The 143,122-nt window shown below is 41.0% G+C and overlaps 3 protein-coding genes across 3 annotated transcripts; all 3 read right to left on the bottom strand.

The window, feature by feature from the left end:
- Positions 1-1,540: 1,540 nt before the first annotated feature.
- LOC132771833 (interferon-induced GTP-binding protein Mx1-like) lies at positions 1,541-34,645 on the bottom strand (the record flags this gene model as incomplete). The annotated part of the gene is made up of 13 exons (XM_067466232.1): positions 1,541-2,270; positions 4,966-5,196; positions 7,931-8,007; positions 9,644-9,799; positions 11,562-11,706; positions 19,246-19,324; positions 23,561-23,759; positions 27,226-27,364; positions 28,641-28,795; positions 30,467-30,604; positions 31,737-31,932; positions 32,617-32,686; positions 34,428-34,645. Coding segments are annotated over 13 exons (2,034 nt in total), but the record flags the coding sequence as incomplete, so codon positions are not given.
- Positions 34,646-37,239: 2,594 nt separating this feature from the next.
- Positions 37,240-54,784, bottom strand: FAM3B (FAM3 metabolism regulating signaling molecule B). The gene is made up of 8 exons (XM_060770308.2): positions 54,694-54,784; positions 50,001-50,144; positions 46,643-46,766; positions 44,245-44,303; positions 42,576-42,626; positions 40,699-40,786; positions 38,093-38,225; positions 37,240-37,821 (listed from the first exon to the last, which is right to left on the bottom strand). Exons 1-8 carry the CDS (start codon positions 54,710-54,712, stop codon positions 37,729-37,731), a joined length of 711 nt encoding a protein of 236 aa, XP_060626291.2. The 5' UTR covers positions 54,713-54,784; the 3' UTR covers positions 37,240-37,728.
- Positions 54,785-65,993: 11,209 nt separating this feature from the next.
- On the bottom strand, positions 65,994-125,112 carry BACE2 (beta-secretase 2). Its single transcript, XM_060770297.2, has 9 exons — positions 124,527-125,112; positions 89,467-89,555; positions 86,201-86,417; positions 85,134-85,262; positions 83,345-83,479; positions 80,402-80,503; positions 72,087-72,236; positions 69,065-69,233; positions 65,994-67,649 (listed from the first exon to the last, which is right to left on the bottom strand). The coding sequence occupies exons 1-9, from the start codon at positions 124,824-124,826 to the stop codon at positions 67,399-67,401; spliced, it is 1,542 nt and encodes a 513-aa protein (XP_060626280.2). The 5' UTR covers positions 124,827-125,112; the 3' UTR covers positions 65,994-67,398.
- Positions 125,113-143,122: the final 18,010 nt, after the last annotated feature.

The raw sequence follows: 143,122 nt of genomic DNA, 5'->3' as shown, positions 1-143,122 counted from the left end.
TGGGTCGCTGTTGTTCAGATGAGGTGAAGCAGGGGTCATCCACAGCCTTAGTAGGCTGGGGAACGGCCAGATTAAGTGATTTAGAAAGTCTGATTAATAATGCAGAAAAGTTTTTGAACTCTTCTGCTTGTAGAGGGTCTGGATCTGGTTCAGCCTGAAGGGCAGAAATGGGAGATGAATCACTTGAAGATTCAACATCTACAGTTTCTGGGTCGGGTTGGAGATCCTGCTGAGGAGTAGTAGGATCCGGGGGTGGCGCCCCCTGGTGTTGAAGGATAGGAGGCTCAGGAGGGGGCCTAGAGACAGTGGCGGAAGGAGGAGGGTAGGAATGAGGATAGGGATGAGGAGGAGGGGTATGGTCCCTCGAGTATTCCCCTTGGTAGTAAGGGTAGTAGAAGGGGGGGGGGAGGATAGAGAGGGAAAGGATAGTCATAAGGGTAGGCAAAACGCGGATCGCGGTCGCGCGGATCGCGGCCGCGCGGGCGTTTGGAGGGAGGAGTGTGGGATCGGGACCGAGAGTGCGAGGATGATGATGATCGGGACCGGCGCCTGGAGGAACGGCTCGGCCGAGAACAGCCACGATCTCCTTGGGCGGTGGGAGGGGCCGGTACCGGGGAGGGAGGTTGTTCCCTGAGAGGCTGGGCAGGTTGGAGGAGGGAGGGGGAAGGGGGAAGGTTAGGATCAGGCTGGGAGTTGAGGAGCTCGATCGGGAGGAGTTCCGGAGGCTCCTGAAGCTCTAGGAATTGCGGTGCGGTTTGCTCCGTGGGCGAGAGCTCCAAAAGCTGGGCCGGCGGTACCAGCGGGGGAGGACTCAGGGGCTGCACGCCAGAGAGTTGCCGTCCCTTTTTCTTATTTTGTTTCTCCTTTGACTTGCTCTTATGAGCAGTTTGTTTGGAGACCCTGGGTCTTTTCGGCGGCGGCTCGTCCCCAGGGGGAGGAGTCGCGGCCGCAGGGTTTTCTTCCAGCTGCATGGAGGAGCCCGGCCGCTCTCCAGAGAGAGGGGAGGGTGAGGGCTGCTGAGAGAGACTGAGCGCGGCTTGGCGAGTCTCCTCAGGGGCCAGTGCCTGCTCATATAAGAGAGCTTTGAGACGGGAGTCTCTGCTCTTTTGGGCCCGAGATGTAAACCCTCTGCAGATCTCGCAGGCAGAGCGGTTATGGGCCTCTCCAAGGCACAAAAGACACTTGGTGTGTCTATCGGCTTCTGGGAGATTAACTCCACAAGCCGAACATTTTTTAAAAGATAAAGCCGACATGCTAGCCTGTCCGTGAACGGTCCGTTGTCGAGGGAAGGAGAATGGAGGGTCGTCGAATGCAGTCCGAGTCAAATACAAGGTAAGTAACAGAGAGGAGAATCCGAAATGCTTCTGCTGTCGCGCGGAAAGAAGAACTGAAGCGGAACTCCGCCTACTGCCTTTTATACTATTGGGAGGGTGGGCGGGACTCCCGCCTAAATTCTTTTCATCTAGAATATTCCGAAATCACTGCGCATGCGCACAGAAACCCCATTAGTGCGCATTTCACAGACTACACGAGGAAGAAATGGCCATTGCAGTGGAGAATAGGAAATGGGGAGCTCTTGGGCTGAGGGGAGAAGGGTTAAGGGCTATTAGGCTGGGGGATAAAGGGCTATTGGAGTGAAGGAGAGATGATGAAGAGCTCTTGAGCTGGAAAATAGTGGGTAGGAAGTTATTGGACTGGAAGATAGGGAGAAAAGAGCTGTTATGCTGAGGGATAGGGAGCTATTGGTTTGGATATGAAGGGTAGAGGACTATAGGGCTGGGAGTAAGGCGTAGGGAGCGATTGTACTGGTGGAAAGGAAATAAAGGGATATTTGACTGAGGGGTAAGGAGAAGAAGACCATTGGGTAGGGGGGTAGGTCTCTCCTTTGATGTACTGAAGGTATTTTTAGGCCTGATATTAATGACATTGTGGCCTAATTTTTGATTTTCGTAACAAGTTATCAATTGAGCTGCAAATACTCCAACACTAAGTTGGATTCCCCAATCTGACAGAGGAGAAGGAGGGGACTAACATCTTGTTTAAAGAGGGAATCTTGCTAGCCGCTGTCGAGCTTTGGTGAGACGCTTGATCCGCTCCTGTAGAGTAGCCCTTTCACCGGCAGAATCCTTTCGCTCATGGAGAAGAACATCATACTGTTCCTTGTTCTGCAAGAGTTGCATCATTGCATGCTGTAACTCCTCAACAAAATCATGGAGAACGATTCCCTGAATAATCATAGGAATTTGGGTGCCAAGACGGATTCCTGCACTCTGAAAACAGAAAGAGAGACCTGTTTGTATTTGCTTGAAGATTTACTTTGAAGACCAACCAACCAACCAAAAAAACTTCAAAAAACCTTGGGAGATGTTGCAAATAAATTACCTATGATTACAAGATCTCTGAAAGAGGAAAAAAACAGAGCTTCCATGAACATATACTAATATAATATAATATAATATAAACCCCAACAATTGAAAACAGTGGGCAGCTCTCAGGTCCCTTTCACACAGCTAAATAAAATCCATCATTTTTTGCTTTGAATTGGAATATATGGCAGTGTGGACTCAGATAACCCAGCGCAAAGCATATATAGTGGGATTTCCTGCCTTGACATTCTGGGTTATATGGCTGGCTGTGTGGAAGGGCCTGCAGTGCTATCCTAGGCACAAAGCACTAAAAACAATGAGCAATTGGTTTGTGGAGCAGATTCATCCTTTTGCCCCATATCCATCTGCCTTCTTGTTATACAAGTAACACAAAATGTATTTTACTCATTATGATACAATTAGTTTCATTTTGTTTACCATAAAATTTTATTGGGCATATTAAAAGTATATTTTAGTGAGGCAGTAGTTGAAAACTGATTTAAAAAATATATTTTGTTAGAAATAGAATTACAAGTTCCTGAATTGTAAGGAACCATTTTGGTTTGACCACTTTATTTATGAGCAGACAATTGAATGACGAAGAAAGTATATAAGCCAGGAATTGCAGTAGACAGATGTTATAGTTCATCTTTTGTAATACTCTTCCACTTAGTTTATGGAAAAAAATGGGAAGCAACTCTAATGTTATGTTTGAGTAATTTATTCACAATTCTAAAAAGAATCAAAACATGCTTTTTATTCTTTCTATCCCCAGTTTCAATTACAATGGATTTAGATGCTGCTGACCCATTGCTGTTTTATACTGGCAAGATTGTCAAGCTCTTTCCATGTTTTTCAGTATGCGCTATGTTCCTCAAGGATTTTCAGTATGTGCTATATGCCTCTGCATCACAATGAAATACAGTCAAGCAGCCCATGGCACATTAGGTGGTATGTGTGATGTTACACTGGCTGTGTTTAACCAAGATGGGTTTTATTTATTTTTGGGGGGTGGGGGGAGGTGTTTTTTAAATCTATATGAAAATTCTCTGATCTGAAAATCTGCTGCTTTAGAGGGAGCTCTGCCGAAGAACCTCACCTCAAAATTAGTCTTTTAGGGATCCGTTTAAAATAAATCTCTAGCCAGATTGGCAGATTTGGCACCATTATACTTTCACCTTATATGGATTAATTGCTTATGCCAAACCCATCTTGGGGCTAACATGTGGAACACTGAAGTAAAAGACCTGTGATCCACAGGGTGAGGAATCACTGCACCCCAAATAGTCTTTCCTTGTGACAGAGCCCAAATTAGGTTTTCTGGACCCAACAAGTTAACTGGGTAGTGAGGTGGGCAGAACATCAGTTGCAAAGCTGGACTTTCTCTTTGGCTCAAATTATCAGAACTTGTAATACACTTGGTGGACCATTATGCACGTGTGGACCATAATGACGGATCTATAATATGGCAGATGAAACTCCAACTTAGGTTGATGCTGCACTGAGTATTTGGGTTAATAAAGTTGGAACAGGCCTTCAATTTCTATCTCACCAATGCAAGTCATCACCACTTATAGCACAGAGAAGGTATCTCCTTCATCCATAACTAAGTCATGGATTACTTAGCATTCAGTAGTACCACCAAGGTTTTACCAGATAACTGAAAAGGGCAACTGGATTTTGTGGGGTGGATTTATCATTTTATCTTACCTGACACACCCACAATCACCACCATAATGCTTTCTGCTTCAGATTACATTAATAGGAACTCCATGCCCCCTTCCCTAGGTGTATCACTGAAGCACATGTAAATGTAAAATATACAATAAACAATCAATGCAAATACCCAGATCTATCACTACCTTAAACTTTTGTGCCGGCAGGACAGATGACTGGCCAGTGGTTTGAATCTGGAAAGAGCTGGTTGAGTTCCCTCAGTTCCTTCAGCTCCAGCTCCCATGCAGGAACATGAGAGAAGCCTCCCATAAGGATGGTAAACATCAATCATCTCGGTGTCCCCTGGGCAACATCCTTGCAGACAGCCAATTCTCTCACACCAAAAGCGACTTGCGGTTACTCAAGTCACTCCTGACATTAAAAAAACTACCTTATATGTTTGTTTTTAAAATCATGGCTGGAATCCAACAGGGCAGTTACAAATGCATAACTGCTGTAGTTAAAGAACAGTAGCAGTCGGTCTGACCCTCCTCTCCCTAAATTTAGCTTACTGGGCAGCAGTCACTGTGATCAATGGGGGTCTGTTACCTTATTTATTGGGAAGCAGCTCAATGACAGTGACTAGCCTGCCAGTGTGTGTGTTTGTGTGTTATGAGTTTAGAACATCAGCGAACCAACAAGGGAACAATCCCCTAATGATCACAGCAACTAGAGCCCGATAAATGAGAGATTTTCACAATCCCCATGTAAACCCTACAATAGGGAATGTGCTGGGATTGTAAAAACAAAATAACCACAAATGTGTAATTTCAGATTTTGTATCTCTAACTGCCCCAAAGAATTTTGTCCCTTATTTGTTGTAAGCACAAGAGTTGCTAAAATGCAATAGTATGAAAGTGTAAGAAAAACCATTTCTACTCACTTTGAAGTAGGCAGTCAGGTGGTAATTCATTTCATTCAATGAGCATGTTGCTGCAGAAGTTGGAAGAGATTTTTTTGGTGGAAGCAGAAGTGGATTATTTTCTCGAACCGCCTCTATATCAATACTATAAATATTGTCTTGGCAGTACACAAGACTTTCCAGTTTAAAGTGATTGATGATCATAGATTCTGCTTTCTTTTCTTGCTTCTCTTTTATATCGTCAATGTTGTTCTGCGCGAGAATGCAGCACATTAATTTTTTTTGTGCAAAAGACTGGCTGACAGCAAAAATTCAATGCTAACACTAAAATATCATACATCAACATTAAAATTAACCAATACATATAGGATAAATTATATAACAGCCGTTCGCCAAGATAAAATCATGTCAACTCAGTCCATATATTCAGTCCAAATATTGTGATCAGTAACTTTGGTCAATTGCCGGTCTCAGACATCATTCCGCAAAAGCTTCGTTCCACAGCCAAGTTTTCACTAGCTTCCTAAAGGTCAGGAGGGAGGGGGCAGATCTAATTTCATTTGGGAGGGAATTACATAGCCGAGGAACCACCACAGAAAAGGCCCTGTCTCTCGTTCCCACCAGACGCACCTGCGAAGGTGGTGGGACCGAGAGCAGGGCCTCTCCAGATGATCTTAATACTTTTGATGGTTCATAGGGAAGAATACATTCGGACAGGAAAACTGGGCCTGAACCATATAGGGTTTTGTAGGTTTGAACCAGCACTTTGAATTGTGCTCGGAAGCTAATTGGCAGCCAGTGGAGCTGGCACAACAGAGGAATTGTACGCTCCTTGTACCCCGCTCTCGTTAGTAGCCTGGCTGCTGAGCATTGGACTAATTGTAGTTTCCGGGCAGTCTTCAAAGGCAACCCCACGTAAAGAGTGTTGCAGTAATCTATACAGGATGTAACCAGAGCATGGACCACCATGGCCAAGTCAGACTTCCCAAGGTACGGGCGCAGCTGGTGCACAAGTTTTAACTGTGCAAAAGCTCTCCTGGCCACTACCGAGACCTGGGGTTCCAGGCTCAGCGATGAGTCCAGGATCACTCCCAAGCTGCGAATCTGCACCTTCAGAGGGAGTGTAACCCCATCAAGCACAGGCTGTAACCTTATGACTGACCAGGAATACCTGTCTTGTCTGGATTTAGTTTCAATTTGTTCACCCTCATCCAGTCCGTTACAGCAGCCAAGCACCGGTTCAGGGCTTGAACAGCCTCCTTAGTAGCAGGTGGAAAGGAGTGACAGAGTTGGACATCATCCGCGTACAGATGATACCATACCCCGAAACTCCGTATGATCTCCCCCAACAACTTCATGTAAATGTTGAATAGCATAGGGGACAATACTGAGCCCTATGGGACCCCACAGTACAATAGCCGTGGGGCCAAGCAGGAGTCCTCTAACAACACCTTCTGGGAGCAACCCTCGATGAAGGACTGGAGCCACTGCAAGGCAGTACCTCCAAGGCCCATTCCTTCCTCAGAAAGATACCATGGTTGACGCTATTGAAGGCCGATGAGGTCCAGCAGAACCAACAGGGACACACACTCCCTATCTAGCTCCCGGCAAAGATTATCAACTAAGGCGACCAAGGCTGTCTCAGTAACATGTCCCGGCCTAAGGCCAGACTGCGCTGGATCTAAATAATCAGTGTCTACCAAGAATTCCTGGAGTTGCGAGGCCACCACATGTTCCAGGACTTTGCTCAAATAGGGGAGATTGGAAACTGGCCGATAGTTGATGAATTTAGTGGGGTCCAGTGATGGTTTTTCAACAGCAGTTTTATCACAGCTTGTTTTAAGCTGGCTGGAATGTTGCCTTCCTGAAGGGAGGCATTAACCACCACCTTCATCCACCCTGCCAAACCCCCTCTGACTTCCTTTACAAGCCAGGATGGGCAGGGGTCTAGGATGCATGTGATCACTCTTGCCTCTCCAAGAATCTTGCCACATCCTCGAGCTGAACAGATTGAAACGAATCCATCAAAACTGGACAAGCAGGTACTCGTGTTACATCCTCAGAGACTGCTGTTAACATGGTGTCAAAGCCTGAACAGATCAAAGTGACTTTGTCTGCAAAGAACTGAGCAAATGCTTTACAGCGGGCTGCCCAGTCATCAGAAGACCCGACTACTCGAAACAGCTCCACTGGACGGTTCCTTGCAGACGCACTATTGACCAAAAAGAAGGCATTCTTTGCGGTTTCTATTGCTGCGTCATACGCCCTTAGATAAAGGCGCCTAGTCAAACCGCTCTCTAGCCTCCTCTTTGTTCGCTTCATCACAGTAGTCAATTTGAGATGTGACAAGAGCATGGACTACCATGGCCAATATCCTGAAAATCTGAATGAAACTGCAAGGAATGTCAGTCTCTCATCAATCAAGAGGAGGTCTCGCAGAGGTACACATTACGAACTATGAGTAAAGGACCATATAGCCTCTTATTGTTTCTATTCATTTAAAATATGGAGTCCCACGGAGCACATCAAATGACACACTGCTCCTGGTGGATTTTGTCTTTAAAGTATACAGAAATGGAGACATGTGAAGCCTGGGATGAATCAACTTGATATTGTGGATTATCTGCCTTGATATTCTGGGTTAAAAGGCTATGTGGAAGCGCCCTTAGAAAACTGTTTCCACCGCATTAACCCCCTTGTTAGAAAAGGTCCTTAGGGTTTTGTTGTTGTTGGGATGTATTTTTTAAATGCCATTCTCTGAATAAAATATTGATGTTGGCACTGGGAATTACAACTTATTGATCTGAAATGCCAGAAGTCTCAACCCCTTCGGTGTGATGTGTGGCTTTCGGGCTTCAACAACACGGATCCACTTTGTTTTTTTAAAACAGGACTGCAGAAATGAACACAGCTGCCAACAGCAACATTTGGTCCAGGTTTATCTCCTTTCCTGATTGACTGATTCATCGTCTGGAAGAATTCTTACCTTAGCAGCTCTAAGAAGGTTGTAAAAATTACTGAAGTGTAGCGCAGCAGTTTCAACAAACACTTCTTGCACATGTTCTAGAAAACATAAAAAACCCCAGGGGAAACATTAGCAGAATAAGAGTTGTAATTCCTAAGCACATACTGGTCAATGAATGAAAGGTTCAAGCACTGATTGCTCTTAATATTGGGTCTTTAAACCCAACCCCATCACATACAGAGTTTTATTCAAAGCAGGAGATTTGTGCAACACAGAAAAAGGCAAGAAAGCAATACCTTTTTGTATAAGCCTACAACATGATAGCTTAGGGATTCTGGAATTTTTCCTATCTCTTTTATTCAGAGCAAATTGAGATATAAGCTTTTCTTTCAACTCGTATGAAGAAATGATAAAAGAATCAAAGAAAGAAACAGTTTCTTTTTCTTTTGATAATTTTTATTCTGAAACCATCTCAAATTAACCTCCCTCCTATGGGCTCATCCAGACCCTTTATTGTGTTGTGGCCAACCAGCAGTTAATTTGCCACAAACCAGGAAAACTCTGGCTTATGGTGAATGAATTAGATAGTGGATTTATTCCACGCCTTCTTGGAAGGCATGGGATAAACCCACAACTTCTGGTGATAAGACTGTAGTCCAGACATAATTCCTACAGTTTTCCAGACTAAATTAGTCTGGAAAACTGTGGGAATCCCACCCCCTCCCCCAAAGCCCCCAACCTCCTTTAAAAGTAAAATAAACTTACCTGGCCTCCATTACAGTGTTGCCAGAGCTCTCCCGGCACATAGAAATGACGTGCCAAGAAGGGGGGGGGGGTGGTGGAGTGATTTTATTTTACTTTTAAAAGGGGTTTGGGGGCTTTGGTGGAGGGGGGTAGGGTCTTCCAATGTTCTCCTGGGCCAGTCCCAGAAGAACATCTGGACACCCACCCCTGAAAGCACACACTTTCTTGGGTGGGTGTGGACAGACGTTCAGGAACATCTGTGTTTTTTAAATGTGGATGGTCCTGGGATAAAGGGCTCTCTGGAAGCTCCCCATGAAGTACTGTTAGGGATTGTAACTCAAGTTGCCTGTTGATAGATGCATCATAATTGACATCTGTATCATAATCATCCACGTTTTTTTTTAAAAAAAATAGCAAATCATGAAGAGTAGTTCCATAACACAAAATAATTTAAATAGTATGGCTCATTCTATATTTTATATGGACTTAATTAAATCAATTTAATTTTTGCTTCTCATAACTTAGCATGGAGATTTGGTTAACCAGTTAAAATTCATGAGTAAACCAGTTTTTTTCTTAATCTGAAAATTTGGGAGGGGGGGGGGGGTTGAACCCCTACCCCTTCTCTACCCCCCCCCCCCCCCCCCCAGCTACAGCCCTGCACCAATTCAACCATTCACAGCTTGAAAATATTTTTTAAAACATCCAAAAAGTAAACTTTAATTTAGCAATTTTACGTAACGGACACCATTTTACTATGCCATTGTATATAATGGGATTTGAGCACTCAGAGATTTTAATATCCATTCAGTGGATACCAAGCTCCTGTTATCTATTTAATGACAGCATTGTGTTTTAAAACTATTCTCTTTTGAATGTATTCTTACTTCATTAAACATTTCAAGATAAATGACATTCCTGGTCATTTTTACAAACACTTCATATAACAAAAAAAGAGGAACAGGACCTGAGTAATTATGTAAACTCTACCTGCTACTTCCTTCAACATTTCAACAGCAGGCAATTTTAGTTTTTCAATTTGCTGTTTTACAATGACTTCAAATGTCTTGTAACTGACAAATCCTGGGAGTTCTTTGCCTCGGTATTTGTATTCAAAATTCCAAATTTCTTCCAAATTATTTCTCACTAGAACAGTAAAACATTTTGAATTAATTATCCAATATCAAGTACCAATGTTGCAATCCATCAAAAGCTGCCTTTGTGAAAACTGTAAGACACTGAAGGGACAAAAATCTATGACTTCCATATTTGATCACAATGGCTGCTTTTATTCTACACATTTCATTATCATGGTCTAGATAGTCAGAAAGGATTGAAAATCAGCCTAGAAATAATCTAGGTTGGCCAGAAGCTCATATAGTGACTGATATGTGCAGGTCTGGGTGCATAACAAGCTGTTATAAAACCGCTGTTGAAAAAACCATCACTTGGACCCCACTCAATTTGTCAACTATCGGCCAGTTTCCAATCTCCCCTACTTGGGCAAAGTCCTGGAACATGTGGTGGCCTCGCAACACCAGGATTTCCTGGTAGACACTGATTATCTGGATCCGGCGTAGTCTGGATTTAGGCCGGGACATGGTACCGAGACAGCCTTGGTCGCCTTAGTGAATGTTCTTCGCCGGGAACTGGACAGGGGGAGTGTGTCCCTGTTGGTTCTGCTGGACCTCTCATCGGCCTTCGATACCGTCGACCATGGTATCCTGCTGGGACACCTTGCGGGAATGGGCCTCGGGGTACTGCTTTGCAGTGGCTCCAGTCCTTCCTCGAGAGTCGCTCCCAGAAGGTGTTACTAGGGGACTCCTGCTCAACCCCGTGGCCATTGTACTGTGGAGTCCCACAGGGCTCAGTACTGTCTCCTATATTGTTCAACATATACATGAAGCCATTGGGAGAGATCATCCGAAGTTTCGGGGTGCAGTGTCATCTGTACGCAGATGATGCCCCACTCTGTTACTCCTTCCCACCTGCTACTAAGGAGGCTGTTCAAGTCCTGAACCGGTGCTTGGTCGCTGTAACGGACTGGATGAGGGCTAACAGATTGAAATTAAATCCAGATAAGACAGAGGTACTCCTGGTCAGTCGAAAGGCTGAACAGGGCATAGGGTTACAGCCTGTAATTGACGGGGTTACACTCCCCCTGAAGGCACAGGTTCGCAGCTTGGGAGTGATCCTGGACTCATCACTGAGCCTGGAACTCAGGTCTCGGCGGTGGTCAGGGGAGCTTTTGCACAATTGAAACTTGTAGGAAAAGCCTTTTAAAGGTCAAATTACATTATGATTTTACAAATAAAGCACCAAAACATCATATTTTACAATAAACCGAAAGAAAAAGCAGTTCAACACACAGTAACATTATGTAGTAATTACTGTATTTACAAATTTAGCATCAAAACAGAGATGTGTTCTTTCTTTCTCTCACCCTGGAAATTATTCTGGGCAGGAGGCAGACTGTGTTGGATAATACAGAATGTTGTATGAGCGAAGGTTGGATAAGCGAGACTCTACTGTAACTGCATCAAATTCTAGCACTCATAATAATTTCCTGGGATCAATAATTCTTAGCATATATATGTCTTATAGTAGACTCAGCTTAGTGGAGTGTTGGATTCTAGTTAAATAGGCTGCCAGACAGATGCACAGATGAAAACACACACAGTAGATCTTACAAGACTGAATGGATAAGAAGGCCTGTATACTGAACTGATAAGAAGGCCTAAATGCTATTTTCTGTTTGTCACTATTATACAGTTATCAATCTGGATCACCATTGGAAAACATTGTTTGCATGCACATTTAACTTGGAATTCAACATATGTACAAGTGCTCAGTTAAAATAGATGCTCATCTGTACAAAAAAAATTGTGATATTCAAAACTGAATTTACCATCTGATATATTTGACTTTATCTGATCTTGCCAAGTGTTAAAGAAGCGCCGCAATGTTGTGAACAACCTCGGTTTTTTGAAATCTGCTGAAACATCTTCTCCTTCCTTTATTTTTGAGAGGGCCTGAGTAAAATATGTGATTTTCTGGAAAAAGACACAAAGGGGGGGGGGGGGATCTTTGTTTAAAAAGCCTCTCCAGCTGAAATGTGCATTTCTCAAACAAACAAACCAACGATAAGAATCATTATGATAAAAGGATCCAGAGTCTGTCTCAAGACTTAGATTTACACTACGCATACTTTTAAACACTGGGAAAGATGAAGATAAGTATGGAGGTAGTATGGAGTTGAGCAACGTATCTAATAGGGTTGTGCGATCGATGAAAAAAATGTTTCAAAACTCATTACAAAAATGGGGGGCTTCGGCGTTTTGTTTCTATAGTATCATTAGTTAAAATTTTGTTACTATAATGAGAGTAATGAAATTTCATTACTTTTTTGCTATAGTAATTGCACAAGTGGGGAAACCTCAAGAACTCCTTTCTCCCTCATTTTTACAGCTATTGGGGTAAAGCTTGCTACAATGGTAGAACACATTTAGAACACTATTAGCTCATCAAGTTTCAGAACGTTTCACTTATCCATGGATTTTGGAGAATTTTTATAAACATTTTGTAAAAAGATAACTATGAGAACGATCTCCTTGAACCAGGATCGCAGAAGTGATCCTAGGAGTTAATCCCCACAGGACCCACACCATGCATTAAGGTCTGGATCTTTCCAAATGTTTAATTAATCTGGAGTTTATTCTGAATTAATTCAGGTTTACTTGAGGCATTACTTTGACGCATCAAGTAAACCCAAGACAGGTCGCGGGATATCGGCCTATCTGGAAGGGCCCTCAGTCTGTGTCGTTGTTCATTCGTTCAGTCACTTCTGACTCTTTGTGACCTCATGGACTAACCCACACCAGAACTCCCTGTCGGCCGTGGCCACCCCCAGCTCCTTATAGGTCAAGTCAGTCACTTCAAGGATAACATCCATCCATCTTGTCCTTGGTCGGCCCCTCTTCCTTTTTCCTTCCATTTTCCCCAGTATCATTATCCTCTCTAAGATTTCCTGTCTTCTCATTATGCGGCCAAAGTACATATTTGCTTCTAATATCCTTCCCTCCAGTGAGCAGTTGGGCTTTATTTCCTGGAATATGGACTGGTTTGATCTTCTTGAAGTCCAAGGCGTTCTCAGAATTTTTCTCCAACACCACAGTTCAAAAGCGTCTATCTTCCTTTGCTCAGCCTTCCTTATGGTCCAGCTCTTACATCCATAGGTTACTATGGGGAATAGCATTGTTTTAACTATGCAGACCTTTGTTGCCAGTGTTATGTGTCTACTCTTAATTATTTTATCGAGATTGGTCATTGCTCTCCTCCCAAGAAGTACATGTCTTCTAATTTCCTGGCTGCAGTCTGTGTCTGCAGTAATCTTTGTGCCTAGATATACAAAGTCTGTCACTGCCTCCACATTTTTGTCCTCTATTTTCCAGTTATCAATTAGTCTGGTTGGCATAATCTTAGCTTTTTTATGTTTAACTGCAACCCAGCTTTTGCACTTTCTTCTTTCACCTTAGTTATATGGCTCCTAAGCTCCTCCTCACTTTCAGCCATCAAAGTGGTATCATCTGTATATCTAAGGTTGTTAATGTTTTTCCAGCAATTTTAACTCCAGCCTTTGGTTCATCAAGCCCAGCACATCATATGATGTGTTCTGCATGCAGGTTGAATAGGCCCTCAGTCTAACTGCAGCCAAATGAGCAACATCAACTGTTTCCAAATGTTTCCAGATTGTTTAAAAACATTGCTACATGAGCATGGAGGCATAGGTAGCTCACTAACAAGGGATGGTAATGCTCCTGATCACATAATATTGTATCAAACTCACCTTAAACCAGTTTGCAAGTGATTGTTAAGCTGTCCTTTTCAATAGACTGCCCTTTTTAAGCTGCAGAGAACATTTTCTAGCAGAGTAGAGGTGGTGCAATAAATAAAGTACTGCTGCTGCAAGTTCTGGAGAATAATTGAGTTACTGGTGTGTTGTGGGCATCACTTACCACCCCTTCATTTCCCTATCCCCAAGCAGCTCTCCATTCCACTTCCCACTTTCACATCCTTTGTTTCCTTATATATATATATATTAATCATGTAACTGTGCAAATTTACAGGCAATTCCTGGCACCTATATTGAGTTCTCTTGTTGACTCAGAATTTCCACATTGTTTGCAAGACATCCAATGTCTATTTTGCAAAAATTAGGTATGCTCCTGCAGCCCAAAACAAGGTTTGCCAATCATAAGTGCACCTCTCTCTTGCAGAACACATGAAACAGGAAAAAGGGTGGACATTGCTAAATGGATCTGTATTTTTATAAATATTTTATTTGTTTATAGAGAGTGCTTGTGAGCTGGGAAAATGCAGAAGTGTCTATCTGTGCAGTTGTGGACTCGCTCAAAAGAAATGGCAAAGGTTTTGCAAAATCAAGTCAATTTCAAGAGATGAGCAATTTTTCCAGGAAAAAAGGTCATGGACAAAGAGGAGTATTGCATAGGAAGAAGTAGTTATGGTCAGTTACTTTGGTAAGTCGAAAGTGCTTTCAGCAAACATTTGTGCAAGAGGAGGGACTATCTTGGCGTGTTCCAGCTTTCACAAAGGACGGGTTTGCAACGCAAAACATGCTTTTATGATCTCATGGAATAAAGCCCATAGGACTATGACTTCCATGGTCACAATAGGTGTGTTCATTCAGCAACATTATCCATCAATGCTCACATTTTTATTCATATACAGAAATAGAATTCTTACTATTATAGAAAGGAATTAAAAAAGTTAGTCTTAAAAACCACTTCACCAAACGAGTGATTAAATAAATACAATCCTTTCCCACCCAACATTTTTTAATATAATAAGCCAGAGGTACTCAGCCCTCTTTGGACACGAAACCCTTCAAAACACCTTTATTCCTGCAAAATCCTAACACTGTCCCCTGATTTTTCTGCAGAGCTCTAACTTCGTTCCTAAACACTGTGAATGAAATAAAGTTCTTTCTCCTTTCATCTACTCATAAGGCCTGGGTGTTTTCTATTATCAAGGTTTGAAAATAAAAAGATTCAAAGTTTGTTTTTTAAAATAGAGGTACGTACATTGAACTTCCAAAGAAAAAGAAAACCAAGAAGGCAAAATGGTTGTCTGCTGAGACACTGGAAGTAGCCCAAGAAAGGAGGAAAGCAAAAGGAAACAGTGATAAGGGGAGATATGCCCAATTAAATGCGCAATTCCAGAGGTTAGCCAGAAGAGATAAGGAACTATTTTTAAATAAGCAATGCATGGAAGTGGAAGAAGACAACAGAATAGGAAGGACAAGAGACCTCTTCCAGAAAATTAGAAACATTGGAGGTAAATTTCAGGCAAAAATTGGTATGATAAGAAACAAAGATGGCAGGGACCTAACAGAAGCTGAAGAGATCAAGAGAAGGTGGCGAGACTATACAGAAGATCTATATAGGAAGGATAATAATATCGAGGATAGTTTTGACGGTGTGGTGAATGAATTAGAACCAGACATCCTGAGGAGTGAGGTGGAATGAGCCTTAAGAAGCATTGCTAACAACAAGGCAGCAGGAGACAACGGGATCCCAGCTGAACTGTTTAAAATCTTAAAAGATGATGCTGTCAAGGTGATGCATGCCATATGCCAGCAAATATGGAAAACACAAGAATGGCCATCAGACTGGAAAAAATCAACTTATATCCCCATACCAAAAAAAGGGAAATGTGAAAGACTGCTCAAACTTCCGTACAGTGACCCTTATTTCTCATGCCAGTAAGGTAATGCTCAAGATCCTGCAAGGAAGACTCAAGCAATACATGGAGCGAGAGTTGCCAGATGTTCAAGCTGGGTTCAGAAAAGGCAGAGGAACCAGAGACCAGATTGCCAATATCCACTGGATAATGGAGAAAGGCAGGGAGTTTCAGAAAAACATCTACTTCTGCTTCATTATACATTATTGTTCCTCAGGAGAGAGACAAGGTGATTTGGTATGCCCATACCACTAAGAACTTGCCACAATTCATTATGATCCACACAGTCAAAGGCTTTAGAATAGTCAAGATGATCTAGGATAGGGGAAGGAATATCTGGCCTCCAGATGTTACTCCTGGTGACCCTAATCAGTATAAGAACCTTTTCACATGTACCTTATTTTAGGCTGCTTGGTTGTATTTTTGGACTGCTCCATGACTAAAGTGTTGCTGCGCCAAAAAATGGCAATAGCACACAATGGCAGGCTCCCAGCCTTTCTATAAGGAAAGATGGGTTGAGATCCTGAAAAAGGGCTCCCCCCCCCCATGTGATGAGGAAGGGGGGAATCTGCAATGGAACAGGGCGTGGGTTGATAGGCTCCCACGTCCTTTGTGCAACTGCTGGCAGGACGCAGCAATCTGGGACATCTTCAGCAGCATGTGTGACAAGGTTATAAGTTATGGTGGGCCTAGAAATTGTAGCCAAACAACAATTAAAGGGCTGCATGATTCCTGTCTCTGACTTAGGGCGCATCCAGACAACCCCTCTAATGTGGGAGTTCCTACATTTAAAAGAGGGCCGTCCAGATGATACCCCAGAAAAACATGAATTAATTTATCACAAACCAGGAAAACCCTGGTGTGTGGTGAATTAATTTCTTAGCGGGTTTATTCCACGCCTTCTTGGAAGGCACAGGTAAACCCACTACTTCTGCTTTCTGGACTGCTCCCTCAAACGTTCTAAACTTGAGGGGGTAAACAGACAGTAATTCTGCATTTTCCAGGCTGATTCAGCCTGGAAAACTGCTAGGGGTTTCCCCTCCTCCCCCCAAACCCCTAAAAAATAAAAAATAAACTTACCGGGAGCCATTTGGCTTCTCCTCCAATACACATGAAATCATAGAAAACACACAGTAAAAGCATTGCAAAGGTTATTTAAAAACTAATCGTTTTGTACATTCATCAAAAACATTAATTAAATGTCTACAAAGAAACCTTAAACTATATTTCCTGAAAGATGTTAGCCTCAATAGGATTTTGTTTCCTGATCGAACTGCTTTCCGTTATTGTTTTTTGTAAAGGCTATTTGTTGTTCATTCATTCAGTCGCTTTGGACTCTTCGTGACCTCATGGACCAGCCCACACCAGAGCTCCCTGTTGGCCGTCACCACCCCCAGCTCCTTCAAGGTCAAGCCAGTCACTGGTTGGATCTTCTCACAGTGCAAGGCACTCTCAGAACTTTCCTCCAACACCACAGTTCAAAAGCATCTATCTTCCTTTACTCAGCCTTCCCTATGGTCCAGCTCTCATACCCATAGGTTACCATTGCTTTTACTAGGGGAATACCATTGCTTTTACTATGCAGATCTTCGTTGCCAGTGTGATGTCTCTACTCTTCACTATTTTATCGAAATTTGTCATAGCAATTGCATATTTCAATATACTTTGGCTCTTGGGCACAAATCACAAATGACGTATAGTGACATGTATTTTTCCCTTTCAGTTTTTTTAAATGTTAGAATTCTGGATGAAGAAACTGGGAAAGGGATACCAAATCCTTTCCCTATCTAAATTTATCCTCTTCCCAATAAAATATTTTGCTTCTTCTAAAAATAGATGAGATAAGAAGGAAAGAGGTAGAACTATCATGTGGAAACAGTCATATGGGAAAAGGTAAACCAGACTTGTCTGCTGCTACCTTTTCTCTCTACTGTGTACAGGAGCCTCATAAAACTAAATTAAAAAGCAAGGGAAAAATCATCTGGCAAAAGGTATATTGCCAAATGTACTTTCAGCCATGGTTTAACAGATCTGTATCTAGATTTCCCTTTGTCTTTTCCTAAAAACACGTCTGGAATACAGCCTGAGTAGAAAGGGTCTGGGAAGTGGTGGAAACTGTTTCTCTTCACAACAGTTTCCCAGGTATATTGTCCTAAATCTGCTACTAGCTGTAGAGAAGGGAACAGTAGCTAACAGGTATAGAATCATGGAATCACTGATTTGGAAGAGACCTCATGGGCCATCCAGTCCAAAACCCCATGAAGTAGGAAAATTGAATTCAAAGTAGCCCTGACTGATGGCCATCCAGCCTCTGTTTAAAAGCCTCCAAAGGAGGAGCCTCTTCCACACTCCGGGGAAGAGAGTTCAACAGCTGAACATCTCTCACAGTCAGGAAGTTCTTCCTCATGTTCAGATGGAATCTCCTTTCCTGTAGTTTGAAGTCATTGTTCCACGCCCTAGTCTCCAGGACAGCAGAAAACAAGCTTGTTCCCTCCTCCCTATGACTTCCTCTCACATATTTATACATGGCCCTCATCATGTCTCCTCTCTGCCTTCTCATAGGGCTTGTTCTCCAGACCCTTGATCATTTTTGTCACTCTCCTCTGGACACAGTCCAGCTTGTCAACATCTCCCTTCAATTGCGGTGCCCAGAATTGAACACACTGTGATTCCAGGTGTAGTCTGACCAAGGCAGAATAAAGGGGAGCATGACTTCCCTGGATCTAGACACGATACTCCTATTTATGCAGGCCAAACGCCCACTGGCCTTTTTTTTGCCACCGTATGACATTGTTGGCTCATGTTTAACTTGTTGTCCACGAGGACTCCAAGATCTTTTTCACACGTATTGCTCTCGAGTCAGGCATCCCCCATTCTGTATCTCTGCATTTCATTTTTTCTGCCTAAGTGAAATATCTTGCACTTGTCTCTGTTGAACTTCATTATGTTAGTTTTGGCCCATCTCTCTGATCTGTTAAGATCATTTTGAACTCTTCTCCTGACTTCTGGGGGTATTGGCTATCCCTCCCAATTTGGTGTCGTCTGCAAATTTGATGATCATGGCTTCCAACCCTTCATCTAACTCATTAATAAAGATGTTGAACAGGACTGGACCCAGGACAGAAACCTGTGGCACTCCACTCAAAACTTCTTTCCAGGATGAAGCGGAAGCATTGGTGAGCACCTTTGGGTTTGTTCGCTTAACCAATTACAGATTCACTTAATCGTAGTTTTGCCTAGTCCACATTTGACTAATTTGTTTGCCAGAAGGTCATGGGGGACCTTGTAAAAGGGAATCAACTTGGTACTGGAGAATGGAAGAGGGGAAATTTGAGTCTTATCCCTCCCTACATCCCACTTTATAAAAGAAAATGAAATCTAAAACCTAAATCCCATATTACATATGTTTTTCATACAAAATTGTATGTTATGCTGGTCTTAACTAACAGAAGGAAAGTGAGAAAAGTAGTAAACGAAACATATATTACATTAGCAAAGATTTGACATTCAAAGCATGAAATTTTCATATTTCTATGTTGCCCAATTCAATCTGAAAAGTATCTTGTAAAATCCTAATAGCTCCCTCTAAAGACTGGTGTTCACAGAAGTCCTCTTCTCATGGGAACAATGGGGCATGCTTTGGCCCTGTTACAGATGCCAAAGTTTACACATACAAATATCAGTGCTCAAATGTAGGTTTTTCTTACACAGATAGTCTACATGACTGCACAGCTAACAGCACGACCCAGCTTCTAGTAAATCATGGGTTCAGTTCATAATAAATGTACATCTACTTCCCTACTTTAAGTTCTGAAATATATTTTCTCTCTTACATTAATGTGTTCTATCAGTTCCTGCGTAAGCCGTTCTGCCAGAAGAGGGATGGTGGCTTTACCTTCCTCCAAGAGGGACCTGAAAAAAAAAAACCCAACCACAATAAATGATCACATTTTAATATATTTCATTTGTACCTAGACAGATAGAGAATTTCAAATATTATCTCAAGTCTGGCTGTTAAAACTGAAATGTTCAGGATGAGCAGAATAAGGCAAGGTAGTTTTTTTCTTATGCCTAACAAAACCCAATGGTTCCAGTCTTCTAGTCACAAAGGATGCCATATCCAATACCTGCTTACAAGTGTAATATAAAACATACATAGGACAGTCCTCAACTAGGTGGTTAATCCAGATATCCAAGCCCTTAGTGTTCCAACCAGTTTTGGATGTGCTGTCCATATAAGGCCAGTGGGAACAAGAACAACTGGGAACAACACTCTAGGCATGGGCAAACTTCGGCTCTCCGTGTGTGTTGGACCTCAATTCCCACAATTCCTAACAGCTGTTAGGCTGTTAGGAAGCATGGGAGTTGGTCCAAAACACCTAGAGGGCCGAAGTTTGCCTATGCTTGGTCTAATGCAATGGTTCTCAACCTGGGGTCCCCAGATGTTTTTGGCCTTCAACTCCCAGAAATCCTAACAGCTGGTAAACTGGCTGGGATTTCTGGGAGTTGTAGGCCAAAACACCTGGGACCCACAGGTTGAGAACCACTGGTCTAATGGGATAAAGTGAACCAGCCCAACAGTACATTCTTCCACTAAATTTTATGCAGGGATTGTACACAAGGCATTGCTATCAATTATGTTAAACTATCACCTAAGCCTGAAAATATTGGTATTTTTCCAACAAAACTATGTAGAATGTTGAAGGCATTCTTATGCGAACAATATGGAGGATAATGTTTCTGTTTGTGATAGTGTTTCTTTCTTCCTTGTATTACAGAAATGTCCTATTTCATGACAAGCAGTAGAAGCAGTAATCACAAGAAGAAGGAAGGAAGGAAGGAAGGAAGGAAGGAAGGAAGGAAGGAAGGAAGGAAAATGAGGAAGAAGCAGGAAGAGGAAGCATGCTTTGTGCTGCAGAGCTTGATATCAAGAGACAAAGTGGAGGTTTATTATTATTTTATATCTCATCATCCCCTCCTTCTACTTTGGAGGCTTTTCTGCCTCTTTTCAGAGGCAGTCCAGGTGGCTAAAATTTGAATTTATCATTGTTCTCTTCTTCCTACCCACACATCAGTTTTCTTGATGCTACTTGAGTATGGCTTTTAAGTTTTGTAATTCATTATGTCATATTTATTTATCTATTTCCCCAATTTTCGGACTATGAAAATATGGGGAGGTGAGTGGGTTATATCACGGGTTGGCCATGGTAGTCCATGCTCTAGTCACATCCCGTTTAGACTACTGCAACGCTCTCTACGTGGGGTTGCCTCTGAAGACTGCTCGGAAGCTTCAAATGGTCCAACGATCGGCAGCCAGGATGCTAACAGGAGCGGCACTCAGGGAGCATACCACTCCTCTGCTGCGCCAGCTCCACAATATGCTACCGGGCACAATTCAAAGTGCTGGCTTTAGCCTTTAAAGCCCTAAACGGTTCTGGCCTGACATACCTGTCCGAACGCATCTCCTCCTACGAACCAGTTAGGACATTAAGATCATCTGGGGAGGCCCTGCTCTCGATCCCGCCAGCTTCACAAGAACGCCTGGCGGGGACGAGAGACAGGGCCTTCTCAGTAGTGGCCCCTCGGCTGTGGAACGCCCTTCCTGCAGATATTAGATCGGCCCCCTCCTTGCTGGCATTCCGGAGGAAAGTAAAGACCTGGATGTTTGAAAAGGCATTTGACTAAGCAGTGTGATTGATTGACTGATTATTGGAACACGGAATAATGGATAACGAGTTTTGGATCCTGATTTCACCGACTAGACTGGATGGATTTGTTATATTGATGTATTGAGGTTTTGATGCTGATGTTAATGATGTTAATGACTTTTGTTTTTTAAATGCATAATGATTTTGTATCCTGTACATCTAAACTGTTGTAAACCGCTCTGAGTTGCCTAAGGGCTGAGAAGAGCGGTATATAAATAAAGTAAATAAATAAATATCATTGTGCTTGGTGCTGGTAGTTTATCAAATATTGAGAGGCTTCTAGGTTTGTTGGGTTTTCTATTTGTTCTTTGGTTAATACTGGATGGAGCGCTGCAATGGATTTGAACTTGTTCATTGTTCCTCTCACTTTTATTACTCATTTTAATTGATTTTATTTCTTTCACCTTTCTTCTGTGGTTGTATTTTTAAACTTATTTTTCCTTTCATAATGTGGACAAGAAATTGGTTTTCAAAATCCCCCCCCCCCCAAGCTTAAAACAAAGGCAACTTCTGTTATGAATATTTTACAATCAAATCCACACATAACAATGATTTGTGACACATTTTAAATTCAGTTAGTTATTTGTTCAGTGTTCATTGTTTATCTACCCTAAGGCTCATTTCATCCTCCATCTAAATCCTCAAGAGTCTGCTGTCTTGTTCTGCATATATTCAACTCACAGAGCAGTACAGAATGTCTGAAAGTACCACAGCTATTTTGCAGCATGCACTTATTTAACCCATAACATAGGCCAAGAAAAAACACAATCTGAGGTATCCACCTATGTTTTGGGTTGTTGTGTGTATGGCTGTATGACCATATTTCAAAAGCACTCTCCTGACGTTTCGCCTGCATCTATGACAGTCATCCTCAGAGGTTGTGAGGTCTGTTGGAAACTAGGAAAACAGGGTTTATATATCTGTGGAATGTCCAGGATGGGAGAAAGAAGGTAGGTGTGAATGTTTCTATTGGCCACCTTGATTAGCATTTAATGGCCATGAAGTTTCAGGTGTGGCGTCTTACTTTGTCAATGGGTGATTAGCTGTCCCCGATTGTTTATTGTCTGGAGTTTCCCTGTTTTTGAGCGTTCTTTATTTGCTGTTATGATTTTAGAGTTTTTTTAATATAGGTAGCCAGATTTTGTTCATTTTCATGGTTCCTTCCTTTATGTGGAAATTGTCCACATGCTTGTGGATTTCAGTGGCTTCTCTGTGTAGTCTGACATGGTAGTTATTAGAGTGGTCTAGCATTTCTGTGTTCTCAAATAATATGCTGTGTCCAGGTTGGTTCATCAGATGCTCTTCAATGGCTGATTTCTCCGGATGAATTAGTCTGCTTTGCCTTTCATGCACCTTGATTCGTGTTTGGGAAATGCTGCGTTTGGTGGACCCTGTCTAGACTTGTCCACAGCTGCATGGTATATGGTAGACTCCTGCAGAGGTGAGAGGATCTCTCTTGTCCTTCATTGAATGGAGCATTTGTTGGATTTCCTTAGTGGGTCTGTAGATAGTTTGTAGGTTGTGTTTCCTCAACAGCTTCCCTAGGCGGCCAGTGGTTCCCTTGATGTATGGTAAGAACACTGGTGGAGTATCCATTGGCTTGTAAACCCCAGTTTAGGTGGTTTAATTCATCTTGGAGGAAGTAGGCTTCGCAGATTCTTCTTGGCACGGTCTGCCAAGGCTTTAATGGTGCTTCTTTTTTTACTTGGGTGATGGTTGGAGTTTTTATGTAGGTATCTACCTGTGTGTGTAGGTTTTCTGTAAACTGTGTGACCCAGTTGTTGATCTGGTTTGCAGATGATTATGACATCTAGAAAAGGCAGTTTTCCTTCATTGTCTTTTTCCATGGTGAATTGGATGTTTGGGTGGATGCTGTTAAGGTGGTGCAGGAACCTATTTAGTTCTTCTTTTCCATGGCTCCAAATGGTGAAGGTGTCATCCACATATCTGAATGGCCTTCTTTTGTTGTTTTTCCAGGGCTTGCTTTTCAAATTGTTCTATGTAGAAATTTGCTATGACTGGACTGAGAGGGCTCTCCATGGCTGCTCCAGCTTTCTGTTCATAGAATTCATTTTCCCACTGAAAGTAACTTGTGGTGAGGCAATGGTGAAACAGCTGTGATGTCTCCTGGGAACGTCTGGTTGATTAGTGCAATGGTGTCTGCTAGCAGGACCTTGGTAAATAGAGACACCACATTGAAGCTGATCAGTTTGTCATTAGTATTGAGCTTCAGGTTGCTGATTTTTTCTATGAAGTGGGTTGAATCCTTCATGTTGTGCATATCTCACAACTTCTGAAGATGCCTGCCATAGTTGCAGGTGAAAAATCAGGAGATAATACTTCTGCAACATGGCCATACAGCCCGGAAAACCCACAACAACCCAGTGATTCCGGCCATGAAAGCCTCTGTTTTATTTTATTATTATTTTTTAAAAGCTACCTGAAAATGGTGTGCTCTTCAAAAAATCTTCTCTCGTTCTGGATTGCATCTTTCAAACTCACTTTCTTGTTGATGTCAGTCTGTCCACGACATTTAACTATCATATATCCTTTTCTCAGGGGAACTCTCTGATTCTGAACTATGTCAACTATTTCTTCCTCAACTCCTTTATCAACCAAGTCAGGCTTAGTCACAATGCCTGTGAAATAAGGAAAACACAAGAAAGAAAACACACTTTTAATAATTAGAATGGAAGACATGTGGAACAAAAAAACATTCCATCTATGAACAGCCTCTTCCCTCAATTTTCTTGCCCTTGAATCTGCCCTTATGACTTAGGAAGCTTTCCAAGTGAGGAAATACATGGACTACTTAGGTAGGATCAACCAGCTACTCATCAAAAGTGATTCTAGTCTTCCTTGGCAACCAATTTTATTCTGTGCATTTTAACTGGGGTTTGTTTGGGTGGTTTTTTTTTTGGTAGAGAATGACAATTGATCCTTGGAAAACAACTTTAAAAAACTTCCTAAAGAAACAGGTTTGTTAATCACTTAAATGAAAATATCATAGGGCCCTTCTGCACAGCCATATAACCCAGAATATCAAGGCATATAATCCACAATATCTGCTTTGAACTGGATTATCTGAGTCCACACTGCTATATAATCCAGTTCAATGTGGATTTTATGCAACTGTGTGGAAGAGGCCTTTGAGAGTATAATGAGAAAGGGATATCTGAAATGGAAAAAATTAAAGAGTTTCATCCAAATGAGGTAATCTAGAAGAGCTGGGATCATTATCACTTTCTTTGTTATTGTCATCATCTTAAATACCACAATGTGTTCCCTGTTGTTCCCAACGTGAGTCCCGAGTCCCGGGGAAGGGGGGGGGGGGGAAGAGGGCAGGGTATAAATAAATGTTTTGTTGTTGTTCTAGCTGCTGAGCAGGCTGATGCATGTTTACTAGCAAGCAATGCATTGCATTACCATTGCATTAATACGAGAAAGGTGTCAAGGAGATGCATGTCATATGCCAGCAAATACGGAAAACACAAGAATGGCCATCAGACTGGAAAAACCAACTTATATCCCCATACCAAAAAAGAGAAATGCTAAAGAATGCTTAAACTTTCCTACAGTGCCCTTATTTCTCATGCTAGTGAGGTAATGCTCAAGATCCTGCAAGGAAGACTCCAGCAATACATGGAGCGAGAGTTGCCAGATGTACAAGCTGGGTTTAGAAAAGGCAGAGGAATACGAGACCAAATTGCCAATATCCGCTGGACAATGGAGAAAGGCAGGGAGTTTCAGAAAAACATATATTTCTGTTTTATTGACTATTCTAAAGCCTTTGACTGTGTGGATCATAATAAATTGTGGCAAGTTCTTGGTGGTATGGGCATACCAAATCACCTTGTCTCTCTCCTGAGGAACAATAATGTATAATGACCAAGCAGCAACAGTAAGAACTGACCATGGAACAACAGACTGGTTCAAGATTGGGAAAGGCGTACATACTCTCACTCAATCTTTTTAACATGTATGCAGAACACATCATGTGATGTGCGGGGCTGGATGAATGCAAAGCTGGGGTGAAAATTGCTGGAAGAAACATTAACAACCTCAGATATGCAGATGACACCACTTTGATGGCTGAAAGCGAGGAGCTGAGGAATCTTCTAATCAATGTGATAAAGGAAGTGCAAAAGCTGGGTTGCAGCTAAACATAAAAAAACCAAGATTATGGCAACAAGAATGATTGATAACTGGAAAACAGAGGGTTGTGACTCAGCTGGAATCACAAAGTGATAGTGTCAATGAGTCTGATGTGGATGATGGGATTCAGATTCACAGTCAGGTGCAAAGTGATGTGATAGACGAGGAAGAGCAGGGTACAGAAGTTCAGTTGTTTCCCACAGCAAAGGATGATGCTGTTGATAATGAAACTACTGAAATCCAGGTGCATTTTGATTGAGGAAGGGAGGACAGTTGTTCTCAGCCAGATAATGAGCAAGAAAGCACTAACGAACAGATTGACCTTGATGAGGCCGGAGCTTTAGATCGAGCTGATCGCTTGGAATTTAAGGTTCAAAGAAGTGTGAGAATCGCTAGCAAAAGAGAGAGGGAGGCCAAGGGCCAGAGGAACGCCTTCATGTTTCTCAAAGGGTATTAAAACGGCTGTTTGAAAATACCCCAGTGTCAGAGCAACTTCTCGCTTCAGCCAAGAGACTTAGGATTTATCTTGCAGTTTTCATGTTCATGGTTTCAGGACTTAGTCATGTTCTCATGGGACTTTGCCTTGCTTATATCTTTGTGGATCCTGTTTTCCAGTGTTACCTTATATTGATCTTTGGAACTATACTTTTGCCTTTTTGAACTTTTTATCTTTTATTTTAACAAACCATAAAAAACTATTGCTTGTGTGCCGTTTGGTGTCTGAAGCAAGGTGACTCTACTCTGAGGTGCAAGACAGAGGGAGAAAACATGGAGGCAGTGAAAGACTGTATTTCTAGGTGCAAAGATTACTGCAGACGCAGACTGCAGCCAGGAAATTAGAAGCCGTTTACTTCTTGGGAGGAGAGCAATGACCATTTCTGAAAAAACAGTGAAGAGTAGAGACATCACACTGGCAACAAAGATTTGCATAGTTAAAGCAATGGTATTCCCCGTAGTAACCTACGGATGTTAGAGCTGGACCATAAGGAAGACTGAGCGAAGGAAGATAGATGCTTTTGAACTGTGGTGTTGGAGGAAAGTTCTGAGAGTGCCTTGGACTGTGAGAAGATCCAACCAGTCCATACTTCAGGAAATAAAGCCCGACTGCTCATTGGAGGGAAGGATATTAGAGGCAAAGATGAAGTACTTTGGCCACATTATGAGAAGACAGGAAAGCTTAGAGAAGACAATTCTGCTGGGGAAAATAGAGGGAAAGAGGAAGAGGGGCTGACCAAGGGTGAGATGGATGGGTGACTGGCTTGACCATGAAGGAGCTGGGGGAGGTGACAGCTGACAGGGAGCTCTGATGTGGGTTGGTCCATGAGGTCACAAAGACTCGGAAGCGACTGAATAAATAAACAACAATATGAGCATTGACCTCTCCTTATTTAGCAAGTTCATCACCCTGGGGAAATGATGGTGAGTTGCTGCACCTCCCCACAACTGACTGTTTTTCCTTATTTATTTTTAATCCTTGTTCAATGTATCTTCTTTAAAAGTTTAGAGTTTTTTCAAGTTGGCTACTCTGGTATAGATTGGTAGAATTGTCATGCAGGGTATATGTTAATTGAATTTATATTCCACCTTTCAAGGCAGTTTACATCACATAAAGACCTCTTCCTATTCAAGAGAGCCAGTTTCCAGGAATATCTGTTGAAGCATCACATACGAAAAGCATAGGCATTAGGTATGTAAATTTTGCCATTATAAGTTTACTTTCCTATTAGCAAACTCAGATATTGAGCACCAACTAACTAGTGGTTACATACAGGATTTGGTGCAATACAATTCTGGCACCATGAATTTATGCAGCATGAACATGTAGAAGCTAACTTAGGAATACAAGGTTTTAGCCTATGAGTTCTAGGATGCTACTAGAGTGAGCAGAAAATACTATCCTGATTGTAAAGAATTTTCTTTGCTATAATGACAAGTGTTTTATTTACTTACCAAGAGTTCTCTCTCCTTGTGGGTCTACTTCCTGTGCCATTTTCAGTGCCTCTGTTGTTGCAATATCTACATTACCTGGCACCACCACCAAATTGATTGTTTCTTGTTTGTTAATGTATTTCTGAATTAATGTAGTTATCTGCAAAAAGACAATCCAAACAAGACTTGCACCGCACACCACCAATACATGCTGTCATCCTGAGACCTGATAATACTGTATTAATTGTACCAATTGTATGTTTTTAACTATTGTGTTATTGTTATTGCATTTTATTGTAATTGTTGGCATCGATTTGTGCCGGATGTAAGCTGCCCTGAGTCCCCCCTAGGGGGGGAGAAGGGTGGGGTAGAAATGTTCGAAATAAATAAATAAATAAAATACCCCAGATAATATCTATAAGCAGAGCCTTTTTAAAATGAACTTGGACCAAATAGGACAGCTTTTAAGAAGCAATTTCAGTATTAGGACCACATGGACGTCTCTTCACATTCACCTCAACACATTGTGAATGTTTGACTAGGATTTGGAAGATTTCAAATTTTGTGAGTTTTGAAACTGTTGTAAGCACCTGAAAGCATTATAGTAGGGCATCTAGGGAACAGGGCATCTATACAACCATCATGGTTATTGTTACATTTGGGCTTCTGATACCATCAACTATGGGATCATGTTAGTTTGATTCTGTGTTTGGGGATTCAGTGAGACAGTGGTTTCAATCACATTTACAGGATTAATTTCAGAAAGAAGCATTGCGAGACTGTTGCTTAACTCCATGTTGTTTGAGACATGCATGATTCCATTTTATTCCCCAAACTCTTTTAATACATATGCTTAGATTCTGAGAAAGCTCATCTAGGAACCTGGAGCCCAACAATTGAAAACACTACCCACAGCACACATTAGTTACACTGCAAGCAGGAGATAAAATATAAAGGTAAAGGTAAAGGTTTCCCTTTGACATTAAGTCTAGTTGAGTCTGACTCTAGGGGGTGGCCCATTTCTAAGCCAAAGAGCTGGCATTGTCCATAGATGCCTCCAAGGTCATGCGGCTGGAGCACTGTTACCTTCCCGCCAGAACGGTACCTATTGATCTACTCACATTTGCATGTTTTCAAACTGCTAGGTTGGCAGAAGCTGGGCCGAAAAGTGTTAAAATATCTTACTGTATGAACACAGTTTTATTTGATCAGCACAGAAAACATAACAACTTTGATACAGCCAAATCTCCAAGGGCAGAGATTTCAGTAAACTAATGATGTTCCTTACAACCAGAGGTGGCATTTGAGAAGGAATGCAAGCTGATCATTTTAGAGCATGGGCAAGTCTGATATTATAGGAAGTTCTCTTATACTTTCATGAACCTATTCGAATAATGTTAAGACTCCTGTCACTCAAGAACATATGTCTATTTTACCTGCATTCCAATGTCTTCCGGCTGGTTACCAACAGCAACTCTTGCAATCCCTGGAAGATCTATTAGAGTAAGGTCTGGAATATCATGGGAGCAAATTTCCAGGCTAATTAAGTCATGGCTAATGCCCACTCCTTTACCAGCCATTTTATTTTGAGCTGTATTAATAAGAGAAAACAGTATGAGAGACAAGGTTAAAAGAAGCTATTGGTACAAAACAATTTGATCTACCACACAGATGTGTGGCCGTGCCCAGAAGGTGATGCTGGGGGACTCCTGTTCAAACACATGGCCATTGATCTGTGGTCTCTCAGGGATCCATTCTGTCCACCATGTTGTTTAGCATATGCATGAAACCACTGGGGGAGTCATCCAGAGTTTTGGAGTTCGGTTATCGAAAGAATCGCCTTCTTCTGTACAATCCACCCTGCACACTGAGGGACACTGGGGGGTGGTTACTCCAGCCTGGCAGAACCCAACTGGCAACCATCACCCAGAGGACCTTTCATCAACCGCTCTAAGACTGTGGAATGACCTGCCAGTAGGGCTCCAACAGCTAGATTAGCTGTCAGAATTTAAAAACCATGTAAAGACCTGTCTCTTCTGGCAGGCCTACCCAGCCAGTCTGTAAGCATGAATTTTAAACTCATGTTTACTGTGTCTTCAGCTTGGGGGTCCTCCTGGACTCGGCATTGAACCTGGAGGCCCAGGTATCGGCAGTGGCCAGGAGGGCCTTTGCACAATTAAAATTTGTGTGCCAATGGCACCTATTCCTTGAGAAGCCAGATCTGGCCACAGTGGTATATGCCTTAGTTACATCTCATCTGGATCACTGTAATGCACTCTATGTGGGGCTGCCTCTGAAGAGTGCTTGGACACTTCAGCTGGTCTTAAGAACTGTAGCCAGGTTGCACACTGGGGCTGGCTACAGGGAGTGGGCAACCCCCCTGTTGCAGCAACTCCACTGGCTGCTAGTCTGTTACCGGGTATAATTCAAAGTGCTGGTTATGACCTTTAAAGCCATAGATGGCTCTGATCCAGGCTATTTGGCTGACCGTGTCCCCTGCCCAGGCTCTGAGATCTTCAGGAGAGGCCCTTCTCTTGGTCCCACCTCCATCTCAAGCCCGGTTGGTGGGAATGAGAGAGTGGTCCTTCTTCTGCTGTACTTTCGGTGGCAGGCTAAAACCTTTTTATTCAGACAGGCTTTTAAAGAAGAAGGTTTTAAAGATCAAGTTAGGGGGTGCTGACATTTTTAGTTTTGAATATGTTTTCGTGGTTTTTAAATGAATTGTTCCTAATACTAATTGTATTTAATTATTTTTAATATTTTTACATTTTAAAACTATATTGAAATGCTTTTAATGTAAGCCACTTTGAGTCTCCATTGTGGAGAGAAAAAGCATAATAATAATAATAATAATAATAATAATAATAATAATAATGGTTACGAAACCATGGAACAGTGTTCATGAGGGAAAAAAGAATGCTTGTGACCAAAATATGCTGCGAAACAAGATTTGGATGCCCAAAATCCTGCACTTGAATTGGGCACTAAACCTCTTTACTTTCTGAGTTTTAGTAGCTGCTACTTAGATATTTTAACATTTTAATATTTTGAAAGATATGGCATTTTCCCCAAAAAAGAAAGGCTAAAGCACTTCAGCATTTAGCAAATTGCTAAATGGCTACGACCTATAGCATAGTTGCAAGTTTGCAAGCTTCTGCAATTGTAGCATATGTTCTGCAGGACATCATAAAACAAGAAACAAGAAGTTTGTATGTGTGAATCTGATAGGATTTCACTGTTATGCGTTAACACTGACAGTTACCTGTTATCACTGCCTCTTCTACTCCTGACGAATTATTCAGTTCTTGCACTGTATCCAAATATGCAATCTTCCCTTTCCATTCCTTTGTGTGGTGCGTTTTCTTCAGTTTTAGTTCTAAGGGGCATCTTGTAACAATACCTATAAAGTTAAAACACATACAATTTTATTTATTCTTTAAAAATGAATAAAGATACTAAGAGAAGAAAGATCCTGATTTCAGTGTCCTGGAAAATGTCCACAAACTCCTAGAATGGCTAAAGAAAAATAACTATTTCTACCAGCAGAATGCAATATAATATTGTTGGAAATGTTTGCATGCCATACTTATTTCAGCTATTTTTGGCATGCTTTAGCTAGAAGGGAGAAAAAATTGGGTCATTAATTTATTTTAAAGACGTTTTTATTTTATTCATAACAACAAAAGTTGTTTCAATAGGTTTTAAAACTCTGCTAAACAACCAGAAAGCCAACAATTATGAAACCATGGCGAATGAAAATAAATAGTAAAAAAAAAACTCGCAAAAAGGTGAATACAAGTACCATATATGCTCAGGTATAAGCCAAGGTGTCAACCCCTGAGTCCCCTCTTGGGGGTTGAGAAGGGCGGGGTAGAAATGCACAAAATAAATAATTTTACCACAAGAAAATGTGAAAACTTATTGTCTCGAGAATAAGCCGAGGGTGGGAAATGTAGCAACTACTGGTAAATTTCAAAATAAAAATAGATACTATACATTTTGGGGAAAATGCTGTGTGTATATGAATAAGGAAAAGTGGGGAAGACAGGTGCTGAGAGAGGAGAGGAGAGGAAGGTGCGTGCTTTGTGAGAGAGAAGGAGAGGAAAGCATAGGTTGCTTACCTGTAACCATATTTCTTTGAGTGTCCATCTGTGAAATCCGCACATATGGGTTTCCCAGTGCACATGTGCAGCAATTCGGAACATTCTAGAGGGGTTTTTTTTTACTATTTTTTATTCAAGCCTTTCCGCCCAAGTATAAGCCATGGGGGGCTTTTTCAGTCTGAAAAAAGTGGCTTATACTCGAGTATATACAGAAATTTAGAGATAAAGGAATGTGTGTGTATTTAACGAGGTTCATTTAGTACCCCAAAGGCATCAGAGGTCAATCTCCCTTGGGAAAGAAATGCCACCACACAGAAGGCATCACCCTTGTCTCTGCCTACTTCATCACAGAGAGGAAGGAGGGAAGCAAAATTTTATTTTTTAAAAAATGAATATTTAAAAGTGGAAAGACTGAATAAGTATTCTCACCACTGCCCCTTGGAAGAGCTACGCCGGACAGTGCTTCTAGAACAGAACTCTTCCCAGAGCTCTGATCTCCAATCACAGCAATCGCCGGCAGACCCAAGTCCTTTTCCACACCCAGGTCTCTGAGGGAGTCAATGAGGTCAATGCAAGGACGGACCTTTGCCTCATATTGGCTGCACAGAGAGGCCCCTTCTGTTATCTGAAGAAGAAAAAAACCAAAACAACAATTAGTGCTTAAACAGGTCAATTTCCAAGACGTAATGAAATATTTTGCTACATGCTCCTCCCAGGTTCTGCCAACCAGATTAGTGAAATTATACAATTGTGTATACATAACTGCACATAAATAAATAAATAAATAAATAAATAAATAAATAAATGTTTAAGTATGTATAATAATGGGTTTCCATATGTTCACTTGTAGGGATGTTCATTTGGAGCCACACTTTTTAAATGGTGGGGGTATTTTCCTTTATATTGTTGACCGACATTTTTTGAGAAAATGGTAATTGTTTTTTGCTCCCAGTGGAGGTGGCACACTTCCACTGGTTACAGCATTACCATTGGGTTGAAGAATGGAAAAGCCATTCCCCTCTCACAGTGTCAACATGTGAGTCATATTTTGATATAGCTTAATGCAGAAGAAACCAATGTCTTATTTTTCTTTTATTTACAAATACATGTGCCCTTTCTTGAGGAAGGTTGCCACTGAATATTGATGCTATCCTTATACCACTGTTAACACTGCAGACACTTACTGGTGTATCAGATCAGGACGTGTCTTGGATTTTAAGAAACGTTCTCAAATATACAAAATATGCATTAGGGAGAGATGGATTTTGACAACAACTGGATATAATTTTGGATGGCCAAAGATCAGTACCTCTTCTTGCTCATTCCCTGGTAAAACTGGACCATTTTTGTTCATATTCTCGACAGACATTTTTGCTTTCCTAGAATGAAAATAAGTTTGTTAAATCACAGAAAAGAAGTTCTTAATGAAAGCAGGACAGTAGTGTCAGATCTGTAAAGTTGGAAGCAATTTTGGGTGGAGTTGGATTCAGTCGATATATATTTTACCATAGACATTTAGGGAAGCTTTCTTGCTCAGCTGTTTTATTGAAGTAAATATATTTTACGTTCTGTCACTCTAAGAATGATTCATATGGTGATGAAATTCCTGTGCCACCATACTACCACAGTAAATTTATTCATTCTAATTAATTTATTGCACATTTGCTATTTATAAAATAGCTGGAATCAGACAATAGGAAAATAGAGGAATTGAAGGGTAGGCACGCTGACTCCACAATCCTGAAAGAAAAGGAAGACTCTTGTCATTTTTGTGTGTGTGTGTTCTGATTTGCATGTCAGTTCATAAGTCCAACATCTCTGTTGCAATGAAATTTCCAACTAACCAAGCAGACATGGAATCTATTACTTTTCTGAAATGAGTTAATAATTTTATTTTTTTCCAATACTCATGAACCTAGCTAAACAACTGCAAATCAAAATACATATAATTATTCTTTTAGTTCTTTTGTTGTTGTTTTTTAATTTTTAAAAGAGCTTTAAATACTGGCAGTGACAGTACTGAGTGTGCACTGTTTCCTAATCTTTATTTTCTATCTCTCTCTCTCTTATCTATCTATCTTTCATTCATTCGTGTGTGTGTGTGTGTGTGTGTGCGTGTGTGTGTATATATATATATATATATATGTATGTATGTTTGTGGGTGGCGGATGGGTGGTGCAATGATGTTTCTTGCAGCTTTCTGATTGGCTCCCAATTCCACAGGCCACTGTGACCCCCATGAATGATGGACGTCGACCAAATCTTTTGGGGGGGGGGGGGCTGACCCACAAAGGTGGGAATTATAGTTCACCCAACATCCAGAGAGCCCTCTGAAGCCCACCAATTCCACAGGCTACTGTGACCCCCATGAATGATGGACGTGGACCAAACCTTTTTTTTTGGGGGGGGGGGTGACCCACCAAGGTGGGAATTATAGTTCACCCAACATCCAAAGAGCCCTCTGAAGCCCACCCATTCCACAGGCTACTGTGACCCCCATGAATGATGGACGTGGACCAAACCTTTTTTTTGGGGGGGGGGTGACCCACCAAGGTAGGAATTATAGTTCACCCAACATCCAAAGAGCCCTCTGAAGCCCACCAATTCCACAGGCTACTGTGACCCCCATGAATGATGGACGTGGACCAAACCTTTTCTTTTGGGGGGGGGGGGGGTGACCCATCAAGGTGGGAGTTATAGTTCACCCAACATCCAGAGAGCCCTCTGAAGCTCACCAATTATGAATCCAGGTTAAACGTGGCACAGAGAACCTGCAGAATCAACAGAACATACTGGAGGGGTTTGGGGGACTGACCCACCCACACAGGAGTTGTAGTTCACCCTGCATCCAGAGCACTCTGAACCTCACCAATGACAGATCTGAATAAATAAATAAATAAAATAATAAAACAAACACTGGAAATCTGATGATCAGCAACTACTTCCTTTATACAAAGTTATACAAAACTGTTGAGTGAGAAACTCGGTTTGGATCACTGAGCATCCTCATATAACTGAACATCCTCAGCCATGATCCTTTCTTATTCTTAATGCTCCTTTCCTCCTGTATGGAGCGCCCTGTAGGTTTACTATCAGATCATATCGGAATGAGTTCCTTACCGGAATGAGTTTCTCAGCGACCAAACACCCTGTCTCTTGGCTGCAGCAGCTGTGTGTTGTGCTTCAAATCCGCAGCAGAGTATTAACTCCCTCTCGCCCTCCTCGCTGCTTTCCTGCTTCTGTTGGGAAATAACCGCGCCTGAAGCAGAAACGAAACTCAAGGATGAAACAGGCTCAAGCAATCTTGGCGAGTCTGAGGCTTCTTTTCTGGTACCCAACAGTCAAGTTTTGTGACGCTGGTAAAGAGCGAGAAACGAAAGTCAAATGCAGGGTTTTCTCTCTCGCCAGTAAATGGAAAGCTAGGTTCTTGTGGGTTTTTTCGGGCTATAGAGCCATGTTCTAGAGGCATTTCTCCTGACGTTTCGCCTGCATCTATGGCAAGCATCCTTTACCTTTATGACAATTAAAGTGGTGTCAAACTGCACTAATCCTACAGTGTAGATGCACCTTGAGTCTGTCCATCTGAAATGTGGTCTTCCACTTCTTCTGCCTTGCCTTAGTCACATCCCGTTTGGACTACTGCAACACGCTCTACATGGGGCTGCCTTTGCGGATAGTTTTGAAGCTGCAATTAGTACAGAGATCAGTGGTCAGATTGCTAACTCCAGTGAGAGGACGACTCCCATGTTGCGGCAGCTCCACTGGCTCTCAGCTGATTTCCGGGCTAAATACAAAGTGCTGATTGTTACCTATAAGGCCCTAAATGCTTCGAGTCCAGCATATTTGTCTAATCACATCTCCCTATATAGACCATCCTGTGCACTGCAGTCAATGGAGGAGGCATTTCTCTGTCACAAGCTACATTGGTGGGAACGAGAGAGACCTTCTCCGTGATTGCTCGCTGTCTCTGGAACTCCCTCCCTAAAGAAATAAAAATGGCCCCTCCCCTCCTTTAAGAAACTTTTAAAAACACACCTATGCACTTTAGTATATGGAGTAGAAGAGGACTAAGACAGCTTGGAATGCTGGCTAGTCCCACTTGTTCTAAATGGCTGCCACAATACATTTTAAATAAACACCGGCGCCAGCCATTTTTAATGATCTGCATTTTAAATTGCTTTTAGGGTATTTGTTGTAATGTTTATTTATGTTTTAGTTAAATATGTCTTATTTTATTCTTTTATTTTTCATCACAATGCTTAGTTCTTCACCGTTAGGTCACTGTTATTACTGTGCTTTATTGTGTATTATTTTGATACCTTTGTACTCACCTGAGGCACTGAATGCTTGCCTTTTTCTCTTAGTCCCTTCAGGGAAAGAGGGCAGTCTAGAAATAAAGTACTATATTATTATTAAGTATTGCTTTTTCTAATGCATCTTGTCATATGTCCAAAGTATGTCAGTTGTTAGTCAGTTTGGTTTCTAGAGAGGTTTCATGCTTGATTTGCTCTAGAGTCCATTATTTGGCTTTCTTGCGCAGTGCCGGTTTCTGAAGAACTCTCCTCCAGCACCACAATTCCAATGGGTTGATTCTCTTCCAATCAGTTTTTTTTCATTGTCCAGATTCCACAACCATATATAGAAACTGGGAAAAAAACTATATTGATATTGGTATTGCAAACAAGATCCCAGCTGATCTTAAGGTGTTAAGCAGGTTCAGACCTAGTTATGTGTTGGATGGGGATCACCAGTCCCAAAGTTATGAAAAAGATCTGCAGATTTGTTCTTAAGTTAAATTTGTATGTACGTCAGAACATGTACATTTTAAAGTCTCTCTTTCTCTCTAGGTAGCTTTGGATAGTATAGGGAAGGATAGTATAGGGAAGCCCTGTGGTGTTTGTTTTGCTGTCTGTGCCCCTGTTCAGAGAATTTCACCTCACTCTCTGTACCTGTGATAATTGGATTTTGGAAAAATTGGCTTGTTGTGGAAACAAGGATTGATGATAAGGCTTCAATTGAGACATCTTTTCCCCTTGATCACTCTTTCAGGAGTGAATTTTCCTTCTGAGGGGTAGATTTCTCTCACTTCCTGTTGTCTCTCCTTCATTCTTAACTATGAGTCATTTGCAATTCAGATGTTTGTAACTCATGGACTGCCTGTGTAACTCGAGAGATCAGGGTTCAAATCCCCTTTTGACCATAATGAATGACCTTGAGCAGTCACACTCAATCAGAAGAAGGCAAAGAAACCCATTCCGAACATGTCTTGACCAACAAATCCCTGATATTTTCACTTTAGAGTTGCCATAAGTCCAAAATAACTTGAGCACAGAATTACAACAAAGAAAAACACCTTACATACACATTGGTCTAAGATTGCAATTAAAAGGCACCCACTTTTTCAGAGGGAGTGATTTACTGGTATTTTTTTCATATTTATTGATGTTTAATTTATCAAGTAGGAGCCCCTGGTGGTGCAGTGGGTTAAACCAGTCCATACTCCAGGAAATAATGCCACAGGAAAGGATATTAGAGGCAAAGATGAAGTACCTTGGCCACATAATGAGAAGACAGGAAAATTTGGAGAAGACAATGATGCTGGGGAAAATGAAAGGAAAAAGGAAGAGGGCCTGACCAAGGGCAGGATGGATGGATGGTATCCTTGAAGTGACTGGCTTGACCTTGAAGGAACTGGGGGTAGCGACGGCTGACAGGGAGCTCTGCCGTGGGCTGGTTCATGAGGTCACAAAGAGTCGGAACCATATGAACGAATAAACAACACATAATAAACATAACCAACTATGTAGTACTTACTTTCATTTCACCCATGGTAAGTCACTCAACCCAGAACGTGTATGTTCTAATTCAATTTTTCAAAAGCAATGTTTTGTTCCCAATGCTTAATTTGGTTATAAAATACCACAGAGCTAAGTTTAAAATAGAATCTGTTTATTGTTTCAAGTGTATTTTTAAAATAATAAATAGGTAAAAGGTTCAAGTATAAACTGTGGACCATGAAAGCACTTGTTTCATGACTACCATAGGTTAGGCCTTCAAATGTTTCAAGTAAAAAGTAGTGAATGGAGACATAAATAAGGGATTATTTTGTACGCTTCACTGCCCATCTGATCTTTGGTTACTAAAAACAACATGCCAATATATAAACATGTCATTTTACTGACTGCAAAAAACCTGTGACTTAAAACAAACTGATTTTTCATAGGACACAGCAGAACACATTAGTAGAAGAAGAAAATATAATCAGTTGTATGCCAAAATAAATAGATTTGGCTGCAAGAACTCAGTGAACTCGGCTGTTCAAACAAATTTTGCCTAGTGTAAAATAGTGAACATTGGCAATTGATGGTGAATTGTTTACGAGAACTGTGGTAGGCACAGTTTGTGGATAGTATTTGAGAATTCAGTTCGTCATGTTCTTCGGAATACAGCCTTCTATCTGGATTTCCGCTGGCCAGCCATCGTATCGGTTCTTATTCATGTCAGAATGGTTGATCTGTTTAAAGGCATATACAACAAACATTAATTTGGTCTATTGTTTCAAAATAATCTAATTGTGAAAATGAATTTCTTGTTTACCATATTAACAAAAACAGTATGGATTTGAATTAAGAAGTAATAAAGAACACAAGCAACTGCATTAAATGGTCAGTGCATCGATGGGGCCAAGAATGTGGAGGTCAACCTATTTTGAGATCGTCTAGCCAGTGCCAGAAAGTGATCATGATATTATATACCAATTTGAGTTTCTTAATTAAAAGTTTTACCTTTTCCTTTTCTATATTTTCTGGTAGCTTAAACCCTTTTCCTCCTATGAAGACCCAACTTGATCTAAATTTCAAATTTCGTATTTCTTTACTTCCGAGTTCAGCAATTGCCTTTTTCCCATCCTCTTTTAACCTGTGTGAGAGATAAGAAAAAATTAGCCTTATACCTTCTACTGCCCAGATTTTTTAAAATCAAAATTTAGATAAATCAGGATTCATTTATTTTGATATTGTCACTTTCTTCTTCTTCCTTTTTTGCCAGGACCAGGCTAGCAAATGATAACCAGAGGACTCTCATTAGCTACTCCCAAATGGTGGAATAACCTGCTGGAAGAGCTCTGAAAAGTGCTCCCACCATCTGTCTTTAAATAGCATTAAGAATCAATCTCTTCTGGTAGACCTACTAGAAGGGTTTTTTTCCCCTTAAAAGTGAATTGATTGTTTTTAATATATGTGCTTTTAAACTGTTATGCCCTCTGAAATGATTATATATATTTAATTGGTGTTTGTGTTTTCTACTGTGTTATGTTACTGTATTTTAATAGTTCCCTACTTTTATACACACAAATAGGCATATAAAAATAACAACTAATTTGCTCTTAGCAAAGGGATATATGACATTTTTGGCCATAACGGCTACATGTAATGTACACTAAGGGCTATATGAACATTCACATACATGTGGACACTCACACACATTTTAGAGTATACAAATAAAGCCATTCAATGAAGAATTCTGCTGCCTTTATCATATCTATCCGTTGCATAAGGCTATAATCCAGGTAACTCAGTGAAGCACAATATGTGCTTATTATGGAGCATAAAGGTTTCCCCGACATTAAGTCGAGTCGTGTCCGACTGTGGGGGGTGGTGCTCATTTCCATTTCTAAGTTGAAGAGGCGGCGTTATCTATAGACACCTCCAAGTCATGGGGCTGGCATGACTGCATGGAGCGCTGTTACCTTTCCACTGAAGCAGTACCTATTGATCTATTACCATTTGCATATCTTCAAACTGCTAGGTTGACAGAAGCTGTGGCTAACAGCGGGAGCTGTCCATCTTTTGGTCAGCAAGTACAGCAGCTCAGTAGTTTATCCTACTGCGCCACCGGGGGCTCCATTATGAAGCATACTTTCTTTTAATCATGATGTTCGTATCTTAGAACATATAAATCTACAACTAAACCACCTGCAGTTCTCCACATCAGAGAACAAGGATGCAGAAGAGTTGTTGTAGGTTCTTTGGGCTTTATGGCCAGGTTCTAAAAGCATTCTCTCCAGATGTTTTGCCTGCATCTATGCTAGGCATCCTCAGAGGTTGTGAGGTCACAACCTAACAACCTCTGAGGATGCCTGCTATAGATGCAGGTGAAACGTCAGGAGAGAATTCTTCTAGAACATGGCCATATAGCCCAAAAAAGTACAACAACCCAGTGATTCCGGCCATGAAAGCCTTCGACAATACACGGATGCAAAACTTGTCATCATAAAAGAAGCTTCTATTTTAAGGGAACACATTCCAATAAAGATTAGATATTCTTGTCTAGCATCTTACTTTAAAATTGTACAAAGGGCAATATAACCAAAATATGTAAGCAAAAGAATAACTTTGAATATTATATCTATTCACATATTTGGTTAATACCCATGTTTACAATCCCAGTTTAAAGTGGTAGAAATAAAATTTATTATGACTAAATTATCCATAGCAGTGGTTCTCAACCTGTGGGTCCTCAGATGTTTTGGCCTTCAACTCCCAGAAATCTTAACAGCTGGTAAATTTGCTGGGATTTCTGGGAGTTGTAAGCCAAAACACCTGGGGACCCACAAGTTGAGAACCACTGATACAGAGATTTGAAGCCCAAAACACATGTTTGAAGGGCTGGCTTTGAAGAAGCAGATGGCTAGAATGTTTCTCCCAAGCCACCTTGAGTCATCTTTTGGTTCAAGAAATATCGTAAATAAATACATAAATACATAAATAAATAAAACATGCAAACAAGTTCATGCCTTCAAATGACTAATATCCACACAAAAAATATCTTCAAATTTGACAAAGCTTGCCACTAAAGTTAATCATATTCACAACTTTCTCAAAGTCTTCAAGGCTGAACTACTAGTTGTATTATGAATGGGAGTATGAATACATTTCACATTTACGGCAGTTTACAATTTAATTGTTATGGCTTCTTCATCCTACAGAATCTTAGGATTCATAGTTTGAGCATTGAATTCTCTGCTGCAGAACTCTGGTGAACTCTCCTGACTTACAGTATTAGAGTTCCCCAGCAGAGAATATTAAGTACTATACCAAATATAGTAATAGTCTGTATGTAAGTGGGATAGATAATGCATTCAAGATTATAGTTCAAAAGTCAAGGAACTGGATGTATTTTTACATATAGGGGTGAGGAGCTAACTTGGATTGTTCTTATACAATTCAGTCTAAAAATATATTAAGGGCAGTGGTGAACCCCCCACGATTCACCACTACACTTAGCTGAAACCTGGCAGCTATCTATGCCACACTTCAAATCCCAGGATTTTACAGGATGGAAGCAGGGTAAGGGTGTAGTGTTGATACAATATGGAAGCACAAATATTTACCTGCTACTTCCATCATCATGAGTTACCATCAGGAGCAGTGACCTCAAAGGGGCCTTTCTGATGAAATCAGCCATTGGTCCAGAGAATTCTATTGGCAAAAAAAGTTCTTTAAGATCTATGCAAATTGGCTATCTCAGGGGTTCTCAAACTTTTTCAGCCACTGAGCACTTTTTGAAGCAAAAATTTCTCATGGAGCCCCAATGTTTTAATATTATATTATATTATATATTATATTATACGTGGGTGGGTCAAAAAGTTTTGCCTCCTGTGTCATTAAAAACATGAATGAATATATAACAGGAAAAAAAATGCTACAAATCATAGCCTGAACTGTCCTCTACAAAGAACTACTGTTCAACATAGTTACCATCAATTGGTACACATTTGCGCCATCGTTTAACCAGGCATCAAAACTATTTTGGAAAAATTCAGGGTTTTGCTTCGTGACCCCTGATTTTAAAGCTGTAAAGATTGTAAAGTTGGCCCCTTCTGACTTTTACCTGTTTGGACCTCTGAAAGACAACCTATGTGGTTTCAGATTCAATGACTTGAATGAAATTAAAACAGTTTTAAAATCAAGGGTCATGAAGCAAGAACCTGATTTTTGTTCAAAATGGTTTTTTATGTCTGGGTTAAACGATGGTGCAAATGTGTACAAATTGATGGAGACTATGTTGAATTGTAGTTTTGTGTAGAGGAGAGTTCAGGCTATGATCTGTTGCATCATCTGCTGCTATATTTATTTATTTGCCACATTTATACCCCGCCTTTCTCTACCCTAACAGGGGGACTCAAAGCATTATATGTTCATTCATAATGTTTTTATGACACAGGAGGCAAATTTTTTTGACCCACCCTAATGTATACAGATCAGACATGGGCAAACATTTTGACACATTGTGTTTTAAAAATTTGAGACAGGCTGGGCCAGTGGCAGATGGATGGAGAACATTTGTGTGAACTAACTGGAAAAAATGAACATTTTCCTATTCAAATGGTACATATCTTGTTTGCAGTGCAAAAAAGAAAGAAAGAAAGAAAGAAAGAAAGAACAATACAATACTTTAAACAAAGAACTATTTTAACCAGTGGGTTGCTGTGAGTTTTCCGAGCTGTATGGCCATGTTCCAGAAGCATTCTCTCCTGACATTTCACCCACATCCTCAGGCATCCTCAGAGATTGTGAGGTATATTGGAAATTAGACAGGGGGGGTTATATATCTGTTGGAGGTCCAGGGTATGAGAAAGACTCTTGTCTATTGGAGGCCTGTGTGGATGTTGAAATTAATCACCTTGATTAGCATTGAATGGTGGGAGGAAAAAGAATTTTGGAAGCACAGGTGAAGTGACCTGGGTGGCAATGGGGGGAAGGCTTTTGGCAGCAAAGGCGGGGGGGGGGGGGGGAGGATTTTGGTGACAAGGGAGGAGGAGGAGGGGGAGGAGGGGGAGGAGCAGGAAAGAGGAGAGAGAACTTGGAGTGGAGGGAAGCACGGAGCCCCTAAGTATGTTTTGAGGAGCCCCAAGGGCTATCTGCTGGGCTATCTCCATGCCTCCAACATCTCAACTCTACTGTGTTGTTCTCCTCGTCTACATAAAACAGAGTTCCACTCATGGAAATTATTTCCCAATTAGGGCACATGGTTTAAATTATTTGTATACCTTGTTTTGGCATTACCTTTGGTGATGGGAAATTACAGAATTTTGTTTTTTATAAAATCTGTTCCATGATCACTAAGACATAGCTGCAGAAAGGTTCTGGTCAAGACAGATCCTGACCCATGATAATTTGCAACTACTACAGCTGTTGTAGCTGTTGTTTAAATAAAAATGTTTGATAGCAGATCCTATTCTTGTATGCTTATATCTAACACTCTTACCCCCTTGCCACATGTCAAAATATTTTGCAGCAACAACTTTTCCAGTGTCATCTAAAAGAAAGAAAATAGTTTTTTTTTAAAAAAATGAGTGTATACCCATTAGACATTTTTTCCCTATTATTTACCAATTAAAAAAAATAATTTGTTTCTCAAGTCCTCAGTCTACCTTCAGTCTTGCATTTGCAAGAATCTGAAAGACTGAGGATCTGAGAAGTTATCAGGCAGGTGTGCGGCTGCTGCCTCAAAAGTGTCTGATTAGATATCTCATTATATATATATATATATATATATGCAAATTCAGGTAGTCCAAAATCACCCCCCTCCCCAAGGTTGTGGTTTTGGGAGAATTTAAGATTTCCAAATAAGGGAAATTTAACCTGTAACATTACTGCATATTACATTTTTGTCCTGCTTTGACCCAAAAGATTCTAAATGTGGTTCATAAAAAACATAGACATTGCTAAATTTACTATTTAAAGCAATATAATGGAACTACGTTGGAAATCTGTCAAAACATCTCCTTGGTGCTTTGCAGAGACAAGATATGGATAGAGCTCCCAGATAATACAGTAGAGTCTTGCTTATCTGACATAAACGGGCCGTAAGAGCGTCAGATAAATGAAAATGTCAGATAATATGGAGTTTCCTACTGTTATCTGTCCGATGCGGTGCTAGACACCTAGAATACTAACAACAGGGACTCAAAGTAGGCTTGGGTAACCACAGAAAAATTTGCTTCTAAACTCGTTTCGTTTTTAGGGGGCCCTTGCGTTTCGTTTTTTTAAAGAATTCCGAAATTTTCCTTTAAAAAAGTTCGAAATATACAAAATTTCATAAAATTACGAATTGATTCGTTAATGGCGGACGTGATTGCGCAATATGCTAAAAAACCCTCCAAATGGGACAGAGGGAACTTCTGAAGCTTCCCTCTCCCTCTGTTGTTGACTGTTGGTGTGATAATTTAGTTTTTATCACTGATAAACCAAACAACAACTATAAAACTTGCACAAGACATACGGAAATAATTACGAAACAATTTCGAAACAATTTTGAACCAATTATGAAACAATTACAAAACAATACGAAATAAATTGGAAAAATTGTTTCGATTTTTAATTACTCCTCACAGTAGTCCTGCATGGCTCAATATTGGATCGTAAGCTAATTTAAATACGAATTAATAACGAATTACGAAATTAACGAACGAAACCGCCCAAGCCTAACTAAACGGGTTAAGGCAATGCCTTGGGGATAGAACAACCCAGCAGGAAGTGCCTGGATGTGGAAGACTAGCATGGAAATCACAGAGGGAAGAAGGGAGGACGCTTCCGCTTCCGGTCCTGCCTCTTTTCCCCCTTTCCTCCCTCCTGCTCCTTCTTGTCTGGCCTTTTTGACTTATTGGGAATGGAGAGTTGGGGAGCACTTCTTTAATCGAAAGGGAAATGCTGGAGGAAAAGGGAGTGTCAAATAAGAGTGTCGGATAAGACAAAACATCAGATAAGCAAAGGTCAGATAAGCAAGACTCTACTGTATAAAAGGGCGGGCATTTTTATAGCCTTTCTTGCATACCAAATGTGCTCCAAAGGAAGGGGAAAAAACTTGTTATGCAAGGAGATCTCTGGTTGTGTGATGCTAGCTATAACCCATCAGATTATGACCTTTTACTCACAGTCTACAACTGCAATATTTATTCCTCTTCCAACATTCCCTTTTTCTTCGCTTATGAGCCTGAAAATGAAATATCAAGCATTAATTTTGAAAGTATGTCACATAGGCTTTTCCCATGAAGTTATTTCCTATGATACTTAATTCTGAAATAAAGCAAAATTCTAGAAGAATGGAGTTGGGAAAAAGAAAAAGAATTGAAACAATAACTTCCAGAGGGAAATCTACTTAATGCAACAGTACAATCAAAACCGCAACACAAACACAAAAAGGGAAGTTATCTTGTCAGCTTGTGCAAAGATAACCCATCTGATTTCTTAACTATGTTTAAGAGGGTGGTCCATAGGAAACCAAGGGTACCCCAACCCCATCTTGTGTTTTCTTGAGATCACTGCATTCTATACCATTGCTAAAGTTGCATTAGTTGTGTGATACCTCTAAAAATTATATGGCTATGGAGCAACTTCATGCAAAGCCAGACAACAAATCTACCTGTGCAATACTGGGCTCCTCTAGACAGGGCAATGGTGTATGGAAATTTCAGTATTGTTGCTGTCATGCTCAGATTAAAAAATATTCCAAAGGACATTATTATTTTCTGGCAATTCCTGGGTCCAGATGCAGTATTTTATAGCCCAACTTTACCCAGGTAGGTTTTTTTTTTTTTTAAATGCTGGGATAGCAGAACAAAAAAAGAAATACTATTCATTCCATTCTAAATTTTTATTTATGTATTTCTCTTAGTACATCAAAAATGGCACTTTTAACTATGGCTCCATGACCCTAAAAGTAATATCATGTACACATACACAGAGGAAAAACTTACAGATCCAGAAACCTACTACAAACGGTTAAAAAAAAGAATGCAACAAATTGATATTAAGGCAACAACCCCTGGAAAGATCAAAAGAAATAAGGAAATATAAATTATTTAGAACAGGAGTTGCCAAACTAAGACTGGCAGGCTGGATGTGGTCCTCCAAGGTTATTTACCTGGCCTTCACCCTAAACTTTAGACTTTGAGTTGCCCTCAGTCTTAAAGCACATGACAACAATGATCTTAATTAACTTGACTATCTCATCAGCCAAAAGCAGGCCCATACTTCCCACTGAAATACTGATAAATTTATGTTGGTAAAAATTGTTCTTCATTTTAAATATTGTTTGTTCATTGTTTTATTTGCAGTACAAATAAGATATGTTCAGTGTGCATGGTGTTTTTTTTAACTATACTTTGGTCCCCAACAGTCTGAGGGACCATGAACTGGCCCTCTGCTTTAAAGGTTTGAGGATCCCGGATTTAGAGTAATCTGGAGAGCCCACTGTCTGTTTTAATTCTGAAAATATCCAGTTAGACATATTTCACCATTTTTTTTCCCAAAGCTGCTTTAACAATGGAGACCAGGAAATGAGAAAATTAAACATACCATGCAGCGATAATATAATATCCTGATTTTAGAGTTGCTTAATACTGGTAGCCATATTTTCAAAAATAGGGAGGAGAAGGCACTGTGGTCGCTCCCTGGGAGGGCCCCATGGCCTCTTCCAACGAGGAAGCCACACTCCTGTTATTCTCCCCAAGAGGAGGGCAGACAAAGAAAGAGATCCATCCATCAATCCAACTATCTATGTTTACACTCATAGACAATCTTTAGAAATCTATGGTTTACATCAGGACACGGATAGCTTATTACATAGGCAGTAATATGTTCCGTGTTCCAGAGTCACCAAACAACACAATCTCCATATCTGCAGAGAATGTAACCACCACAAATATTACCTACCTAAAAGCATTGTGAAATCACATATATCTGACACGTCCTCTTTCTCTATCCTTTCACTGGGCCACAGCAATGCGTGGTTGGGTACAGCTAATATAATATAATATAATATAATATAATATAATATAATATAATATAATATAATATAATATAAACACAGTTGCCTAAATCCTCTACCAGGACAGAAAATGGACTAGTTAGCTATTGTATTCTGGGATATGATTTCCAATATTTAACTATGTTCTGATAAAAAGCAACTCTTTTCTCCAGTACTAAGTTTGCAGCCGTTTACTTATCTAAATCTATTAAAACGCCCAGCTTCTCAAGGAGCAAGTAAGAACTATCAGGTTGTCTTGAAGAAGTATGTTATTTTCTTCATGTCAGTTAATGAGGAATAGTAGTGGGAGTATGCTATTGTATTCTGTTGCTGTCAATTTCCAAAGGCAATTAGTTGACAATGATATGATCAGAAAGCTGGACTAGATCAGCTTTTTGTCTCATACAACATGATCCTTGTTACTTTGTTACAATCTAACTAGACTCAATTGGAGATCTGATGTGATAAATTGAATTGAATTTTAATAGAAACTTACAAAGGGATTGGTAGATAGTTATACTTACAGTTCATCTTCAAAACAAATTTTTGCATACTTCTCCCTGCCTCCACCACTGAGTATGCGATAAGCATAGCTTCGAGGCGGACATGGAGCCCATTGGTCACATTTCTGTCTTTTAGGGGCTGGAACTACAGTGAAAGAGAGGAAGTATTTGAACATAGTGGTATGTCATTCGCAATAGATCATTAGTAGTAGTCGTTGTTTTTATTGTTATATTTATTTCTATTCTGCCTTTGGAACTCAATGCAGCTTACAATTTAAAGAAAATACAGCTAAAACATAAAAGGTTAACGTTAAAATGGGATTAAAACTATACTTTAAAAGGGGAGTTGCAGGTGGTACACTGGCAAATATTGTCACCTAGGTGGGCTGCATTAAAATATTTTCTGCTAAAAATAAAAAAAAATGGAATTTTCTTCCAGTTACAATTTTGCGAATCCTTGGCCAATTTTAAGGCACAGGGAGAGGAGATTGAAGGAAATTATTACAATAATTTGCCGGGATCTCGAGAAATTATGTCTCATACTTTTGTGGTGAAAATACCTGATTCGGGATTTTTAAAATGGGGTATAGGGCCATTTCATATGTTTGAGGAAAACAATGAGCCACATGATGTCCCTGTGGACTTTAAGCCATATCATCTCCGACATTAAAATTTTCACTCTTAATTTTATTATTTACCTATATTGATGTTAAAACTTGTTCATTACATATATTTACCGACCCAATGTTATATTTAAACTACAGAGAAACTATTGCCATAATACTCTTGTATTACTCATTTTATAATAATTGCAAAGGTCCCAATAGTTGTGCTTACATGAACACCTTTTGTTTAACAGATACCTCACTGACTCTAGGCAATATTGCCAATGTGCTGGAAACCCTGACTAAATCTTATGAAGAAATTCTAGAGCAATGGTTCTCAACCTTTGGTCGTCCAGTTATTTTGGACTTCAACTCCCAGAAATCCCAGCCACCTTACCAGCTGTTAAGAATTATGGGAGCTGAAGTCCAAAACACCTGGAGGAACAAGGTTGAGAACCACTGTTCTAAAGTATGTTTTATGCTGCATTGATGTACCCTGCTACTCCAGTAAATATTCTGACGAAGGAATAGAATGAGATGGTCCAAGAAACAAAGCCAGAAAATTATTAGCTCCCAGAATCCCAACCAATTGCATCTAATAAGATTAATTTTTGAGGCTCTTCCAAAGCCAGTTACCTTCCCATGTGCCTATTATTAGGAGAGGTCAATTTTGAGCAAGACAGTTATATCACTCAAGTCATGTGATTTTTTCCCCAGACATTATTCATGCCTGCTTGGAAATCCTAGTAAATCCCTAACGTCTCTCTGTTGTCATTTTCCTCACACAGCAACACATCTGAAGAGAAGTTTTTTTTGTGTGTGAAAGATTACTACACAAGTAGATTCTTGCTTAGGTGGAAAGCTCCCATGCACCTCTCTTCTTCAGTAATATGACTTTCCATGTGGGAAGCGATACTATCCATTCTAGTACAGATAATAGATTAATTCTTTAAAAATAATATAATAAAACTTTATTTGTATCCCACCACCATCTTCCCAAAGGGACTTTGGGCGGCTCACAAAAGCACTCATTAGTCAAATCAAGCTATGACCATTGAAAGATCAAAATATAACCTTAATAAGTCTTACATTATCACTAATTCAGTTTTTTATTTGCAAGTGATGGTATCAACAGATATCAAGACGTTAGGGACTACACAACCCACCATCTTCTTTACTTATTACACTGTCATATTTTCCCACTCCTTGGGATTATTAGGGGTAAAATTACACATGCAAGTCACAGTTCCCATCTTGATCATCATTCCAGATGCCCTTTGAGTTTTGAGCCACAAAGTGTGCATTTGAATAATCTTTTTGAAGATACCGGCACAACACATGGGCCAAAATTCTCTGTTTCAACCAACCTGTGCAGGAAAATCACTAGATGTATTGATATCTTTGAGAACTTTCTCAATAATTCAGTTTTGTTCATTTGGCACTACAAACTGTAATTGTGTAGATCAGTTGCCTTCAGTTCTTCTTCACCTATCCTCCAAACTTGTATACACACAGCTAGTCACAAGTCATGGTTTTATCAAAATGGATATCATGTCAAACAGTAAATAAGCTTTTGAAGCTATAACTTGGAATGAGGTCCAAACTGACTCACTTCGACCTTCAGCTCCCATCTATACAATAGACATAATTAGGACCACGATAAGTTTAAAGTTGTTCCTTTTTAAATTTTTAAACTGCTCTAAATTTCAAGTGTTGCAATGCTGAATATATTTTAGATGGGTGGGATACTTAAAAAATACTACTGAGACAATATGTGAAAAGATAAAGAAATCCCTACGTTCCCTTATAATCTTTAGACCATGATCCCTATAACGCACACATGGAACTATTTCTATGGCAACTGATATTTACACTGCTGTGTTAAAGACTTAATTGCCTAAGTAGAGCAGATGTTTCTTTATTAAAAGAACTTTGCATCAGAGTAATATTAGAGGGGGGTTTTCATGTCAGAAGCCACTTGAGAAACTGCAAGTTGCTTCTGGAGTGAGAGAATGGGTTGTCTGAAAGGATGTCGCCCAGGGGATGCCTGAATGATTGATGTTTTACCAGCCTGTGGGAGGCTTCCCTCATGTCCCTGCATGAGAAGCTAAAGCTCGACATACGGGAGCTTACCCTACTTCTCGGATTTGAACCGGCAACCTGTTAGTCGACCAGTCCTGCCAGCACAAAGTTTTTATCAAAGGTAAAAATGCAGTATATACTGACTTAAGGCCCTTTCACACAGCCATAAAACCCGGAATATCAAAGCAGATAATCCACAATATCTCATTTCAATTGGAATATCTGAGTCCACACTGCCAGATAATCCAGCTCAATGTGGATTTTAAACAGCTGTGTGGAAGGGGTCTTAAACTGCTACCAAACAGCATCTCTTTCTTGTAACCGGAGTACCATTTTGTGTCATTCATTTGATTCAATGATGTCATCACAATTATTATTATTATTATTATTATTATTATTATTATTCCCTGCTACAAGAAGAGCAGGGGTGGAATAAAACTCCATATGTGTCACATTATATGGCTGCTTTAGTTAAACATTAACAGGAGATGCAGGAAGAAAAGGCAAGTTACTGGTGACCATATCTTTCAAATAGCAGAAGTAGGATGCTGCCCTTACAGTGAAAAAAATCTCTTTCACAAAACAACTAGGCTATTAGTTAAAGTAGGACATCATAAAGCAGTCAACTAACAAAAACAAAAATGAAATGGGAGTGTCACTGTAAAAATCTACAGTAGAATACACTTACATACCCACAATTTTTGGTTTTTTGGCAAGGTTCTGAAGATTGTCATAAGTTGATATTATTGAGTCTTCAGGTATTATATATGCCAAAAGGGACCCCAAGTACCAGGCACATAAAGATGCAATGATAAATCCTCCCAACTTCATAAAATCTGAAAAAGAAACATGAGAAAATCTACAAAGGAATACAAGGATAAATGGAAAACCTTTAGGTCAACATCCACATTCCCCGGAAAATATGTCACCCAATAGATGACACTAAGGGAGGTAATGGAAAGTTGATTGAAAATCATTTGTTTATTGGATGACATAAACTGGTGTGGCTGTATGCAAGTTTTTGATCAGGTTAATCAAATTTATTTTCATTAAAAAAATAAAAGTACCACAAGCATCCCTTAATTTACTCTAAAAATACTTTATGTGTTAAAAGGTAAATGGATATATGGCAGCATTTATAATACATTTAAAGCATGTTTTCCCAGGCAGCTAAAAGCACAAAAAAGTGAGGAGGTGGCACCACTCAATTTTACTTGCTTAATGTTTTGTGGTAAAGCAACTAGTCTGAACTTCTGAATAAGGCTACCACAAATCCTGTAAAATATGAATCACTCAGTTATCCATGTGTTTAGAATAGATAATACATAAACCAGGATTAAGGCATATCAGTTTTTCTAGTACCATTCAAGTACTACTGAGAAAGGCAGGCTATAAATGTCGTAAATAAATAAATAAATAAATAAAAAGATTTAAATCAAGCACCATCCCAAAATGCAAGGATGACACCCTGTACAATGTAAAAATAATGCTAAAATAATAAAAAAGATTTGTACTATGAAGCCGAAATGACAGAAAGCCAGACTAATCCTAGATTGATGCCAGGGACACTATCAAGAGGAATGCAAAAAGAAAGATAAACTTCAATCAGTTAAAGCAAGTAAGGACAAATAAGAAGCAAATGTAAAAGGGAACTGAAATAAGGTCAGAACCGTGAATGCCACTGTTCAGCCACCTGTGTACATTGACAAATAACTGCTAGAATAAACAATGCAGAGAAACAGAAGATGACACCAAGAAATAGAACGAGGAACCTGTTCCACAAGATCTGAAAAATCAAAAGTAGTAGCCAAGAGCAGACATGTTATATGACCAGCAGGAGAACACACTACATGATCAAGAAGAAACAGATGTGGGTGAAACGTCAGAAGAGAACGCTTCTGGAACATGGCCATATAGCCCCAAAAACTCACAGCAACCCAGTAATAAAAAAGACAATAGAAAAGAATACAATTTAAAACTATTTAAGAAATACAAAAGAATGGCAGATCCATTAAAGGAAAAACAATTTCAAAACAAACCTACAATTTTAGAAAGTAAAGTGGAAGGTGTACTCAAAGGTATATAGCCAATAGAGCTATTTCAAGCTACTGAGACAGGATCCACTCAAATTCTAAGTAAAATCTGCAACAAATATGGAAAACAAAATGAGGGACTGTAAACTCTCCACATGCACTCCACCTTCCAAGAAAGAAGACACCAGGGAATGCAGTAACCATTGGACATAGAAGAAGAAGAAGAAGAAGAAGAAGAAGAAGAAGAAGAAGAAGAAGAAGAGGAAGAAGAGGAAGAAGAGGAAGAAGAAGAAGAAGAACAACAACAACAACAACTTTATTTTTCTACCCCGCCTCCATCTTCCCGAAGGGACTCGGGACAGCTTATATGGGGCCCAAGCCAAGGCAAAATACAATTAAAATACCACGAGATACAGAGCCAACCTTAAGAATTAGGGGTACAAAGTGGAGTCCACAATATGTGTGTATGGAGAAGAGCAAACCACAGACCACAGATTACAATGCAGCCTGAGCCCTGCCACATGCACAATGGAGGACCTTCTTGCAGCAACACCAGAGACACTCCAAGTGGCCAGTAACTAGTCAAAGGACATTTAATATAATGCCAAATTTTAAAACTTTGTGTTTTTAAAATAAATTACAACTGCATCCTTGGGTTTGCTTCTGATAAAATAAATAAATATTAGCCTAAGGCAGGACTCCCATTCCCCTTCTTTAAAACTCTGCCTGAATAAAAAGGCTTTTGCCTGCTAACAGAAAGACTACAGGGCGAAGGTCATTCTGGCCTGGGAAGGAAGTTCCAGAGTCCAGATAGGGAGAAATCAACTGCCAAATAGCCTGGATCTGAGCCACGTAGCACTTCATAAATCAAAACCATGACTTTGAATGTGCTCAGAAACAAACTGGTAGCCAGGGGAGCTGTTGCAAAGAAACTAGTTTATTAGACACAACTTGGGCCCTTTCACACAGCCCTATAGCCCAGAATATCAAGGGAGAAAATCAAAACAATATCTGCTTTGAACTGAGTTGTCTGAGTTCACACTCCAATAATGTGGGCTTTTCTGCCTTAATATTCTGGGATATAGGGCTGTGTGGATGGGCCCCTTGAATGTACGGTCTGTTAAAATGACAAATTAACTAACATTTGTGCAAATCAAAGCTAAACTCCTCATAGAAGCCATGATTACTAAACTGAGGCCCCTTGTATGCTGCTGGATAAAATCCCACATTTTCTACTTTGAACTGGAATATATGGCAGTGTGGACTCAACCCAGTGCAAAGCAGATATTGTGGGATTTTCTGCCTCAATATTCCGGGTTATATGGCTGTGTGGAAGGGCCCTATATACCAAGATCTGATCCCAGATTATCTGCTTATCTGGCAGTGTAGACTCATATAATCCAGTTCAAAGCAGATAATCTGGGATCAGGTCCTGGGATGTAGATCCAGCCTTAGGGCCCTGCCACACAGCCATATCACCCAGAAGGCAGATAATCCACAATATCTGCTTTGAACCGGGGCTCCTTCCACACAGCTGAATAAAATCCCACATTATCTGCCTTGAACTGTAACATATGGCAGTGTGGACTCAAATAACTCAGTTCAAAGCAGATATTGTGGGATTTTCTGCCTTGATAGTGCCCTACGATATCTGAGTCCACGCTGCCATATATTCCAGTTCAAAGCAGAAAATGTGGGATTTTATTCAGCTGTGTGGAAGGGGCCCAAGACTGCCCTGCTTTGGTTAGCAATAGGTATATAAACAAAGATTTATTATTATTATCACTAGAAAATACAGCAATGCTAGACAAGGTGGAAGGCTGGAGGGAAGGAGGGACGTCGCATTAACAGGTGCATAGACTCAAGTATTATATGGCAGTGTGGACTCAGGGCCCTTCCACACAGCCCTATATCCCAGAATATCAGGGCAGAAAATCCCACATTATCGAAATGTGGACTTAGATAACCCAGTTCAAAGCAGATATTGTGAGATTTTCTGCCTTGATATTCTGGTACAGCCATGTAGTGGGGAGGAGGGGTGTTGAGGGGCTTCAGCCCCCCTCCCCCCGAAATTCTCATGGTGGTCCGCGAGAAGGCCTTGCTAGTACATTATTTAAACTGTTATGTTTATTCATATCATGATCTGATCACCACGCTCAATATATCCCATATGCATGGGGGTATTGGGACAATGATACAAAAGGTTTGCTAGGTCAAACTCACCCCCCCCCCCCCAATCAAAATCCTGGCAATGGGCCAGTTCTGTGGTATAGGGCTGTGTGGAAGGGCCCTGGGTTGTCTTGAGTCCACACTGCCATATAACACAGGCCCCTTCCACACAGCCCTATATCCCAGAATATCAAGGCATGAAATCCCACAATATCTGCTTTGAACTGGGTCATCTGTGTCCACACTGCCATATATCCCAGCTCACAGCAGATAATGTGGGATTTTATACAGACAGGCCCTATATCCCAGGATTTGATCCCAGCTTTTCTGCTTAAAACCTGATTATATGAGTCCCCATTGTCAGTGGGTGGCGTAGTGGGTTAAACCGCTGAGCTGGTAAACTTGTTGACTGAAAGGTCACAGGTTCGAATCTGGGGAGCTGTGTGCACTTCCACTGTCAGCCCCAGCTTCTGCCAACCTAGCAGTTCGAAAACATGCAAATGTGAGTAGTGCTCCAGCAGGAAGGTAAGGGTGCTTCATGCAGTCATGCCAGCCACATGACCATGGAGGTGTCTAAGGACAATGCTGGCTCTTTGGCTTAGAAATGGAGATGAGCACCAACCCCCCAGAGTGGGGCACGACTGGACTTAATGTCAGGGGAAACCCTTCACCTTTACCTTTACTGCCAGATAATATGAGAACCCAGTTCAGAGCAGATCTTGTGGGTTGTCTGCCTTTGATATTCTGGGTTATATGGCTGTGTGGAAGGGTCCTCCCTGAGCAGAAACCGAAAGTGGGTGGCGAGGAGGCCCCCCAGTGCCGGGAAGAAGGATGGGAGGAAGGAAAGGAAGAAGGAAGGAAAGGTTGCATAAGCAAACACCTGCCCTTCCAGCCCGGGGAGGAAGTTCCCGCACAACCTGTTCGGGGCTCGAAAAGGAACCCGGGCAGGCAAGGCTTTCTAGAGCCCGGGCAGAAAGAGAGAGAGAGAGAGAGAAAGGGGGGAATAGGGAAGCACTCTGCACGCGCTCAGAGGCACCGCGAGAGGAGAAAAGGGCCAAGCGCCGGCGCCTCCTTGCTGAGCAATCCCAACCACAACCCAGCTACATTGGGCGGCATTCCTCTCCCACTGCATGGAGCCCAGGGCTCTTTGGATGGATGTCTCTCCCCTCTTTGCGATACTCACTGTTGCAGCCGGCCCGCATGGCGATGGTGCCTGGCAGCGGGCTCTTTCTGCCAGAGAAGGCGGGCAGGCGGGGCTGGAAGGCGTCTTCTTCCCCAGGCTTCCTGCCTGGCCTCCTTCCAGCCCCGGAGGCTGGAGCATAGCTTAGAGCAAGGCGGCTCAAGCGGAGCTCCCTTGAGTCACTTCTGCACTGTTGAGGCACATCCATCCTCCTTTTGAGGCAGGACCATATGGGCAAACTTCCAAAACACCCTCCCTCCCTTCAGGTGTTTTGGACTTCTCTTAATTTTCTTGCTGGCTGATGACTGAGCTTAGCGAAATACACTTTTTAATTGATGGGTCTCCACAATCATTGTAATTGGTTTTAAATGGTTTTCATGCTTTATTTATATCTTTTTCCCCCTGGACGTTATTATGCTTTGAGTGATTTTTGTCTTGTATTTTATGTTAAATGTGCTTTGATTTGTATTGTATTATGTTGTGAGCTGCTTTGGTTCCCGTTAGGGAGAAAAGTGGGATATAAATAAAGATTTATTATTATTATTATTATTATTGACACAAAAGCACAGTATGTCATAGCAAACGAGATCTATATGTTGGATTTCGTATCACAAAATCACAAGTAAAAACTCTTCCCAAGTGTCCAGGACTGTGTGATGTATTTTCAAATGATGCGCGCCGATCCAAGTAAGGTGGTCTTTTGCAGTTGACAGATCATGATTTTGTCGATGGTTATTATTATTATTATTATTATTATTATTATTATTATTATTATTATTAGAAACACAACAAGATGAGCCCACAGAAGATACTCTGCTGGCTGTTATATTGGATCACACGTCGGACACTTCCCAAGTGTCTAGGACTGTGTGATGTATCGGCAAATAATACAGATCCCTGTGAGGTGGCCTTTTGCAGTTGGCAGATGGTAATCTTGTCAGCGCTGATTGTGTTTACGTGCAGGCCAAGGTCTTTAGGCACTGCACCCAGTGTGCCAATCACCACTGGGCCCACCTTGACTGGCTTGTGCCTGAGTCTTTGCAGTTCAATCTTTAAATCCTCATATCGTGTCAGCTTTTCCAGTTGTTTCTCTTCAATCCTGCTGTCACCTGGGATTGTGACATCTATGATCCATACTTTGTTTTTTAACATGATCGTGAGGTCAGGAGTATTGTGCTCCAAAACTCTTGTCTGTCTGAATCCGGAAGTCCCAGAGTAGCTTGATGTGTTCATTTTCTGTAACTTTCATGCTCAGACATGAAAGCAGCTTTTGTCATGCTTTCAGCCATGTTCAGTTTTACTCAACCAAAACTGATCAACATGTTTATTTTATTAAATGATAAAAGGCAAGTAAAATAGAGATAGAAATCATTACAGATCAACTATTATTACAATTCACATACTATCTATTCAGCCAGACAATTTTATTTTTGTGCAAAAAGTAATCCTTTTAGATTCTGGTTATAAAATAAATCTGTAACTGAATTCATGCAATGTTTTCAAAACACTTAACTTTTGTTTAATTTAACTAAACAATGTCAACAATTATTTTTAAAAGTTACAATAGCAACTTTTGATTTCCTATAATGAACAAAATTTTATCAGCAAAGTATTACATAGAGCATTCCTTTGCACTACTACCATAGTTGTAATATTTTTTGCATTTATAACACGTGGCACATATTTCCTTTCAGTTTCTCTATTGCCAGTTGTTTTGGGCTACAAACATGATTGAATCCAAGAGCAGGATTTGAAATTATATAGGTAGTTCATCTAGATCAGTGTTTCTCAATCTGAGGGTCGGGACCCCCGGGGGGGGGGGTCGCGAGGGGGTGTTAGAGGAGTCGCCAAACACACAGTATTTTCTTTTGGTCATAGTGGTTCCGTGTGGGAAGTTTGGCCCAATTCCATTGTTCGTGGGATTCAGGATGCTCTTTTATTGTAGGTGAACTATAAATCCTAGAAACTACAACTCCCAAATGTCAAGGTCTTTTTCCCCCAAACTCCACCAGTGTTCATATTTGGGTATATTGTGTATTTGTACCAAGTTTGGTCCAGAGCCATCATTGTTTTGAGTCCACAGTGCTCTCTGGATGTAGGTGAACTAAAACTCAAGGCCAATGCCCACCAAATCCTTCCAGTACTTTCTTTTGGTCATGGGAGTTCTGTGTGCCAAGTTTGGTTCAGTTCCATTGTTGATGGAGTATTTGTGCCAAATGTGGTCCAGTGAATGAAAATATATCCTACATATCTGATATTTACATTATAATTCATAACAGTAGCAAAATTACAGTTATAAAATAGCAACGAAAATAATTTTATTTTATTTCCACAACATGTGGAACTGTATTAAGGGGTCACAGCATTAGGATGGTTGAGAGCCACTGATCTAGATTAATAAACTTATTCTTTTTTACTTGCTTGTACCTGGCAATATGTCCAGAATACTGAGTTTTAGTGGAGAAGTTTAACTACCAGTAAGTTGCATTCAAAAGAAAGTTCCTTGGAAGACTTTCCATGACTGCCACCTTGTGTATGATATTGTGTACTCCATTTTTAGATCTTTTCAGTCAAATGTCTAGAAGTGTCTTTTTAAATCTAATATCACAGATTTCAATGAAACTGGGATTTCATCTATTTCAGCCTATATCTTGTTTAAATTGATAGTTCATTCAGAAATAAATGTAGGTTTAGCTTAATAACTTAAGAATTCTTCTCCATGCAACAATAGCATGAACATTGCTAACAACGTGAGTGAATGAGGTACCTCTGAAAGGGGTTAAATGAGAAGGTAAATGAACAACAGCAAAAGATTCAAAAATTGTCTGAATAAAAAATAAACACGGTTCATAAAAACATGGGCTATCTTGTAATATAAATAACTACATTTTCACATTTTTGGTTCAAACTAGAAAATAAAAAGGTTTGGCTTTTTTCACAGTTGCAGAAACGTATGTCCACTTTTGAAAAGAAATTGCGGGTACAAATATAATAATAATAATAATAATAATAATAATAATAATATCTTTATTTATGTCTCACTTTTCTCCCTAATGGGACCCAAAACAGCTCACAACATAATACATTGAATGTTTGCCATACATAGTCCTCTCGGGGAGATAGGATGGTCTATTAATAAAGTTTTATTATTGTTTATTATTGTTTAGTTTAATGAAGGAATATAACTATTTTGACAATCAAATTATGTTGTTTTTTCACTGGACTTAAGGATGACTTCATTGTTGTGTTAATTATATTACCCACTCGATCCAAATGGGGGTCAAAATATTATAGATCCAGATAATTAATCATATGTACACATTAATGTGTATTCAATTTCAACATCAAGTATTTTTACAAGTGCAAATTGATACAGGATTTTCAATTTTTTTGGAATATGTGATTTTTAGAAATATCTTTCAGGAGATGTAGATGAGCTGGTTAGTACTGCTCCAGATGGTAGATAAGAATGGTTGAGGCAATCACCATTATTTACTCTTGGCATGGTAACCTGGTGTAGGTGTGATGCAAACCATATAACTAGGGATGGGGAGAATATGGTGCTGAAGTGGAAGTCATTGCAAACTAATATGAACAGCAGTGTCTGTATCAATGAGTTCCTCAACTAACAGAGAGACACATATGAAAATAACCCTTGCCGAGATAGGCTGCCTTACCTTTGACTACTTTTGGTTTTACTGCAACAAAATTGTGTTGTATTTTGTGAGTGTACATTGCTCTTCTTTCAATTGGTGTCTTGATTTTTCCCTTTTGTCTTTCAGAAAGTACATCCTGAGAAATGGAAGGAAAACTTGGGAAGATACTGAAGAAAGAGGAGGATGGAGGATTGCTGAATAGGAATAGTCCCTCTTCTATCTTGGATAGTATAACTGGGCATTATAACGGTTGAATTGTTTCGGCAAATTACTTTTCTTAATTGTTTCTGGAAAATATGTATTAAGTATCTAAAGTTCTATCTTTTATTGTGAAACATACTTGTTGAGGATGGAGTGGCTATGGATTATTTTATAGAATTTTTTGTTATTTGTTCTTTTTTCCTATAGGGTAGAATGGATGAGTTAGGATTTTCACTGGCATTTCATGCTGCTTTGTAGGGTGGCCGGGGGGGGGGGGGGGGTAGCTGCATGGATAATTTCCATTCACATGAACCAGTGTAACCATCCTGCTAAGGGGCTGGCACTTATCTTTATTGGTGTTTGTCACTACAGTGGTGGTCACAGAGCTCTAGAGAGCTCCTGGGAATTGCACCAAAGGCCTGTGCAACCTGAACAGAAGAGGGGGAAGTCATTTCCTCCTTTCCTCCCTCCCTTCTCCAAGGAATACAGGTGACTTTCCTGATATCTGCAAAAGTGCCCATGATGGCCATGAGCTCTCTGGAGCTTCATGGACACCACTGTAGTGACAAATATTCACAAGGGTAAGGGTGACTGTCCTGCAAGGCTGAACTGGACTCAGCCCAACTGAATTGTCCTGACAATGCCACAGTTTAGGAGTGGAATGGTACACACACCAAGGCAGCATCTGGAGCAGTTCTAGATTTTGTGGTCTCTGTATACAAGCCCTTAGACTCTGGGAGAACAGAGTTTGAATGCCCGTTCAGATACGATACATTACACTTTCTTTGTCTTGGAGGAGTGGCAAACCTCTCGGAACAAGATTACCAAGAAAACCCTATTAAGGTACATAGTTATGTTCCTGTGCAATCACTACCGTGTGAGCCCCCGGTGGCACAGTGGGTTAAACCCCTGTGCCGGCAGGACTGAAGACGGACAGGTCGCAGGTTCAAATCCGGGGAGAAGCGGATGAGCTCCCTCTATCAACTCCAGCTCCTCATGAGAGAAGCCTCCCACAAGGATGATAAAAACATCAAATCATCCGGGAGTCCCCTGGGCAACGTCCTTGCAGACAGCCAATTCTCTCACACCAGAAGCAACTTGCAGTTTCTCAAGTCGCTCCTGACACGACAAAAAAACCAAACTGCCATGTGTTTGCGTGTGTTAAGAGGAAAAGACTTGCCCTAATTGCAAGCCAGAGGCTGAGAAATTAAGGTCAATAAGTTTGGGCCACTCCCAAAGGGGTATAACTGGGGAGTGATTTGGGCTTACTGAACGTTTCCTCCTGGGCTTGCTGAATCCTTGCTACTTGGCATAAGCTGATACGCAGCTCATTTGATACTGGCAAGTTTGTCTTCTCTGCTTGCCTCAACATCCAAGGAAGGAAAATTGGAAGAGACATATTCTCTACTGGAAGAATCAGATGAGTCAAATGCATGGACTGTATGTGAGAGTATACTCAGAAGAACTGTGACTGTATTATTGGTGTGTGTTGAAATCGCTGTTTAACTCTGCTTATACAAGAGTAAATTTGAGTTTTGCATTCATCTAATTTGAGTTGCTCATCTTTGAATAAAGAAAGGGACTAATCTTCTGGACCTGCATGCAAGGAACAAACCATAACAAACCATACAACAGGTTTGCAATAACTTAGTGCTGACCTGAAGGCATAGAATGGCAGCAACAACAAAGAGTTGGGTGATGGCGTCTTGAAGAGATAGGCATGTAATGGCCACAGCAAAGTTCTTTTGGAGCAAGCACATGTCTTGCTATATATATTTGCAGAACCTGTGGCACTCATCTCACTTCTCACAACTGACCAAGACAAACAGGCTGAAACAGACTGAATTTGCAGTCCTTTCTGTAGATGACTATGGATTCCAGATTTCTGGTATGAATAATAACAAAAGGACTAAGGACACATATATGCTCACAAATGTTGAAAAGCGTAGATTCATTTATTAATTTAAAACAGTGTCAGGGAGAATAATTTTTACATAGTGCATGTCTGAAAACAGCAGTTAAAAGTATAAAAAGGATAGCAATAGTTTAAAAACTAATGACTTGACAGGTTTTATAGATTTAACATCATATAAAACATAGTAACCCAAAATTTTGGCTTCATTATATTGTTTCAGTTAACAATTATAAAAGTACTTAAAGTTTCTAAGCACTTACAGGTATTGAAACATAAGTCAATTCCTGCCTGCAGGCTCACAATCTAGTACAGAATGAAAAAGGGTAAAGAGGAGGAGAGAAGAAGAAGAAAATTCAAGTACCAATAATTGAAGTAACACAGTCTGCACAGAATCATTTGATCTGGAGACAGAAACCTCTGGCTTTTACATATACGTACATGCATTGTGACAATAATTATTTTCTGGCCAATGGCAGAAGCCAGAGTCTGCTTCCCTTCAGCTCTGCAGTCCCAGGGCAGATGTTAACAGTTATGTGCCATAGTCAAGAAACATCTTCAGCCTAAGCCAGGGGTCCTCAAACTAAGGCCCAGGGGCCGGATACAGCCCTCTAAGGTCATTTACCCGGCCCTCGCTCAGGGTCAACCTAAATCTGAAACGACTTGAAAGCACACAACAACAACAATCCTATCGCATCAGCCAAAAGCAGGCCCACACTTCCTATTGAAATACTAATCAATTTATATTAGTTAAAATTGTTCTTCATTTTAATTATTGTATTGTTTTTAAGTGGGGTTTGCACTACAAATAAGATATGTGTAGTGTGCATAGGAATTCATTCATGTTTTTTTTCAAATTATAATCTGGCCCTCCAACAGTTTGAGGGACTGTGACCTGGCCCTCTGCTTAAAAAGTTTGTGGACTCCTGGCCTAAGCCATTGTGCCGGTTTCATAACAATGCTGATGCCCATTTCACACAATATACTCACATCTGCATGGCAATTGCTTCACATGGTGAATAATTTTATATGTCAGAGATGGCCCTAGGCTGGTGACATACATTTCTGACTACAGCCATAGTGGCTACTCACCACATGGCATCACCATATAAAGGCAGTAACAACATGGGATGCTATATCAATGTATTTGCTAAAATAGGGCCTTGTAAACAGCAAACCTTGTTTTCTAATTCTCAAATTTTATTATAACTTATGCATGTTACAAACATGTTACAAACTACTAGATAAGTACACCTCGCGTTTTATGGATATTGAGGTCCTTGATGTTGAGGTGGATGTATCAATATGTATTTTTTATCTATTTTAGTATAGTGTTCTTTATTAAATGAATAAGAACACATAGAGTGCCGTTTCTACTACTGACTGGGTGCAGTTACAGTGGAGAATTAGTGTAATTTGATACCACTTTAACTGCCATGGGCCAATGCTATGGAATCATAGGAGCTGTAGTTTTACAGTGTCTTTAGCTTTCTCTGCCTAAGAGTGCCAAACTACAACTCCCAGGATTCCATAGCACTGAACCATGGCAGTGAAAGTGGTCTCAGTCTGCATTAATTCTATAGTGTAGATGTGCCCTGAGGCACACAAAAAATGACACACTAGTTCCAACAATATACATTTGCAGAGCAATTACATGACTCAGGACAATCAGATGACCATTTACCTTGTTTTAATCTCTTTGGGTGGCTCCAGTTCACTATAATCCTTGTAATTCTACACATTACCTTGCATTAAGGAAAAGCTGCACCAGTCTATGGCACTGTAAAAGTCAAAAGATTTGTCTATTCCATATGAATTACATGATAGTCAAGATGGCATGAACACTACCTTATGTAATGATGGAAACTCTCCCTAAACAGTCAGAATTCTCATATTGGGCAGTAGTTTACATTAGAACTTCTGACATAATGCTGATGTGTTTTGAGATTTGTGGAATATCTGGGAGATCCCATTTATTTACACCCTTCCTCTACAATCTGTTTGGTAACACGTGATCTTCAGGCTACACGTGAAGGAAGATTTGTTCACAAGCATCTATGGAATGCAAAGACAAAATACAGGATTGCTTAAAAGATTGTTCTTCTTTGCTGGTTATTCCAAATGAACTTTTGTATAACACGTATTGCTGGGTTTCCAAAAGTTCAGAATGTGAAAGTCTTATTGAAGTTGGCAGATTTGCTTCTTTAGAAGGATAAATTCTAAACTTTGTACAAATGTAAACGTTTGTGAAGTTTTTGTTTCCTATCTGTTTTTATTCAGCCAATACATGTGGCTAACCAAACAATCTATTGGTAGCTTCTTTTAGATGCAATTCTGAACATTAAAAAACTCAACTCTTGACACAACTAGAAATCAGACGAGTAATGTAGCCAATTACCTACACTTGATGAAAAGGGTTAGAATATTGTGGCATAACAGAAATTAATGAGATACTATATCAAAGAAGAAATCAACAGATTTCTCTATTCAGATTCGGTACTGATAACTTTTATCTTACAGTGTACTAGATACACTTTGAAGTTTCAGAGAACCAATAATCTGCCCTGTGGCAATTTAAATTATTTGATGAACACCTCTGGTGACATTTTGAGCATATATCTGCATGAGGTCAAGTTTAAAATATTCCACAAAGTGTGAGAAAAGCTTGTGCTCAGTTTCATTTAAATTCAACAGTCTTTAATCATATTTATACCTCTCACATTAAAGTATGAGAAAAGACAACAAATAAAGCATCTTATTTTTATATCTTGAACACAAATGCTTGTGAGTTTTAAGGATAAGAAAAAAATAAATGTAAATGGTTCAAATATTATCTGCTAAGTTGTGAAAGCTACAGTATAGTTAGTGGAAATATATATATGTAAGATAGTTGCGTACAGTGGTTTCTGTCAAGAGTTAAACTTATCCTTACGATAAAAGAGTTATATGTGAACAGTATGTTCAAAGAGGACACAGGAGAGCCATAGCAGAACAATGGATCATAATCAGCCTATTTTGAATTTCATGTAAGACTCAAAGAAATAAGAGATTCTGGACTATTTCTTAGGTAGTGTGAGATACCAAGAAACTTTTAACCAATTTAGGCATATGGCAGTTCACTTGCCAAATATCACTATTTTATATTATCCACAGTTGCCAATATTAGATTTCACCTTTTCACATGCAGTTATTTAATATATTTATAGTTTTAAAGTAGGATTAATTACACATTGGAATCCTGATAAGTGTACTAACTTTGTGTAACAGTCTATTATGCTGACCATTGGACTTTTGCCCAGATCATACAAAGTAAGAAAATCAAAAATATTGTCATCAGTGGAAGATGATTGCTATCTCCAACCAACCTGTATCACCGACATCTGACTTCTAGAAGATTCCTTAGAGTGAAGAAGTTTGGGAAGGCACAACTCAGTGCTAACCATCTTTTTCAAGCACTTCCCTCCAATAGTCTTTCTAGCAGTTTACTAATTCCAAGCTTTAAAGGCTGAAGATGAAGGTTATAAAATTTACAAATGGGTCACTCGAGTGGTCAATGTAGATTATAGGTGAACAAGCTTTGATTATGGAACCCACTTTGGCTGTAAGCAATACATAAACAATACAGATATGATCACTTTGTAATCTAAATAGATAATATCAGTTCCACCTCACTTTGCACAAGCAATCTCTTGATATGAGGAGGAATTAGGGCAGGTACTCTGCTTCTGCCTGTTGCAGCTGAGATAGTTCACAGGGAAGGTGGAAACGTTAGTCAGTTGCTTCCTAGCAGACAAGGGAATGAACCATGTTGCTCAAAGAATCATAGTTGGAAGAGACCACAAGGGCCATCCAGTCCAATCCCCTTGCAAGAAGACACAATCAAAGCACTTCTGATCAATGGCCATCTAACCTCAGTTTAAAACCCTCCAGAGAAGAGGACTCCACCACTCTCCTATGGGAGCGTATTCCACTGCCAAACAGCTCATACCATCAGGAAATTCTTCCTAAAACTAAAATGAATTTCAAGAGGGAGAAGTGTAAGGTACTGCACTTAGGCTGAAAAAAATGAAATGCACAGATATAGGATGGGTGACACCTGGCTTGAAAACAGTACATTAAAGGGGGATTTAGAGGTCTTAGTAGACCACAAGCTGAACATGAGTCAACAGTGTGATGAAGTAGCTAGAAAAAACTTTGTGGTAGTTGATGCCCAATAAGTGGAAAATTGAGGAGTGGAATTGGGAGACACACCATAGCTGTATAACTGATGTGGGTGTGTAATCAAGTAGCTGACAGAAAATACCTGCCATTCTCTAACTGATTGCTTTGGTTGTACGTGTACCAATTGGTGAGCCACTTAACTTAAAGATTTCACATAATCTCTTCTAATCTAGTCCCAAAATTCTTTAAAGTACTTTTAGGATAAAAAAAAATCTGAATAAATATAGCACAAGACTGAATGGTGCAGCATCTTTCTCAGTGCATTTTCTTAATGATTTGCAGGTGAAAAATCTTGTCAGGGTTTCTGTTGCTTGAACAACAAAACACCTTTCTACCAGTGTACTTCTCAATTTAAAATTATGAAAGAAAACTGTATAATAAAGAAATGTCAGATAGCTTTGTTTTCAGCAGCCATATTTTGGTAGCAAGGGATTCTACCCACCCACCCCCTAAGTCCTGCTGAATTGCTATTTCTGATTTGATTATTGCTTATATATTTTATGTATTATGCAGAGTGTGATAGCCTCAACAATATTTGATAGTGAGCTAATTGACAGTGATAGAAAAATACTAAGTAGTAAAGGGCTTTAGGTAAGTTTAAGTGTTGTAACTGTTATTAATCTAATCCTGAGAAAAACAATCAAATAGTTTTTAGCAGTTTTTTCTTCAAAAATTTTGTACATATTTCAATGCTGTCAGTTCTTTTTATAGCAATCATTTATTGCTTACCCTGTGATACGGTCTCAATGTTATAAAATACTGTATGTGTTTTAAAAGATTACAAGAGCAATGACTTACTGAAGAAATATCTCACTATTCTCAAAAGAAAAAAGTGTGGATTTAGTAATTGGAATTAGAAAAACCAAATCAATAGAGGGAAATAATTTGATGTGTTTCAAAGGGATTAACATATGTGAGTGTTCAGTGTTTCCAATCATAAGTATTCACATTGTGTGGAATAAATAAATCTCCACCACATATCTTTTCAGCCAAGGGTGGAACTGTGGATGGCAAGATTTATCATTTAGCTGAATCATGGGAATCCTGTATTATGATTATGAAAGTTAATTCCAAATATTCTGAAATGGATTTTCTCCCAAAGTTTCTGTCCTTCATATCACTTGTAGAATAATTGTGTTGGCTGAGACATAAATAATTTGTATATAAACTGATATACCTTGTCCCTTTAATAGGAGCGAAGCATGAAGCTACAAAGTAATCCTAAATTGTGATGTAAAAAGAAAATTGTTAACCATCTGAGAAATGCTGCTGCTTTTCACATATTTTGTTTGATTCAAAATCCAAAGTCCAAAAACCACACATACTGAAAAGCTTTATTTTTTAAAAATGTGATGATTACTGAGTTAGAAAAGGGGAAAAATACAATATTTCTTTTTCACTCTCCTAAATTGGTTTGAGGTTTCCTGCTGTCATGTATCAAATCCAGCAGAGATTATCTCTCAATATGCAAATCAAAGATATAGAAAGGAGTTTACATAGACCAAGTCGTTTGTACAGAGACGTTTTAGTGTCCTATTAGTGGCACACTGAAACTGTAGACTAAAAACACCTATCCATGCAATTAATTGCTCTACCATCTTGTTCACGGCCTACTTTCAAGAGGCTTTGACTTTGTTAGACATGCAGCCTTAGCTAAATGGGCCACCTTTCAAACTGGGAGATTCCCCTTACACTGAAATGTTTTGAATTTCTATTTACTAGAGACATTCAAAAGGTGTAAAGAGAGGTATTTATCCTTATAGTTCACTGACTTTGCAGAACATAACTGCAAAGCTTTGAAAAATCCTTCCAAAGATTATGTTTGCATGGATTCAGAAAACAGGATGCTAATATGAGAGGTAAAGTCAAATGTTTTAAATGTCATGATTCGGGGGGGGGGGGGGGGGGAATCAAAACTCAAAGGAACTATATTCCTATGAAAAGTGTTAAGAGAAATCTACCAGCATCATACTTGTGAATGGCATCCTTGCAAATCCAGAGGTAGTGTTGTTTTATATTAAGGCTGCACGATAGGTTTTGGTTTCAATGTTTTCCTTACAGTCTTCTCTTATGAGAGTCACAAAAGAAAGGTTGAAAGTAACAGAAATCCTTTTCTTCATTGGAATGAAAATAAATACCTACTTTTTAGCATGCCTTGCTTACGCTTCTACAGAAAGGTCCATCCTCCCATTACAGCAGCGGTTCTCAACCTGTAGGTCCCCAGGTGTTTTGGCCTACAACTCCCAGCAATCCAAGCTAGTTTACCAGCGGTTAGGATTTCTAGGAATTGAAGGCTAAGACATCTGGGGACCCACAGGTTGAGAACCACTGCTTTACCACAACCACTGACGTAAATGTGGTTCACTATCCATGTTTAATTTTGGTAGTGACTAATACAAAAAAGATCAAAAATATTTTGCTTCATAATTCTATTTTTTGCTTCATAATTCTATATTATTCTATGGAACAAATTTTTAACATTTAAAAAAGTACATGTTATACTAACTGTCTTGGTTATATGATTGTCAAGTAGAAATAGCAGGATAGCACTTGCAGTGGTTATATATGTTCTTGGTTCAAAAACCAGAATTAGAAAACAGCACAACGGAGAGCTATTTGGTGGTGAGGATGCTTGGACTTCCAACTTTTGTTGAAAAGGATTCCCCCTAAATTCTGCTACACAGAGTACATTGATTATTTGTATGTTGACTGAATTCTTCATTTCCATCGATGTCTTACTAAAGAGGATTCATCATTTACAATGTTGTTGGTGGTACGCTGACGACACCGAGATGGAAGGAGGAGTAAGATAACAAGAACAAGAAGAACAAGTCCACAGAAGGTCATAAGTGTGTATGACACAATCCATAGCAATGGCTCATGGAGGGATAATGTAGAAACACAGGTACTTGCTACATCTGCAGTTGTGAAAGGGCCCTTGATCTCAGATACCGGAGAACCATCCATTTCTTTTTTTTTTTTTAATCAGCACGATGAAAACAAAAGAGAAAAAATATTTAAAATTTAAAATGCTAGCAGATTTCAGTGAATATATTCTTAAACATCCTTAAATGTTACATTTCCCTTCTCTCTATAATTCAAATCAGGGAAAACATGCATATTCAGGAAACTTATATCTAAAGGTAGAGTCCAGCTATATCTTTAAGAAAGTTCATTTCTTATTCAGTCATGCTATTTCTTATTCAATCATGCTTACTCTCACATGAAAGACATACAGAATGGGGGAAATGAACTTCATTTTAAAAGGAAAGAGAACTTTCTGTTCACCTTTTAGCAAAACTAATGATTTTGAGAGTTGCTGATTTGTTCCTTAAAATATTTCCAACTTTCCATCTATTCTTTCCTCTTTATCCAATTTCTCCCTTGCTTCATAATTTATAAAAAAATGAATGAAATATAGACATAATAATAATAATAATAATAATAATAATAATAATAATAGCCAGGTAGAAACACAGGTCAAATAATAGCCAGGTCAAAGCATAGGCCAAGACATCATAGACATGTTTAAGTGTATGAAATAGTCTGAGTAGAGTTGAAAGAAAAGCCATAATAAAAGTCAATTTAAGTAATCCCCACATTCATTTTGGCTCTTAATTTCTAGAAGTGGTTTTTAAAATGTAACAGCAAAATAGTTTCAAATGCCTTCTGAAAATTATTGTTACTTTCTAGAAAACTCTTATACTACTGGGTTGTTGTAGGTTTTTTCGGGCTATATGGCCATGGTCTAGAGGCATTACTACTTATACTACTTTGTATATTAGGCAATGTCTTTCGATGTTGTATGCCAAGATATAATAAAAAGATCTAAGCTGGAATACAAGAACATATGTTGATATTTCCTCCTTTTAAATAAAAGATCCACAGTTTGGGTAGTTATTTTATTTTATTTTATTAAAAAAGCCAATCTCCTTATATGTTGTATCATGAATTGTCCCCCATTCCACTTTTATCTTTATTGAAGATTTTGCCATTACTGGTGGTAATAGTACAATGGATTTTTACAGCATTTATGTACTTCACACAGGTAATCCTGCAGCTGCTTTTTATAGTTTCCTGTTTCAAAAGTAAATTTGCCATATGAAAAAGGCTGCAATTATAGAAATACAAGGCCAAAGTTTCCCTTGCTGTTATGAAACTAGTTACATGAGTCATTGGGTTCCAGCCCAGCTCTGAATCTCCCATGTGATACTGAGCTCCCATCTTTCTGCCTTACTCAGCAAAATGGTTGTAAATATCAAGAAGTGATATAAATATTAATTTTTCATATTTGCAAATGCTGTTTGATGGATTTAGCTAAGATGTTGCCTTAAAAAAAAGTAAAAGGCTATTCCCTCCCCTTGCCCAAGGACCAACCTCTTACCTGCACAGGTACTTAAAGCAAAGCCCACTCTCTTTTGAGCTCTATCAAAGATGACATAGAATCCTTCCATCACTGTAGCACCAATGACCAAGGCACTGTCAGAAGAGGAGATGCCAAACCGGTAACAGCCTAGATTTTGGCCATATTCTAGAACAGGCTGAATATAAAGCTGTTTATTGGAAAGAAAATAGTATTAATCACCATGTAGCCAAATATGTTACAATGACTCTACTGATTATTAAAATATTACAAGCCTAATTGGTTTCCTGTTATAGTACTCCACTCCCATTTATCTATCATACAGAAATGTACTCCTGTATTTATAATTTATTTATTTAAAACGTTTATATCCCGATCTTCTCCACCTCCATAGAGTGACTCAGACCGGCTCACAGCATTTACTTGGGTATAACACGCCATTGAGTGTAATGCTGCTCACTGCAATTTCAAAGGTGCACATTGAAAAAAGAAAAGAAAAAAAATGTTGCTGAATGTAATGTATGTCTTCTCCTTGCCTGTCGGCCATTCTACTACCTGCCTCAGAATAGCTGGGTTTATGTGCGCGATTCTAATGTGTCATCAAATCGTATGCACACTTCACTTTTCGCTGTGTAATTTAGCCAAGAAAAGGAGCATTAGATTCGAATAAATATGGTATATAGAGAGCAACCCTCATATCCATAGGGAATACATTTCAAGACTCCCCTTGGATGCCTGAAACCTATATTTTACTGTATCTGAGACTGAAGTGTGGGTACGTGAAAAAGTAAATATCAGTTGTAGCTTCACAATGACAAGAAGAATAACTCCAAATTTGTGTAAGGAGCATTCAAAGTTTTCCAATTATGAATTGACCCATTAATGTGACTATCAGTATATATGGCCTTCCCTAAAACGTTGCAGTAAGATTCTGAAATAAATTTTCCACTTTAGATTGAACAATGCCACCAGGGCAAGAAAAGACCTCTGTTTTGCTTGACTGCTCATTAAAAAGTACGAGCCTGGAATTCTAACGGGAGGCCATTTCAACGTTTGCTTCATTAAAGCCACTTCAAAGCATAGGCCAAAAAAACCAAATTGCAGACATATTTCATAATCCTCAGATTCATATGAATAATTCTGGACTCTGGAATCAATTCATAGCCTCGAAATAGTCACATGATAAAGATAATTAATAGCTTCATAAAACTGCACTTTGTTATTGCTCTTCAGGGAGAAAGGATGTTTTAGTACACCCTCCATATTGTTCCTGGTAGGAAATTATCTGCAGCCAGATTAGAAGCAGCTTTTCTCATTAATCCCTCTAGTGTGGTTGTATTCCAGTCTTCTACCACTTGATTCATACATCATGACAGCTCCTATGTAGTCATATCAGGTTTACTGTCAAAATAATCTATTAAGAATGCAGAAGTGCTCTCCATATTTTGCTTAGATTTTGGGATATTTGCATATACATAATGTGCCATGTAAACATTTATGTTTCACATACACCTTAGACACATAGCAAAAGTGTAATTTTATACATAATATTTTCGATAATTCTGTGAATGAAACAAAGGACATCATCACATTAGGAAATACTTCCTTTCTGATACAGTTTGAGAATGATGTTGAATGGATCCAATCACATGACCCATCTTTTCAGTAATCCATCTGCAATTTTTTCAGTTGCTGAAACACCGTTTTTGTGAGTGATAGTGAAATCAGTATGTATCCCATCAGCAGCAATATTATTTGAAATTTGAGGGCGTGTCTCAGACTGTTCATGCCCTCAGACTGTTCATGATGGAAGTGACCACTATTTCTGTTTGGAACATCAAAGGAGAAAGATCTCCAGGGTTAAGGAAATTGGGAATTGAATGAATCAATAATATATCATTTATGATCAATCTGATATGATTAGATTCCTCAGAACTCCTCATTAGATTCCTCAGAACCCCTTATTTCACACCAAAAGTTAACAATCAGCCAACAATCAGATGTGACAATGTTTTTAAACCTCGCAAGAGTGGTAGCTTGAGACTTTGAAGCTACATCACTGCAAGGGTTAAGACAAACATTTTTTTTTAAAAAAAAAGGTCACAGAGTGTCATAGGGAGCCTTCGAAATGGATTGGGAAGAGCCAGCTTTCTGTAGTGTGATGAACCAAAGCAGAGTATTTTCTGAAGATAAAAATCATGTATTTGTGATGGAGTCAGTTTGTATTCCGTCTGAAAGCAGTATGCAATCAGTCAGAAAAAAACAACAGGGTGCATACTGATATTAACAGATTATATCCCAATGTGATAAAGTTCTCAATTTGTGGACACCGAAGCACCAGAAAGCAAAAAATGTCACTCTTTATGTCACTCATGTAGACAATTTTGAATTTTGGAGCAGATTTCCAAATAAGGAATATTCAGCTTGTAATTAAATACAGATTCGCTTAAATTGAATGTACATAAGTGTTTTAATTGCTGTTTTAATTGTGATATTTTACTTCTATATTGCTGGCATCTAATGGTTGCCTTTTGTAAGCCGCCCTAAGTCCCTCTCCGGGGGTGAGAAGGATGGGCTATAAATACTCAAAATAAATAAATAAATAAATAAATAATATTAAAATATAACACTTTTAAATATGTTTTTACTATATTGTACAGTATTACCCCTATATTCAGGGGACCTGTACCCATGGTTTCATTTATCCAGTTCTGACCAAATATGTCCTCTCTAGGCATTTTCTAAGTTCTCCAGTATGACTCTATGGTATGCGTGGATCAGAAGTCCTTCATTTCAATACCGCTCTGAGTCGCCTAAGGGCTGAGAAGAGCAGTATACAAATATAGTAAATAAATAAATAAATCATGGTTATGTGTATCCATGCAAAGTTCTGTCTTCAAAAAGACCACACCCAGGAAGACCCTGGGAACATCATGCACTACTCCTGAACTCTTTTCAAACTGCCAGTTTTAACGTATGATCCAACAAAGCTGTTACTCTCCTTATGTTCAACATAATACAAAAGAAGACTGTTTTTTCAGACCTGTGGAAGGATTGTGATTCGAAATGATCTGCTGACATTTTCATCTCTCAGATATATAGAAATCTCAGGAAAGAAGGTCCAAGGTTTTTCAGTTTTAACCCAGCAGGCAAGCTGTGTACCACTCCAAAATCCTCCTGGGAAATCCTGGATCTATATGGGAGGAAAAACAAAAATACCCTGAGTTCAGCAGTGTTGATACTCCATCAATTAAATTTCTCTTCTTCATAGTCTATTTCAAGGAGGTAGGTCATATTCTGTCTTGAAGAACTACAGCATTTCTATCTAGCATTCTGCCTGTATAAAAGAATGTTAATTCTGAAATAGGATCTCATAAATTTTTTGCAAGTTAGATTATATATATATATATATATATATATATATATATATGAGTTAGTTTTGCAAGTTAGATTCTGTACAAAGGCCCCCTGGTGGCACAGCAAGCTAAACTGCTGAGTTGCTGAACATGCTGACCAAAAGGTTGGTGGTTAGAGTGAGCTCATACTGTTAGGCCCAGCTTCTGCCAACCTAGCAGTTTGAAAACATGTAAGTGTGGGTAGATCAATAGGTACAGCTTCTGCGGGAAGGTAACAGTGCTCCATGCAGTCATGCTGGCCACATGACCTTGGAGGTGTCTACGGATAACACTGGCTCTTCGGCTTAGGAATGGAGATGAGCACCACCCCCCAGAGTTGGACACGACTAGACTTAATGTCAGGGGAAACCTTTACCTTTACTTAGATTATATACATTAAGGCTAAGTATATTATATGTTAGCATATGGCTGAATGCTACATTATTTATTCTTGATGAGACAATACAATGGACAACCTTTTCCAAGTTTATTAGCCCCAAAGAAAAAGCTTGCGTCCAACACAAGACTAAGACGTATTTTTCCACAGTTTTCACCAAATGTCTGCTAACAAAGCCAGCATGGTGTAGTGGTTTGAACTTTTGACTATGATTCTGTTTTTTAACACGGTCATGAGGTGAGGAGTACTGTGCTCCAGAACTCTGTCTGTCTCAATTCGGATGTCACAGAGTAGTTTGATGTGTTCATATTCTGTAACTTTTTCAGGCTTGTGATCCCACCAATTCTTTGTTTGTTTGTTGTTGTATTATTATTATTATTATTATTATTATTATTATTATTATTATTATTATTACAATGGGACTTTCTTTTCTTTTAACACTTACCTTCCAAATCTTTCTATATTTTTTCCCTCCCTCCCTCCCTCCTCAACCACAATATATTTCTACTAATCTTGCAGATCCAGCCATTGATAAAGTCTTTGTATTTTTTTCCTCCAACATTTGTACCATAAGGGTTACAAATCAGTTTTTAGTAAACTTTAGATTTGGTTTGGTTATTTGGGGTGCTGATTCAGAAAACTGCATTGGCTAGACCACATTAACTCTATTTTCCGATTCAGAATGTATACCATCCAGTAGTTGTCATCTGCTTGCCCACAGAAAACCATATTTAATAATCTAGAGGTGATATGATAGTAGTAATCTTTCGTAGGTAGTCAGCCTCTCCCCTCTCAACATCCCTGTTGACTCGGCACTATAAGAGGGTTTTGTGAGATGAGTCGCTCCTGTTGCCACATAGTTTCAAGGCAACGGTGTAGTAATAGTGAGGCCATGGACCATATTTTCGTTCTTGGGGACCACTGATGGTCCACGGATCACAGGTTGGGAACCACTGGTTTAATTCAAGGTATTTATGGAGCCAAAGTATGTTCCTGGAAGTGCAACTGAATTTTAAAATAAAGCATTCACTCCCTGTGTTCCTTGTTTTTGAGGAATTGGGTCCCTCTCTGAGTGTGCAGGGCACTAGTTTTTAAAGGGCAGTGGCAAGTCAGTGCTGAAAGCAAAATGAAAATATTCAAGTAATATGAGAACTAAGGAGAGTCCCACTTTCCAAGGCATACGAACAATAAATAATCTTTTCAGCTCTGCTCCCTCCTGTGCTTATTAAATGTCTCAAGCTTTTAAAAGATCAAAAAGACCTTTCTGCTAAAATCATACACACCTGTCCGCTTATTTTAATGGAACCACGAGTGAAGTGGTCAGCCCATTTTTCATTTTAACTTTACTGACATATAATGAGATGGATGTGGAAGCGATGACTGCCTTCTGGGGTCCTTACAAAACAATGTCAGTAATTTTTATTAAGAGGTAACTTCCACTGAGTTAAATGGGGCTTTGTCGTACATTTACCTGCCAAAGATTGCAGTTATATAGTAAGTCAGCTGAGGGAAGATATCCCTGAACTTGGTGGGAGTTATATTTGAGCAGGCTTAAGTATGATTGGGCTGATCACACATAAGCCAACCAAATATTATTTTTAAAAAGGAAATAGTTAACAACCTGTTTTTCCTGAACCAAGACAAGCTTTCCCTCTAGCATCTACACTTAGAGAGGGAAACGAAAAAACAACGCAAATGCAAACAAAACAAAGATGTTTCCTTATCCAGAGCTCCCTGTGGTCAACACATCCTTTATGACTCAATCATTGCTTTTTTAAACTTTTCATTGGAAAAGTTCATCCTAACAAGAAAACATTGTCTGATTAAGGAAAGGCTATCTCCACTGTCCTATTGTTTGGTATGTACGTATGCTTTGAGCACATTTTGTTTACATGCCCTAAAACTTTTCAGAAAAAAATACACATCCGGACTTCCTCCTCTTGTAAAAGGGTGGCTGTCCAAAGTCCTCCTCCTTCAAATATCTTTTGCTGAAGATGTACCATCTGCTCTGGGTTGGGTTCATTTACTCTACCAAAGAAAGTCCAGAATCATTTTCTATTTTCTTGCCAAACACACCCACACCAATAAACGCTCTGCAATCTGTTATTCAAAAAGTCTTTGGACTATAACCCCTACATGTTATTTGGGAGTTGCAGTACAAATATTACTCCTATTTCAAACTTTGCGTCAATTGGAAAGTGAATCTTACTGTATGTGGAACTGCAGGTTGTATAGTATCTATTTAGTCCCTTAATGTTGTTATGGGTGGAATGATCTATGCTATAGATGAGAGACTTCAATTACTACTACCACATGACATAGAAGATTATGGCTGATATTGCAAAAAGGGGGCCATATTCCTCCAGAAGCCACAAAGGAGTGGTTCCTTTATTGCTTATTTTACTTCTAGAGATGGAGCCCCTGGTGGCGCATTGAGTTAAACCCTTGTGCTGGCTGAACTGCTGACCGAAAGGCCAGCGGTTCAAATCTGGGGAGTGGGGTGGGTGAGAGAAGCCTCCCACAGGATGGTAGAACATCCAGGTTTCCCCTGGGCAATGTCCTCACAGACTGCCATTTCTCTCACACCAGAAGCAACTTGCAGTTTCTCAAGATGCTCCTGACATAAAAAAAAAACTTCTAGATACAACAAGGAGTGAGTGAGGGAACATAAGCTGCAGATGGCCAGCACTGAAAACTCACACCCTAAAAAAAAAAAAAAAAGAAATAACAGGAAAAAGAGTTAAAGAAAACAAGAAAAACCAGATCTACCCTTGGCATATTAAGACAGAAGGAAAATATGCATTCATTAAAAAATGATTTTTTTGGGGGGGGGGAGGGGGGGCGAGGGAGGAAAGAGACAGAGAAACAACTGCCTCCAGAAAATTATATTAGATAATACACCAAAACCAATTATCAGACCTTAACACCTTGGTCTTCATGTAATCAAGGTCAATGTAGTAAGTTATTAAAATGAAAAAACACAATTTCAAATGATGTGTATTATGACCTGCCAAACTGCACCTAGACAATATATTGTTGCATTGCCATTATATCTGGTACAATTTGACAAGTACCATTCAGTTAATAAATACATAAAAGAAGACTAGCTTGATGAGAACTTCATTATTTTAAGATTTTAGACCGAAGAGCAGAAAATCATGGAATGTATGGGGCAAGAAAATGGGGACAGCATTGAGATGGGCCAGAAAGCCAGTTTGAAATCATGCCATCTATTTTACACTGAGCAGTACAACCTACAATTAGTACTAAAATATTTTGTCTCATGCAAGAGGAATTTAGCTAAGCTGTTCTGAACAAAGTTTGGGAAAGTTTGTCAACTGCCCCGAGTCCCTGAGGGGAGAGAGGACGGTCTAGAAATAAGTTGTTGTTGTTGTTGTTAGGGACTTTGACTACATCTCCCCACATCCCTGAGTCAGGCTTGGGGATTCTGGGACCTGCAGCCCTCAAAGGTAACTTTTCCAAACTCTGCTTCTGATAAAAGATCAAAGGCAGCAGAAGGGGCAAGCAACTCTTGATTTCTTTGTGCAGATGATTCTCCTCCAACCTTGCAGAGCTACATGATCCCAAGTAATAAAAGCTGTCAAGGTATTCAGTGCCAAGACGTTATTCAAGAGCTCATACTTTACTCTTTCCAGCAGAGTTCCAGCAGATAAAATAAACGGCCTTCTCCAAATGTAGCAGAAAACACAGTCCTCCAGTATGCAAAATAAAATACATCTTAATTCAGCTTTGCAAACTTACACGCAAAACAAAGGGTCCTTCCCACAATCTGCAGGAAAAACAGAGAGCTCATCACTCACAGCAAGGGTTTGTAAAGAGCTCCAAATAGTATACTATAACCATTGTTGTTATACCTGTTCCGTCTCCCAGGAGACTGGGTTTATTGCCTTTTTTGGTTGTTGGATTCGGCTGCCTTTGCCCTTTCTTTTAGAAGCTTCTGCAGCTTTGCAAGTCCTGGAGTTGCAGCCAAAGGCGGGAAAAAGGGGAACCAGCCTGCAAACTCTTCGCAGTGATTGGCCTAGGGAGCAGCTCTTAGAGCCGTCGCAAACTAGGTTCCTGCGGGAGAAAACCTTGCTAGCAAGTCCCTGACGTCATGAGCCTGCGCCTCTCTCCCCGCCCCTTTCTCCGCCCTTTTCTCTTTGCCAGCGTGGTTTTTCCTTTGCTAGGGCAGCATTGCCCGCATTTTCTCTCAGTTTGCCTCCGTCGCAAACTCTGTTCCTGCGGGAGAAAACCTTGCTAGCATGTCCCTGATGTCACGAGACTCCGCCTCTCGCCCCACCCCTTTCTCCGCCCCTTTCTCTTTGCCAGCGTGGTTTTTCCTTTGCTAGGGCAGCATTGCCCGCATTTTCTCTCAGTTGGCAGAATTCAACTGAGAGAAAATGCGGGCAATGCTGCCCTAGCAAAGGAAAAACCACGCTGGCAAAGAGAAAGGGGCGGAGAAAGGGGCGGGGAGAGAGGCGCAGGCTCATGACGTCAGGGACTTGCTAGCAAGGTTTTCTCCCGCAGGAACCTAGTTTGCGACGGCTCTAAGAGCCCGCCCTTTTTCCTGGGGAGAGTTTTCCTTCCTAGAATTTTCCTACCCTGTTTAGTTCCAAAGAAACCTTTTGGATGTGCTGAGGGCCAAATAGGGCAGCCCAGGAAAAACCACCGCAAAAACTACCAACTACCTACTACTGAGAATTGAGATAGCATAGTTAGGTAAGCTAAATTACCAACTACTGAGTATTGAGAATTGAGATAGCATAGTTAGGTAAGCTAAATTAATGACTATTGAGAGAACAATTGTATTGACTATTGAGAGAACTATTGTATTGAGAACAACTACTGAAATAAATATCCCCCTTTTTGATGTTTAGACCTCGCAGTGGACTCCATTTTTTATTATCTCAATTTTCTCCAGAAAGCCCCAGCGGTTCGCCCAGACATAGGAACAACACATCATAGTTTGTTTTATAAAGCGTCTGGGTGTAACGGCACAATACCCTACTGATTGTAGTAGGAGAAATCACTTGCCTTTATTGACAGAAGTAATGCACTTGCATGTAGATTCTTTCTTTCTTTACACACATACACCAGTAATAACCTTAGTGCTGATCCTCATGAAAACTTACCCAGTATTCTAGATAACAAAACTCACTATGGTGTTGATTGGAAAAGCAGAAATTCATGTCCATTGGATATGGGGTTTACCATTCCTTTCCAGACAAGCCAAAAAATACAATCAGAAGCCTCACACCTCTGACAGACTTGATATTATATGTCCATTAAGCACTTTGACATCTCAAAATGCTTGTGACTTTCCCTTGGAAAAGCCAGAGAAGGCAACGTGTAGCCCTGCCACCTAAAAGGCAGCATATACAGTCAGCCTTCCACACTTGCCAACCACACTCTTTTACCTGAGAGTACACCTCTCTAGATCCTCCAACACAACTCTATGGTCAACTTTTAATGGAATCATACTGGTTTTAATCAGATCTGCAAATAATCAAATTCACAAAAGTCAAACCCACAAATGTGCAGGATTGACTGTATACCTTATAAAATCTTAGCCCAACACTTCCCTTGGAAAAGTCAGGTGACTGGGAAGAAAAGAGCAGAAGGAGAGGGAAAAGGAAAGAGACTTCCCCCATCGGCCTTTCCTGCTCTTGAGTAGGAATCCCAGCAGGAGGAAAACAGGTTGTCTCTTTCTTGTCATTCAGAAAGTCTGCAGTCTTTTTCTCAGCGTAACAGCTCGAAATAGGACTGGGACTGTCCCACAATATTATACCAACAACTCCCCACAACATGCCAGTCATATTCACCAATGAGTGAAGTCACCCATGTCTTGGTAAAATTGATTTTTAAAAACTGTTTCACACCTATAGTTAAGTTTTTCCACTTTAAATTTCTTCTGTGTTCCAAAAAGGAGACAAGGAAGTATGATTTTCCCCATTATCCCTCCTCCTTATTTCTTGGAAATGTGCAATGTAATTCCTTCATAATATACATAATTTTTATGTAACCAGTTATTTTTTCTATTCTTCCTTGTACTGAAGGGCACATCCAGACAGCCCTTTAAAAGCGGGAGCTCCAGCATTTTAAAATGGGACGTCCAGATGACATCTCACAGAGAAGTGATTCCATTCAGCACAAAGCAGGAAAACTCCACTTTGTAGTGAATTAATTTGATACTGGGTTTTATCCACGACTTCTTGGAAGGCATGGGTCGAACCCACTATTTCCGCTGATTGGATTTCTGAGGGGTCAATCCAGACAGCAGTCTTGCATTTTTCTGGGCTAAATCGGCCCAGAAAACCACAAGGGTACCAACCCTCCCAAAAAAACCACCCTTTAAAAAAGAAAATAACTCATGGGGCCAGCATTTCCTTGCTGCTGGCCCTCTCCTGGCACATACAAAATAGCCCATTCTTCATAAGTAATCGTGACAAATAAAAATCTTAAATAAAACAGGTTTAATTATTCCTCCCCCTCCCCCCCCCCCCTCGAACTCTACTGGCGCATCATTCCTAAGCACCAGGAGAGGGCCGGCAGCAGGGAAATGCAGGCCCTGTAAGTTAATAACTTTTAAAAAGGGGTTTTAAGGGATTTGGGGAAAGGGTGGGGGCTGTCTCCCTGTTCTCTCGATAGTTACCAGAAAGATATGTAGACAGTGCCCACAGAATGTGTGGACTTTTGGGGCAGTGTGCGGACTACAGTCCGCCCATACCTGAGTTTTTTAATCTCAGGTCGAAGCAGACTTTACCAGAGTCTGGAACTGCCTGAAGTCATTTGGTTGTGTGTGCCTGATGCACTTTAAGGCTAAAGCTTCACTTTATCATCATACTTTCTGGGATCTCACAATTTTGATACAAACTGGATCATGTTTTTAGTGATGAGACGCTAGCGAATGGCTATTGGTGTTAATTGTATATTGTTGTTAATTGTATACTTTTCTATAATATGTTATGATGTTAACTGTTTTTTATACTGTGTTATGGTATGGAATGTCTGCTGTTCTTGTTGTGAACCGCTGTGAGTCGCCTAAGGGCTGAGAACAGCGGTATACAAATAAAGTAAATAAATAAATAAATAAATAAACTGAACACATGCATGTGTCATTTGATCAATATGTCTTATGCTCTGGGGCTTGAGCCACATAAAGATAATCATCCATTGGAGCAAATAAAACCATGCTATACACTATCTGTACAACTGACAACGAACACCAGCCAGTACTCCAGAACAAAAGGCACTTATTTTGTGAATGGTTGCCAATAAAGTGATGCATTTTTAGACCAAAGTCTTAAATGGTTCAGACAGAACAGGTGGTTTATGTCTTTAAATACTGTCGAGCAAAAGAGAATGATGCCATTGTAGTGGCAATTAAGCTTTTATTTACACTTTTCTCAACTGAGAAGTCTCCACTCAGAATGGAAATGTTTGGAGCATTTAGTTGCAGCTTCCTGATTATGAATTGAATAGCTCTTGTCCTAAAACTGCTGTTAAGTATGGTTCCTTTAAGAAACAGTCTTCCCAAGAAGGTAAATTTTGTGAACTGTAGCTTACCAAGGAGGTCTGGATAATTGCTCCCACAACAGCACTGAAGACTTTTTCTGGCAGGCGCAGGAGTGTTGTGCCACTGTCTACAATGGCTTTGTCTGAATTGTACTAAACAGGGAAACAAAAAAAAACAAAATGATCAATGTATTGCAGCAGCCAGTTGCATTGCAAGCCATTCCACTCATCCTTGTGTTGGGGATAAGATGGGGGTGCAGGGGCAGAACAGGGAGGATACTACCCAGAGACTGTATACAGTGATAGATACTTCCTACTCCAATCCTATACTTGCTTATCAGATGTAAATCAATATGATGGTGTATACTGCCCTATTAATTCTGTTACAAGGAGGAGGAGTTGAACAAATAACAGGTCTTAAATCTGAAGTTTGCTTATTGTTATATGGCTCAGCCCAGCACTCTGCCTTGTCTTCCCTCAAACAAGGCAGAGTTATAAAGCATGGTTCATTTTTGATTTTTGACTGATGGGGTAGGGTGGGATGGAAAAGAGCCAAAACAGCTTTGAAAATTGAATTACACTTTCAAGAATCTCCCATCCAGCAGAGTCAGAAGAGGATTCTTGGAAATGTCCAAAGGAGTAACTCTAGTTTAAAGGGTTTTTGTTTCCAAGTTTTGAGCCAAGGCAGTAGGTTCAGTTGGCAAAAAAATGCATATTAAACTATTAGTAATGCTTTCTTTTTGATACCCTGGTCAGGATCGTGGTGAATTCTGAAAAAAATTGAAGACTTCTGAGAATCTACACAGACATCCCGGGAAAGCTCAGCTTATCAGTCACATTGGAATCTCACAAGGATAAGAATTACCAGGCTCTTTCAAACTACTAACATGGGATGCATTCATTCAGAATCCACGTATATGAACAATGCAAGCATCTATAGGGTTCAGATCCTATTCAGGGAACAGTTTTTAGTCATATGGAATTTTTACACACAGAAGCTTCACATTGGCAGGAGTTCACACTTGTATGACTCAAAATACAGAGCTAAATGCTTTCCACTACCTTTCAAATATAATGGCACATTGTTTGATAAGTTGATATTTGTCAACTGCTTTGAGCACAATCTACTGTGGAAAAGCAGGTATAGATAAAAATATTAAGCAAATTAATTGGCAGGTACCCTGTAAAGTTGAGAACTAGTCAGTGCAATCCTGCCTCTACAGACCACACTTGGAGAAGGCCTACTTATGGCCCAGTTATTACTAACAAGAAATGCATACAGCTGGTAAATTCATCTAAACTGGGGAAAATCAGTGCTAACCTCTGCTACTGCTAGAAGTTCAAGAGCAGAGCAAGAACCAAGATTATGCCCCAAATTGTGAAGCCAAGTCTGTAGGAAGCACACCATGCTAAAGAATACCATCTGTGCACTTCAACCAGGAATAGACACAATCTCAGGTCACAATATTTTCATCTCACTTGGATTAAGGTTTTGTGAGATAGAACCTGAAAGTAGGGAAACTTGAAATCATTGCAGTAGAAGCCAGTCATAGACTGGTAATGACTGATAAAGTCATTATGGAATGACCATGTGTGTGATCTACTACTAATTTTGCATTTCTAATCAATTGTTGACTGGTATTTGCTCTTGACCAATTAGTTTTCACACTTGTGCTGGTGAAGTTCCCACCATGTTATGCTCACTATTGCTAAATCTGTTTTGCGTTTTTAAACCAAAGAGGTTTCAGTTTTATAAATAGAACAAACATAATACAGAATAGCCCAGAACTGCTTTGGGGAAATTCAAATAGAGTTCAGATACATGGAGGCAAAATCTATTGGAGAGACACAGTGAGTAAGATAAGTGAATGTCAGCAATCTCCATTCACTATAGTGATATTTACATCTTTTGTTCCAAATGTTTGTACTCTCAACTGAGTAACTTTAATTTTAGTAAAAAGGTAAAGGTAGTCCCCTGACATTAAGTCCAGTCATGTCTGACTCTGGGGTGTGGTGCTCATCTCCATTTCTAAGCCGAAGAGCCAGCGTTGTCCATAGAACTTCCAAGGTCATGTGGCTGGCATGACTGCATGGAACGCCGTTACCTTCCCGCCGGAGCAGTACCTATTGATCTACTCACATTTGCATTTTTTCGTACTGCTAGGTTGGCAGAAGCTAGGGCTGACAGTGGAAGCTCACGTCGCTCCCCGGAATCGAACCTGCAACCTTTCGATCAACAAGCTCAGCAGCTCAGTGCTTTAACCCACTGCGCCACCGGGGGCTCCAGTCAATTGAAATATCTTTAGGATTGTACAATAGCACTATTCACTGCTGGTGCACTGGTTAACATTTCCCACCAGATAGGTTGCTTCTGAATCTCCCAAATATTAAGTAAAAAATGAATTGGGTTGCTGTGAGTTTTCTGGGCTGTATGGCCATGTTCCAGAAGCATTTTATCCTGTTGTTTCACCCACATCTATGGCAGGCATCCTCAGAGGTTGAGGAGTCTGTTGGAAACTAAGTAAGTGGGGTTTATATATCTGTGGAATGCCCAGGATGGGAGAAAGAACTCTTGCCTGCTTGAGGTAGCAGTGAATGTTGCAATTTGCCATCTTGATTTGCATTTAATGACCTGCAGTTTCAAAATCTGGTTGCTGCCAGGGGGAATCCTTTGTTGGGAGGTGTTTGCTGGCCCTGATTGAGTCTTGTCTGAAATTCCCCTGCTTTTTAAGTCTTTCTTTTTTATTTCCTGTTCTGATTGTAGAGTTTTTTTAATATTGGTAGCCAGATTTTGTTCATTTTCATGGTTTCTTCCCTTCTGTTGAAATAGTCCACATGCTTGTGGACTTCAATGGCTTCTCTGTGTAGTCTGACATGGTGATTGTTAGAGTGGTTCACAATATCTGTGTTCTCAAATAATATGCTATGCCCAGTCTGGTTATGGCTGACTTCTCGATAACACAAAAATAAATTGTTTTTGTTGTTTTTAAATACCTCTTTACAGTCCAAATTAAGATTCTGGCCTCCAACTTCCAGTTTGAGTACTTCAACTTGATAATACCACTCTCTCTGAATAGGTGTGTACCAAATTTCTCCCTTGTATAGACTTGGTTCAATTCCACCAAGGATCTAAAAAGAAACACAGGTCATCAGCCTTTATTATACAACACAATAAAACAGTTAAGTTATGCAGTATGCATACACTCTGCTTAAAGTATTTAAGTGGCATTTAAATGCATTTTAACCTTGCATTTTTTATAAAAAGCAGTTTCATAAACTGCTTTTATAAATCAATTCAAGTAGTTTTTACTTTGAAAAGGTCACTTAATGAATAGTGAAATGAATTTTTTGGACACAGAAGCAAGAAATATATAACTCAGGAATACAAAATGCAATCACAAAATTTCTACTGTGAACAATCTGAACAGTAGGGACGGGCAAAGTGCAGTTCATGAGCTTCATGCAGCCTCCACAAGCATTTTTGTGATACCTTTTTTACACCAAGAAGTAAGTAGAAAGTGACTTCAGCTCACATCCTGTTGCTTAAAAAGGCCTTTCCACAAAACACAATGTGAATGTCCCACGTGTCCCATAGAGAGCATTAAGAGAGTTACATTTTTGCAGGACTTGGTATGGTTGGTGGCCCTCCAAAATCTCCTGGGAGGCGAATGTGTCCCCCTAGTCACAGTCATGGGTGTGCCTTCAAGTCACCTGTTGACATATGGTGACCTCATAGATTTAATAGGGTTTTTGTAAACAAGAAATATTTAGAAGTGGTTTTGCCTGTTCCTTCCTCTGAAACATAGCCTACAACATGTGGTATTTATTGGTGGTCTCTTATTCAAATACTAACCAGGTCTGACCCTACTTGGCTTCCAAGAATCTGGTATCTTGAAAAACAACATAAACATAAAATGTTGATTGCATGTTAACTATAAAAATACAATAAATTTCAGCAAGAGAAGACAGACCGAGATTGTCTTAACTTATCATTTATTAAAAGCATAGATCTCTCAGAAACACAGAATATATGTATTTCAGTTATAGTCAGTTCTCTGCATCTGTGGGTCAACAGATCACAGGTTGAAGGAATTTTATTTTTTCCCCAAAAGCAAATCTTAATTCTGCCATGTGCCAAGCACTAGGCTGATATGTAGTTATTCCTTGCTATAACCTATTGCCATTTCACAGAACCCCTGGCTCTCTGGTGCAATTTTGAGTTGTTTGTCGTTTTATATAAAGGATGGTATTTTACTAAGCCATTATATATAATGAAAGGAACACCCATGGCTTTTGGCATTCATGGATACCAAATCCCCACTGTATGCTTCCATCGGTTATACTGACAGTACTGAAATAGGCTTTCAGGGGTATGTAGTGCTCAAATAGCAAGGTTGTTGAAACCAAATATTAGAAGACTGATAATTCAGCAGCTGCTACTAAGTAACAACTATTCCAGATTTTGAGCACTTTCATGCTATATTAGGTTTAGCAAAAAAAAAATAAATCTTTGAATTCTTATCTTCAGTTGAGCAGATATTTCATTCTGTATTAGAATAATCACTACAAGAAATTTAATGTGCACAAGTCAGAGAACTTTATTCTCTGATTTAACAGGCTATATGACAAATTTAGTAAACAACTGCAGTTATGTTTTTTGGATGTTAATGTGCATGGTAACACATTTGCCTAAGATGATAAAAAAGCATTTTATAGAATCAAATTTATCAAATGGTACTTTAAGAAGCTTCATTATTTGCATTTCAGGCTGACAGATACCCACAAGACTACCTCCATTGGTACCAGTTCCAGAAACAGGCAAACCAGCTCCACACATCTGCAAGGAAAAAATGTTGGGAATCTTTGCTTGATTCACAAGGGAATCAAAAAATGTCTCCAATGAACCTGAAGGCTGCAATAAAAAACAACAAAACAAGTTGTAAACACAGTGGTGGATGAACATATTAATTTCTTACCCTCTCAGTAATAGTTTAAATGCAGAATTTAAGTGTCAATGAGCTATTGACACAGAGTTCTTTAAAACCAAGGATGTGTAAAATGGGGCCGGATTCCTCATACAGTCTTCCACAAAGGCCATTTGTGTGTGCCCTATATCTCACTCCAAAAGGCTGGAAAAATCTCCCCAAAGTTGAGATTTATTATAGGTTGAGAATCCCTAATCTGGAATTCCAATATTTGTAAAATAGTTCACATGGGTGGCTAAGAAAACGACACATTTGCTTTCTGATGGTTCAATATAAGCACACATCATTCTATGCACACAATTATTCAAAATATTGTGTACAAAATTACCTTCAGGCCATGTGTATCAGCTGTATATGAAACATGCATGAATTACATATTGGATCCTGTCTCCAAGATTTCTCATTATGTATATACATGCAAATACGAATATTCTAAAATCTGAAAAAAAATCCTTAATCCAAAACACTTCAGGCCCCAAGAATTTCAAATAAGTAATATCCAACCTGTATTATATTGATCACAGGGCTATCTGTAACATTTCACACTGAGATTAGCCTAGTTAGTAGTTCCTTTATACTAATAGCAGCCCGACTCAACCTGTATAACTCATAACAATATCTCTCCACCTTAGTTTTCAGTAACATAGAACGTTGAAGTATCTACAGGAAAAGGACGTAGTTGAATATAAGAAAACAAACTAGCTTTAGCTTTGTGGTACATTTTATTCAGGCATAATTCTTGAGATATTTTTATGCACACTGTAAGTATTTGAAACAATGTTCCTGGGTCACCACCTGCCTTCCATAGTTCTACTTTTATTTTTCAACTCAGATATAGGAGTTATTAGATGAGAAGTCAAGTTACCTTGGACAAGGCAGCATAAGCAAGACCAAGGATCCCTTGCCACTGGATACCTTGTAAAAAGAAATTTTCAGATTGAAAGATGGTTGCAATGTTGATTGTATAAGTGCCATTGATTCCTTTCGGCATAGTGATAACATCTGTTCCAAGAGTTCCAATCCAGCTTCCTTGAGTATATTTAACAGCTACATCAATACCCAGTGGCTTATATGTGCTTGATCTAACAGAGTAGGGAAAAGGTAAAACGGCTTTAGAAACAAGGTTGCACATATTCCATGCTCACAATACAATTTTATACAACAGGCATGAAAACTTGAATTCTGTTGCCAGAACATTCAGAAAAAAACCTTATTCTCCTTCATGAATAAAATACAAAAATTTATAAATCAGATTGATTCCCATGGATTCTTCCACATAACATCCTTTCATTATTATTATATGCGTTTCTATTCCACCTTTCTCCCAAAACGTTTTCCCCCCATTTTTTTGCATACAATTTTTAACAGAAAAAAATAGAAATAAAGAAGACAATAATGCCTATACATATAGACATAAACATAACTAATTTCTCTTACCATTTCACATGTCTGAGGAAAGCCAAGGGCCACATGAAGAAGACCCTGTGGATCTGAAGCTCCATCATCTTAAAATGTTACTAATAAATATGTTTTAAACTGCAGTGATGTGCCATGTTACTCCAGTAATATTTTGATGTAGGAATAGCATGATTTAAGCTAAGGATCTCATCACATGGAGGTCCTAAAGCCGAGGGACAGCGGGGGAATCTGTCAGACAGTGGGGAACCATTTTTATGCATCCTGTATTGTCTGAATTACTCATTTCCCCATCACACAGAAGAAGCCATCACCGCCCAACTTCCCCCACGCTGTCCCCAGCTTACCTAATAAGAACACAGGATAGCCACACAGGTTCTCAGGACTCATATTCTACAGTGTTTTCAGGACGGAGCCCCAATGGAAGTAGACCTGTATCATGTGGTGGGCTTTGGTAGGCTCCATCCTGGAAGCATTGTAGGATAGCGCAATTGCCCCCAAGTGATGAGGTTGCAAGAAACAAAGCCTACAATTCCCAGAATCCAAGCCAACTGCAGTCCAATAAGGTAAATTTTCTAGGCTCTTCCAAAGCTTGCTATTAGAAGAGAGCTCAATTTTGAGGAAGAGAGTTATATCATGCAAGTCATATGCTTTGTTCAGACATTATTCATGCTTTCTTGAAAATTCTATTGCAGAGCATGGAGCCCTCACTTCCCTCATACAGAAGACAGTGCATCTGAAGAGAAAAAGTTCCTGTTTGTGCCAAGATTTGATACACAAGGAACATGACTGATTTTTTTCAGGTTCTTGCTTATGTGGAAAACCACAATGCAAGCAAAAGCCTCTCTTCCTCGGATGAGAGGCTTTTTCCATGGGAGAAGCATGAAAACAGAGGAAATCAAGAAAAAAAATGGCACATAATGTCTCAAGAAGGCTAATCATGTAGTTCTACAAAAACTACATCACTGGAGGTACATGGAAGTAATGCACAAATAAACAGCTTTGAGATTAATATTATACCCTGCTTTTTCTCTCCACAAGGAGGCTCAAATCTTACATTAAAAGCATGCCAATATCACTTTAAATCTACAAATATACAAACATTAAAACAGAATTAAATGTCATTGGTATTAAAAACATTTAGTTACAATCTATAAAAACATATTCAAACTAAAAACCACAGCACCCCCGACTTGATCTTTTTAAAAAACCTTCTTCTTTAAAAAGTATCCAACCATCATTTTTATGTGTAAACAAGTAAAGCTAGGAAGGCGTGGTTTGGTGCATGTATGTAGGAGATCCTAATGCCCATGTTTCAATTTTTTCATGCCTGCAGAAGCTGTCAGTTGTCAGCAGACAGCCAATGAGCAAGGAAGTGTAAGTGAGTGTTATCTTACTTTCGTTTTTGACAAAATCACAGAAAAACTTGAACAAGACTGCTGCATTAAATTTTGTGTAAAGCTTGGAAGCTTGGTCATTCCCAAGTGAAAACGATGCACCTGATTCAGCAGGCTTTTGGGGGTAAAGCAATAGGCACTACACAGATAAAGGAAAGGTACAGCCACTTCAAAGATGGGCACACATCAGTGGAGAGTGAAGTCCGTTCTGGTAGGCCCTCAACATCCAGAAATGACCAAGGGCTTCATCACACTTGAGCATTTATCCACTTTAATCCACTTTAAATGCTGTGATTGCCTCCTGCAGAATTCTGCAGTTTAAATTTTAGAGATGGGCCTTTAAAATGCTCATGCAGAGACGCCCTGGGTCTCCCTAAATGACAAACCCCAGAATTCTGCAGGAGGCAATCACAATATTTAAAGTGGATTACAGTGGATAAATGCTCAAGTGTGATGAGGCCTTAAGTGAGGACCCTAGTGATGCGGGATTGTCAAATCACATCCAGAGAACTTGCAAATGAGGCGAGCATTGGCATTGGATTTGTTCATTCCATTTTGACTGAGGATTTGGGCTTCAGGAGAATCTCAACGAAGTTTCTACCAAAGCTTCTAACAATCAAGCCGAATCAACTCTGTTTAGAGATCACATAAAACATGTTGCAGACTGTGAACAGTGATCCCAACTTCCTCAACACAATGATCACAAGGCCAAAAAAAGCAAGAAAGGTCTGCAGCAATGTCAAAATCATGCTGATCAATTTCTTTGACTCTGGTGGCATGGTTCATCTCGAGTATGCACCACACAACACAACCACCATCAAGGAGTACTACAAAGTGGTTCTACATCACCTTCATAATGCTGTGAGACGCAAATGTCTGGACCTGTGGGCAGCTTCATCGCAATCATGCACCCGCCCATTCTTCCCATTTGATACAGAGTTTCTTAGCTACACAGCAAACCTGTGCTTCATCAGGCTCCTTCCTCTCCCAACATGGCTCCATATGACTTCTGACTTTTTCCCAAGCTAAAAATGCCCCTGAGATTTCAGTCCAGACAAGACAACATACAGAATGTGATGGGCCAGCTACATGCCATCTCAAAAGAGGCGTTTCAGTGCTGCTTCCGACAGTGGCTGAACCATTGGGAGAAGTGTATGTCAGCCCAAGGAGACTACTTTCAAGGAGATAAGTGTAAGATTGTTGTATCCTAATACAATTTTTAAATGAATAAAGCTTGTTTTGAACACACCACATATACAGTTATGTTACATTTCCTGATGAATTGTTCTTGAAAGTAAACAGGCCCCATGACACTTACTTTTCACTGTTGAAATAGGAAGTCACATCTGCATTTGGTGCACCGGCAACTGCAAAATTGCTGCTTCCAGTGTCAACCAGAATATTTAGCTGTAGTGAAAATAGAGAAATTATTAGTCAAGACAAATGGTATCATTTTAGCCTTTAATGCACATACCTGACCACAGAATGTAATTTCACACGCACAATATAAATATTCTGAAAACAAAATCTTTGCATTTCTGGTAATTCTTTCAAAGAATGATTCTGTATCATTTTTCTCACTGCAATAAACAGGACATGCCAACTCCTTTTGTTTTTCCTACTATTTTGCCATTTGCAAGAAAGAATCATGTACTCATGTCGAAAAACACATGACGGCATTCATTCAGGAGGCCCTATTCAGGTTCAACTGCAATCATTCTCAGTTCAACATGTAGAAGATGTTGGAACACAAAGTCTGTACTCTCATAGGTCCCTTCCACACTACCCTATATCCCAGGATTTGATCCCAGATTACCTGCTTTAAACTGGATTATATGAGTCTCCAGTGCCAGACAATCTGGGATAAGCAGATAATCTGGGATCAGATCCTGAGATATAGGGGCAGTGTGGAAGAGGCTTTAGAAATGGAATGGATTCCCCCATCACCTTTACCACTGTTACACCCCCCCCCCCCCCAAAGTTTCAGAAAAGTTCACACATCAACTGATTTTTGGAAATTTAAAAAAAATACAAAAGTTAACTCATTGAATTTTTATTTTCAATGATACAACAGGTTTCAAAAAGATTTGCACATCCACTGATTTTTAGGGAGTTTTAACTAACATAAACGGAACAATACTATTTTACTGGAAGACCCCAAGGGCCATCCAGTCCAACCCCTTTTTGCTAGGCAGGAAAAGCACGGTCAAAACATCCCAACAGATGCCCATCCAATCTTTGAAACAACAACAACAACAACAACAACAACAACCCTTTGCCTACCTCACAGGGCGGATTCAACTCCCAACAATTCCCTTTTATCTCAAAATTCCTTTAGAGATTTTGAGATAAAGGGGGGATTGTTGGGAGGTGAATCAACCCTGTGAGGTAGGCAAAGAGAATAAACACTAAAACTTTCAAGGAGGAGGAAGAGGTACAAGGTGGTAAGCATAGTTATAGGAAATGTAGTTTGGGAAGGCAAAGACCCCTGTGCCAGAGAATTTAAAAGGCCCTACCCTAAACTGCATTTTCCAGAAATCTGTTCACTTCCCTCATTAAAGCCTCAATGTGATGGTATCTGGCTGTTTCTCCCTGGGCTGGCCATGTGCTGGAGGGGCTTCTTCTTTGCCCGGCAACCAAGCCAGGCATCCCTCCTGCCCCCTTTGGGGAAAGAGCGGGGCTTCTTCCTCCACTTCAGCCTCGCTGTCCTCCTCATGGCCCTTTGGGGGAACCAAACCAGCCCTTTTGAGGAGAAGTGGCACCCACGACAGAGACCTGGAGCCATTTACGAGACTTACATAAGTCACAGGTCAGTGTTTTGAATCTTTAAGTTTTTTTGTGTGGGCGCCCCATGTGTTTCTTAATATTACATCGTATGTACGAATATTACTAAATAGATACAACAAACAAGGCACAAACAAAATTTTTCACAATCCTAAAAAGCATACAGAGAATATTGACTTTTTCCAAAAGTAAATAAAATCTACAGCAATTTTCAGCTGCAAAAGTATGGTGTTTATAAGTTATCACTCCCACATACTTGTGTGGGACTTCTATTTGGTCTCTTTAGAATACATCACTAGTTGCAACAGTGTTTTCATTAAAAGTAAACATTGACCAACAACCCTACAAAATGCAAAGATATTTTTAAAAGGGAAGTTAACTGCCCATCCTGTATATATTCACCATGTTTAAGTCTCCAAAGCAAGTAAGTTCTCCATAAAACATAAGGCAAATATCAAAGCTGCCACCCACATTTGTATAACTCAAATTCACATAACTAATTGCTATTCAGACTCGCATTCCATATCTATATGAATCTGGGATCATCAGGCATAGGCCACCAAGGCAAACACTGATCCATTGTAGTCAACACAATTGTACTAGTTAAAAACATGCAGAGGATTAAAAAATAGCTCATTTTGTTAAAGATTCGAATATTTTCTTCATTCTAGCATGTTCCTCATAAAATAAATCATAAAGTGTAACAATCATTTTTTTCTTTTACTCAGTTTTGTGTGTGTGTGTTCCCCTTTTTTGGTTAAAACAAAGACAGCAGATAAAAATTCCCTTACTCCAAAACAGATCATCGGTCCTACTTGTTGCTATTTTGTGCTTTCCAAGCTGTTTGTGACTAGGGTGTGCCTTCATACTGTTCACAAACCAAGGCAAAGCTATCTTGGAGTTTTCTGGGCAAGATTTGTTTAGAGGCTAAGGTTGAGAGAGTGTGACTTGCCCAAGGTCACCCAGTGGGTTTCCATAGCTCAATGGGGACTCTGGTCTCCATAGTAATAGTCAAATGCTCGAACTACTAGACCATGCTGACCCTCCTTGGTCCATCTATCTTAGTGTTGTTCATAGTAGCTTTTAACCATCTGTTACCACTAGCTGAGACATCCCATATATGCTTGACAAAAACATAATAGAAACCTGGGTTAACTTAAAAGACTAGTCAAAGTAGTACCTCTATACACTGTGGCACCACAACTGGCCCTTTGTAATGCATGCTCCCTTGTGGGCTGCAATATAAACTCTTCATGTGCCTATGGTAATCATAGAAGTATCCATCACACTTTTTTTTAAAAAAACATCTTATTAACTTGCGTTTCTCTCTTAATGTTAAGCAACTGCTATGAAAGGATTGAGACAAAGGGTTTTCCCAGCGATTACATCTGAGTTATACTCAGAGGGCAATTATTGAAATTTTTTAAGCAGTCGTATTTATCCCCGCTTAATTATAACTGTTTTTTACATTAAAACTAGTATAATCTATGTAAATAGTCTACACAGAATCAATAAAGCAATCCCTTTTTGTCAAAAGGGCTAGTGAAAGGTTTGGATGCTCAACCACCACTCAGTTATCTTCTCTAAAGAAACTATATGCCTTAGTCAAACAGTGACTGAGTCATCTTTGTATACTGATGTTTTATTAAGGATTGAGCTGGTATGAGGATCACAATCAGTTCTTGTTTCTTCAAGCCCATCCCTAACTTTGGCCCAGAAAACCACTCTCTTAATCTCAACTTTATCCAGCAGCACTAGCAGTCAATGCCTCACGTAACCAAAATGTCCTTAACTATCACATTGAAAGCAGGAGACCATCTCTTTCTCATTCACTAGGCATACTTTCATAATCACAAGCTTTCACATGACCACAGTTTCTAAGTTACAGAGAAACAAACTAACATTGAAATATAAAATATTTGCATTAGTTTTATTAAGATGGACAAAAGCAGAGGGCCAGACTACAGAACACAACTATAAGATATCAACAAACATGGAAGCACAAGAAACCAAGGGTACAAAAAAACCCCTCAGGACTGGCATGGAGTACAGCACTCTGGACCAGACCCGGAGGTGGCAACACTACCCGCCACTGTCCCACTGTAGCACTGAATGGTCACCTTTACCTTTGTCATCCTGTTACTATCAAGGGGACAAAGGTAGAACTCCAAAGAGCTGGCCATCCCTGGGTGCCATTGCTAATGTTAGCAAGGGTGCCTTCATGATTCAGAGAGAAGGGAAGACAACTCCATTTTCTCCAAGTCTTGTGGGCATATTTGGGTGGGTAACCTGGAGTTCTGTGGCCACTGCTACAATGGTGACAGGGCAACAAAGGTAGGGGCCACCTCCCTGTGCCCAAGAAGTGAAGCATGGACAAAGCATGGACAAAGTACGGTTTACCTCAAAGTGTGGGGAAGTTCTAAAGCATTCCCCAACTTTGCCTAACATTAGGCAAAAATGTACTAAGCAGGCTCACCCCACACTGGAGGCAAAAAGGCCCCACGCTTCATGCAGATAATAGAGTATTGGTTTTCACCAAGTTAAGCTGCTCATGTAGATGTTCCCAAAAAGTAGTGTGGCAGCAAATTTCAAAGTTCACAAGCTATTCAACAAGTGTTCTACTAGCCAACTTGCAAGGAGAGTCCCAGCAGGAAATACATTCAGTTGTGTTGACCCATATCAAGGAACAAAAGTTATCAATTTACTGTTCCATTAGGTTTTGGCCTTTTGTAAAGCTTTGTTGCTGTTGTTATGTCCCTTTAATTCTACCTATCACATTGCTTTTTTGCCAAGATTTATGCTATTCTCTTCCTCAGGGAGAGTGTGACTAGTCCAGGTTTATTCAGGTTCCATCCTCAAATAGGGATTCAAACCCTGGTGTCTCTCACAGTCCAATAATTAAAGCATTAGACTATACTGGCTCTTTTTGTAAAGCTAACAGATCTCAAATCATGACTGCATATATCTAACATTACAACAGAGATAACGTATAACAATACGGTATATTGTTTCTGAAGGTAATAGTTTCTTCACTTCCAGCTAGTGAGAATGGCATCCTTGAGATGTCAAGATGACATCTTGATCCCTGATAACCTAAAAACCCTGGTGCTTTGACCTTGCAAGCTTTGGCTCCATAATATGACAAATAAATAACGAAGTCAAATCTTTAGAACTCTGCATGCCAATTCAAGGGCCCGTTTAGCAGTTGCAACCTCTCCAAACAGTGGCCCAACCCACCATGGATAGTTTTAAACACCAACTATTCTGAAAGCCACAGTGATCCCTCCACTCCTCTTGTCACTTGTTCAATGAAAATTATCAACAAGGAAACTTAATTCAGTCCACAGCAACTGTGTGACTAAGCAGGAAGTAAATAAAATTTGATTATGGCAGTCTAACATATGATTGAATGGCACTTGGTATATGCACTTATTTCTTTCCAAGCAAAGATGGGCAACAGCACAGGGATCTGGGCCATTTCCTCACAACACAAATACCCTGGCAGACTGCACCATCACGTCTGGTCCAACTAGGGATGCCATCTCTTTGCTTCTGGGTTCCTCTATGGAAATCTTCATCCTCCAGGTATCTTGGACTTTAGGTCCTAGAATTCCTCGCTGCTGGTCATGCTGGCTTGGGTTTCTGGGGGCCAAAGTCCAAAAGGCATGGAGGACCAAAGTTTATGGCTTTTTATTTATTAAGACTTTTCAGAGTTTGAGAGATTGAGAAAGTGGGAAAGAGACCCAAAATTTTCACAGATGGTTGGAATATTATTTGGTTGATCCCTCCACCCTGTTCTGCATTTGAACATAAAGTCTATGGGCCAGAATTTCCCCACTCATTTTAAAACTCAATTTAGCCTTTGCCTATCATCCCTTCTTGTAGAGGGGAACCTCACACATTCAAGCTTGATAACGATGACCTTTTAGGTTGCAAGTCCCATCATCAGTCACTATAGGCTGTCCAGCTTAGACTCACGGGAGCTGCAGTCTAACAACTTCCATATAGGAATGCATCCTCCTCCCAACCAGATCCTGACATAAATTAAGCCTTGTATAACATAGGGGAATGTCAAAGAGGCACACCATGGGAGTGCTGAATACTTATTTTCTAGTGTCTGGCACAGAGGGCTCTTAAGTATTCTGTAGTTAATGATCAGCCACCAGCAGTCATTCTAATTCAGTGATTTTTGTGAAGAGGAATGTGGAAAAAAGCTGGTTAATAGGTGGGAAAATTAGGAGCCAATTTAAATACTGCCTCATTTAACACAGCGATCTCTAATTACACCATCAAGCCATCTGGAAAAAACTGCTTGCAACCATAACAAAGGGCTGATAAAGCAGTCTAACTGCTATAATGTGGACTTTCCTCAAGTTACCGCATGTTATTACCGGCTCTGGGTTTGTAAATATGACTATTTCTACACTTCATAGTATTCATACTGGCTCCAGGGAATAAGGGAGAAAAGAAATTGAAGAAACAATAAACATCTGATTTTCTTTGTATCTGAGAAGAGCATTTCTTGATAGAACTGAATCCTGCCATTCACTGACAAAGAAATTTAAAGTAAAACATAACCAGGTCTAATTTTCATGGATCAATCTATTCTACAGCATACATTTAATGGGTATCATGCAAAGATAACTCTTCAATAGTCAAAGACAGCCCCAATTTAAATTGTGGTCATAGTCTTCTGATTTGAGCAGGAACATCTTGCAGAGGTGCAGTAATTTAAGTTCTCACTCATCTATATCATCTTTGGAAATCTATGGGCCCCATTTGGGAAGTTAGTGAAACCTATTTGCTATCATGAAATAAACGAGGAATAGTTGGGCCTGCACTGCATGCAGCAAAGTAACCCATCATCAAAATTGACTGATCACATCACAAGTATCATAATTGGGCTCCAGGCTTTAGCAGAATATTTTTGAGAAGTACTCCATAGACTTATGGAACCCAGTAGGATCCGGAATGCTCTGAGGGATCTGGAGCCTGCCAGCGATGCGATCGATGTGCAGGTGGACACATGGAACATCAGGCTATCCAATGCACTCGACGAGATCGCCCCTAGACGCCCTCTCCAACCCCGCCAAAATCGGTCTCCTTGGTTTACCGAGGAACTTCGACTGGTGAAGCGGGAAAAAATACGGCTAGAGGGTGTGTGGCGAGAACTCCGTGACGGAGCATCGAGATCAGCTTATGAGGCATTTAGGGAGTCCTATGAGCATGCTATCACCGAGGCAAAGCAAGTATATTATGCTTCTTTGATAGCGTTTGCTAGCTCACACCCGACAAAATTGTTCAAAATAATTCGATCTCTAACTACGGTTCCTACCGTCCCAAAAAGCTGTGATCAGGCCCCTTCAGCTGAGGTTTTTCAGAGCTATTTTGCAGACAAGATCTCACTACTTTGCCGGGACCACCCTGCCACAATTGATACAGTGAGAGAACTTGAGACTCCATGGCCATTTTCTGGGCCCGTCCTCGACCGGTTCATCCCGCTGGACGCAGAGGCTGTCGATAGGCTCATAGCTGCAGCTAGACCAGCCACTTGCTCCCTCGAGCCGTGTCCCTCTTGGTTGGTGAAATCTTGCTTGGAGGGATTACGTGATCCTCTGTTGAAGATCACAAGCAGCTCCCTTGAGCAAGGAGTTTTTCCAGAGGGTTTAAAAGAGGTGGTGGTCTCTCCCCTGCTGAAGAAACCAGATTTAGATCCCTCGGTTCCCTCCAGTTACTGCCCAGTTTCGAATCTCTCATTCCTGGGCAAGGTGATTGAGAGGGCAGCAGCGGAGCAGTTGCAGCAATTCCTAGACGACACAGCCGGACTAGATCCCTTCCAGTCCGGCTTCCATGCAGGGCATGGAACAGAGACTGTGCTGGTCTCCATCACGGATCGCCTTCGATGCCAGCTTGACCAGGGCGGGTCGGCGCTGCTTGTGTTATTGGATCTTACAGCAGCATTTGACACAGTCGACCACAATCTTTTGACCCACCGCCTTGCTGCTGTTGGAGTCAGGGGGACAGCTTTAAATTGGCTGTCCTTTCTTCACAACCGTGGACAGCAAGTGGAGAGGGGAGGCCTGGTCTCTGAGAGGTCCCCTCTATCTTGTGGGGTTCCTCAGGGGGCCATTCTCTCCCCTCTATTGTTTAACATTGGCCTTCCTCTGTCGGTGATCCGGAAGCTCAAGTTGGTACAAAATGCAGCTGCTTGGCTTCTTGCGGGAATTCCGATGAGATGCCACATAACACCAATCTTACTGCAGCTGCACTGGTTAACAATTGAGCACCGGATCACTTTCAAAGTGATGGTACTCACCTTTAAGGCCTTGCATGGTCTGGGGCCGATGTACCTGAGGGACTGCCTCACCCCCTACCAACCCCAGAGATCCCTTCATTCTGAAGACCAAGATTTGTTGGAAATTCCCAGTGTCAAGACCTTGCGTCTAACAGCAACCAGACGCAGAGCCTTTACAGCAGTGGCACCATCACTCTGGAATACTCTGCCACCTGAAGTCCATGCCTTGCGGGACATCAGCTTACCACAGGGCATGTAAGACATATGTTTCGACGGCCCTTTGATCTTTGATTGCTGTTTTTAAATTGTTTTAAATTGTTTTTAAATTGTGTTAAATTTTAGCCTGTTCTTGTAAGCCGCTCTGAGCCCCAGGGGAGTGGCGGCATATAAGTTCAAATAATAAATAAATCAATAAAATAATCTATATATATAAATTTGTTAGGGGCATCCAACGAGGAAACAAAATTCAAAAACCCCCCAACGAAACTTAACCAAAATTCCCATGCCCATAACACAACCCACAAGGTACAAACATATCTACTCAAAATGAAAAACAACACAACAACACACTCACAAAACGGCAAAACAACAAAACTCAAAAAAACCCCAACGAAACTTAACCAAAATCCCCGTGCCCATAACACAACCCACAAGGTACAAACATATCTACTCAAAATGAAAAACAACACAACAACACACTCACAAAACGGCAAAACAACTGAGCATGCGCATTGGCGCCCAGCCACAAGTTCCCTGGCGCGCGCACATGGCCTTCCGGCCAACGTTCCCTCTGCGGAAACCATGCCCACTCCAAGCCCCACCGCGCCGCTTCCCGCACACACACACCCCCTGCCGCACACACACACGCAACCCCACGCTCCATCACTCCCCCCGCCGCCGCATACACACACGCAACCCCACTCCCCCCGCTGCCACACACACACACGCAACCCCACACTCCATCACTCCCCCCACCGCCGCACACACACGCAACCCCACTCCCCCCGCCGCCGCACACACACACGCAACCCCACGCTCCATCAGTCCCCCCGCTGCCGCACACACACACGCAACCCCACGCTCCATCACTCCCCTGCCCCAATCTTACCTCCTTTTACTTCACGCCACCTCCAAACCCCACCCCGCCCCTTCCCGCCCTGTCAAAATCTAGGAAAGACAGGAAGGAAGGAAAGAAGGAAGAAAGAAAGAGAAAGGGAGGTAAAGAAAAAGGGGGAAGGAAGGAAAGTTAGAGGAAGAAGAAAAGGAAAGAAAAGGAAAGATGGAAGGAAAGAAAAGAGAGACAGCAGAAGAGAAAGAAAAAGGGGGAAGGAAGGAAAGAGATAGAGAAAGAAGAGGAGAAGGAAAGATAGGAAGGAAGGAAGGAATGAAGGAAGGAAGGAGGGAGGGAGGGAGGGAAAGAAGGAGAGAAAGAGGGAAGATTGGCCACAGCAACACGTGGCGGGTAAAGGTTGTTATTTCTATTATTATTATTATTATGCTATTGTTCCTCTGAGACCCTTTTAGGGGGAATGGGAGAGGTGTCAGGTCCCGGAGGCAATGCATTGCATTATTGTTATTGTTATGATGGTGGTGAAATAAAAGGAAATAAAAAGTGAAAGAAGGAAGCAAACAGGGAGGGAAGAAATCAAAGGAAGAAAGGGGGAGGGAATGAAGGAAAGAGAGAAGGATGAAACCAAGTAGTGAAAGAAGGCAAGAAAGAAAGAGGTAGAGAAGGAAGAAAGGAGAGAAAGGGGGAGGAAAAGGGGGAAGGAATAGGTAGGGACCTCTCTTTCATAATATTTATTTATTTATTTATTTATTTGCTATATTTATATACCGCCGTTTCTCAGCCTAGCCGGCGACTCAACGCGGTTTACAACATAACAATCAACAATATACAGTTAAAAGCATAAAAAACATAAAAACACAATTCATACATCAATACCAATCCAGTTCGACTCTTAACTAAAAACGTGATCCAGTTCGTCATCCATATTGCCAGTCCTTTAGTCAGTTACCATTCGTTGCATTGGGTTAACCAAATGCCTGCTTAAACATCCAGGTCTTCAATCTTCTTCGGAATATCATCAATGAAGGGGCTGATCTTACCTCCAAGGGCAGGGCGTTCCATAGCCGCGGGGCCACCACAGAAAAGGCCCTGTCTCTCGTACCCGCCAGCCGCACCTGTGAAGCAGGCGGGATAGAGAGCAGGGCCTCCCCAGAAGATCTTAGGGTCCTGGCGGGCTGATAGGCCGAGATACGTTCGGATAGGTAAGTTGGGCCAGAACCGTTTAGGGCTTTAAAGGCCAACGCCAGCACTTTGAATTGAGCCCGGTAGCAGATCGGCAGCCAGTGGAGCTGGTGCAGCAGAGGAGTTGTATGCTCCCTGCGCTCCGCTCCCGTTAGTATCATGGCTGCCGAACGTTGGGCTAGTTGGAGCTTCCGGGCCGTCTTCAAAGGCAACCCCACGTAGAGAGCGTTGCAGTAGTCCAAACGGGATGTAACCAGAGCGTGGACTACCGTGGCCAAGTCAGACTTCCCAAGGTACGGGCGCAGTTGGCGCACGAGTTTTAGCTGTGCGAATGCTCCCCTGGTCACCGCCGAAACCTGGGGCTCCAGGCTCAGCGATGAGTCCAGGATCACACCCAAACTGCGAACCTGCGTCTTCAGGGGGAGTGCGACCCCATCCAACACAGGCTGTAACCCTATACCCTGTTCGGCCTTGCGACTGACCAGGAGTACCTCTGTCTTGTCTGGATTCAATTTCAATTTGTTCGCCCCCATCCAGACTGTCACAGCGGCCAAGCACCGGTTCAGGACCTCGACAGCCTCCTTAGTAGCAGGTGGAAAGGAGTGACAGAGTTGGACATCATCCGCGTACAGATGACATCGCACTCCGAAACTCCGGATGATCTCACCCAGTGGCTTCATGTAGGTGTTAAACAACATGGGAGACAATATTGAACCCTGAGGAACCCCACAAGACAAAGGTTGTGGGGTTGAACAGGAGTCTCCCAGTAACACCTTCTGAGACCGACCCTCGAGGAATGAGCGGAGCCACTGTAAAACAGTTCCTCCAAGACCCATTCCCGCGAGGCGTCTCAGAAGGATACCGTGGTCGACGGTATCGAAGGCCGCTGAGAGGTCCAGAAGCACCAACAGGGACACACTCCCCCTGTCGAGCTCCCGGCGCAGATCATCCACTAAGGCGACCAAGGCTGTCTCAGTACCATGCCCCGGCCTGAAGCCAGACTGTGCCGGATCCAGATAATCCGTGTCTACCAAGAATGCCTGGAGTTGTGAGGCCACCACACGTTCCAGGACTTTGCCCAAAAAGGGGAGATTGGAAACAGGCCGGAAGTTGACGAATTGAGTGGGGTCCAGTGATGGTTTTTTCAACAGCGGTTTTATTACAGCTTGCTTTAAGCTGGCTGGAAAGATGCCTTCCCGGAGGGAGGCATTAACCACCACCTTCACCCACTCGGCCAATCCCCCTCTGGCCTCCTTCAGAAGCCAGGATGGGCAGGGGTCTAGGATGCACGTGGTAGCTCTCATTCCTCCAAGCACCTTGTCCACATCCTCGGATTGAACCAATTGAAATGAATCCATCAAAACCGGACAAGCAGATGCTCGTGTTACATCCTCAGAGACTGCCGTTAATATGGTGTCCAGACCAGAGCGGATCAAAGCGACTTTGTCTGCAAAGAACTGAGCAAAGGCTTCACAGCGAGCTGCCGAGTCATCAGGGCACCCATCCTGAATGGTGGGTTTTAACAGGCCTCTGACAACTCGGAACAGTTCAGCCGGATGGTTCTTTGCAGACGCAATAGTGGTCGCAAAGAAGGCCTTCTTTGCGGCTTTTATTGCCGCGGCATATGCCCTTAAGAAGGACATAAACCGTGTTCGATTTGGCTCGCTCGGATTCGAATGCCACACGCTCTCTAGTTCCCTCTTCTTTCGCTTCAATGCTGCCAGCTCCTCAGTGAACCAAGGAGCTGGTTTAGCTCGGCTACTTGAGAGGGGACGTTCTGGAGCGATCGTGTTTATTGCCCTAGTCATCTCCCCATTCCAGAGAGCGACCAGGGCATCAACAGGATCACCAACCGAGGCGGCGGGAAATTCCCCAAGAGCCGTCAGGAATCCATCCGGATCCATAAGCCTCCTGGGGCGGACCAACTTAATGGGTCCTCCACCTCTGCAGAGGTTAGGGGGTGCAGTTAATCTAAAGCTGACCAGGTGGTGGTCGGTCCATGGCAACGGAGAGATGGATAACTCCTCAACACCGCCACCTTCCTCCCATCCCTGGCAGAAAACCAAGTCCAATGTATGTCCAGCACTGTGGGTGGGGCCAGATACCTGTTGGGACAGCCCCATGGTTGCCATGGTAGACATGAAGTCCTGAGCCGCTCCCAATAAGGTGGTCTCGGCGTGGACATTGAAGTCCCCCAGCACAAGCAGCCGCTGGGACTCCAATGCCAGGTCCGAGATCACCCCCGCTAGCTCAGTCAGGGAGTCTGTAGTGCAGCGAGGTGGACGGTACACTAACAGAATCCCTAATCTGTCCCGGTCACCCACCCTCAGGTGGACGCATTCAAAATTTGTTGACAGCGGGATGGGGGCCCTGGTCAGAAGAATGGAGTCTCTATAGATCACTGCAACCCCGCCTCCCCGCCCCCCGGATCTTGGTTGGTGCTGCACGGAGAAACCTGGCGGGCAAAGCTGGGTCAAATTCACACCTCCAGCTTCGTCCAGATATCTACCTCAACTTAGTCGAGATATCTACCTCAACTGTGATAAGTTTTACTATAGGCCACAGCAACGCGTGGCAGGGGACAGCTAGTAAGTCATACAATTGAATTATTTCTTTATTAGCAGGACCTATGGTATTGTCAAAGGCTTTCATGGCTGGAATCATTGGGTTGTTGTAGGCTTTTTCAGGCTATATGGCCATGTCCTAGAGGCATTATCTCCTGACATTTTGCCTGCATCTATGGCAAGCATCCTCAGAGGTTGTGAGGTCCTCACAACCTCTGAGGATGCTTGCCATAGATGCAGGCAAAACATCAGGAGAGAATGTCTCTAGAACATGGCCATATAGCCTGAAAAAGCCTACAACAACCCAGGACCCATGGTGTTTTCTGCCATCTCTTCTCATAAATTCTCTTAAAAACATCCACAATCCCAATAGCAGCTGTCTGAGAAATGGATTTTATGACACAAACTAATTTGTATGAGCCAGCTCAGTTGTACATTGAAGTATTTTGGGATTGCTTGGATTTAAGTGAAAGTATTTTAAAGTAGCTTGTAATTATGTGGAAAATAATCATTAGTATTACAAAAGACCACTACCTGTAGAAATGAGAAATGCTTGAAATGTTTTTGGTTTTTAATGAAAACTAGATCAGCACAATTGTCCACACTTTTTTTACTATTCTTTAGAGTACTATTACACCAACTACCATATGAGGATCTGCATCACAGTGCTAGTCGGAAAGTGCTAGAGCACTATCCAACTTGCAAGTTATCCCGATGAAAACCTGTTCAGTTGGGGGGGGGGGGGGGGGTTGAAAATCATCTCAGCCTACAGCTACGGCATTAAAGGCAAATTTTATACTAGGCATCATTGGGAAAGCAAACAAAAGAAGGCTCCAGATACAATTAAGCCTTTATACAAATATCCAAGTGATCTTGGATGACACAAACTTTAATGACCCATTTCAAACTGGCTTTAGAGCTGGATATGGAATTGAGACTGCTATGGTCACCTTAGTGGATGATTTCCGTCTCTACACCAACAGGGGTAATGTGTCCCTGTTGGTGCTTCTAGACCTCTCAGCGGCCTTCGATATCACTGACCATAGTATCCTTCTGGAACATCTGGGAACTGGAGGCACTGTGCTGCTCCTAGGCAGGTTCCAGATGGTGCTGTTTGGGGGATAGCTGCTCCTCAAAAAAGGAGCTGTTATGTGGTGTCCCATAAGGTGCTATTCTATATTTCAATGCTCTTTAACATTTATATGAAACCACTGGGAAGGATCATCTGTAGGCATGGAGCAAGGTGTTATCAGTATGCTGATGACACCCAATTATTTCTCCATGCCTTCCAAAATAGTTACAGCTAAGTATAGTGGGTCCCCTCTGAATGAATGCGTAGATGAGGTAATGGGCTGGATGAGGAAAAACAAATTGAAACTGAATCCAGACAAAACAGAGGTGCTTGCCATCAAGGGTCCTAATTTGGGGATGGAGGTGTGTCAACCAGTTCTGGATGGGATTACACTCCCCCTGAAAGACTGTGTCCGCAGCCTGGGAGTGCTCCTGGATCTGTCTCTCCAAATGTCAGCCCAGGTAGAAGTGACTGTTAGGAGTGCTTACTATCAGCTTCGGCTGATCTGCCAGCTGCACCCCTTCTTAGATTTTGAGGACATTAAGATGGTAGTGCATGCACTAGTAACCTCAAGGTAGGACTTGTGAAATGCACTTGATCCTCTAGCTGGTTCAAAATATGGCAGCCAGATGGGTTACGGGAAAATCCAGGAGTGAACATTTTACACTTGCTCTAAAGTCACTCCACTGGCTGCCAATTAGTTTGTGGGCAAAGTGCAAAGTGTTATTTTTGACCTTTAAAGCCCTGCATGGCTTGGGTACAGGTTACCTACAGGATAGCCTTCTTCCATCCACCCTGAACACTGTGGTCCTCTGGGGCTGTCTGTTCCAGCTTGCCAGAACCAACTGGCAATTGTCACCCAGAGGACCTTTTCATCAGCTGCCCCAAGGAAGTGGAATGACCTGCTCATAGAGCTCAGACAGCTAAATCAGCTGCTGGAATTTAAGACACAAGTGAAGACCTGTCTCTTCTGGCAGACCTACCAAGACAGTTTTAATGACAAATTTTAAACTTTAATTTTATGTCTAATTTTTGTTTGTGTGTTTTAATATGTATTGTATGCAAATATGTTTTAGTATGTGTATACGGAGTGTTTTTAAATGATTGCGTGTTTTTTAACAATGTTGTAACCGGCCTCGAGCCATGAGGAGAGACAGGCAAGAAATAAAATTATTAATGGCACAGGCACACTTCAGATAACTGCTTAATTCTTATCACTGCACCCAGGGCCGTAGCCAGAAAAAAATTTCGGGGAGGGTTGACAATTTTGGTGGTGGGGGGTGTGTGAAAATTTCGGGGGGGGGGGGTTTGAAAATTTCGGGGAGGGTTGAATTTTTTTTAGGGGGGGGGGGAGGTTGAAACCTGCCTCCTAGCTCATGCTGAAGCAAAGAGCACAGCAGGCGGCAGAGCAACCTTCAATAGCCTGCAGCTCCGCCCCTGTCAATCACCTCCACCAAGTCTGGCCTCCTTAATGAGAGCATTCAACACACACACCCCCAACTTGGTTGCTACACTACATCGGCTATTGCTGCAAGTAATGACAGTGTGAATAAATTGTCAATATTTGCTTGAGATAGTGCTTACAGTTCTGGAGGGACTCTTAATTTTTTGCATCTCATTGACTTAGCATGGGGATTTGGTTAACCAGTTAAAATTCATGAGTAAACCAGGTTTTTTTAAAAAAATCTGAAACATTTCGGGGGGGGGGGAGGGTTTGAACCCCTAAAACCACCCCCTCGCTACAGGCCTGGCTGCACCTGAAAAGGATATTGAGCACTAGGAAAGATGCCAAAAAGGGTGTCTAAACCAACTAAGCTAGGGGCTACATCCACTTCCCTATGAGTAAAGGTTATATATGATATTTGCAACTTAGGGGGGAAAGACAAGGAAGTAGATGAATAGATTATGTAGTCATCCCTCCATATTTATGGTGGAGGGATGACTGTACATTGATTGTTTTGAGGATTATTAGTCACAGATTTGATTAAAATGGTCTCTCTGGGAATCTCTAGGCCCCCTAGTGCAATTCAATGGCCAGTTTCCAGTTGAAGTTGATCATAGTCATGCTGGAGAATCTAGGAATTCCTACAGACGTGTTTTCTTAGATATATATATATATATATATATAGAGAGAGAGAGAGAGAGAGATTTATATGATTCCAAGAGACAAGAAATACAATAATATTGTAATTTTTTAATTCACAGTTTTTCACTTCCATGGGAGGATCCTATACTCCTACCCTCAGCAACTGTGGGGTGGGGTGGGGTGGGGTGGGGGTGGTTTCATGGTAGTACCTTGACAAAGAAGTCAGGCAAAAATTGCTCTGCCATTGTCACAGTGAACTATTGAAGAGCAATAGTGGGAGATGCAGGGCGATAAACTGTTTTGCCATGTCTAAATACAACCAGTGTGTGTTCCATTTCGTAATTTATGAGAATTTTTGTTCTAAACAGGTCCACTTTCTCTACTCAAAACAGAAGGTAGTACATTAGCTTTAATTTTTTCAGCTCACTACATAAAAGTAGGTGATAGAGAGCTGACTGTATCTAATATATTATTTTATGGAATGTGCCTATCTTAGCTTAATAACAAGTCCAATCAATTTACATTTGATGGACGCCCAATTCAAGTCTTATCTGCAGAGTACTTTCATTGCAATTCAGAAAATCTGTTAAAAGGTGGGGGGGGGGAACACATTTGTGCCCCCTGGTTTGAAAAAAGAGAAAAGAATCCTATGTAGAAAAAAGCTCAGCTAATGCTGCCTTGATTGGCGCATTATGGTTTCACCTCCCATTTTCTTCCTCTCTCCCTTTCTCTCTAATGCACCTGGGGATATTTCCAAGTAAAAGGATTTGTTCAGTTAACCTTGGCAAAGCCATCATGGGCACTTCGAGCCATTAGAAGTACCTCTCAGATCCGCAGTACACTGAGGTATTGGGGGAACGAAACAACTTGATTGTTTCCCACTTAGAAGTACCCTGTCTGCAGAGCAAGGCTTACTTAGATCCCAGTAAGATTTCTTATCCTATACAATTTCTATCCGCATTTATCTATGAGAAATATTTACTTTCATTTAAAAGCCACACTCTTCTGATTTAAAAAGAGGACAGAGTTAATGACAGGTTGTTTCCTTGTTGTTATGTCGTTTGCAACATATGTATCCCAAAGCAGCCACCACTGATTACAATAGGAGTATTTCCATGAAAGTATGTTTCAGATTGGAGCTTCAGGGTCAAAACAGGACAATCTGTGAGGCAATCTTCTGATGTTTTACCTAAGGATGAATTGATCAGCACAGTGGTGAACATGAGTGCAGTGCCTTCATGTTGTTCTCTGTTCTTAATCATCCTTCTGAAACCTCTATTAGCAGAAAACACATTGGTTTGGACAATGGAGATCTTAACAGCATGGAAAATCTGAGAAATAGCAGCATAGAGGAATGTAGTCTGAATCCTACTGTTAGTCCCAATTAGAATAGACCACTAGGATGTATCTATATGTTGATTCACCATTCAACAACTAATACCTAGGAGCCCCCGGTGGCACAATAGGTTAAACCCTTATGCCGGCAAGACTGAAGACCAACAGGTTGAAGGTTCGAATTTGGGAAGAGAGCAGATGAGCTCCCTCTATCAGCTCCAGCTCCCCATGCGGGGACAAGACAGAAACCTCCCACAAGGCTGGTAAAACATCAAAACATCCAGGGTCCCATGGGCAACGTCCTTGCAGATGGCCAATTCTCTCACACGAAAAGCAACTTGCAGTTTCTCAAGTTATTCTGACATAAAAAAACCAAACAAATACAATGAATCTACTTTAAGATTCAGTAAGATTCAGACCAACATTCAGACCAAATAATATGCTGTGTCCAAGTTGGTTCATCAGGTATTCTGCTATGGCTGACGTCTCTGTTTTAATTAATCATGTTCCTTGATTTGTGTTTGGGTGATGCTGCGTTTGGTGCTCCCTATGTAGACTTGTCCACAGCTGCATGGTATAAGGTAGATTCCTGCAGAGGTGAGAGGAACCATCTTGTCCTTTGCTGAATGTAGCATTTGTTGGATTTTCTTAGTGGGCACGCCGATAGTTTGTATAAAGTATTCCCCCAGGCAGGAAGTAGGCTTTGAAGCTGCAAGGCCCTTCAATGGTAATCAAGGTGTCCAATTGCAGCATTCATACCTGCCTCTAACAGACAAGACTTCTTTTTCCCACCCCAGACATTCCAACAGACCTCACAACCTCTGAAGATGTAGGTCAAAACATCTGGGGACCCACAGGAACCACTGCTTTAAAAGCACATATTAGCTAACTACTGTCAAAAATACCCTGAATTGTGTACTTTTTTGTAATATTACAGAACTGTTCAGAACAGCACCAGTACCAAGTTTGACAGGCAAGAACCGAGGAATTCATACAAAAGGAAAAGCATTCCACTTGTATTTGTAGAAAGTTGGGTATTTAATGTTCTTTGTCATTCATTAAAGATAGATCACTGAGTCTTTCACTGCAGATGCATCATTTTGTTACAGACGTCAAAAAAAAAAAAAAAGAAAGAAAAGAAAAGAAAAGAAAAAGCAAAGGCCAAAAACTATCAAAACCTATTTTCTAGAACGAAATTCAGTATCAAAATATGTTTAGTGAAATGAATTAAGTATCAAATTAAAGAAAACATTTGCCCTGAACATTTTCCGATGCTAGCTTTGGCAGCTCTAGAAATAAATTAACTCAAGTTATCCTTGAAGTAGAAGAAGTAGTACCTTTACTGTTGCTCTTTTAGGAACCCCAATCAATATAGAACTGGAGAAAGGAATGTAAAGAAGCTTTTATTATTTGTTGAGGGAAGTTTGACTTTGGTATAGCTTTTGATAAAGTCAAGTTAGCAAGAACAGCAGGAGGCAATCCAGTTTGTGAATGAGTCTTGTGATATCTGAAAATTAACAGATTCTTTGTGGTATAAACCCTGGTAGATCATTGATTATAACTATAAATAACTAAACTATAAATGTGCAGTGAAGAGGTACAATAGTTTAGCTTCTACACAGGTCTAGCTGAGGCTAATATTCATCATGTTGAAGAATATATTGTTCTTAAAGAGTCAACACAAGTAGATAAAGATTTTATGATGCACTGGCATTTTGGGCATCTTACATCATGCACAAGATCACAACTTTAGCCGTGGATCATGTTTTAAACTGTCTTTTGTCAGCAGCCAGGACCCACAGCTTTTGACATTTGGAACTGACTTCCAAAGGATAAAGGCAAAAAAAAAAAAAAAGAGAGAGAGAGAGAAAAGAACTGGACCCACACCCCACCCCAATTTTTACTTGACCAGGGTGCATTGTTCTAGAAATACCAATCCCATTCATTTTGCAGGGACAGAGAAGAACAGATCAAAGTGCCACAAAATAAAAAAATATGGGACTTGTATCCCAAGTCCTGTGGAAAGTAGTCAGACAATAAGTGAGAATGTGCACACACCTTAAGCAATTATTTAAAAGGTATGATAAAATCAAATAACCTTTTGTTCTTGTATAAAACATGCACAGTCCAAACTAATAAACACCAGTATGGGGAACAGAATTCAAACTGATCTTAACAGATTAGAGAGATGGGCCAAAACTAACAAAATGAAGTTCAACAGAGACAAATGCAAGAAAAAAGGCCGGAAAAAATGAAATGCAATGATCAAGGGTCTGGAGAACAAGCTTTATGAGAAGCGGCTTAAAGACTGAGCATGTTTAGCCTGCAGAAGAGAAGGCAGAGATGCGACATGATGGCCATGTATAAATATGTGAGGGGAAGTCATAGGGAGAAGGAAGCAGGCTTGTTTTCTGCTGCCCTGCTGAAAAATGGCTTCAAACTACAGGACAGGAGATTCCACCTGAACACTAGGAAGAACTTCCTGACTGTGAGAGGTGTTCAGCAGTGGCACTCTCTGTCCTGGACTGTGGTGGAAGCTCCTTCTTTGGAGGCTTTTAAACAAAGGTTGGATGGCCATTTGTTGGGGGTGCTCTGAATGTGATTTTCCTGCTTCTTGACAGGGGGCTGGACTGGATGGCCCGCAAGGTCTCTTCCAACTCTATGATTCTATGAGTGTTCTGAGGCATAAATCTGTAGCTGAAGAAAGGCAGATTGCAAAAGGTCTTGCCAGGTCTTCAACAGAGCAGTATCCAGATCTATTTTGATCAATGGTCCTCTTCAGTGGCCAAGAAAAAGTTCATGTACTTTTCTCATTCTTTCTTCCAGGCCTAGCCTGGAGTATAAAATCAGTATACAATATGCTCAGAGAGTGAGAGTATACATGCTTGTTCCCTTTATTTCTCAATTGAAATAGCAACTGATTGAAATGTGTTGTTCCTCTGCTTCACCAAAGACCTGTCTAGACCTTTGGTCATCTACCTTTCTTTAATTACAAATTTGTGCTTAATGGATGTTCACCTCTACTGCTATTTATCAGTTTGGGCTGTGTACACTTTATATAAGCACAATTATTAGATTGATTTATCATATCTTTTCAATAATTGTTCAAAATCTGTGTGTGCTTTAATTTATTTTCTACTTTCAGCATTCACATGCTTCTTGGACTTTTATTCTTACTGCTGTTAACTAGTTTGTACCAGGTATATTGGGTGCCCCCGGTTGCACAGTGGGTTAAACCCCTGTGCCGGCAGGACTGAAGACTGACAGGTTGCAAGTTCGAATCCAGGGAGAACACGGATGAGCTCCCTCTATCGGCTCCAGGTCCTCATGCAGGGACATGAGAGAAGCCTCCCACAAGGATGGTAAAAATATTAAAACATCTGGGCGTCCCCTGGGCAATGTCCTTGCAGTTTCTCAAGTCACCCCTGACACGACAAAAAACAAACAACAACCTCGTATATTTTATTTGATTAGTAGAATGATTGAGTGCATTTTAAATATTAATACTTTTTGTATGTGTGTGTGCATGCATATGCAAGTATATATTGACACAAATGCTTATAGAAAATGCCTGATACTTATAGGGGAAAAATGACCTTAAAACAAAACTGTTTGTGTTATGGTTCTCTGGCGTGGGGAAATTCAAGGAGTGTAGAAGGTTTTTTTTTTCTATGTCAGACACAACTTGAGAAACTGCAAGTTGTTTCTGGTGTGAGAGAACTGGCTGTTTGCAAGGACTTTGCTTGGGGATGCCCAAATGTTTTACCCTCCCGTGGGAGGCTTCTCAAATGTCCCCACATGGGAAGCTGGAGCTGATAGACAGGAGCTCAACCTGTCTCTCAGGAAAGGTAAAAATAACCTTCCAAAGTTGCCTTCCACAATCAAGTTTTGCACGTGACATCAGCCTACACAGCATCATCAGCACACACAATATGCTGGGCTGGAGCATAGCATCTGCAGCATTCACCAAATGGGAAAAAGTGGTAGCACAAGTTATTTTCCATTCATTCAAGATGATAATATGAGAAGTGAATGTGAATAATTTAGGATTTTCATCCTGGAACTGAGTCTGAATGGAGGAAAATAGTGATAGACTTGATGTGTAAGGACAAAAAAAGAAGATGGAAGTGTGTTTTCTAGACAGAAATGTATTTTGCAAAGGTTCATGGCAATAATCCCCACCGCCACAAAGAATTACTGGAGGAGATGGCAAAGCCAGCATATCAAAAGAGAGCAACATAACTTTGAAACACCAAGGAAAAGACAGACATGATTTTTAAAGGCCAAATGGCAGAAGGTTATTCTTATCTTTAATAATGCTTTCAAAGAAATTGGCTCTGATAATATGTGCTGTTTCATACATACACACATTCAGCATTACTGAAGGAAAACACAAACAGTTATATTTTCAAGTTTCTTCAAGACATCAGCTTCTTTATTCAAGTTATATTAGGAGTGAAATTTAGCCAGAATTCCAGGATTTGTGCCATTTATTAACTTGTTGTTGTTCATTCGTTCAGTCGTCTCCGACTCTTCGTGACCTCATGGACCAGCCTACGCCAGAGCTCCCTGTCGGCCGTTACCACCCCCAGCTCCCTCAAGGTCAGTCCAGTCACTTCAAGGATGCCATCCATCCATCTTGCCCTTGGTCGGCCCCTCTTCCTTTTGCCTTCCACTTTCCCCAGCATAATTGTCTTCTCTAGGCTTTCCTGTCTCCTCATGATGTGGCCAAAGTACTTCAACTTTGTCTCTAGTATCTTTCCCTCCAGTGAGCAGTCGGGCTTTATTTCCTGGAGGATGGACTGGTTGGATCTTCTCGAAGTCCAAGGCACTCTCAGCACTTTCCTCCAACACCACAGCTCAAAAGCATCGATCTTCCTTCGCTCAGCCTTCCCTAAGGTCCAGCTCTCACATCCGTAGGTGACTACAGGGAATACCATGGCTTTGACTAGGCGGATCTTTGTTGCCAGTCTGATGTCTCTACTCTTCACTATTTTATCGAGACTGGACATTGCTCTCCTCCCAAGAAGTAAGCGTCTTCTGATTTCCTGGCTACAGTCTGCATCTGCAGTAATCTTTGCACCTAGAAATACAAAGTCTGTCACGGCCTCCACGGTTTCTCCCTCTATTTTCCAGTTGTCAATCATTCTTGTTGCCATAATCTTGGTTTTTTTGACGTTTAGCTGCAACCCGGCTTTTGCGCTTTCTTCTTTCACCTTGATTAGAAGGCTCCTCAGCTCCTCCTCGCTTTCGGCCATCAGAGTGCTGTCATCTGCATATCTGAGGTTGTTAATGTTTCTTCCAGCAATTTTCACCCCAGCTTTGCATTCATCAAGCCCCGCACATCGCATGATGTGTTCTGCATACAAGTTAAAAAGGTTGGGTGAGAGTATGCAGCCTTGCCGTACGCCTTTCCCAATCTTGAACCAGTCTGTTGTTCCGTGGTCAGTCCTGACTGTTGCTACTTGGTCCTTGTACAGATTCCTCAGGAGAGAGACAAGGTGGCTTGGTATGCCCATCCCACCAAGAACTTGCCACAATTTATTATGATCCACACAGTCAAAGGCTTTAGAATAGTCAATGAAGCAGAAATAGATGTTTTTCTGAAACTCCCTGCCTTTCTCCATTATCCAGCGGATATTGGCAATCTGGTCTCTCGTTCCTCTGCCTTTTCTAAACCCAGCTTGAACATCTGGCAACTCTCGCTCCATGTATTGCTGGAGTCTTCCTTGCAGGATCTTGAGCATTACCTTACTGGCATGAGAAATAAGGGCCACTGTACGGAAGTTGGAGCAGTCTTTCGCATTTCCCTTTTTTGGTATGGGGATATAAGTTGATTTTTTCCAGTCTGATGGCCATTCTTGTGTTTTCCATATTTGCTGGCAAATGGCATGCATCACCTTGACGGCATCATCTTTTAAGATTTTAAACAGTTCAGCTGGGATACCATCATCTCCTGCTGCCTTGTTGTTAGCAATGCTTCTTAAGGCCCATTCAACCTCACTCCTCAGGATGTCTGGTTCTAATTCATTCACCACACCGTCAAAGCTATCCTCGATATTATTATCCTTCCTATACAGATCTTCTGTATAGTCTCGCCACCTTCTCTTGATCTCTTCAGCTTCTGTTAGGTCCCTGCCATCTTTGTTTCTTATCATACCAATTTTTGCCTGAAATTTACCTCCAATGTTTCTAATTTTCTGGAAGAGGTCTCTTGTCCTTCCTATTCTATTGTCTTCTTCCACTTCCATGCATTGCTTACTTAAAAATAGTTCCTTATCTCTTCTGGCTAACCTCTGGAATTGCGCATTTAACTGGGCATATCTCCCCTTTTCACTGTTTCCTTTTGCTTTCCTCCTTTCTTGGGCTACTTCCAGTGTCTCAGCAGACAACCATTTTGCCTTCTTGGTTTTCTTTTTCTTTGGGACGTACTTTGTTGTCGCCTCCTGAACAATGTCGCGGACTTCTGTCCATAGTTCTTCTGGGACTCTGTTTACTAAATCTAGTCCTTCAAATCTGTTCTTCACTTCCACTGTATATTCGCTAGGAATGTTAGTGAGATCATATCTAACTGGTCTGTGTATTTTCCCTGATCTCTTTAGTTTTATTCTAAATTGGGCAATAAGAAGTTCGTGATCTGAGCTACAGTCAGCCCCAGGTCTTGTTTTCACCGACTGGATGGATGTCCGCCACCTTTGGCTGCAAAGGATGTAGTCAATCTGATTTCGGTGTTGACCGTCTGGTGAGGTCCATGTATAAAGTCGTCTTTTAGGTTGTTGGAAGAGAGTATTCGTTATACACAGCGAGTTTTCCTGGCAGAATTCTATCAGCCTGCGTCCCGCTTCATTTTGTTCTCCCAGACCATGCTTGCCTGTGATCCCAGTTGTCATTTGACTTCCCACCTTGGCATTCCAGTCTCCTGTAATGAAAATAATGTCTCTTTTTGGTGTATTATCCAGTAGGTCCTGCAGATCCTCATAGAACTGATCTACTTCTGCTTCTTCAGCAGCTGTGGTTGGGGCGTATATTTGGATCACTGTGATGTTGAAAGGCTTTCCTTGCACTCGAATTGAGATCATTCTGTCATTTTTTGGGTTGTATCCAAGCACCGCTTTAGCGAATTTCTTATTAATTATGAAGGCTACTCCATTTCTTCGATGTTCCTCTTGTCCGCAGTAGTAGATCTGGTGGCCATCTGATGTGAAATGGCCCATTCCAGTCCATTTCAGTTCGCTGACCCCCAGAATGTCTATCTTTAGTCTTGACATCTCACCAATAACAACATCCAATTTGCCCTGGCTCATAGATCTTACATTCCAGGTTCCTATGGTGTGTTGATCTTTAGAGCATCGGATTCGTCGTTCACCTCCAGTACCGTCGGCCGCTAGCCTTCCTTTCGGCTTTGAGCTAGTTGCGTCATCACATCTGGGGCTAGTTGAACTTATCCTCTGCTCCTCCCCAGTAGCATTTTGGCCATCTTCCGACCTGGGAGTCCCATCTTCCAATGGCATACCGACATATCTCTGGTTGTACTGGTCCATTTAGTTTTCTTGGCAAGGATACTGGAGTGGTTTGCCATTGCCTTCCCCAGGGATCACGCTTGGTCTGACCTCTCTGCCACAACCGTCCCGTCTTGGGTGGCCCTTCACAGTTTCGCTCATGACATCATTGAGGTGCTCAAGCTCCAGCGCCCCGACAAGGCGGTGATCCTTTGCTGGAGATTTATTAACTAGCAGCCTTGAAAAAATTTCATTCAGTATCCAGAGTTTATTTCTAGTAACTTAACTTCTTATGAGCCCTAAATTATACTGGGTGGTTTAGTCTGGTATGAATATGCCTCAAAGCAGCCCCTGGTTTAGCAAGTTCATGCTGAATCTGAGGCCTTTGTCTAGATGTGGGCTTCTTAAACTTCTACATTTGGGACCCCTTTTGGCCCAAGACATTTTTACGTGACCCCAGATATATAGGTATGTAAAATAGGTATCCAAACCAAACATTTACTGAAAACAAATCTGCATTTGCAAGGCTAGCTAGACAGGAGGATTTTCCTTTTGATAAAGTACAGGTAGTTCCCACATTACAAACATCTAGCTTACAAATGACTCATAGTTAAGAACAGGGTTGTGACAACAGGAAGTGAGAGAGATCTACCACCCGAAAGGGAAATGTACTCCTGAAAAAGTTGTAATGGGAAAAGGGAGTCTCCACTGAAGCTTTATCACCAATCCTTGATTCTACAACAAGGCAATGTTTTAAAAATCCAATTATCACAGGGACAGAAAGCAAGATGAAATCTTCTGAACAGGGGCACAGACAGCAAAACAAACACCACAGGGGTGTTAACCCTTCCCTATGCTATCCAAAGCTAAACAATATATATTTTTGGCTGGAGTTTCACTTTAAAAATATACCTGTTTTGACTTATATACAAATTCAGCTGAAGAACAAACCTACACAACCTATCTGGTTCATAATTTGGGAACTGCCTGTACAGCTAAGGCATCTTCTGCAGAGTTCACTGTAAACACTGCACAACAGATTTGCGTAAATGTCTGAAACAGTTACTAGATGATTTTCAGAAAACGTTTACTTTTTGCTAATTTTTCAGGACCCCAACACCGAGTAAAGGGGTTGGATCCCACAGTTTAAGAAACAGTGATCTAGCCATCCCAGGAGCATATTCACTCTGTTGGGCAGCTTGCATCTCACTTCTTCTGTATGGCTGCTACTACAACTCTACAGAGCTCCTGGCCACCATAGTTGCCCCTGCATGACAAACACCGGTGTATGTGTGTGTGGATTTACCTTCTTCCTAGTTGAAGAGGCACCCCATTCAGATATCTGCAGAAGTGCTCACAACAGCTAGGAGCTCATGTAAAGTTCAATGGACAGCTTAGAGCAGCAGCAACATGGGCATTATCCATCCTGTTTGCCTGTGCTGATAAAGGTAGGGAAAGAGTGATGGCATCTGTGTCTTATTTCTATAGTAGATTAGGCTGAATCAGACTCAATCCAGTTGACCAAACTTCCCCAATACTACAGAAAATTCTAGAGTACCTCCCAGTTTTGGTCAAAGTGGGGCAAAAACATTTTAAAGTGAAACAAAGGAGATACCTGTATTTACTTGTGTCTAATGTGCCATCGAAACTAATGCACACCTCGGTTTTTAAAATCTTGAAACCAAAAAAGTATTTGCAGCAGCAAAAGGCGCACTCATTGTAATAGGGCCATTACAGTTGCTGCCTGCTTAGAATTCCTTTTTTAAAAACAAATCTGTTAGAGCACCAAAGCTTCCAGCAATGAAAAGAAAACCATGGGGTGCATCTGTGTTGCAAACTGAATCCACTTTAACTGCCTTGGTTCAATGCTATGGAGTCATGGGGGCTATAGTTTTACAAGGCCTTGGGTTTTCTCTACCGAAGAATACTAGTGCTTCACCAAGCTGCCCCCGGTGGCAAAATGGGTTAAACCCTTGTGCTGGCAGGACTGAAGACCGACAAGTTGGAGGTTCGAATCCGGGGAGAGCACAGATGAGCTCCCTCTGTCACCTCCAGCTCCCCATGTGGGGACAGGAGAGACGCCTCCCACAAGGATGGTAAAACATCAAAACATCAGGGCATCCCCTGGGTAACGTCCTTGCAAACAGCCAATTGTCTCACACCAGAAGTAACTTGCAGTTTCTCAAGTTGCTCCTGACATGGAAAAAAAATCAAGCTGCAAATCCCAGGATTGCTTAGCATTGAGACCTGGTCATTAAATTGGTGATGACATCCCTCAAATAGGTGCTTCAGGTGCTCCTGAAGCAGCTTCCTTTTTTTGCTTTGGCTCAGCACTAAGATTACCATTTTACACGTATCTAACATGCAAACTAATTTTGGCAAGGTGACTGTTAGATTCGAATAAATACAGTAACAACTTCAATACTCACCAGATACTATTATACATTGTGGGGAAAACCAGTGCAATCCAGTTCGGAGAAGCCCTGAAATGAATACTGACCAGAGTAGAACTGTAGCTTTTAATGGGAATCTATTAATTTTTAATCCATATTTTCCCTCTGGCAAAAGCATTTAGTAATATTTAATTTCTTTTAAAATATCTTTCAAGCAGCACACCTAAATGATCCTTCTGGACTTAAGGCAGCTTTCTTGTACTTCTATTCATACACACACACACACATATACAGGGTGTCTGTAAAGTCTCTTTACCATTTAAAGTCTTTATGAACAACTTGCTTATTTGTTTTTGTAAAGTAAATTAAACAAGGAAAGGACAAAGATGGCCCTTTGAATTCCTTTGGTAGAAAGAAGAAACAGTTCTCTAGTTAATCAAAAATCAATTTCCTATCCATAAGTAAACAGTCAGAGTGGCACGTCATCGCAGGCTGTGTACACAAAAGGGTGCTTTAAATTAGTGGGAAGTCATAAGCATGAAGACGTCAATACTAGGAAAGGTTCTAGAAGAGATAATTGAAGAGTCACACTATAAATACTTTTAAAAGAATGCTGGCATTAGGAAGAGCAAGCATGGATTTCTCAAAAACAACTCATGCCAGACCAATCTTATCTCTTTTTAAAAACACAACTATAACCTAGTTAGCTCAGATGAATGTTACAAAGATAGGCTATCTGTATTTTAGCAGGGTTTTGGACAAGGTTCTTCATGATATTCTTGCACAGGGGCATAATATGTCAGCTAGTCAAGGATACTATTAGGGAAATTAGGAAGTCAGACTTCTTTGACTACAATATGCTAATTGATACAACACTTTTCTTTTCCACACTAATCTGATATAGGGGTGTCAAACTCATTTTTACCAAGGGCTAGATTAGCCTTATGGCTGTCTTCAAAGAGCCATTTGTAATTGTAAGACTTCATAAATGTAACTATCTTGCTCTGTCATTAAAAGCCTTGTCACAGGTGAACATAAAATGACACACCCCAACCAAAATGTTCTTTCTTGATGTCTTGGTTTTTAGGCCTGTTCCTGAGGTTATTTGGGAAGCTGATTCCAAAAATTGCATTGGATAGACCGCATCAACTCTAGTTTCTTAGATATGGTTATCGTGATTTTCTAGAGGCAAGCAGATGAAGACTGGTATTTCGGATATGTTCTGTATCTTAAAAAGTAGAGCAGCTAAGGGAAAACTGGTGCAATTTTTGGAATTGGCAGGTCAAATACACCCAGAAACAGGTCTAACATTTGAGGGACCAAAACATATGTTGGTCAGTGTTATGTTTACTATCTTTCCTTACAATAAAGAAAATATTTTTCTCTGTATATGTGTCTCTCTGTGTGTCTCAAAGCCCAGTTATAATGTCTCCAAGTGGACAGCATTCCATAATTGGGGTACCACAGCTGAGAAGGCCCCCTCCTACATCTTCACACAATGTATAGACCTCACTGGTAGAACACTGAGCAGACATCATTGTTGGACAGGCAAATACAAGAAGTGGCATTCCTTAAGTATCAAGATTCCAAGCAGTTAAGAGCTTTAAATGTTATCACACCCATCAGGAATGCATACTAGCAACCTCACCCTTCAGTAACAAAGTTGAATTTAGTTGTATTTGGAATGATTCAAGCATCTTACCCACATCATTAGACTACAGTAACTAAAACTGACCATATAATGGACTGGACATCACCTTAGATCCTAAAATAGCTATGGTGTCAACTTTTGAGTCAATTTCTCAAACATGTCAAAATGTTTATTGGAGGTAGCTGAGATTCCATTTCTGATCTTTCTAGTCTCTCACCACTAGATTAGTCCTGTTGTTTGGGACATTGAGGGCACAATCGTAAAAGAGTAATATGATTTTTGGGCAGCTTCCAAAGTGAAACTTTATTTACCGCCCACCCTATCTCCCCGAAGGGACTCAGGCAGCTCACAACAAATACACAGTGGCAAACATTCAATGCCAACAATAATATACAAACAGATCAGAAACAACTCAATAAATTATAAAACAACTTAAGAAAACCATCTATAATACAATATACATAATTACAAACATGAAAAACACAGTGAAGCATCCTTGTTGGTTTTTTTATCACATTCACTCTGAAGCTTACACTATTTGCATTGTTTAGCATCAAAATGCTAAACAAAAAGCTGCACTTTTCTTCTGATGGTTCCTGGCTAGCACTGAAGACTTTTAACCACAGGACTAGCCCTAGTAAGTAGGTATAAGACAGTGAAACATTGTAACGGTGGTTTAGAGATTCTCCCAAGTTTTCCTTCCTCTCCCAATTTTCATATGAGCCTGTTAAGACTTAAGAGAGGGGGGGGGGGGGGGGAGAGAGAGACCCCTAAAGGATTTTAGGAAGTAAGCCTACATTCCACAGAATGCTTCTTTATCAAAAACCCCATTTATCCTGACGGACTTTAGGTTGCTGAAGCCCGAAGATTACATACTTGACTAATCTTGATCATCTGACTCACCGTCCTGCCCAATAATACACCATTTATTCACATGAGACCCCCGTGACACAGTAGAAAAAGCCAAGCCTTCAGAACTTTCCCTTAAGAACTGAAATACAGGAAACGCTTTGCTAAAGTGTAGAGATGTTCAAGGGAGCTGTGGGTGAGAATGCACTTGATACTAAAGTTTTGACAAGAAAAAATTAATTCAATTTTCCATATGGAAACATGATTACAAAGGTAATTTTACAAAGGCATCTGAGAATGGAAGGAAATTCCCTTTGTCCCTACTGAAATGACGTTTTGAGAAAAGAGATGAAAAGGCCAGATGAAGTTTTAGTCCGTTTTTAAAAAATACAGTGCAGTTAAAAGTGCATATTTATGTAAATGTCTAGAATTACACTTAATTCAGTGGGCCTTATTTCCCACTTACCAGTAAGTATGAAAAATAAGAGTGGAAACCCTTCTCATCTTGCTTCAATTCACATAGGTTTTCAGAGGTCACTTTCTAATCAGGGAAGAATGGCTCAAAGAAAGAAATACTGTTGGGACTAAAACAGACATAAATTTATGTTAATACTGTTTTATTGTTTTAATTAATGCTCTATTTATTGCCTTGTTATATGTAGTGGCATCGAATTGTTGCCAGATGGAAGCCATCCTGAGTCCCCCTCCGGGGATTGAAAAGGACGGGGTAGAAATATGGGAAATAAATAAAATAAATAAATATTTTATCTCTAAGCTCTTAAACTATATATTTTAACTGTGTTGTACCCAGTGTTAAGCCTTCAGGAGAGACAGGTAATGAATAAATGTTATTGTTGCCAGTAAATAAGACTCACGTTTTTTTTAGAATTGGGAAATGACCACTGGGAAACCAGACAACAGTGGAGAAAGGGCTGTATCTGGCAATTTGCATCTGAATCTTCCAACCTGTGATACTAATGGGTTGTTGTAGGTCTGATACTAATGATTACATTTTAAGCCATATGAAGTGAAACAACCAGCTCTACAAGTATTATTTCCCCAAGCAACATTATTCTCACTCTTCCTGCTGAAGACATTCCAGTGAACCAAAGTATGCTTGGTATAATACTGTACAATGGCTGGGGGTGTGATCTAAGAACCAGAAAGCCTTTGGTTCAAATTTGACCTCAACTCACCTTAATTATCACTGACTTAATTTGTTTCTTGCTCTATTGCACACAAAACACTATTTTTCTTACACAAAAAACCCCTCAGAAACCAGGGAGAAAGAGCAAACCTGGGCCATATTACCTAGACGCTTGCCTTCTACATCTTGGACGTCATTCCACTCTCTAATCTTTCTAATCACTGATTGCAAGTTCTACAACTTTACCAACATTCATAAATAGACAAATAGCTACATGCAGTGATTTAATGACCAAACGCAGGTAGAGTATCCCTTATTTGAAATGTTTGGGAACAGTCCCCCCCCCCCCCCCCCCGACTTTGTATTATTTGCATATTCATAATGAGATTTTTTTTTGCAGTTGGGACACAAGTCTAAACACAGAAAATGCATTTGTTTCATACACACCTTATAGACATGGCACATGTTATGCCAAACATTTTAAGTTAGTTTGTGCATGCCACAAAATCTGTGTTCACTGAACCATCATAAATCAAAGGTACCCCTATCTCAGCAACCAATGTGGCCAATTTTGGAACTCAAACTATTTCAAACTTCCAAATAAGGGATACTGTACTATCATTTGGACACTATGTCAAGATTGTATCAGGTAGAATCTAACTAAATAATACATTGTGTTGCTTCCAGTAATTCGTTTATTATGTTTTCTGGCTGTAACGGGAAGAAGGAATAGAGATTACAATACATGTGAATAGGCCCTTCCACACAGCGATATAATCCAGAATATCAAGGCAGAATGACCCACAATATCTGCTGTGAACTGGAATATCAGAGTCCACACTGCCATATAGCCCAATTCAAAGCAGATAATGTGGGATTTTATTCAGATGTGTGGAAGGGGCTGTAGTCTTCTTTCTCTTATTCCTGTCTCCACTTATAACACCACAATGTCATTAATAATAAAACATAGTGTCCAAATGATAGTACAGTATCCTTTATTTGGAAGTTTGAAATAGTTTGAGTTAGATTCTACCTGATACAATCTTGACACATCATTCCATTGGGAAAAGATTTTTTAAAATAATGATAACTTTCAAAACCATTAAAATAATAATAACTCTGGACTGGGGAGGGGTGTGGCCAAAAAGCTAATTTTTCTAAGCTCTAGTTTCCTGCATGGTATGTCTACCTTGTGGTTTTTTTTTAAATTTTTTATTGATTTTTCACAATTATTACATACTATTGCATTTTATACATCAACCTCTTTAACATGTTGTTTTGTTGTTTTGCTTTGACATTTCCTCCCCTTTTCTCTTTTTTTCCCCTTTTTTCACCTCAGTGCTCCCCTCCACCCGTCTCAAGCCACATTTCTTACATTTCATCTGTCCAAAATTTCATTTCTTCTTGTGACGGTAATTTTCCTTCCTTATTTTTTAATCCATTTACCACAAATTTTCCCCATATAGCATCAAAATCACTTTGTTTCCATATACCTTTTTTAACCTTTAATATACATGTCAGTTTATCATTTAATGCTATTTTCCATGCTTCCTTATACCACTCCTCTATTTGTATATTCATTTCTTTTTTCCAATTCCTTGCTATGAGCAGTCTTGCTATAGATAGTAAGTTTGTTATCGCTTCTTTATCCTCCTTTTTCAGTTGCTTATTGGTATATAATGATAGTAAGGCTATACTAGGACTTTTGTCTATTTTCATATTCATTATAATTTCTATTGCTCTAAATACTTTCTCCCAAAAATTATTTACATATTTACATTGCCACCACATATGTATATATGTTCCTGGTTCTTGACACCCTCTCCAACAATTTGTTGAATTATTTTTATTCACATATGCTATTCTTACCGGTGTTAAGTACCACTTCCATATTAACTTATAATAATTTTCTTTAACTCGTATCGATAAATTTTTTAAATGTCTTTGTCCCCATAACTGTTGCCACTCTATTTCACTTATTTTTATCCCTAAATCCTCTTCCCAAATCTCCTTAAGGGTATACTTTTTTATTTTTCCATCCTTCATTTCAATTAGTATCTTATAGATTTTGCTAATTATACCTCTCAAGTTTTCATGTTCTTCTACTGCCCTTCCCTTCTGTATTATTTGTTCGAATCGATTGAGTTGGCTTCCATTTCTATAGAAATGGATACCTTGTGGTTTTGATTTTTTAAAATAAACTAGAATAAAATAGCACATGACAAAGTCTTCCCATGAAATCTCACAAGACAAATAAATCTGAATGTGTGTGATTTTTCAAGGCTGGCCTGAATGTGCAGTGGCATTTAGGCAAACACAACACTCAGTAGATAAAGGAAAACAACCGAACGTAGATCACTTTTCATTCCCCATAAGATAAATGTCAGATCTGGAAAAAGGTGTGTGCACAATTTACAATATTTCTACCCCGCCTTTTTCGAACCTAAAGGTGACTCAAGGCGGCTTTACAACATAGGCAGCTATTTGATGTCATGAAAACAATATAAAAATTAAAACAAAATTATAAAATACATATATAAAAACCTTTAAAATTATATAAAATCACTACCTTCACTATTAGCCTCATCATCCAAAAATAATCATCTGAGCTATTCCAGGATTTGATTTCACATACTTCTGTGTTTATCTATTGCACTAGGTTCCCAAAGGCTTGTTCAAAAAGCCATGTTTTCACTTTTCTGCAGAAGGTCAGGAGGGAAGGGGCTGATCTAATATCACTAGGAAGGGAGTTCCACAGCCAGGGGACCACCACTGAGAAGGCCCTGTCTCTCGTTCCTACCAGTTGCATCTGTAAAGAAGGCAGGACCAAGAGCAGGGCCTCCCCTGATGATCTTAAACTCCTACATGGTTCATAGGGAGAGATACGTTCGGACAGATACGCTGGGCCAGAACGGTTTAGGGATTATATGCCAAAGCCAGCAAAAGTATGATAGCTGGGACCCTATGAAACCTACGCGAGTTGCACAACGCGCGTCAGAATTAATGAAGGGAAGTCCACTTGGACTGTTACCAGCTGATGGGGTTGCTTTCTTCGAAGGGCGGAAAGTGTGCTGGTGGCCGGGAAAGGTTTTTACAAGGCCCTAGTGTGGACAGAGTGACAGGAACTGGATTCTTCCCCACGTTCCCTCTTCTTCTGCTTTTCCCCATCCGCTTTCTAACAGTGGAGGAGCCGGGGCTCTGCGACGGCAGGACATGTGAGCCATAGACCCCCTCCTCCCTCCCTCGTATCTGCATCTCTCACTTGCTGTGCTGTCTCTCACACATATTCCATTTATATATATATATATATATATATATATATATATATATATATATCTCACCCCACAGGGTACTCAGGGCGGATTACAATGTAAATATACATGGCAAACATTCAATGCCATAGACACACAACATATATAGAGAGACACAGAGGCAATTTAACATTCCAGCTTTTTTCTTGAGGGTATTCTGGCCACCAGGGGAGCTGTCCCTTCATCGACCATTTGTGGCACTGAGAAAATACTTCCTTTTTCCTTGCATGCTTGCTGGAGATTTTTATGAACTCGTAAATTAGTTAAATTTGTCTCCCCACATAAGTGGTACCTAAATTTCTTACTTGACAGATGCAACTGTCTTTTGGGCTGCAAAGGTTGACAGCAAGCTACACAAATTGGTTGGAAGCTCACTCCGACCCGGGCTGGCTTCGAATTCATGACCTTTTGGTCAGTAGTGATCTTAATGCAGCTGATTCCCAACCAGCTGCACCATAGTCCCGGTGCTTCAGGATAGGGTCCCAGCTATCGTACTTTTGCTGCCTGCACTTTGAATTGTGCTCAGTAGTAAACATAACTCAGTGGAAGTGGCGTAACATGGGACTTGTATGTTCCATGAATGCCACAATCTAGCTGCCACCCGTTGGACCATTTGAAGCTTCTGAAGAGTCTTCAAAGGCAACCACACGTAAAGCGCATTGCAGTAGTCTATACAGGATGTAACCCGAGTGTGGACTACTGTGGCCAAGTCAGACTTCCCAAGGTAGGGGTGCAGCTGGGACACAAAGTTGTAATTGTGTGAATGCTCCCCTGGCCGCTGCAAAGACCTGTATAGATCAGGCATGGGCAACCTTGGGCCCTCCCTCCAAGATGTTTTGGACTTCAACTCTCACCATTCCTGACAGCCTCAGGCCCCTTCCTTTTCCCCCTCAGCCTGAGGCTGTCAGGAACGGTGGGAACTGAAGTCCGAAACATCTGGAGGGAGGGCCCAAGGTTGCCCATGCCTGGTGTAGATGCCCCCATTCATACAAGGTCTTGAGCCTTCTCTGCCCAAGAGCGCTGCTGCCTCCCAGGTTGGACCATAACTCTGAGTCTTGGCTGACAAAGTGGGGGCCGGGGTCCCCTCTCTCAGCCCCTTCTCCTGGCGAGAGAGACGCCGAAACCATGCCTTCCGCTTTACCTTCTGGGGCGGGGTGCCCAGGAGCAGCTCCAGGTAGTAGCCTCGCCCGGAGTCGCCTTCCAGGTTGTCCACCATGGCCACCAAGTTGGCTGCCGAAGCCAAGGCTAATCCCGCCGCTCCCGGGGACTTCTGCGAGGGGCTGCCGGGGGGCTCCAGCGAGGGCGGGCGGGGGCCAACGGGGGCCGGCGGGGAAGCCACTCGGAGCGGGAAGGCGAAGGGAGCCCGGCAGCGGGCGGAGGCGGCGAGGAGGGCGAGCACGGCGGAAAAGAGGGCGAGCCCGGCCGAAGAGCCCTCGCCCATCCCGGCGGCGTCCCAATCCGGCTCTGGTTAAAGAGAAAGAGGGAGAGGGAGGAGGAGGAGGAGGGGAACGAGGGAGGCGGCTCTCCGGCGCCCCGGCTGCAGCAGCATCACGCCTCTCCCCGTCCAGGCTCCTCGAAGCCCTCGCCGCCACTCCAGGGAAACTTTCTCCGCCAAAGCGAAGCAGTCCAAGCGCCTCCCTAGCCCTAGCCCTCCTCTTCCTCCTCCTCCTTTGGCAAACAAGCGCCGGGGAACTTCCCAAAGCCGGCCCAGCGGCGGATATGACGGCCTTGGCAATGTGGTCAAGAGGAAAAAGGGGAGGGGGGGACACACAGACTCTCCCCGCCTTTGGCAGAGTAGCCTCAAGGCCTTGCAAAACCACAACGCCCAGGATTCCATCGCACTGAGCCCCGGCAGTTCAAGCGGTGTCAAACTACATTCATTCCCCTGAGTAGACGCACCCACCCATAGTCGCACAGCGGCTTGAGGAGTTGTAGCAATTTTCGTTGTTGTTCTTCTGCTATACTGTAAGCCTTCACAGTTTGATTGCAAACCAATAATGATAATGATGATGATGATGATGATGATGATAATAACTGAGTGCAGTGCCTAAAGACCTTGTTAATTTTGTCAGCACTGACAAAATTACCATCTGCCAGCTGCAGACTTGTGATCTAATACAACAGTCAGCAGAGTGTCTGCTGTGGACTCATATTGTTGTGTTTCAAATAATAATAATAATAATAATAAACTAGAAAAGCTGACGCTATATGAGGATTTAAAGATTGAACTGCAAAGACTCTGGCACAAGCCAGTCAAGGTGGTCCCAGTGGTGATCAGCACACTGGGTGCAGTGTCTGAAGACCTTGGCCTGCACTTAAACACAATCGGCTCTGACAAAATTACCATCTGCCAGCTGCAGAAGGCCACCTTACTGGGATCAGCACACATTATTCGTCAATACATCACACAGTCCTAGACACTTGGGAAGTGTCCAACGTGTGATCCAATACAGCAGCCAGCAGAGTGTCTGCTGTGGACGCATCTTGTTGTATGTATTGTCGAAGGCTTTCATGGCTGGAATCACTAGGTTCTTGTGGGTTTTTTTCGGGCTATAGAGCCATGTTCTAGAGGCATTTCTCCTGACGTTTCGCCTGCATCTATGGCAAGCATCCTCAGAGGTAGAGGTCTGTTGGAATTAGGACAATGGGTTTATATATATCTGTGGAATGGCTGGGGTGGGGCAAGGAGCTCTTCCCTGCTGCAGTTAGGTGTGAATGTTCAGCTGATCACCTTCATTAGCATTTGAAGGCCTGCCTGCGCCTGGGAAAATCTGTTGCTGGGAGGTGTTAATCTGTGCCTGGTTTTTTCCTCTCTGTTGTTTAGCTGTTATAATTTTAGAGTTTTTTAATACTGGTAGCCGGATTTTGTTCATTTTCATGGTCTCTTTAATACTGGCTACCAGTATTAAAAAACTCTAAAATTATAACAGCTAAACAACAGAGAGGAAAAAACCAGGCACAGATTAACACCTCCCAGCAACAGATTTTCCCAGGCGCAGGCAGGCCTTCAAATGCTAATGAAGGTGATCAGCTGAACATTCACACCTAACTGCAGCAGGGAAGAGCTCCTTGCCCCACCCCAGCCATTCCACAGATATATATAAACCCATTGTCCTAATTCCAACAGACCTCTACCTCTGAGGATGCTTGCCATAGATGCAGGCGAAACGTCAGGAGAAATGCCTCTAGAACATGGCTCTATAGCCCGAAAAAACCCACAAGAACCTAGCATCTTGTTGTGTTTCTAATAATAAATAAATAAATAAAGCAGGGGCGCAAAAGAACAGTTATTAATTGAAAAAATGATTCCGAAGAGCTGCAAAAGACGAAAAACCAATCTTCACATGATGTGGATTGACTACAAAAAAGCCTTTGACTCACTCCCATACAGTTGGATCATCAAGTGCCTAGACACCATCGGGATTTGTAAAAATGTTGGGACTTTTATTGAAAATATGATGAAGCACTGGAAAACTGAATTGTTTGTTGGAAATGAAAACTATGGACTTGTCAACATCAGAAGAGGAATTTTCCAGGGAGACTCATTGTCCCCACTGCTTTTCATCATTGCCATGATCCCTCTGTCGACAACATTACAAAAAACAAACTTGGGCTATCAAACGTCTCAGAGATCTCACAAAATTTCACATCTGCTGTACATGGATGACCTGAAGCTGTATGGGAAAACTGAAACTGAAATCCTGTCTCTGACTATCACTGTCCGAATCTTTAGCACGGTTTGGACAAATGTTCGACAGTGGCACTGAAGAAGGGAAAAATCATTGAAAGTGAGGGCATAAATATGCCCAATGGCCAAGTGATAAAGTGTCACCAGACAGAGGCCTATAAATATCTGGGCATACTACAGCTGGACAACATCAAACATGAACATGTGAAAACTGTGATCAGCAAAGATTACATTCAAAGGGTGAGAAAAATTCTCAAAAGCAAGCTCAATGGAGGCAATATCATCAAGGCCGTAAACACCTGGGCCATACCTGTCATAAGATATACTGCTGGCATCATAAAATGGATGCAGGCAGAACTGGACAATTTGGACAGAAAAACAAGAAAACTCAAGACCACTCATAATTCACTACATCCTCGCAGTTATGTTGACTGACTCTATCTTAGAAAGTCTGGTGGCAGAGGACTTTTACAAGTAAAACAAGCAGTCAAAGAAGAAAAGCATGCCCTGGCAGAATATGCAAAGAACCTGCTTTAATTGAAGTCAATAACCAAAAACTTCTCAAAGCACAGCAGACAAAGAAACAGTACAAGAAAACTGCACTCCAAACCAGAGCTGACAGCTGGCACAACAAAGCCTTGCATGGGCAGTTCCTTGAGAAGACTGAAGGAAAAGTTGACAAGGAGAAGACCTGGTTATGCCTCACAAATGGAACCCTGAAGAAGGAGACAGAAGGCCTGAGTCTTGCAGCCCAGGAGCAAGCCATCAGAACCAATGCAATTAAGGCCAGGATTGAAAACTCAACGGATGACCCAAAATGCACACTGTGCAAGGAAGCTGATGAAACCATGGATAATATCCTCAGCTGTTGCAAGGACATCACACAGACGGACTACAAACAAAGACACAACTCTGTGGCCCAGATGATTCACTGGAACTTATGTCACAAGTACCACCTGCCAACAGTAAAGAATTGATGGGATCATAAACCCGCAAAGGTCATGGAAAATGAACATGCAAAAATACTGTGGGACTTTCAAATCCAGACTGACAAAATTTTGGAACACAATACACCAGACATCATGATTTTGGAAAAGAAAAAAGTGGATTATTGATGTCGCCATACTAGGAGAGGAAAATCAACAGGAAAAACTCAGCCGCTATCAAGATCTCAAAATTGAACTGAAAAAGCTCTGGCATAAACCAGTACAGGTAGTTCCAGTGGTCATTGGCACACCTGGTACTGTGCCAAAAAATCTCAGTTGGCATTTGGAAACAATAAACATTGACAAAATCATGATCTGTCAACTGCAAAAGGCCACCTTACTTGGATCTGCGCGCATCACTCGAAAATACATCACACAGTCCTAGATGCTTGGGAAGTGTTCGACTTGTGATTTTGTGATACGAAATCCAGCATATAGATCTCATTTGCTGTGACATACTGTGCTTTTGTGTCAGAATAACAACAACAACAACAACAACAACAACAACAACATCAACACAATACACCAGACATAACGATTGTGGAAAAGACTATTGATGTCGCCTTACCAGGTGACAGTCGCATTGAGGAAAAATAACAGGAAAACTCAGCCGTTATCAGGACCTCAAAATCAGACTGCAAAGGCTCTGGCATAAACCAGTACAGGTAGTCGCAGTGGTCATTGGCACACCGGGTGCCGTGCCAAAAGATCTCAGCTGGCATTTGGAAACAATAAACATTGACAAAATCATCATCTGTCAACTGCAAAGGGCCACCTTACTTGGATCTGCGCGCATCACTCGAAAATACATCACATAGTCCTAGACGCTTGGGAAGTGTTCGACTTGTGGTTTTGTGATACAAAATCCAGCATGTAGATCTCGTTCGCTGTGATATACTGTGTTTTTGTGTCAGTAAAATAACAATAACAATAATAAAGACTCTGGCACAGGCCAGTAAAGGTGGTCCCAGTGATGATCAGCACACTGGGTGCAGTTCCTAAAGACCTTGGCCTACACTTAAACACAATCAGCGCTGACAAAATTAGCATCTGCCAGCTGCAAGAGGCCACCTTACTGGGATCTGCACGCATTATTTGCCGATACATAACACAGTCCTAGACACTTGAGAAGTGTCCGACATGTGATCCAATACAACAGCCAGCAGTGTGATCTTGTTTGCTGAGGACTCATCTTGTTGTTTTTCTAATAAAAATAATAATAACAATAATAACAATAACAACAACAATAATAATAATATACTTTATTTATATTATGCTCTATCTACTTGAAGGACTCAGGGCAGATTCCAAACATAAAAGGCAAAACATTCAATGCCTGAATACAACAACAACACATCTATATTAACAAAATTTAAACAACCCAACATATAAATACGAGTTATGACCTATGGGAGCTATAGCTGTGTGTGGAGGCAGGAGATTGTCTGTCTAAGTGGACACTCCACACACACACACACACACACACACACACACTCACTGTATATGTGTATAGATAAACAACATTCCTTGTATTGTCGAAGGCTTTCATGGCCAGAATCACTGGTTTGCTGTAAGTTTTTCAGGCTGTATGTCCATGTTCCAGAAGCATTCTCTCCTGACGTTCCTCCTGCATCTGTGGCAAGCATCCTCAAAGGTTGTGAGGTCTGTTGGAAACTAGGAAAATGGGGTTTATATATCTGTGGAATGTTCAGGGTGGGAGAAAGAACTATTGTCTGTTGGAGCCAAGTGTGAATATTTCAATTGGCCACCTTGATTAGAATTTAATGGCCTAGTAGTTTTCAAAGTGTAGCTTCTTACTGCCTGGGGGAAACCTTTGTTGTTCAAAGGCATTGAATAGTTGCCATATGTAAAGCCACCTTGAGTCCCTTTTGGGGTAGAGAAAGGTGGGATATAAATAGAGTAAATAAATCAATAAATAGAAATAAAATATTACAGCTGGAGCTGGGAATTGCCACAAACAACAGGAATATTATTTATATATTTATATTTTTAAAAACCCTTAAGAATTTCAGAAAGAAATACTGCCACCTTCAACAACCTTTCCAGATATTTACTCCACTTGGAGGACATCACCACACTTCTGAAGATTCAGGAGAAGGGTTTCCAAGTAGTCTTTCTTTCTGTAGGAATTAAGAATTGACCTTGCATACTTTCAGCTCTCATATCTAAGATCAGGAAATAAAGCCTAGGCTGAACAAAATCTATGGTGTGTGCCAAGGAATAATGTTTTCTGATCTCAACACAAGAAATAAATAAGAAGCAAGAAATAAGAGAGATGGTCTCTACCTCCAAAAAGGCAGTTTAGTTCATGCTATTTTGTCATCCTTGCAAAGATAAAATGCTTTACTACACCCAAACGCACACATGGAATGCATGAAAAAACCTGTTTTGCTTCACAAAATGATCAAAGTTGTGTGCCTGCATATAATTTGCTAGTTGTTTTTTCTTTGCACAAGGGCCAAGCTTGATAATAGCTTCTTGTAATTCCACATTAAAACCTATCACTGTGTATTTGCTTTTTTCTACAATGTTATCCTCACCCACCCAGCTGTCCTGACAACAGTTCATATAATGCAGTTTTATTAATGCCTAGACATTTTTCTGACCACAATAAAGTAGCCACCTTAAGTCATTAATTTTATCCTGAGAAAAGTAGGATAAACATAAAATAAAATGTGTCCATGAAAACACAGGCACCTTTCTTCTCTATTTACTTAGGATGTGGAACTGCCAGAAGGGACAGAGAGTTTCATCTATGCTGATGATTGTGTCATCATCGCTCAAGCAGGAAGCTTTGAAATAGTTGAATGGAAGCTCTCCAAAGTTTTAGGTGCTGTTACTGCCTTTTGCAGGGAAAATAATCTGATTCCTAATCCATCTAAAATGCAGACATGTGCTTTTCATCTTAAGAACAGACAAGCATCTCGAGCTCTGATTTCCAGGTATTTGGGTGTGCTGCAGTGCTCCAGGAATCCCGCTGGAGCATTGCAGCACACCCAAATACCTGGAAATCACTCTGGACTGTGCTCTGACTTACAAGAAGCACTGCTAGAATATCAAGCAAAAAGTGGGTGCCAGATATAATATCATACAAAAGCTGGCTGGTGTGGAATACATCTCACCACAGTGGATGTGGCTCTTAATGAGACATGCCACACTATCACAGGATGTCTATACTCAACACCGCTGGAGAAATCATACTGTTTAGCTGGTATTGCACCACCTGATATCCGTTGGGAAGTAGCAGCCAGCAATTAAAGGACCAAGGCATTGACATCTCCGGCCCATCCTCTGTTTGACTATCAGTCAGCATACCAATGCCTTAAATCAAGAAACAGCTTCCTAAGCTCTACAGAGATACTTGCAGGAACACCTCAGCAAGCAAGAGTCCAAAAGTGGCAGGCTGAAACCTGGAACCTCAATCAGTGGCTGATATCGAATGAGAAACTCCCTCCTGGGCACACAGAAGACTGGGTGACTTGGAAGGTGCTTAACAGGCTGCACTCTGGTGTCACCAGATGCAGAACCAATCTTAAGAAATGGGGCTATAAAGTTGAGTCCACCACATGCAAGTGTGGAGAAGAACAAACCAGAGACCTCACAAACCTCACAACCTCTGAGGATGCTTGCCACAGATGCAAATGAAACATCAGGAAAGAATGCTTCTAGAACATACAGCCCAAAAAAACCTACAACCGCCCAAACCACAGACCACTTACTGTTTGAGCTCTGCCCCATGCAATGGAGGATCTTGTTACAGCAATACCAGAAGCACTTCAAGTGGCCAGCTTCTGGTCAAAGGAAATTTAACATAATACCAAGTTTTAAACTTTGTTTTTTATACATTATAACTGTATTCTCAATTTGCTTCTGACACAATAAATATAAAATATATCTCCAAATTTCATGAAAATCTTCATCCTCATTTAATGATGAGTGCTGCTGTTCTTTTTCATTTCAGATTTATATCTCATGTTTATTTGGCATTGTTTACATCCCACATTTTCTTCCTAAGTACATAAATATTTTCAGTTGAAGTGTTTGTAAATCATGCAGGTTTCCCACTCAGTATGATGTGACTATTATTGTTCTTGTGGTTTTTTATGCATCACTGTCTAATTCGCTGTATTTTACGTACTGTTTAAGTAGTTACTTCGAATTTAGGCTGTGAACAACTATTTATAATGGTCCTCAATCTTAAACTATTATTGTGAATCAAGAGATGTGGGGCTGAATTTGTGTTCTTTATCAGTAGCAAGTTTCTTGATGGTTATTTTTATCATTTTATATCCATGTTTTTAAGGGGAATGGACTCCTTTATCTGCAAATCAATTATACATGTCTACCAATGTGAAATTTTGGGATGTGTTATTGATCAGAATCAGAGCAGCTACTGCAGTTTTGGAGTGTTCTGAAATTGTGAGAACTGGGGAAATTTACATTTTTGGGCTATAGCTTCCATAATTCCATGCCAATCAATACTAGTCAGCATATTCTTGGAATTATGGTCCAACATGTGAATTTCCTGACCTCTGAAATTAACAGACATTTTAAATGATATGGAAGAATATACTCATATCTACATACATGCCCACTGGACAAGGAGGTATGCCTCAAGACCATTTCAGGATGCTCTCAGGCCAGGCATGTAGCTGGGGGGGGGGGGGGGGCTTGAGGGGCCCCAAAAGTCAGGCCCCCCAAACCCCACCTGAAATTTTTTAGCCCCCCCCCTCCCGAAACGAAATCCTGGCTACGGGCCTGTCTCAGGCCATCAAAATAGTGATATCACTTAATTGTCAGACTTTGGAAAAGTTTCCTCTTAGACTGTAACTCTCAGAATCCCCTCGATAGGCAGGAAGGAAATGTGGGCTGGGAATTTTTGGAGTTGCAGTTCAGATAGTAACTTTTCTAAGCTCTGGGTCTTTCCTTCATTTCCATTTGGCAGGTTGTGGTTTGCAGGACTCATTTTGTGTCGTGCATTTTATTACCAAGTGGCCACAGTGCTTCAATGTGGAAAATGACATTGCCACTGAAGCTGAAGGAAAATAAATGCACAGGAAATACAGAAAATTACATGGGAAATTCACTTGTAATTACACAGGAAATTCACCTTCTGAACACCCAGGGTGGATTTCCTATAAAAGTTAAAGAGAAACACACTAAACAAATCTTCCTGAGATGGCCATATGTCAAGGAAAGAAAAGGAAGACAAGGACTAGATTTTTATTCCCATTAAGAACTACTGTGAAAGATTTGGATATGCAAGGCAAAAGGGAATCGGGATTAGAAAATAATATGGAAGTCGTTAGATAATTTAGTGGCTCATCTTGGCAAATATTATTAATGTTGATTTCACTGTTTTATTTATGTGTATGAACACCCTTCCTAGAGAAATAAGACAGGCTCCATCCCTCACCTTTGAGAACAACTAGTTCTAACTCAGCCCCAGATATTGTTGAATATGGCCATATCTTTTTCTGCCACTTATCCAGGTCACTTCCTCCTGTTAGGCCCAGGACATGAACACCCATAGACTATGCCTATTATTGTTGTTGCCTATTATAGCATTGCACCTAATTTCCTGGGCCCGCTAGAAATTGCACTAGCCTCGGCCCAGCCTTTTTAAATTGCCTTGAACAGGTAGGATTATTTTAAATATTTATTTATTTATTTATTTATTTATTTATTAGACTTGTATACCGCTACTCCCAATTTGGCTTGGAGCGGTTTACAGCAGTAGATTAAAACAATACAACCAACTTTAAAATACAATAAAAACGAGAACCGACATATTATTATTATTATTAACTTTATTTGTACCCCGCTAGCATCTCCCAAAGGACTCGATGCGGCTTACACGGGCCGAAGCTTCAAAACACAATACAATAGAAAACATAACACAACAATAAGCAAAGCAAATCAACAATTAAGCAAAATAACCACAATGACAATACATCAAGACACTATTAAAAACTGGTTCGGCCAGCGCAATGGGGTACAGGGTTAAAAGTGCTGAGATGGCAGGAGGAACGTAGGGTTAAAGTGTGGTGTGCAGCAGCATTGGTTGTGCTAAAGTGCTTCCAGGACTTGGGATGGGGATTCCTAATCTGCGAAGGCACATCGGAACAGCCAAGTTTTTAGGTTCCTTCTGAAAACTGCTAGAGTAGGGGCCTGACGAAGCTCCTTTGGAAGGGCATTCCAAAGTCGGGGGGCCGCCACAGAGTAGGCCCTGTCCCGCGTCCCCACCAAACGCGCTTGGGACGTAGGTGGGATCACGAGCAGGGCCTCCCCAGATGACCGGAGCGAGCGTGTGGGTTCGTAGATGGAGATGCGGTCACGCAGGTAGGGTGGTCCCAAACCGTTCAGGGCTTTGTAGGTGAGCACCTGCACCTTGAATTGGGCTCGGAAAATAAATGGCAGCCAATGGAGCTCCTTGAACAAGAGGGTTGACCTCTCTTGATAATGAGCTCCAGTCAGCATCCTGGCTGCTGCCCGCTGGACCAATTGTAGTTTCCGAGCCATCTTCAAGGGCAGCCCCACGTAGAGAGCATTGCAGTAATCCATTCTAGAGGTGACCAAGGCGTGGACCACCCCGGCCAGATCCGCCTTCACGAGGTACGGTCGCAGCTGGCGCACAAGTCTCAGTTGTGCAAAGGCCCTCCCGGATACCGCCGACACCTGAGCCTCAAGTGTAAGCGAAGAATCCAAGAGGACACCCAAACTGCGGACCTGTGGCTTCAGGGGGAGTGTAACCCCGTCCAACACAGGTTGCCACCCTATACCCCGATCTGGTTTACGATCGACCAGGAGGACCTCTGTCTTGTCGGGATTGATCTTCAGCTTGTTCTTCCTCATCCAGATCGACACAGCGGCCAGGCACTCGTCCAGCACCCGAGGAGCCTCCTTGGAATTAGGTGGAAAGGAGTAGTAGAGTTGTGTGTCATCCGCATAAAGATGGCACCCAACTCCAAAACTCCGGATGACCTCTCCCAGCGGTTTCATGTAGATGTTGAAGAGCATGGGCGACAAGATAGAGCCTTGCGGGACCCCACAGGTCAAAGGCCAGGGGTCCGAGCAGGCGTCTCCCAGCTTCACCATCTGGGTGCGTCCCTCCAGGAAGGACTGGAGCCACGACAGAACCGTGCCCCCAAGGCCCATCCCGGAGAGACGACCCAGAAGGATACCATGATCGATGGTATCGAAAGCCGCTGAGATGTCCAGGAGAACCAGCAGGGTCACACTCCCCCTGTCCAGTTCTCTGCGGAGGTCATCCACCAAGGCGACCAAGGCTGTCTCGGTGCCATGACCAGATCTGAAACCAGACTGTGCCTGATCTAGGTAGTTGGTATCGTCTAGGAAGCCCTGGAGCTGCGAGGCGACCACCCGCTCCAGCACCTTACCCAAGAAAGGGAGGTTGGAGACTGGCCCGTAGTTATTCAGCACCGTGGAGTCAAGGGAAGCTTTTTTGAGGAGTGGACGAACCACTGCCTGTTTCAAACCCGATGGAAAAATCCCTTGCTCCAACGATGCATTGACAATCAATACAAACCAGTCAACCAACCCCCCTCTGGCTGATTTAATGAGCCAAGATTGGCATGGGTCTAGAGGTGAGGTGGTCGCCCTCACAGCCCCAAGAACCCCCTCTACGGTTTCAGGAAGAACAAGCCTAAAAGAATCCCACAAAATTGGACAGGCAGATGCCTCCGTCACCTCTTCAGGCACTGCGATGGAATTGGAGTCAAGCTCGAGGCGTATCTGAGCGACTTTACCTGCAAAATGGTGTGCGAAATCGCAACACCGAGCTGCTGGGTCATCAGTGACCTCCTCCACCACAGGTGGGTGGAGGAGTTCCCCCACGACCCGAAACAGCTCCGACGATCTATTTGCTGCAGACGCTATCCGGGTGGTCGTGAATGATTTCCTGGCCACCCGTATAGCCACGGAGTATGCCTTAAGAGAGGCTTTAGCCCGTGCTCGATCAGACACGTCCCGAGATTTCCTCCATTTGCGCTCTAGCCCCCTTCTCGCATGCTTCATCACAGTCAACTCCCCAGTGAACCAGGGAGATGGCCTGTCACGACGCAACGAGATGGGGCGTTCGGGTGCGATCGCATCTAACGCCCTGGACATCTCCCCATTATAGAGAGTCACCAAGGCGTCGATGGAATCGCCAGGCTCCAAGGCAGGAAGAACCCTAAGATTCCTCAGGAATCCATCCGGATCCATCAGACATAGTCCTGAGTTATTCACCCATCGAAAGCTTGTCAGAAAAGAAAGGTCTTACAGGCTTTCCGAAAAGCAAGTAGCTCTTGGATGGTTCAGGTTTCAACTGGCAAGGCATTCCATAAATAAGGGGCCACAATTGAGAAGACTCTCTGCCTAGTAGAGGACAGATGATAAGTCCAGATGTTGGGGACTTCAAGCAAAATTTGATTCTCGGACAGAAGTAATCTCTGGGGTTGGTAGGGGGATAAGCGGGCCCTCAGGTATGCCAGCCCCAGACCATATAAGGCCTTAAAGGTTAGTACCAGCACCTTGAAAGTGATCTGGTACTCGATCGGAAGCCAGTGCAGCTGTTGTAGAATTGGGGTGATACGACCTTGCCGGCACCCCAGCGAGAAGTCGAGCCGCCGCATTTTGCACCAGCTTCAGTTTCCGGATCACTGACAAAGGAAGGCCAATGTAGAGGGCGTTACAGTAGTCAAGCCTCGAGATGACCGTCGCCTGGATCACCGTAGTCAGGTCGTTCCAAGATAGGAAAGGAGCCAGTCGCCTAGCCTGACGTAGGTGGAAAAATGCAGATCTGTTCACAGCAGAGACCTGGGCCTCCATTGTGAGCAGAGGGTCCAATAAGACACCAAGGCTTTTTACAGAAGGTGACGGATGTAGTGTCTCGCCATCCAGGGTAGGCAGCTGGATCTCCCTCCCACCCGGACGGCCCAGCCAAAGGATCTCCGTCTTCGCTGGGTTCACCCTCAACCTGCTGGCACGTAACCATCCAGTAACGGCCTCAAGGCACTGATGGAAATTTTCGGGTACAGTGTCCGGCCGGCCCTCCATCCTCAGAATGAGCTGAGTGTCATCAGCGTACTGGTGGCACTCAAGCCCAAAGCTCTGAATTAGTTGGGTAAGCGGTCTCATATAGATGTGAAATAATAGAGGAGAGAGAATAGCTCCCTGCGGGACCCCGCAAGTTAGCAGAGATCTCTCGGAAACCATCCCTCCCCTCACCACACGCTGTCCCCGATTCTGGAGGAAGGAGGACACCCATTTAAGGGGTATCCTCCTAACCCCAGTCATGGCTAGGCGGTGGGTCAATAGATTGTGATCGACCGTATCAAATGCTGCTGTGAGGTCCAATAACCCAAGCAGCGCTGATCCGCCTTGATCCATCTGGCAGCAGAGCTGATCTGTGATGGCAACTAGCACAGTCTCCGTCCCGTGCCCCCTACGGAAACCGGACTGGAAGGGATCAAGTCCAGCTGTGTCATTAAGGAACTGCTGCAACTGTTCCGCTGCTGCCCTCTCAACCACCTTGCCCAGAAACGGAAGGTTCGAGACTGGGCGGTAGCTAGAGGGAACCGAATGATCTAAGTCTGGTTTCTTTAGCAGCGGAGATACCATCGCCTCTTTTAAACCCTCTGGAAAAACTCCTTGCTCAAGGGAGCTATTTATTATATTCAACAGAGGTTCACGTAATCCCTCCAGGCAAGATTTTACTAGCCAGGAGGGACACGGATCAAGGGAGCAAGTGGTCGGCCTAGTTGCAGTCACGATCCTATCGACAGCCTCTGCATCCAGTGGGGTGAACTGGTCGAGGATGGGCCCAGCAAGTGGCCACGGAGTCTCAAGTTCACTTATATATGTGCTATTGTGATTTTTTATGCTTATATTGCTTTGTTAATTTTATGTTTAAGTTGTTTACTCTGTATGTATTGATGCTGTTACTTGGAAACTGATCTGAGTCCCCTCGGGGAGATAGAGCAGTATATAAACAAAGTTTTGTTTGTTGTTGCTGCTGCTACTCAGTGGGGTGCAAATGTTGTGTCTCCTTGAAACTCTTTTTACATCCACAACCTTTCTAGGGTCCCTTGAAATATATATTTTTTTCTTTAAGGGTAAACTGCCTCTCCCAGAAGCCTCTAGAAGTGGTAATTACCTTTTTAAATAAACTATAGCCACCTATTCATCTGTCTGCCCATCCATCCATCCTTCTTTCCTTCCATCCATCCATCTATAAAGGCTGTTGGCTACTTCTGTATTCCATTTTGGGGTTTAGGAGTCATTTTGTGCTGTCCCACAGTTTCTAAGGGCAGAAATGTGATCCCAAATACTACTAAAGTTGCCCATGCCTGCTATATAGCATCCCACACATTTCACAATTAGAATGGAGTGAATTTAATTTATTGCAGTTCATATTCTTTAGCTCATGCTGACTTTCAATGAGGGTACTCGTATGATGAGCTTTCAATACATCATCTCGCTGCACATCTGTTATGTATCTAATCAACTTTTGTGGGCCAACAATAAATGCAGTCATCTGAGGTAAACAATAGATGTATTCCTTGGCACTACTTCTTTAACTGATGATTTGATGCCAGAATCAAAAATAGGATGGAAATAACAGGGATATTCACCATCATCTAGTTTTCCTATTATTTCCATTTTGAGGGTCAGACTTGTCAATCTATGTTTTTTTAACATGCTCACAAGGCAAGCTAACCTGCTTCCTCCCCTCTGTTTTGCTGTTAATTGCTCTGCTAAGCAAGAGATTCTGGAGGCAGTAGTCGTTTTCCTTGCCTGGTATAGATAGGACTAGTGAAAGTAGAATCTTGCTGTTTCCCAGATTAAATTTTTTGTATTGTTTGTTGTAGACACACTGTTGCAACCTATCACTTAAAGGCTTTATCATACTAGGCTGGAATATCACAATTACAGTAGGCAAATACCATCTTTGGCTGGTAATTACTAAACAACACATCTCCCCTGTGTCTGCTTTGCATTTCAATCATTATTTCATTGCATCTTTTCATTGCGGCAAAAACTCCTCAATATTAATGCTGTTCCAATACTGCCAATGGAACCTTTTCACTCTAGTTTATCTATTACGGGAGTCACCTGGTGTGAAGGAGTATGATTCTCCTCTTTTCCTTTTCATTATCTCCAAGCGGAGGGAGGTTGCTTTAGTCCATTTTCTTTTATATTTATTTTCTTTATTTGGCCTTTTTATTGTATTGTTTTTCTGTAATTGTGCAATAACAGCAAAAGTAAATAAGGAGTATATTTGTTGAATAGGGCATACACAGGCAGGACGATGGGATTAGTGATGTGGAAGATAGATTGAAGGGCCATGTGGCACGGTAGCATAGGAGCAGAGTGTGATCACAATTGCTTTTATACCAATGTGTTTCTGTCCACCTAAACAACATGAGTGTTGCAAGACAACAGAATGGTGTGATAAAGTTCCAAGAGTCCGCATTTCTCCAGCTGGCCTACAACATCCCTCTCATGTTGAAGCTGCAAAAAAAAAGAAGAAAAAAAGCTAGTATCTGTAGCATTCAGTGTTTTTTTTGTTCTCGAGTAACAAAAACAATTATTTGAAAGCTAGGTAAGTAGTTATTGATTGTTTTGTTTAAACTAAACTGTAACAGTATCTATTGTGGTTGGGTTGGTATGATTACAGCAGTTAATTCCTGTTTCAAAAAGTAACTTTCTAAACCAAGGTGTTTTTTTCCCCTGTGAGTAGCTAGATACAAAATGTGCAGATGGAAACAGTGCAAATGAAAACATGATATACATTTTTGCATTGAAGGGGAAGACACTCCCTAAGTTATGAACAAGATAGGTGCTGTAGGTTTGTTCTTAAGTTGAATTTGTATACAATAGGTGCATTTTTAAATGTAACTCCATCTATCTATCTCTATCTATCTATCTATCTATCTATCTATCTTTGGATAGAACAGCAAAGGGTTAGCACCCTTGTGGGGTTTGTTTTGCTGATGTGGGGTGGCCAGATGCTGTTCCCTGTAAACATAGAAGCAATTGCTACAAAAGGCAAAAACGTGAGATTTTCAGGTCTGGAAATATTGCACTTTGAGCAAAACATGCGGATCTCTGCCAGGTTTTAGATGTTTGTTCCTGATTGGTTGGCTTCTAAAAAGAAGGTGACACTTGAGTAGAAGGCAAAACCTTTTTTTGCATGCCAGAAACTTCATGAAACACACGGAGGGCACATTTTCTCTAGCCAGGACAAAGAACGGAACTTTTGCAGTGATTTCCATATCCGATTCTCTGCATATCCATATCTTGAGATTTTTTAAAAAACCACTGAAGTTTCTGGCAGAAGTCCCATGGTGGACATCTTGTGAGCCTCTATCTGGAATATTAGCTACCCCCCCCCCCGCCTCCTCCCAACTTGGTGTCATCTGCAAACTTGACAAGCACGCCCTCTAAAACTTCATCCAAGTCATTAATAAAGATGTTGAACAGTACTGGGCCCAGGAATGAACCCTGTGGCACTCCACTTGTCATGTCTTTCCAAAATGAAGTGGAACCACTGGTGAGCACCCTTTTGGTTCAGTCACTTAACCAATTACACATAGTACCATTGCCTAGCCCCCATTTGACTAATTTGCTTGCAAGAAGGTCATGGTGGACTTTGTTTAAGGCCTTGCTGAAATCAAAATATGCTACATCCACAACATTCCCTGCATCTACCAAGCCTGTAACTCTATCAGAAAAAAAAGAGGTAAGATTAGTCTGGCATGACTTGGTTTTGAGAAATCCATGATGACTTTTAGTAATCACAGCATTTCTTTCTAAGTGATCACAGACTGCCTCCTTACTGATCTGTTCCAGAATCTTTCCTGGTATTGATGTCAGGCTGACTGGTTGGTAATTGTTTGGGTCCTCTTTTCCCCCCTTCTTGCCCTCCTCCAGTCTGCTGGGACTTCTTGTGTTCCCCAATAATTCTCTTGTAAAACTACATTTCTTATGAGTTCATAGGATTGAGTCATGACAGTCAAGTTAAACTGCATTAATTCTACAATGTAGATGTAGAAATTCATATCATCATCATCATCATCATCATCATATCAGACGATTGCTGGGAATGCTGTGTGAGCCTGAAGGGACCTATAGTGTGATTCATTTAGTGGGCCACTCTTCTGATCCAGTGGCCTTTTAAAAAGGACAAGGAAGACCTTGAAAGCCATTATTTCAATATCCACAAGATGTCAGTATAATCCTAAAAATCCTTTTGGCAAAAGTAGCTCCAAAGTGTCTTGTAAGATACATTCAGAAAACAGAAATAAATGGAAGCACTTTTCATTTTTAAAGCAAAAGACAATTACAGATGATGGTACTTAATTGTACCATCATCTAATAAGCCCATTTGACCAAGTTAAGAATTTTATCTTAAAAATAGAACATTTTTGTGCTGCCCTATAGTTTGATTTGTGGATTTTCTCTCCATTTCCTATTAACCTCATGCAGACCGATCCATTCATGCTACTAGAATACATGGGGACCTCTGCTATAAGGTAGCTACAGAGCATTATCATGTCATTGCTATGTGTCTTCAAATCAACATGGTGACCCTATTATAGAGGGTTGTTTCAGCAAAATGTTTTCAGAGGTTTACCCATGCCTTTCTCTGAGACTGAGAGAGTGTGACTTGCCTAACATCACCAAACAAGTTTCCATTACTAAGTGGGGCTTCACACACTGGTCTTCCAGGGTCTTAGTCCAATACTCAAAAGCACATTTTTGCTCATATTATCTTATTACGGAATAGTCAGAGAAGGATATGCAAAAATGAGCTGCAAATACATAAACACTTATCTAGCCTTCTTTCTGCTGCCTTTACATTGCACAGAAAAGAACCTTCTACCACACTATGCCTGATGCTAAAAACCAAGTCCTAAATAATATATTCATAGAAGAGTTTATTGCATAAGAGAGGCCAACTGCACATCTGCTCAGGAAACATCATTGCAGGATCTCATTGTATCCACAAAGTTGGAGGTACTTTCACTTGCTCATTCTTCAGAGTAATATATGTAATGCTTTGTCAACAATGCCCTTCAGCACTACACATCAGGCAAACAGGACAGTCTCTGTGCCAGAGGATAAATGGATATATATCAGACATTAGGAATGGGAATACACAAACACCCATTACAACACACTTTAGCCTTCCATCTCAAATATCAGAACAGCAGAATTGCAATATACATACAAACTCCAGTCCATCGATAGTGGGTTGAGCAGAGACATTGGTTTCCTGGCACATTTCACATATTACTACACTAGTGATGTTGCATTTATTAATAAATTACAGCTGGAGCCATGGAGGGGACAGCTGTGGTGGACAGGAGCCCACAGCTCAGCCAGAATTAGTTATGCGAACAATCAGAGGTACGGAGAAATCCAGCAGCAGCTACTGGTGCCCCAGAAATTTCTAGCAACAATCTTTCCCCTTTTGATTATTAGTTTATCATTAAGTAGCCCTTCAATAAACGTGCACCACAGTGTGCTATTCTCTATATCTGCTTCTTTGTATCTTCCTTGCCCTCTGAGTCTTTCTCTTCCACTTTCACCTTTCACAGCTGGCCCTGCAGGCCACATGGCCCAATGGCCCCAATGGCCCTTGGAGAAGGGCTCTACCATTTTCCTTACATTTCCCATACCTTCACTCCCAATGAACCCTGTGCCAACCCTCTACCCCCCATTGACACCCTGGTTCCCTTGACTAGGACATCTAGAAAAGGCAGCCTTCCTTCATTTTCTTTTTCCATGGCCCTTCTACCTAGGCTTTATGGACTCCCAAAAATCCATAAGGACTCCACCCCACTCAGACCCATTGTGAGTGCCATTGGAAATGAAGAAAGACTGCCTTTTCTAGATGTCCTAGTCATCTGTAAACCAGATCAACAATTGGGTCGCACCGTTTACAGAAAACCCACACAGAGAGATAGATATCTACTTAAAAACTCCAACCATCACCCAAGTCAAAGAAGAAAAAAAAAGAAGAAGCACAAT

This window comes from Anolis sagrei, chromosome 3 (genome assembly GCF_037176765.1).
Source record: "Anolis sagrei isolate rAnoSag1 chromosome 3, rAnoSag1.mat, whole genome shotgun sequence".
Lineage (NCBI taxonomy): Eukaryota > Metazoa > Chordata > Lepidosauria > Squamata > Dactyloidae > Anolis > Anolis sagrei.
This window is presented reverse-complemented; position numbering and strand designations above follow the sequence as displayed.

Excerpts from the sequence above, each read along its gene's own strand:
- FAM3B (XM_060770308.2), bottom strand. Across the intron at positions 42,627-44,244 it reads AAATATTGCAGTTGTAGACT|ATGACACTGGAAAAGTTGTT; the intron begins GTGAGTAAAAGG and ends TCTTTCTTTTAG. Across the intron at positions 40,787-42,575 it reads TTTTGACATGTGGCAAGGGG|AATTCTCTGGACCAATGGCT; the intron begins GTAAGAGTGTTA and ends TTTTGCCAATAG.
- BACE2 (XM_060770297.2), bottom strand. The coding sequence starts at position 124,826 with ATGGGCGAGGGCTCTTCGGCCGGGCTCGCCCTCTTTTCCGCCGTGCTC. Across the intron at positions 72,237-80,401 it reads CAATTATCCAGACCTCCTTG|ATCCAGGATTTCCCAGGAGG; the intron begins GTAAGCTACAGT and ends CCTCCCATATAG. Across the intron at positions 69,234-72,086 it reads GAATCACAATCCTTCCACAG|CTTTATATTCAGCCTGTTCT; the intron begins GTCTGAAAAAAC and ends TCCAATAAACAG.